The sequence below is a fragment of the Adiantum capillus-veneris genome, chromosome 30 (genome assembly GCF_014529385.1).
Source record: "Adiantum capillus-veneris isolate H3 chromosome 30, ASM1452938v2, whole genome shotgun sequence".
NCBI lineage: Eukaryota > Viridiplantae > Streptophyta > Polypodiopsida > Polypodiales > Pteridaceae > Adiantum > Adiantum capillus-veneris.
In genome coordinates, this window is record NC_140960.1 from 65,088,989 (window position 1) to 65,233,167 (window position 144,179).

At 40.9% G+C, this 144,179-nt stretch overlaps 1 protein-coding gene across 2 annotated transcripts; it reads left to right on the forward strand.

The window, feature by feature from the left end:
- Positions 1–55,568: 55,568 nt before the first annotated feature.
- Positions 55,569–97,357, forward strand: LOC147418101 (uncharacterized). 2 transcript variants are annotated; one of them, XM_086506744.1, is made up of 3 exons: positions 55,608–55,700; positions 96,542–96,768; positions 96,843–97,357. In XM_086506744.1, the coding sequence occupies exons 2-3, from the start codon at positions 96,580–96,582 to the stop codon at positions 97,053–97,055; spliced, it is 402 nt and encodes a 133-aa protein (XP_086362870.1). In that variant the 5' UTR covers positions 55,608–55,700; positions 96,542–96,579; the 3' UTR covers positions 97,056–97,357. The 2 variants fall into 2 exon arrangements, 1 of the variants encoding a protein (XP_086362870.1); XR_015187261.1 differs by lacking the exon at positions 96,542–96,768 and having other exon boundaries at positions 55,569–55,700; positions 96,843–96,978.
- The last annotated feature ends 46,822 nt before the right edge of the window (positions 97,358–144,179 follow it).

Here is a 144,179-nt window from a genome sequence, read left to right on the forward strand (position 1 = left end):
ACCATGTCCCTGCTCCCTACACTTAAAACATTTATGGTCCTTGCGAAAAGCTTCAAGCTCTTCAGGAGAGAGTTTTGTTTTTACCTTTGTAAACTCCCTTCTCCTTGGACCGATTGTTGTTGTTGTTGTTGTTGGGATTTCCTTGGAAAGAATTTTGGGCATTGGTTTTCCCCTTTGCATCACTTTTGTCTTTGTTTTCCATGGGCTTGACATTCCGTCTAGCCCCTTGTTGGAAATTGATGTGCGAAGCAACCATGGTGTGGTGGATTACTTCGATGATAGAACGATGCCGTTGAGAGTTGACATACTCGGTCATCTCTTCATGTAATCCCGCACAGAATTGTTGCATTTGCTCGGTGAAATCTATCTTTTGAAAGACTGTAGCCTTGAGATGTAAATCCCAAAACTTGTCCACATATTTGTGGATAAACTCATGGGAGAGAAGCTTCAAAATCTACCATTTGGCAAGCACTTTGTCCTTTGCATTGCTTGCAAGGAATTGCTTCATGATGGAAACTCATAGAGTTTTCCATGAACTTATGGATTCATTACTTTCTCACTCTTTGGATTCCTCCTCTTTTATGGGAGAGAGTCTTCATTTGAGGGTCTCATAAAGAGGCCTCCTAAGCTCTGTCTCCTTTTGGATAGGAAGGGAAATCCCATAAGCACGAAGTTGTTGAGTAACTTCGGCTTGCAAAGAAGGGTTGCCCATAGATTGTTGCAACCTAGTAACAAGATAATTGACAAACATGGGGCACCATCATTAGCACCTTCATGTGCAAAATCAAAGTTATCAATGTTCATTCTACTCTCTTGGTTATTGTCAACCATGCTAATTAAACTTATGTATAGAATACTTTGTGCTTTGGTACCCTCAAAAATCTTAGTCGCTACTCTTCTTACCTTTGAAAATCAGCTCTCAAGCATCCACACCTGTGGTTTAGACACTGTTGATTGCAAAGACTAGTGGAGAGGGTCTATTATTGCTTGGTTGATTATGGTTCCTGTTGAGCTTGCTCGTAGCTCAATAATAGTAAAGCCAAAGGCAAGCCCCGAGAGGCTCCATTATTAAGACTATAGTTCCCAACGATGTACCTATGCCTAATGCACGTGGGTTACATTGCGTCAGTGTGGGTACTTCTTAACAAATGGAAAAGCTCTCAAGTGTAGGAAATTCTTATGCTTTGTAATGCTTGTATGCAAGTCAACAGGAGGAGGTGTTCTAATAAAGCACATGTTCTTGCATGGGATTATGTTACCTTTGAACCTACAAATGATGTCAAAGATGATGATGAGATTGAAGAGTTTGCATATGAAGAACACCATGGTCTGTTGAGTGATGCACTTTTTGTTGGTGGCAATTAGCTCCTCATGACAAGTGGAGCTTGTGGATTTCTATGTCTTGAAATGCACAGTGGAAAAGACTCGGATTAAAAATTTGATGAAAGATACATGGGGGAATGTTTGCAATGCTGACTCATTTGTTGTTAAGGGATTTTGGTACGAACAAGTAGAAGGAAATCCTTACAAGTTCAAGCTGCTAAATTTTAAGCCTAAATCTACCTTGCAATTCCACTTTGTACAAGCTATTAAGTTCCCAATGCAAAAAGTGGGATGCCAAAGAAAATTCTTACTTTCCTCAAAAGTGTATGAGGCTATTTATAATAGCACTCCTTTTGATGTATAACATTTCTAGTTCTTATCTATGGTGGTTTTGATTGCCATTAAACATTGTTCTTGTCCTTGAATGCAATTGTTTTAAAAAGCATATTTGGTCTAAGGCTTTTGTCTATGCTGCTTGTCTACTAAATCTAAGATGTTTTTTGAAAATTTTGGAGAGTAGATGCAAGTAGGACAAGGGTAGATGGTGTGCAAACTAGTAGCTACCAATGCTATCATGGTAGCTGGCTAACTGAGAGCTACCAAGATGACACTAGTAGCTATTAATATGCTACCAGCAAGACTATGCATCAACTATGTGCAGGAATGGTAGCTACTATACAAATTGGTAGCTACCAATACAATAAATACTAGTGGCTACCACTATTAGACATTAAAAGCTACTACAATACAAGGGTTTGTACTAGATAGATTAGTAGTAGCTACCAATAAATACTCTAGAAGCTGCTACCCAATACATAGACTAGGGCTTTTAATGTATGCAGACCCTTCAATAGACATAAAGTCAATGTTTGCAAACTCTTAACATAGACATGTGCGTTCAAACTTTAGTCAAAAAAACCAAAATGGCTCATAAATAACCTGAATTTTGAATCTTGGTACCTTGTCACACACAGGTGACTGCAATGCGTACAAAACTTGTGCAATAAGTCGACTTTGCATGACAAAAATAGATGTAGGACACTTATCATTTGAGATAAGTAAAAGAAAGGGGTTTTATCAACTAGTTCAAAAAAAGCAACGAGGAATGTGTTTCCCATTTTCAAACATAGGAGGAAATGCCCGAATAGATTTGTGAAACACCGCATAAGTGTGTCACTGTGTAGGAGTAGTGATAAATAATGCAAAAACATAAACAAGTGTACAAGTCAACAAAACTCATTTTACAACATTAAGCACTCAAAATTTTACCATCAAGTATAATGATTACATGTCAAAATAGAATGTAATCATATTCTCTATGCCATTTCCTTGAGACTTCTATGCTCACGTTATTCATCAGTCATAGTAATGGTCAGTGGATGGAAAATTGGATGCGATCTTTGGCACAAATCTAATAGATGAGCCAAGTTTTGATTCTTGTTGTTTGTAAGATATCCATGAATCTCAGTGGGATTCTGATCTACCATATTCTTCACTATGTAGGAAGTGCCATTTGGGATTCAACATCAACTTGTACTCTGAGTCATCCACTAGAATTGTGGACACTGGAGTGTACCAATAACTCGTCTTTTAAAAGTCAGATAGCTTCTTGTAAAATACAAGCTTGCAAAAATCAGATACCAATAACTTGTCTCCCAGAATTCAAATAGCTTCTTGCAAAATACAGGCTTGCCACTGTGTAGTTCAAATCTCTTCTCTCTTGTGCAATTCTCCATTGCAAAAACTACCTTGAACTTGGGAAAGTGCAAAGGAAAGCAATTTTTCAACAATTTCTCTGTTTTCTTCTTCATGTAGCATGTCCACACAAACACATCAAAGTGCTCAAGGCACCAATCCAAGAAGGTATGTGCATCAATTCAACAGACTCCCCTACTACAATATCCATAACTGTGAGCTGATCCCAATAGAAAGACACATCTACACAATGATTGCTACCTATTGAAGTCTATAGGACACCATTAATATCGAGGATTACAACTAGCTTTGACTCAAACTGTGTATTTTTTGGATACTCCCATGGCCCATACACTATACCATCCTTGTGCTTTACATATCTAATGGGCCTAGATGCATCACCATTCGCAACACTCCTAAATGCATCACCAATTGCATCACCCCCAGATGCATCACCATCACCCCCAAATGCATCACCATTTGGTTTCTCACCAATATCTCTAGATGCATCATCAATATCCTCAAATGCTTCAAACTTATAGCAAAAAAAAAAAAAACTCACCTATACTAATGACATTTTGGCCATAACCCATCGCGATGAGTTTCCTATGTAGCGAGGAAAATTGTGCCAAGGCTAGCTTCCAACAATTCCAACTTAGACCAAAACCTGTGTCCTTATCCTCTTGGTCCTCAAGAGTCCTAGCACCTGGAACTTTGCCCTCAACTATAAATGAAGTATCTACATCAAGAGGATCCTTTGTTGTTGTAGAATTTACTATCACATCTATTATGTGATCTATATCATCAATGAAGCTAATGGCATTGCCTAAGCTTAGAAAATGATAATAAGAATAAAAAATAATGATAGAAAGGACATAATTTTTTTTCAATTTTGCCTTTTTTAATACATAGGAAATGGAGAAGTTTTATAAAGCCAGCCTTTAGAAAAAAGGTCAAAAATGGGAATAGGCCGCAAAGCAAGAGTATTGAGACTAGTTGCTATTGCACCTTTTCTTCCAAGTTCTTTAGAAATATTGTCTCTTGCATCTTTCTCTGCTATGTCCTTTGATGTCTTTCTTATCCTTCTACATTCTCTTTAGGCTTTCTAGCAGCCTCATATGTAGGAAAGAAGCAACAATGAGTAGGATTGAGCTTTAAATTATATTATCTACCTCTTCTACTTGATCTTCCTTCTCAAGACCATCTTTGTCTAGCACACCTTCCTTCTCAACATGTACATGCACCTCCAGAAATTGTTCTTCACAATTGCAATAGGTTTTCATTGCATTCTTTCCTGCCATATCTATTATGTGATTTATATTGTCATTGAGGCTAGTGGTAGCGTCTAAGCATAAAAATCATAATGAGATATAAAACAATGATACTCATGACATAAAAAATTGACTTTTGGATTTCATAATACATAAGAAATAGAGAACTGTTACAAAGACAAAAACAGTGATAGGATTTAGGGAAAATGCCAAAAACGGGGACAGACTTTGGTTGCTATAACACCTTTTCTTCTAACATCTTTGGAAATATTTTCTCTTGCATCTTACTTTGCATGGTCTTTTGATGTCTTTATTGGCCCTTCTCCATCTTTTGTAGGCTTTCTGGCAGCCTCATCTGCAGGAAAGAGGAAAAAAAGAGTAGGAATTAACTTTAAACAATATTATCTCTCTTAAGGACACTCGAGGGGTTCACCTCTTAGACATGTAAGTTACCATGTGAGTTCAAATGAATGGGTTTTTTAATTGCCAAAATTTAATTTTTTTAAAGGATTATATTAACAAACTGGGTTTTTTAATTGATTTTAGAGAAACACCTTTACATTTTTGAAGAACAAGGGGTCATTCTTTTACCTTAAACATGTAAGTCAAAGGGTTTTTTAATACCCTTTGAACGCACGCTTTATGAATAGTTTCTTAAACGTGCACCCCCTGAGTAAGGACATAACATAACCAAAATTACCACATGCCATCTTTCTCTTTCCTTGCCTTTGCATCATATGAAATGGTCTTCAAGATGGAAGGATTGGTGTCTATGGATTCAATTGTATTTCTCTTCACTGGTGAAGGATCGTCTTCTACTTGATCTCCCTTCTCAAGAAAATATTTGTATAACACACCTTCCTTCTCAACATGTACATGTGCCTTTGGAAATTGTTCTTCACAACTGCTACCTCCTATAATCTCTGACTTTTTGTTAGGTGTAGGCTCTATATCATGACAAGTATTAAGGAATTAAGGACACTACTTCAAGTTACATGTGGCACAACATGATAGTGATAAGTAGCTACTAGGAAAGCACTAAAATCTACCAATACTATACAGGTAGCTACCAATGCTATCTTGGAAGCTACCAATCCTATCCTTGTAGCCACCAATGATATCTTGGTGACTACTAATGATATCTTGGTAGCTAGCTGACTGAGAGCTATCAAAATCACACTAGTATTAGCTACCAATGCTAGCCTTGTAGCAAGAAAGTTGACATTGGTGGTTAATAGAATGAAATCCTAGCAGCAACCTTTCCCAAAACTAGCATAACAACTAACATTATGCAAAGGTGGTAGCCAGACTGATAGTGGTAGCTATCACTCTACCATGGCAAGGTAGCTACCAATGCTAGTCAAGTAGTTAGCAAGATGACTCTGAAAATGCTCACATTGCTGGCAAGCATAATCAAATAGCCGATGCACTCTCAAGATGGCCAAGAGTGAATGCGGTTTCCATAGCAACTCACAATGATCTATCTTCTATGATAGATGAGTATGCTATTGATCCCAATTTTAGAGATGTGATTTCAGCCCTTGCACTAGGGAAAAAAGAGGAACCATTTACTTTACAAGATGGTTATCTTCTCTATGGCAGTAGACTATGTGTTACTAGCTCACTACGTGAGAAAGTAATGTATGAATCTCATGCTCCTCCTTATGCAGGGCATAGAGGGATTTAGTCTACCCTAAAAGGAATTGAAACATATTTCTATTGGCCTACCATGAAAGCAAACATACAAGAGTATGTTTCTAAATGTGTGGTATGCCAAAAGGCAAAGTTTGATAGATGGAAGCAACTTGGATTGCTTCAACCTTTGCCAATCCCTAATTCACCATGGAAGAGCATATCCATGGATTTTATCTTTGGATTGCCTAAGTCTATCCATGGGAATACGGGAATATGGACGATAGTAGACAGGTTCAGTAAACAAGCTCATTTTATACCTATCAAAAAGACTATCAAAGCCCATCAAATGGCAACCCTCTTCATTTCACAAATCTTCAAGTACCATGGCTTGCCAATGTCCATAGTGTTGGATAGAGATCCTAGAATGACCAGTAATTTCTAGAAGTGTCTCTTTGAGAATTTAGTAACAAGGCTAAACTTCTCTTTGGCCTATCACCCGCAAACGGATGGCCAAAGTGAAATAGCTAACCTAACAATTCTCGATCTACTAAAAGCCTATGTAATGGAAGTAGATCAAATATCCCAATGGGAGAAGTACTTACCCTTAGTGGAGTATGCCTACAATAACACTGTACATACTTCCATGGAAAAAGCACCTTTTGAGGTAATTGAGGGAAGATCAAAAAGTCCCTTGATACTTAAGGTCCACAGGAAGATCTTCGCTGCAGATGAGTATAGCCGAGACCTACAAGAATCTTTCCAAAAGATTAAGGATGCTATCTCTATCTCACAACAAAGGCAAAAGGCTGCTGCTAACAAGCATACAAGAGCCCAAGCCTTTAAAGCAAATGATTGGGTCTTATTAAAATTTTCGAAGGCTCGATTAAGGCACACGACATGCAAGAATCCTACGGGACACCAAAAGTACTATGCTAAGTTAGCAAAAAGGTACTATGGTCCCTTCCAAATTCTTAGGCCAATCAATGAGATGGCCTATCAACTCAAGTTGCCCAGTCATTGGCTCATACACAATGCTTTCCATGTGAGCCTATAAAAGCCTTACAAAGGAGAGCTACCTCAAGAACCAACTATTGAAGACCCACCGGAGATCGAGGGCCAAGAAGAGGTGCTGCAGCCCGAGTCCATTCTCCGACATGAAGACAAGGTACTAAGAGGCGGTAAGATTATGCGACAATATCTTATCAACTTTAAGAATTATCCTTTTGAAGATGCTAGATGGATGTAAGGCATACAATTAAAGGATAACCTAAACCTTGTCAATGCTTACAATGCTTCCCTAGAGTAAGCAAATGTACAAATGTTAAAAATGAACAAAGTTTTTGTCTTAGAAAACTCTCTTTTTCTTTATTGTGCACAAAAATGAAGTAGTATGCATGCTTAGATCAAGTTTGCGGAGACGACGTCTCCCGAACACCAAGTAGAGCTTTTCACTCTACTATGGAAGACTAATAGGACTAATGTGCAGACATGCTTGCGGCAGCTTAGGCTCTCAAGCGCCAAATGGACTAGTCATCCATTCTGGAATGATGTCGTAGGGCAACATAGGGATCCTCTACCCGCTAGGAAAAGGACTAATGAATATGCTTTATCTTCTCTACCTCATAGTCGAGGACGACTATGATTTCAAGAGAGAGGTAATGTCATAATAATCAATATCTAATTCTCCTAAATGATTTTCTCATGTTAAACTGATCATTTAATATGGGGAAGTGCCAGGGGAGAAAAAGCTAGAATATTGGTTAAGCTAGCAGACCGGCCACAATAGGGATACAAAGGAGGGGCCATCTGCAAAAGAGCTATATGCAACAATGGGCTCAAAAGACACTAAGGTTCAGCCCATTAAGACTTCCCAAATGCTAAGGTTCCAAAATTCAAAGGTTGTGTCCAAAGGTCAAACATTAGGGGAATTGGATGCTTTGAGTGTGTCCCACAAAGTCTTTGCAAGCCCTACATAGGAGGGGGCGAGCCCAAGAAGTAGGGGATGAGAGAGAAACACCCACACATGCTCACAAGCTTCATTTGTACACAAGGGGAAAGAGGGACACATGTCAGCTCCCTAGGCCAGATGCCCACAAGGTGTACTCAAATCCTATTGGATGACCATGGAGGTGGACCAATAAGAATTAGGCTAGAGTAAATCTAGTTCAATTAATTTAAAAACACTTAATAAAAGAACCAATAAGAATTAAGCTCTCTAGAGACTATTGGACAGTCTCCCAAGGGGACCAATGAGCATTCAACAGCCCAATGGCTTGCCTAATTCCTATTGGCCATGAGGCAAAGTGGTCCAATGAGAGTTTAGTTGCATTTATTAATTACCTATATCTCTCACAAAAGGGAAAATGGGGACACATGTTAGAAGGCTATCACTTATGCTGCTTAATTTCCATTGGCTAGGCCTGTGGGGAGGTCCAATAGGGCTGTAGCATGAGCATTTAGCAAGGGGGTTCGACCAAGAGAGAGAGGGGGCTGATTTTTGAAAGGCATTATCACACACACACTCACACAATCTCATGTGTGAAGCAAAGAAGACTCTCTCTCCTTCTCAAGCTTCAATGGAAAGCTTACCATCTACTCCAAGCTTGTGAGAAGGGAGGCCTACACCAACAACTCTTGGCTTTGTGAGGCAAATCCCAACCAAGACCCAAGCTTCAATGCATGCTCATCTCCTCTACCCTGCTAATTACTAATCGAAGCTATGCTAATATGAGTGATTATGTGAGGAGATGTACATCTTTTTCATAAGAATACTCCTTCTTCCTCTCAGTCTACTCTCATACCCCGCTAGCTCTCACCATCTTCGAAGGTGTGTGAGGTCTTGGGTCTGAGACCGTGAGAGAATTGATGTTGTGTTTGATAAGTGTTTTGCTTAGTGCATGAAGTTTCCATCTTCATTGCACTAGGAGCACAAAGAATTGTATTGTAAAATGTCTCTCTCGATGGGAGAAACCATAATACAAAGCCTTTTGGAGGGGGGACCGGCTCCATGCAAATCCGGTCCTCAACTGTTGTCAATTGCTTAATTTCTCTCTCTTTTGAAGTATTGTTCATGCTATCTAACTAGGTGTTATGCTTTTTGTTGCTCTCTCCACCCAAGCACTCTTGTTATTCTCATTAGGAAGCTATTCTTATGAAATGCTCACTATGTTCATGTTATTTTCCACTACACACAAGTTACTAGACCATTAAATGTTACACTTAAATGCATGGATGATATGATGACTAACATGCAAAGGATGCCGATGCGAGGGCTGGGACAAGGTCCACCACAAGAGAAACCTACGGGACAACCCAGAATGTTGAAATGTTGTGCCATTGAGGGAAAATGGACAAACCATGAAACAAACGAGTGACTACAAGCCTAAATATGATCAAAATGTTCAATATGTGCCAATGATATAGGAGAGAAAACCCATATATAGGTATCCATCTAGCATGGGGACGATACAGAAACCACCTATGGCTATGGAGAGACCACAAACGATATTAGGTTAGCAACCACCTCTTCCAAAAAATAGTGTTGTGCCGGTTAAGTACATGCTTCATGAAGGGCAAGTGGATGAGTAGGCTCTAGTACCGGTCACACCCTATAATGAAGCAAGTTCGTCAACCTTGGGAGTAGAGGACAAGTAATACACTCCGTCACCTCCTACCATGGTAGAACAAGTTTATCAGGCACCTCCATAGGAAGCACTCGTTTACTTTATTGCAAACCAGGGAGATAGACCACCGATGGTGAAACCAATGCCTAAGACAAGAATGGCGAATTTCCATAACTGTGGTTTAGATGACCATTGGAAAAATGATTCTCCTAAGCTAGATAAGAACGCGAGACTAGTCGATGCTTATTGCATGCAGTGCGGTCAGAAAGGCGGGCATTTTTATGATGATTGTCCTAGAAATATGGCTAACAAAGGGAAAGCAGCCATAAACATAGTTTAAGTCATGCCAAGTAGCTCCTCATGAACCAATAAAAGACATGTGCATCACATTTTCATTTACAAGGTGAAATCCACAACTAAAATGATATAGTGGATCCTTAACCCAATTAGTATTATGAAGGTGGAAAAATCGTGAAAATTTGGATTTTCTTTAGCAAAGAATTCATAAATTAGATATAAAGTCTCACATCAAGATTTGTAATGTACGTATTGCCAACCTCAAATAACAAAGTAATTCAGGGTTTTAAACTCACAAACTTCTTGTAAATTTTAGCTCATTTAAAATATCAACAGTGTATAATTTCTTGAAAAAAACATTGCTATGAGTGGAAGCACACAACTAAAATGAAAATTTGGTGCAGTTTTAACAAACAATTCATAAATTGAATGGAATGTCTTACGTCCAAAATGTGTGCATATATCTTTTTAAATTGAATGTATATCAGCTATTTGTAGACATGGAGAAACATTAGAGTATGAATTTTAGTGAAACATTGACTATTGTTTTACGAAGATGTTATTCATTGGTGTAGACACTATTGAGGTTGTATAAAAGTGATAATTTATATGTTATAATTTTTATGAATTTTGTAAATGTAGCAATTTAACAAAGCAACGATGATTGATAAAAAATTTAATAGATAGTTGTTAGGTGATTAAAATTTTCTTTCGAATATGATTAGATAGTACAAATTTTGACAAGAACACTTAAAAATAACAATTACAGATAGTTCAGACATTTATATATGAAATACTCTTCACGGTCACGTTACCGACCAAGTATTTTCATATACTTAATATTTAAGAAACATGAAATACACATGCACATACAAATTATATGGTGTTCATAAGGTCGAGTTAATGACTTGAATGCCACATTTATGCAAAAACAAATGCTTATAACAAACGATACTGTATAGCCGCGTTATCGATCCAGTGCCGCTCAAATCTAAAGAGCAGTAATCATTTGCATACGAGCATCATATGGACGCATTACCGATCGATGTTCATATGTTTTTTTGGTAAGTAAAGGGAAGTCAACTCACCATAAGGATACCAATATCGCGGTGTTATCGACATAGTATCCAAATGGTGAGCCAATACTTACCACAAGGACATCATATTCCTCGTGTAACCGAGGTGATGCCCTCATGGTAAGCACTATTCCATAGAATAGCTTACGCACACACTCACATTGTGTGGTAAGGTACCTTATTATTGTTGTACAATAGGACAAAAGGCATGCTACCACACAACGCACACACAACATACACTCAAGCCGTGTGGTTAGGCACTTTGCTACTATCATGTACTGCAATACAGAGCATGCTCCCACATGACCCCCTCCCTCGCTCTCTCCTCTTGACATACCCACGTAGGAGCTCCTCTCTCTCTCTCTCTCTCTCTCTCTCTCTCTCTCTCTCTGTGTCTATATGTGGCTCACAAAATAACACCCAACGGGTTCTTCTATAAATTTAGTTACAGGCTTGTTGGGCTTCTTCATTTCTCCACGGGCCCGCAGGGAAAATGAAGAAGCTCAATGGGCTTTTTATGGGTGTCTAGGTTGTCCTTAACCGTCCTGTTTGTGATCATGTTAAGTGTGATGATGTTAATATGTTAATAAGTCCTTGTGATCACACAAAATTTGACGTAATTATATGTTAATAAGTCCTTGTGATCACACAAAATTTTATGTAATTATGTATATATTAAAACCCTGAAGTCTCTATCTCCTTATGTGGATAAGCAATTTTTGCCGAGTTTGAACCTTCATTGGCAAACAAACTAGTCTATCCCATGCCCATTTTTATATTCATGCTATGAAATGCTATAACAAATTTGTAATGAACCATGAGCTTGCATATCCTTAGTATCTCAAATTCCTTGCTCAAAACAACTCTTGCAACATAACTACTAGAACTTGTACCATCGTCAAAAAAATCTCTATCCATAAAATATGGTCTTATTCCTCCATAACCACACACAATGTCGTGAATGCCCTTTGCATCAAGGACATATTACCTCATGTATACCCGATGTGAGTAGGTATCCCCATAAAGTTTGTCCTCAGGAGATAGTATGTGGAAAGCATCATTGTTGTACTCAATGGTTAGTGATGCGAAAGTAGCCTATGTAGAGGAAAAACTACACAAAAATAACTTGTGCTACGTAGTAAAATCCAAAAAATACTACGAAGTGATTGTTTGACAAAAACATGAATCATTAAAAAATTTACACAATAGGACAAAATTGTGTGTGCGGTATTGCCAATATTGGAACGTAGGCAAAGGAGCGAGGACCAAAATTTTGATGATACCAAGATCAAAGATTGTACCCCAAGATTATGTTGCCCCACGAGCACTCACCAAAAATCACCTCAATATGAGAAGTGATTTTGGAGGGTGCTGACAGTATTGCACAAGATACCAAAGCAAGCTTTAATATTAATTGCCTAAGGAATGCACACAAAGGTTGAGAAGATGAAGGAGAATCTCAAAAAGCATACAAGATAGGAAGTACTATTACTGAGTGGGATAATACAAAGAAAAGGCACCTTTCCCTAGAGTGATAGCCATATAGATAGCCACAAAAAAAAAACTCCTAGAGAGGGAAAAAAGTATCCTGGTGGTCCTGAGGGTGCTCTCACACATCACTACCATAATATGATAACAATGTACATATGTCTATTTATTATCCATCCATCCAAACTTAAGTACATGGGAAGGCAAGATTACTCATCATGCTTCAAAATCTAAAGCACACAAAAATTGTTAAGCTTCATATTTGGTTCAAGAAAATTTTCTTAAGGTGATGTGCATCCTTATGGAGCTTTTGGTTTATGACATCTTCAAGGAATACAAGATTCTAGAAATTGTCATCTTTTCTTTCAAGCTAGTGATCCAAACTGTCTCCATAACATAAACATTTATTTTGCCTTTTGAGCATCTTCATCATTAATAGTAGTGTAGCATTCCAATGTTACCATCACCTATAGATACTCCTTATATTTTTTGGAGATATATTTTTCTAGTCCCTATTGTATTGCATGTTTCTTTTTATCCTTTTTGTTTACACAACACAATTGCTATGTAAGTAGGCTCTAGCCCAGATTGCTTGGCATACCTCATTTTTTGTGCAAGACCTAAGTTGGGATTTCACTAGTTTTGATTTGTGCATCTACATAGTCATTAAATTCATAGTGTTGTATAGTGGGGTGCTTATATTGAATCTACCTATGCAAGTGTTGTGCTCACTTTCCAATTTCCTAGATACACTAAAGAAGTTTCATTCTATCGTCCTATATTGGAAGGCTTTGATTGTACAAAATGCTAGGTTGTTCTCTTAGGGCATGTACACCAAGAATATGTTCTTTGCCAACCAAGAAGAGATATACCATATTTGCAATAGATAGTGTGTAAGGTTTCTTTGTATGATCAATAGTTTTGATGTTGCATACACATATGAAAAGTTCTAATAGTCTGGCTTTGCATTGCACTTTTGAAACTATCCCTTCTTGAAAATTTACACACAGATTCTACATTAACACAACTCTTCCTTTCTCATATACTACACGAGCCCACAAAACAAGTGTACATTTTACACAACAACAATTTGACAAAGAGAAAAAGGGGAAAATCTTGGGGAACATAGACATACACAGTGCATGGCTCTCATTATCTCATGCTATAAGTTGTTGGTCCGAGACTCAAAAGGAGTGCAATCCTTGTGTTTAGTTAATGTTGCCAAGCTTGGAATCCTAGATAGACTATCAAAAGTGATGGTCAAAAGAAGGTGGGGCTAGCGTCAAGTCAGTATGCCCCTTATGCCTTGGTTGATCCACAAGTGCTACAATGGTCAAAACAAAGATTTGCAATTGTGTGAAGCCATCCTTGTCATTGAAAATCTTCTAGCGCATCCACAACAATGAACACTATGAAAATACCAATTATCATTTGTACAACAACTTGAAGGTAGCAAAAACCTAATGCCACATTCAAATGTGGCATATAAGAATTGAGAAAACTACGGGAATTGAGAGATACAAGCTGTTGCAAGAGAAGAAGGTGAAAAAGAGAACGAGAATAGAACAAGAAAATTAGGTGTGAACACAAGGATTTCCAAAATGGGTTGCTACCTTATATCAATAAAGATGGTAAAGCTTCAAATGTGCGAGCACTCCTCCTCATCACATAACACATGGATATACGTTTGTAGAAGGTCAGAACCATAACTAAGGAACATTGAGGCAACCTTACCCTTATAGTAGTTTTTAGAGGAGGATGCAAAAAAATTGAGCTTCCTTTTATCCTCTACATACCACAAAACTCTCTATGCTATCAATTGTGAGGTCGTTGTTGCATCAAATCCATAACATTTCTAATAACTAAACAAAGAGCAATCCTTGTTCCATCTAGATAGGACATATGTTCTTGCATCTTATTATTGCTACACCAAAGTATTATCAAAGAAATATTATTATATCAGTGATTGTGTGGTCCATCCTATGGACGGGGGCAGGGAGGGAGCTCCCCTTGTAGGAGAGAGAGAGAGAGAGAGAGAGAGAGAGAGAGAGAGAGAGCTCCTTTTCTTGGCACCCAATCCACTCTTTCAAGGCCTCCCTCTCTTTCTTTGTTTGCCTTGGCTTCCACTCTCCCTTTCAATCCCTCTCCTTATACCATGTGGCAAGGGCCTCCAAGGTGCATTAGATATAGTTTAAAAGTACCCTTCATTTTTCTTTGGTTTCTCTATGAGGTTCTTGAAACTATGTGCATGCTTCATGTGTATGTCAGACGCCATGCTCTTTGTCTACAAATGGCATGCATTGCCTCCTTCAAGAGGAGAGCTTCACCCTCTAGGCTTTGGTGGGGCATGTGTCCTAGTAACTTATTAGTGAGTTTTTTGTATGATGTATGATTGATTGATATTGCATTAATTATTTCAGTCTTTGAACATGTATGAATGGGTTTAGATGCTTTATGGCCATGGCAGCTTAGCAATTGTTTACGTTTGATGCACTCTATGTTCGTTTTATATCTATTGTCATTATCTCATTGTTTATGAGTGTTACTTTTTGAGATGAATGTGGAAATGCTCAAAATTTTGTCGACATTCTATCAATTTTCCATAGAATATCTCCATGTTTTAGGAATTTACCTATAATTGTTTTTGGTTGAGATATTTCCAAAATAGTACCAAAACTCTACCAATCCTTATTGATGTCTCCAAGCTTGCTTGATAAGCTTCATTCTCCAACATGGCTTCTTTGCCTCCTTGTGAGATGAGATGGGCATCCAATCTTTCTTCTTCAACTCTTAAATCTTGCTTATCTTCATGCAACCTCCATGCAAACACTTCCATTGCATGCACATGTATATGCAACAACATGTCAAGGTGGTTGCTTCACCTCTTCCTCATGCTAAACATTGAGAAAGGAACAAGGGACATCGTATTACCCTCAAATAAAGTAATAAACATAATAGGAAACATAATACTTCATTGCCAAAGGTAAGGTTCAAGAGCCCAAAATATAAAAACAATAGTGCTATTCATCATCAGCGTATACATATAATAGAATGAATACATCATCTCGATCACTCAATACATAAGTTTCCTCTCTACATGCACAACCGTAAAGTGTGCACTGCACGTCGGACTTATAGCCCAACTTACAACGCATTGGTACAAAAGTTACTTTTTTTCCAATTTGTGTACATGCCGTTTTAGCCTACTACTACTAAGGTTCCCTCTGGCCTAACATTTGGATCTCATTGAGGACCCGATCCCACATTACAAAATCTACTCCCTATGAGAGGAATCCAAAGGCGGAATAATATGGAGACCTGGGTTTGGGTTTACATTGGTCGCAACGCAAAGGGGATAATAAATATGCGAGCTTTTCAATTAGAGTTTTTTTGAGAATATATAGTTTTTTTGAGAATATATAGTTTTTTTGGCTGGGAGCTTAAGTTCATCTTTCATAGTTAAGAAAATTGTCTTTTGTGTGAAAACAATTCTTATATGTACGAGAGTGTGTGTGTTTGTGAATGCATGGTTGAACTCATGTTTATAGCATAATTATGACTAGATTATTTATGTAACGGGTCTCATCAAACACATAATGATGTCATTGAGAATAAATTTATAGGGAGACACTTGTACAAGGTGGGATGCCTTTTTTTAAAAGCATCTTATGCAAAGTCTTACTCCATATGGTTTTACATAAATTCTTACCTCTCAAGATGGTCGTCCCATTAAAATTGATTACTTAAAGCTGAAAATGTTCTCTTCCAAGTTTGTCTGAGCAATGAAGAAAGGAGGATCGACAAAATCCAAAAGAGTGATTGAATTAGAGAAAAGCCAAGGAGGGGGCTCCAAAAGAAGGCGAGTGGGAAGGGATGGATTGATGCAGGGAGGAGATGGGAAAGATGGAAATTTGTGAGTGTTGATATGGTCGTCTTAACATTGGTGCTAAGAAATATGAATGATATGTTCAATGGATGTGCTATCAAAACAAGGTGGGGTATTAGAAGAGCCTCCATATGGAAAGGAAAACCTTTTGCTATATCAAACCTCGTTCTTTCTTGAAGCTTCCTAATGGTTTCAATAATTCACCTAGATTAACATCAAAAGTAAATGCTTAATCTCAATAACAATTTTCAATAATAGATTATTAATATCTTGGTAATTATCTAATGATCTTGCTAATCAAGGATTGACATACCTTGAAGCCCTTTGATGAAGAGAAAGGCCAACATTGAAAACAAACCTTCCATCCCACCATAAAAAAGAGAAAAAACATGCATCTTCATCAAACCCACGCATACACACATACCTCACTAAAAGAACTAACTCAACATTAGACCGTGCTCAGTTATGCAGCGATCAAGTATGTAATAAGATTCCAGATATAGTAGCCATCTTAATGGCACATTTAGGCATAATGAATTTTTAAAATGTTTGTAATATAATCCCAAATAGTGTTTCATAACATCATGAGATATGACAAAGGCTTGGCCTACATACCTAGCAAGGAGACCAACAAATAAAGTCAATGGCATGCACCTTGGAAAACATGCATATGAGAAAGGTTAGACATAGGTAGAATTCAACCTACCTATACCATAAGCTATGTCATAGATGTGATAGTTCGGGATTGGGCAAAAAAATCTTGACGACATTCTATACCTACCATGATAATCCCACATATAGGACCTAGTCGCATGTGCTACTCGTCATGCTCCTCAGCCGGTTACCAAGAGGTAATGTAGAGAGAGAAAATGCAATCACATCAACTCGTAAGCAGCGTTTGGACCTCATGAGTTGCAAGCTACACAATAATTGCCTTGCATGAAGTGTAATAATCATTTGGCAAATGGAAACCGAGTGACAGGGCATACTCACTACTTGGCAGCCTCACATGACCACACTCATAGTGTTTCATAACATCATGAGCTACTACAAAGGAGGGCCCACATAGCTAGCACAAAGACTAAGGACCTGGCCATGTGGCCAGATATCCTGCCTTTCAGGCGATTGCTAGCTAATCAAGTAGAGAGAGAACAAAGCCATTAAAGCTCTGTCATGTCATATAAAAAGTCATTTTTTTCTCTTATGCCCTTGAAATCAGTGGGAGCCTCGACAAATTGCAAAAATTGCGTTCATTTGGACATAGCCACAAGGCAACAATCCTGCCACAATAGCAAACTCTTTTCACGACCTTCCCCAGCAGCTATTGCCCCACCCTATCTAACATAATCATGGGACTCCATGGCTACCAACAAACATGACAGGCGGGCTACACAAGGGTGGAAGCGAATAGGTCTTAGAAATATGGTCAATGGAACTCACCTTAAACAACATGCCAATGAAAATGGTTAGACATAAGCAATATTCAGACTGCATGGACCATGAGCTATGGCAATTACATGGCAGTTTTTAATCATTAGAAAAAATTTGATGACGTTCCAAGCATGTTGCTATAATCCCACCTATTATTTCATAACATCATGAGCCATGGTACCCCCAACATTTGGGACCATCGTTGGGGATTGATAGCCTACGCTAGTGTAATTATGGCATAATCAAATAGATTCTCTCACTAATTTGCTCACTAATTTTCTTTGTATGTTTGATGTTTTGTGGATTTTGGATGTGTGCACATATGGCAATATATTCAATTTTCCCTAATTTGATACCTAACAGTGTGCCTACACACTCTATTTTTTTTATCAAGTCCTCGCTAATTTCATAATTTTCTACTAACTGACTAACATTTGGTGTTTATGCTTTGATTTCTGCTTGATTATACGTTTGGATTGCATTCTAACAATGTCGATTTTTGCTAATTACATAACCATTGCTTGATTTTGGAATGCAAGATTAGGGCTTTGGAGCATCAACAAAATTAACCTATGCATCAAGCAATCAGCAAATGTGCGGTGCCATTGGAATCAATACATGTGCGATATGCATAGTCATTATCAATTCTATGATTTTGGGCTTTTGATTTGTGTGTTTGCATGCGTCGTAATGCCAATTTTTTCCTAGGATAGAATGTGCAAAAATTGGTGATTTCATGTGGTAAATTGCATTGTTGACTTGCCAAACGTATGCTTGAGTGGTTCAATTGTAATTTTGTGCACTGAGATTAAGTGTGTGTGCACTCTAATTGAGTGTGTGTATGCCTAGTTTTAGGTGTCTGTGCACTAATTTTCCTTTGTGTATGTCCTAAAAGTCAATGTGTAATTAGGGATTTGGCAAATGTTTTTCATGATTTGTGGCATGGACATTTCCAATTAAACAATTGTATGCTTAATTTGCAAATTTGACATGGTTAACATTATGTTTAAATGAAGTGCTTAAAGTTTGTTCAGTCTGCTCTTTTTTGTTAGCATGTGGTGACTTACTATTGCTAAATTGGCATCAGAAGGAAAAATTTATTCGAAAATGAATTATTAGATTTTTAAGTGAGAGGGATTTTCTCACTTATGACATCTGAGTATAGATATCCTAGTGCATCATTAAGAGAAATGGCAGGAGCACTGTGAACGGAAATATTCATAAGGCCACTAGGAACAAGTAGTGTGTGTGCATAAAAAGTGATCAATGTTGAATCTTTGATTGAAAATTTGATGTGTGTAAATTGATGCATGTTTGAGCTCACAACAAGGATTTACACATTCTAATTGCCCAAAATTTTCACCTAATTTTGCCAATGTTTGTGCCTAGCCTTGATTTTTATTGGTGATATTAATTGGCGATTGATTTGATGTGCTAGTGGAGATTTGATTAAGCTGCACCATCCACCTATGCGTGTAAATTTTTTCAAAAATAATTTGGATATTTTTTGTAACTTTTTGTATAAATTGTGATCTTGACCTGTTTTGGATGCGCAATAACAACATGATTTGGACCTCGATAGAAATTGCTATTTTTGGCTTCCTTGTACATGTCTAAAGTGTGCAAATGCAATTGCAGATGATATTTTGAGGTTTTTGGAAATTATTAAGAAATTTTTGGAATTTTTGGACATTTTTTGGACCTTGTACAAGCATTGGCATTTTGGATCGCCACACATTCTATCTCTTGCACTCGTAGATTTGGCAAGAGATTCAGAGTCACACCATTTTGCCCGGCAAAATTATAGACTCCCGACAAGAATCCGAGCTCGCTTTGACGAGGACCGACAAGATGTTACAAGTGCTCATAAGTACCCCGAACAATTTCCCAATTAGTCTCACGACGGGAGTGGTAGGCTTCTAACGGCTTTGGCTAGAAAAGACAATCTAAAGCGAGGCTCTGCGGGAACACCACTATGAGAGCATTATTCAAAAAATAAAAATAATTTTTTATTAAAAAAATCATCTCTCCTCTCTCTCTCTCTCTCTCTCTCTCTCTCTCTCTCTCTCTCTCTCTCTCTCTCTCTCTCTCTCTCTCTCTCTCTCTCCCCCCCCTCCTAGAAAAGAACAATTATAGTTGCTCCCTTCTCTCCCACCTCTCACAGCTCCTTGGGTGAGAAAGGAAAAACGATATTATAATGACTCTTTTCGTCTCTTCCACCCTCTCTCTACAATCACTCTCGTCCCTCCCCTCTCTCTCCTCCACTTGCTCACCTTTTGGCACGTAGTGGAAAACACACACACTCACCTCACAAAATAAGCGTCATCAATAAGCAACTCAACACACACACACACACACACACACACACACACACACACACACACACACACACACCCACCCACACACACACACACACAATGACAATCTCTTGCTTTTCTCCATGTTGAGAGTGCCGCCCATATGTGGCGCCTATTGACACCACACACACACACACACACACACACACACTCCCTGAGTCCCCCCCCCCCCCCCCCTCTCTCTCTCTCTCTCTTCACCCTCTGCACATCACGATGACTATCCACCTTTTGCGCTGACACCAGCTCGCTGCCCTCTGCGCGTGAACCTGCCACAATCCCTCTACTGCATGTTGTTGTTTCTTAGTGTTTGTATTTTTTAAAACCTTAATTAAATAAAACTTTATTTTTTAAAAAATAGTTCTATTTTATTTATTTCATTTCTTTTTAAGTTTCAATTTAATTCATTTAGGTATTTTTACTATCAAAAAATAAAAATCAAATAAATAAATAAATAAATAAATATAAAATTTTCCAAAAAACTCAAAAATAGAAAATTTATAGAAAAGTGTAAAACAATAGAAAAAATTTAACTAAAAATTAGAAAAATAATTAAAATTACAATAGAAAATCAAGAAGAAGAAATTTTATAAAAAAAAGAAAAATCACAAAAAAGGTCAAAAAATTAAGAAAAAAGTAGAAAAAAAGCACAAAAAGCACAAAAACCTAATAAACACAAAAAAATTATACAGGAACTTTAAAAAAAATTACTTTTTTATAAATAATATCACCCACTTGAGGTCAAGCTTCAATATTATAATCCATTAAGCACATATTAGATGAGAGTTTACCGTCGTCTATGATGCCCCAAGTTCCGAGCTCATAGCAGCTCATGTCATTGGAGACCCATGGGATAAACAATATCAGGTAAAAGATAATGCAATTTATAGTCTGACCTGGGGAGACTATGTCATGTTTCATGAAAATACACAAAACTATACTGATGAAGGTTCACAGATGCCAAATATTGACATTGAAACACACAATATACCCTTGCAACCCCAAAAAATGAGACCAAACCAAAGCCATATAGTCTTGAGCCTAGCTCATGGAGAAATCTTTAGTGGTCACCCTAGGAAGGGAGAAACTATGAATCCATCAAGCTCAACACTTGTACCTGGGATCGCAACATTAGTTAGAAGACCCAGATCTTCTAGCCATACCTCTTCAAAGCAAAAGCCATTACTAGATCATATGGTTGTTGGAAGCTTTGAGTTGACCTAGATTCTATCAAAATCTGCCAACAAATGCTTGTATGAAGATCATCAAAGATTTGACTTCAACCAATCAAAGTAAAAAACTGTCCAACCCAATAGTGTTCAAGCAATTGCCAAGCTCACATGTGCATATCAAAATGCAGATGGCAATGAATACAAGCACGTTCATGACCATGTACAAACCCCTACAGATGGCAAGTTTAAAGTCGAAGATTGTCTAACTCTGGTGCAAAGCCTCAAGTTGCTAGAATAGATGACAAATAGCTTAAAATTGATGGATGCTAGAGCAGAGAAAGCTACACAAAAGTCAACACCAAAATTTCCTCCAAAGAGACAAATTCTACTAGAAAGTACCTTGGATCTTCTAAGGTCCTAAATGCAGGTAGACAATGTGTTGCTGCAAAGAAAAGGTGCAATATTACAGCCAAGTGAGCCAACATTGACTGAAGCAGTTGATCAAAGCAAGGAAAATGCAAAAGAAAAAATCAACCACACAAAACAACCATAGAAAGAGCAGTCAATACGAATCCAAAAAAGATTTTTAGCTAGACAAGAATCTCATGTCCTTTCACACTTAGCAAAAGGTGGCCAACCACAACTAGATGATGCTCCAAAATTCATTAGTATGCCTAGAAACCAAAGAGTAGAATGTGGGGGAATCGTCTCCACCACTATTCAAATATATTTACAGACCCTTGAAGCTCAATTTCATGTGATGACAGTCAACAATGTACCAGACAACATTATTTTGGGAATACTACTAGTCCCATGAGAGTTCTAGAAACACAGACTAATTCAAACAAGATGTAGTCTTCAAAGAAAATTGAGAATGAAGAGAACTTGGAATTGTCACTGACAAAAGATAACACAAATTCCTCAACTATTGTACAAGTGCAGACGGATACCAAGATAGAGATTATTGAAGTTGTATCATCTGCACCCAATAGAATCCTAGATTAGTTTGAAGTAGATCAGGCACTAGCAAGAGTAGTTAAAACATAGTAGGTAGCAATCACAAATTGAGAAGGAAGTGCCATCAAGACAAGAAGTAAAGATGATTGAGGCTACAAAAAGCAAGAAATGACAGGAAGTCCTAAGGTGTGTCACTTATGGAAAATTGAGATAGCAAATATAAGTTATAATGTAAAACAAAGGAGGACCACCAACAAGGATTGGTATAGCCCTCAGTAGTGCAAATAAAGTGAGTGTAAGATGCAATTCTCTATTGGATAAAAAATCATAGTGTAAGATGGTTTTAGACAGCATCCAAAGAATACTTGATAGTACTTCATGCAAGCACGATAGCAAAGCAATCCTAAGTATGGCTACAAGTCAAGGAGAAATGGATGCTACTCTTAACATCCAAAGGCACGAAGAGCAAGTAAAGTTTCCAGTGATGCTTTCAAAAGAAATTCTTGGTCATAAGCGGCTAGACCAATACAAGGCCCACAAAAAATATACATTGCTATTACTCTCCTTTCTAAGTGATAGTAAGCAGTTGTTATAGGTACCGCTATTACTAGATTCATAATTCCAAGTGTCACAAGATTCACCGACACATCTTAGAGACAAGGGTAAAGCTAAAGTGGCCTTCAATTGGCTATAATAAAGGATGTGACATTAGATGCCTCTACATCAATTAACACTAATGGATTAACTCCCTTGAGCAATGTCAGCCTTCAAAAATTCCAATCATCCAAGGAATTCAAAAGGCTAAAATGACCTATGAGACCAAACTGGTACAATCCTAATGAATCTAATACAATGTCAAGCTACAAAATAAAATGAAGTGAAATAAGATAAAGACTAAAAATGGCCACTTTCATGAAACTACGCAACTCAAAATTGTGTAGCACTAAAAGTATGTGACGGTGAAACAGTGGGTAGTACAATCTCATTGTATGAACATCAATGTCTAAGGATGACCGAGATCGGGTTCCGTTTGAGGATATATCGCATTGCTCCATATAGAATACCATCAATGTCCACCATGGTAAGTACTCATACTTGGCATCTCGCATGTTAAGCATGTAAGAGAATAGCTACCATATGCCTTGCTAATTATCTCCTTTATGGCACAAAGTATTCCTTAGTGTTGGCTACCACATGCTGGTGATTGATATCCATTATACTAGTAGCTACCTCCTTAGCTTTCATATCTAGACAACCTATCACCCTTATGGCATAGTGGTGGCTGCCACTACAATGAAAGCTATCAAAAAATCCATCATAATTCATCATATAGGTATCACGAACATGCATGGGAGTAGATATCATCTTCCCTTGTAGCTGGTCGCTTCATGGCTACATCCCTTATAACATAGAGGATTCCTAGTGATGGATAGCAAATAGTGTTGTTGGCCATCTATTATAATGGTAGCTACCTACTTAGCCACTAATATGTGATAGCCTATAACCCTTATAGAATAGTGGTGGTGGCTACCACAACATCTTAATAGCTTCCTCATCTCAATAGGACTACTTTCATCTTATAGTGGTAGCTACTTGCTAGGTAGTCAATTATAATGAGTAACATGTGTATAATGCAACATCTATGGTGTATATCCCAAAGGCACTTTTTTCCCATTGGGATTTTACTCTTTGGTTGTCAGGTACTAGACCCTAATTTAGATCCTCACTTTTCTACCTCTCTCATAAAAACTCTTAATAAATAAATAGCAAACCTTTCCATTATACTGCTACAATGGACAATGAAATGTCACCATCTCACACCACCAAAGACAAGTTTGGACATTCAAGATGCTATAGTGAAATGGACCTTGCCAAAAAATTCATCAATCAATGAAGACAATATAGCCCATTGACAACCAATCAATAACCTTCCATCCTCCAAGTACACTTCTCAACTGTGTACGAGGATGGACACTAAAATTTGAAGGGAGGAATGTTAATTGAGCTGACGTCAATCAAGAGGATCCGCTAAAGGTCCAAGCCAAACAATTGCACATCAAGGATAAGAAAATCAAAGTAGTGAAAATTGGATTTACACATTTTTCCAATATGGCAATGTTTTATAATTTCTCGATTTATTTCAAGCCATTGTAATAATTGAAATGTGTTATGAACTCAATGAGAGTTTGGAACTGTAAAAGAATACGTCAATTAATGTGTGTAGGTTGCAGATATAGTAAGTTGTGGAGCCCTAAAAGCCTTGAGCATGCGGGCATTGCACATTTTAACCTTAGGTATATAAGGTATTGTGTAATGGGATTAGGATTCTTAGCCTCATGTATTGAGACTGCTTCTAGTGAGAGCTCATGAGGTGTGTGGCTATGGAGTCCTTGATCTTCTTCTTGCTCATGTGACTGATTAATACTAATCAATGCAAAATTATCTTTCACTCTTTATTGATTGTCTATGGTGCTTTGATTAGTTAGATCTTAACTAATTTTAGTGGTTAATGACTCTCTAATCTTGTGTGATTGCCCTCTATTCTTTGTGTGTGCATGTAGGTTTGGTAAGAGCATGGATGCTTGATATATCTATGTGTGTGTGCTTGTGATTAGTGTGTTGCATGATGGGATTAGTGATTTTTTTCATCATTACAATTGTTAGTGTGTGTGATTGAGTTGATTGATGTTAAGAGAAGTGGGTGTGGAGATTGACAATCATGTGTCTTAGCTCCTCCATAGGCCAAAAATCTTACCTCATAGAGTTATCATTTGTGTTGCCATGATTAGCTCACTAATCTTGTGTGCGTGTTTCTATGCCCTGCCGGGTAGCTCATCACTCTAGATTGGCATTTATGTGTTGTTCATTAGAGATATACTACAATAATACCCGGAGCAGTATGGTAATCATCATGGCATATATGCTACTTAGCACGGAGTGTTTGTTGGTCAGCATAGCCCATATGCTTCTAAGCATGGACTGTCTAATACTAAGCATGATATGTATGCTAGAAAGAATGGCCCATATGCATCTACATGGCATGTATGCTACTTAGCATGGAGTATTTGCTAGTTAACATAGCCCATACACGTATGACCATGGAGTTTTGTGCCACTAAGCATGGTACATATGCTACAAAGCATGGCCCTGTTCTAGTTAGCATGGCATGTAAGCTACTCATCATGGTGTGTATGTTATTAAGCATGGAGTTTTTTCTAGTTAGAACATCCCATTTGCTAGTGACCATAGAGTGTATGTGTGAGCGGATCACCTAAACAGACATCTATAGCATAGCTATCTGGCACTAACATACACAATATGTCAATACCCAGGGAATCAACTTAGATGGGCACGAAGATGCATTGAGTTTGTAAGACCCAGTGGAATGAACCTACATAGGAAGATACAGAAAATTACCCACAAATTGACAATCAACAATCGATCTTGTTAGACATATCTTCAATCCTCACACCAATTAATCACTCGATTGTCTCTCAGCTAAACAATCTCAAAATGCTACAAAACTCTAAGAGACTATAGGCAAGAGCTGATATAGCCTATTTGGACCCTATAATCCCATTTTTAAGAGGTACATAAATAATGATTCATCGATTTATAGGTCAAAAACCCATCAACAAAAGTGGCAAAACCTCCTAAGATTTAGGAACAACTTTGTATCAAAAGATTAGAATTAACCTTGAAAATATCACTACAGTAGCAAATTAAGGCTCACATAGTGTAGTCATGAACCTACACAAAACTAACAATCAATACATTCAAAAGATAGAGCAAGAGAAGAGAAACACAATACATATATTAGAACTTGACTTGGATTCCCAAATTGCAAAATATATTGATTATAAAGTAGCTTTTTTCACTTCCTTCTTCACATGTAAATTGAGTTCTTCTGAATCTTAGTTTGTCACATACATTTTGACCTTCATAACTGGGGCTTGTTAAAATTGGGCTTGGACCTAGTTTCTATGCACAATATATATTTATGTCAATAGTAAGTGGGTAGTTCTAGTCACATCACGTTTTTGTGAACTCCATCTCCTTTTACAATGTGTAGAATTAAAATAGGACCACAATTGAGGAATCCAATTGAAATTGGTTAGAAGCGGTATCTATAGTTGGGATCTCTAAACACTCCTCCCTTCCAAGCTTATGTTCTCCCTTGAAATGACCATGTGCAAGGTGGCCTTTGGGATGATTCTCTTTGGGTGAGGAGCTTCAAAACTCGTAACCTAACATGACATAAAAGTGTCCTTTTAGGGTTCTGAAAAAAAATCAAATACTTCAACTCAAAGCTAACACAACTCTTTATGTGGAAAAAATAAGAAACACTCACAAGGTCACGAGTAGATCTCAAAGCCAAAGGAATGCTCAATTTGACCACAAATAGTGTATTTGCTAGGTGAATCTCATTCTACACATGATATAAAAATCTCTACACAATGAGGCTACTTTTTCCATAAACATCAATGATTTCTTGACCAAAGTCTATGGTGTTTGTAGGCCCAAATTTTTTCTTTTGAACATGGAATTAAGTATAAAAAAGGTGTATTTTTTTGCATTCTGTTGACCTATTACCAATCTTTCTATGTGTACACCCACCACTATCTTTAAAAATGCTTCCAATTTACACATTTTGGTCCTTTAGTTTCATGTTCAAGTAGATAAAGCATCAAAAGTATCAAAACATGTCTTCCTAAGACAATTTGGAATGCACCAATGAAGTACAAAAAGTGCACAAATGAAAAAACCGGCTTCCACAATGTGGCATTTTGTATGACATATAAATCTATCAAGTTCGCACAAAATCGAAATTAAAGACTTATCTATGTGTACACCCATCACTATCTTTATAAATGCTTTCACATTATACACTTTGGTTCTTTAGTTTCATGTTCAAGCAGAGAAAGCATCAAAACATGTCTTCTTAAGACAATTTGGAGCACACCAATTAAATACAAAAAGTGCACGGATGAAAAAATCAGCTTCCACAATGTGGCCTTTCGCATGGCATATAAACCTATCAAGTTGGCACCAAATTGAAGTTGAAGACTTATATTTGGACCTAACCATCAAACGTACCATGTTTTTTGAGTGAAATTTAGCAATCTAAAGACAACACGTAATAACTCAAAAGAAATTCAATTTTGGTAAAATGGAAAATCACTTTCGCCTTTGTGTTGTTTGCTACTGAGGGTGTTAGGTGCCCCAAAACTCAAGAAGGAAGAGTTACATAGTGATAACTCCATAAAGACACTCAAAATTTTACTTTTGATTACAAAGACACTTCCAAAATATTCATCAAAATGTGAATTTCACTAAAAAATCAGCATAGAGAATTTTTCATAAATGGGCCATAGCTTCCAATAGATAGACTTTTCATTTTTTAGAAGCGTAAGAATTGCCTTTAGAACTACCTATGCTACATATGTAGTGCTTTAGAGATCACTAACTTTTGTTTTAGGATGATATAATGCCAATTGCATGAAAATTGGCCAAAAATAGTACACATTGATTAGCTCGAGTTAGGTTAAAAAATGTTATTCAACCTCGACTCTAAAGGTAGAATCAATGGCAAAAAATAGCACACATTTTTTAGCTAGAGTTAGGTTAAAAAAATTATTTAACCCCAACTTTAACGATGGAATCAGTAGCCCCAAAAAATTCCAAGTTTTTTTCAAGTCATAAGCAAGCTTTGTGGATATAGAACACTGTAGAACCTCCTTGGCATCTCAAGAAATAATTGTAGGAAGTTGTTGACTTAAGAGGACATAAAAGTGTACTGTTACCAATCTAGTGTTAATCGGGGACACCCCCCCCCCCCCCTCTTGAGTGATTTCTACCTTGGTGTGTTCTGGTTGGTCTGTCATCAATGAATCCTCTAACGTACATTCAAAAAAGAAAGTGAGTGAAATCCACATTTTGTGTTTTGATGATTATAACTAAATCAATAATTATGTGACTTTGGGTTTTGTTTCTCCACATAAATTGAGTTTGATTAATGTAGGAGGTAATTAATCTATCACATTTCTTTGTTCATCTCGTGATCCTAACTTTGTTGAACATCTTTTGTGGAACTAGGTAGCACTACTTCTTCATTTGCATTCAATTGTGCAGAATTTGGACTCAATTCCTCTGGAACAACAATTGTTGATTCTTCAAGCATGTTGATGATGACATCTTGATGTTGTTGCTCGGGTCCCATGGTTTGTGATTTTTCAGCATGATCCATGACATAGCTGTTCATCCCAATTTCTCTGCTCTAAAACTCAAAGTTCTCATTAGCTCCTTTCAAGATACTCAACATAAGACAAAGAACTATGTTGTAACCTTCTTCTTCACAAAACTTTGCCTTAGAGAGTTCTCGTATGAAAATTTCATCTCTCACTATGCATGATGTTCCATTTTTCATACATCTTTTCACGTTATCACTCAGTTCCTCTCAAATTATTCCAATCATTTTGTAGGAAAACTATACCGTATCCGTCTTTGTCACAACCCTAGTAGGGGTTACCTCATTCACCCACACATCCATTGTGTCTAGTATTTGATCCCATTCAAAAGTTTCTAAGAGATGCTTAGAAAAAGGCTCTAGAACATACACTTTGTCCTTTATCACCCTCTCTAATATACAATCTCTCCTTTGTAGGTCTCCACATTCAAACACAACACCACATATCCAAATAGATTTCTTTGATTTTACCCACACGGGAATTTATTGTTTACCCTTGGTACTTGAGTCAAACTCCTCAATTGGTGTCTTTGTGAAATCTCTATAGGAGTGGCCTTTCAAATTTACCCTTGTGGGTGTTTTGTCATGCCTTAGGTAGATTTGGTCATAACCCCAATCTTGAACAATTTTGAGTTGTTGCATGAACAAACGTCCCAAAATAATGGCAAAATTGTTGTCCTTTCAAAAATCTACTATGAAAAATGTATGCTTATATCCTATTTCACAAGAGGCGACTACTACGCACTCCAATATCCCTACGGCTCTTTCCACATAGCCATTTGCAAGATGCAGGTTCATGCGGGTTTGTCTGAGGGCTGATTTGACCCACTTTTCCCAAAATTCTTTTGTGGATATGGATATACGTGCTTTGCTATCTAGAATAGCTGTCATTTTGACTTTCTCATACTCTATTGGAAATTTGGTGTCTCCATCTTTACGTTCATTGTATTCTCTCACTTTGCTTATAGGCACCACGGACTCAATGACCTTTGGTTTCACACATTTTGTTTCCTTGGGTTCTACTTCAATGGTTTTGAACAAAAAAATTATGCCCTTGTTTCCAAGTTATTTTCCACTTTGACCCATCCATGAGGTCTAATTTTTAGCAACTTTGCCAGCATTATGGTGCATTGTATAGGAGTATACAATGATTATTGTAAACTCCTTGAAATGCTCATCCTTGCCCTTGGTTTCCATTGTGAGGTAGTAGTTTTTGCTTATGATCTGGATTCATGCTCACTTGTATATGATGGTAGATTTTGCAATGAGTGTGGTTTACTCTCTTTGGATGCTACATATTTAGCTCCTCCATAAAGGGATTGGATATCGAGGTCTAGATGCTCATGCTTCAGGGTGATTGAGGTAGATCATTAGGTTGCACTTCCTTCCTTAGCACTTCTAATCACTTTCCATAACTCATTTGGCCATGTCTCCTCAATCTCTGGGACAAGTGCTATCGGATATGACCTATTGTTATTTGTGGTGTTTGCTACCACGCACTCATTGATTTGAGATTTTGGTTGAATCATGGTTTTTGGTGTTCATTAAGTTGTATGCTAGGCTCACTAACAATATGTGACTAATTTTCTACTTGTTTCCTTGTGATTCTATTTCCATTTTTGTTTGAGGGAATGATTCATCATTTTTCTCCTTCAACATCTCAAGCTCAACTGTTTGCCTTTGGGGTCGTTTTGTTGTGCGGTCTGGGTTGGCTTCAATTGGAGGGACTTCTTTGGCCCCATTTTTGAAGTTTCCTTTTCTTGGTGTTGTTTCAATTGCTCTTGCGCTTGTGAAAGCTCTGTTGCCATGGCTGCTTGTTCAGGCTTTCGTCTGGCTTTCTCTCTTGGCCTTTCAAAAAAACGTCGAGTCCTAATGGATTTGGCATCAATTTTGGTTGGGTTTATCTCCAATGGTGTCTCCTCATCTCTCTTTTCATTCATGGCTTCTTGAGCCCGAGCTCTTGTTACCGCATTGATAGCAGCAATTTTCTTAATATTTGATCCACTTAAATTAGGTAGAATTTCTATCATGTTCATAGGGGCCTTCCCTTATCGCTCAAGATGTTTTGAGAAATCTTGAATGAAATGCGTCTTGGCACACTTTAAACAAAATTCAAATGTCATCATTGTTTCCTCTTTTTATGGAAAATTTATAGGCTCATGATGACCTCCACACCCATAGCATGTTCCTTTCTGTTGAGGCTATTGTGGTGGTGGTTGATTCATGAGAGGTGGATTATACAACCACTCTCTAACATTATCATGATTGTATTGAAATTCATTTGTCTCATGATGGATCATACAATCACTCAGTGACATAGCCCTGGTTGTTGTAACATTCATTTGTCTCATGGTTTGTCCATTTTTTTTCAACTATGCACCATTTAGTTTGTGTGTCACATTTTCATCTAATTGTTGTGTTTGAGTGTATCTAAAGGCAACTTTACTCTCCTTAGAAAGTGGTGGTTGTTGTTCTAGCGTAGGTTGCATCTCTTGGCCCTCATCACAACATTGTGTTTTCCCAAGAAGGGATAGCTTGGTAGTGGTGGTAGGTTCATAGATGGAAGATTGTATGGTTGTTCTCTCACAAAGCTGTAGATAGTAATACCACTCTTTAGTTTCATGATTCATCCACTTTTGTTCTATGACACAAAATTTTGTTTGTCATGATACATTTGGCTTTATGGATCTTGGTCGTGTGTAGCACTGAGTGGTAAGATGATCAGCCCCATAGATGTCACACTTCTCATTTGAGGCTATCTAATATTCTGTGCTTGTTTGAAAACCAAATTTTACCTTTTGAATACTTTATCAATACATCGGCTACCTATTGTACCATGTTGATTTTCTTGGTTGCATTTTCATTTGTTGTGGAACTTATTTCAGTGATTGAGGTATTAGTGTATTTTGATATCTCACCATAGGCTTTGCAGTTGTCCAAAAGGTACAAAGATTCCTTTGTCACTCCTTCTAGAGATACAAAAAATTTCAAATGAAGATATTTTTTAAGCTTTTTTTTTCAAGACCCTTGATAAATAGCACTACCAGTCTATCTTGCTATGGAACCTCTCTTGGCGGGCATCTCTCACGGTATTGTCGAATTGTATGGAAGCTTCCTTCACCTTCTTATTGCCTTTTTGTTTGAGAGCATTCATATATGACATATTATTATGCTTTATATCTTGTTTTGATAATTCATCTCAATCTTCCCATACTACAATGGTGGAACCTTGGGAGACATGATGTGAAGTTTGTCGTTTGCCCCTGGAGCATTCAGACACTGCATGCATAGGCTACAATATGGCTAGAGGAATTTGTCACCAGCAAATCAACACTTATCAAAGATAAAAACTACATGGCTTAAAGTAGTGATCGAGTAGATGCCATCAATTTTACATGCTCTTATTGATGGCGTTGTGGTTGCTCACTCTGTCGGTGTAGTGAACAGTGACTTACATCCCTACAAAATAATGCTAGATTTTACTCGCGCAAATAAACCCCGCGTTGGTATTATTGATTAAGGCATGATTCTTAGAACCCCAACCAAGTGCGTATGAAACATTTTTGTGCATCCTGCACCTCAATCCAACTTTGCACTTTTGAAAGCAAAGGAAGCACGAGAATGAGAGCTCACAAAGAGGCTGTGGATTGCCTAAAAAATATATAATCCACAGTTTACAGAAGCATACTCAAAAGCTAGCAATATTTATGCATTAGGTTTTCTATTTGATATGTTAATAGACTTTTGGAGTGCAGCTAGGAAAGTGTACTTCGTAGAAGAAGTATTTTACCACCCCGACCAAGATGCCATGAGAGCTATCCAACAAAAAGTGGATAGATGGATGAAATTAAGAGAGCACAAAGTTAGAAGAACTACATTTGATATTTTGATATTCTGTAAAGAGCATTTAAAGATAGACCCTAATCCTATTCAATGGCCTCTCATTGAACTTACACCGTCTTTTTATCGGGCTTGAATGTTTTGTAATTTGCTATTGACATGTCATCTATGTATTTTATTTGCATTCAAGTCTATAATCGATCTAGATGTTGTAACTTGTGGTTCAATTCACTTGAAGTATATTTGGATCATAAAATATTTAACTAAATTTTCTTTAGTCAATTGTGATATCTTTGAGCGTATTGAATTGAGAGAATAAATATTTATCAAGGATATTTAATATTTTTCTATTTGGCCATTGCAGTTCTAAGATACCATGGATGATGAAGAGCAAGCATGTGGTACATAAACGGTGCGAGTAGATCAAAAGAAATTGGTCGTTAACGCTTTTCAACGCATGAAATCTCTAGTGCATGTTATGTCGGATAACATGTGACCCACACAGCTCGTCGACTGTCAAAATGGGCAAATCCAAACCACGTGCAATGGAAAGACATCAACAAAGAAATGACAAAGGATATGATTAAAACAATATGGCCATGTGAAGACGCAGAGATAAAGAAAGGACGATGGAAAGTTTCAAAGTGCTTGCACCAAGAAATCAAAGATAACGGTGAGGGAATATACTTGAATTTTGGCCATCCATTACACAATGTAGATTGTGCGCTATATTTTGCAAAAATGTTGTATGTACATTTTGTCCAGAAATGACCAATAGCTGGCATTGATAGTTGAAGGTGTCGAACTCCAATTGAAAAAGGAGAAAGATATTTTAACGACACATCTCACAGAGAAAGATGCATAAATAACATGGTTGCTTGAAGCAACCCAAAGACCTCAAGCATCCCAGGCCCGAACAAAAACAAGTACTGATCGCTTAAGCCAGGATGTTCCAAATTTGACACAATGAGTGAATCCTCCACTTGTACAAGGGGCACACATGAGTCACCTTGTTTTTCATCTAAAGTTACTTTTGATATCACAGTCAGATGCATCTTCAACTTCTTAGTGTCCAATATGCTACAATAATTTTGACGATTGGAGTGGATACTATACATTAGCATGTGGCCATTACCTAGTGTGTTTAATTAAATTAATGCAAAACAATAGCCGATGTGGAATCTGTTCCCAAGAGATTCCACAAGGGATATATTATATGTTTGGCATGGCAAATGAGTATAAATTTAAGCAAGCCCACCAAGACACCCTTAGCACAAATAGAAATCTGTTTTGTAATGAAGATGCATGCTCTGAGCACAACAATTAATAGTAGTAGGTATTGTAATTTTGCTTCTACAAAGCATTGTATACAATCAGAACACGTTGAATACAAGCTCTTGAATGTCATAATTGCAATCTTTCGTCTACTCTCAAGTTATGTTGAATCTGTGTAGTTGTTGTCTTGATCTGAGTCTGAGTATTGTGGGTTTCTTGTAATTGAACTTCCACACCTATTGTTTGGTTCTCTTCAATTTCTTCTATAGTGCATTGACATACACCGCCATTGAACTCTTCTTTGTCTTTGTTTTGACAATCATACACCCAACTAAGCATTTCTTCCTCGTAGCCATCACTTTTGATGTGATGGAATACCTTTTTGTTGCAAAACATATAAACTAATTTTTCCACTCTATTTGACAATAATGTGTTTGGATTGGTGCTATGAACATACTTGTACATAATTCAGTTTCTCTCTAAGCTTGAGTTTGCTGCATATTGTGCCAATACTTTCCTTGCAAGAAGGCGTAAGGTCGAGTAATGCTCTCCACCATTCATCATGTAATGGAATTAGCCTATTCAACTTGAGAATAGCGGAAATTAATGAGAATACTTTCGAGAAATAACTTTGTGAGCATAGCGGGTAGACATAATTGAAGATTGCAACATAATCATAGCAATTAGTTAACTTGGCATGAACAATACTTTTGCAGGAGAGAGAATTTAGAGAACATGACAACAGTTGAGGACCGGATTTATGTGGAGGCGGTCCCCCCTCCAATAGGCATTTGTATTATGATTTCTCCCATTAAGAGAGACTTGTTACAATACATTCTTTGTGTTCCTTGTGACCTAGGTGATGCAATGAAGATGGAAAGCTTCATGCATCACAATCATAGCATAACATGAACTTGAAGAAAACTTTAATTGTCCCAAGCCTCAGTCCCAAGACCTCAAACTCCTTCGAAGGTGGAGAGAGCTAGCAGGGAATGAGGGTAGGGAAGAGGAAGAAGAAACATTTCATAGGAGAAAGAACTAGTTCCTCACTTATCATACTCTTGTTGCTAGCATACATAATAGCATAGTAATGAAGAAGAAGGAGATGACAAGCTCAAGCATTGAAGCATGGCTCTTGGTTGGATTTGCACTCCATAGCCAAGAGTGTTGGTGTAGGCTCTCAACCTCTACTTGCTTGGAGAGGGAGCTCTTGCACTTTGCATAGCACACACTCAGAGTGATTGTGAGTGTGTGTGGGTGAGTATACCCCTCAAGCAAGCCCCTAGCTAGCTTGGGTCGACCCCCCCTTGTAGCTCATGCTTGAAGCTCATTGGACCCTCCCAGGCCTAGCCAATCATGAGCAGGAGGCATTACAAGCAGTAGGGGTAGCCTTGAGACAAGTGTCCCCCTTTCCTTTTTGAGAGAGAGGCTAGATAAATGCTAAAACAATTAGATAATTCATGTAATTTATCATTGGACCCCTTTGAAGCTTAGCCAATAGGCTTCAAGCAACACATGAAGGTAACATGGGTAGGGGCCTGACATGTGTCCTTGCTGCCTCTTCAAGTTGGGGCTTCCCTTGTGTGTGTGAGTGGGTGTTCTCTCTCTAGCCCCTAGGAAAAGGGCTCGCCCCCCCTCTTGTAGGAATGCTTTTGACTTTAGGTGATCAAGCACCTTACTCATCAAGCATGACAAAGCACTTGAACTAGGGGGTGTTCCCACAAGCATCTCAGGCAAGCTTCTCAAGGCACCTCAAGTACCTTAATCATGCAGCAAGTCAAGCACCTCAAGCATGGAGCCAGTCAAGCACCTCAAGCATGACAAACACCTCAAGCACGACAAGCACCTCAAGCAAGACAAGCACCTCGAGCTTGGGCCGGGTTCCCACCTCAAGCTCAGCCCTAGCTTACCTAAGGTCAAAGGACTTTTACACACATTTATTGGAGGTCTTCAATGAAGCTAACCCTAAGGTCTTATGCTCCATTGGTTAGCCTTGCTCTTTGATAGACCATCTCCCTTTTGGGCCCCTTTACCATTGGCCCCGTGTTGAGATAGATCTATAAGCACATATCTATATCTTAACACTTGTTCCCGTTTATTCTCCCACATTAAGTGATCAATTTAATATGAGAAAATCATTTGGGTTGGTTAGATATTAGATTTTATGACATTACCTCTCTCTTGAAATCATAGTCGTCCTCGACTATGAGGTAGAAGAGATAAAGTCTTAGTCATTAGTCAATCGTACTTAGCGGGTAAAGGATCCCTTTTTACCCTACGACATCTTTCCAAGATGGATGACTAATCCATTTGGTGCTTGGGAGACATAGCTGCCGCAAGCATGTCTGCTCTTTAGTCCATTTCATTCTCCCAAAGTAGAGTGACAAATTCTACTTGGTGTTTGAGAGACGTCGTCATCACAAACATGATTCTAAGCATGCATACTAGTTAAATTTGTGCACAATTAAAAAGAGGACTAGTCATATAAGACAAAAACATGAGTCATTTAAAAGAAATTTGTACATTTGCTTACTCTAATGTAGCATTGTAAGCATTGACAAGGTTCATACTATCCTTAAGTTGTACTCCTTGCATCCATTTAGCTCTTCAAAAGGATAATTTTTGAACTTAATAAGATACCGTCGGATTATCTTACCATGTCGTAGTACCTTGTCTTCATGCCGAAGGACAGCTTCGTGTTGTAGCACCTCTTCTTGGTCTTCGACTTCGGGAGGGTCTTCAATAATTGGTTCAATTGGTGGCTCTCCTTTGTAGGGCTTAAGTAAGCTTACATGAAAGGCATTGTGTATAAGCCAATGGTTGGGCAACTTGAGTTGATAAGCCGTCTCATTGATAGGCTTCAAGATTTGGAAAGGACCATAGTATCTTTTTGCTAGTTTAGCATACTACTTTTGATGGCCCGTAGGATTTTTGCCTGTCGTTTGCCTTAATCGAGCCTTAGGAAACTTGAGTAAGACCCAATCATTTTCTTTGAACATTAAGGCTCTTCTGTGCTTATCAGCAGCAACTTTTTGCCTTTGTTGAGAGATGGTTATAGCCTCCCTAATCTTTTGAAAAGATTCTTGTAGGTCATGGCTATACTCATCGGCGGCGAAGATCTTCCCATGTATTTTCAGTAGCAAGGGACTTTTAGGTCTTTCCTCTATGATCTCGAAAGGTGCTTTCCCCGTAGAAGTATGTACAGTATTATTGTAGGCATACTCTACTAGCGGTAAATACTTTTCCCATTGTGAGCGTTGATCTACTTCGGTAACATAAGTTTTGAGTAGATCGAGTATCGTAAGATTGGCTATCTCACTTTGGCCATCCGTTTGTGGGTGATAGGCCGAAGAGAAATTCAATCTTGTTCCTAGATTTTCAAAGAGACCTTTCCAGAAATTACTGGTCATTCTAGGATCTCTATCTGACATGATGGATGTGGGTAATCCATGGTGCTTGAAAATCTGAGATATGAAGAGAGTTGCCATTTGGTATGCCTTAATAGCCTTTTTGAAAGGAATGAAATGTGCTTGCTTGCTAAAAATATTCCTGTATTCCCATGGATAGACTTGGGCAATCCAAAGATGAAATCCATGGATATACTCTCCCATGGTGAATTTGGAATAGGCAATGGCTGGAGTAATCCAGGTTGCTTCCCTCTATCATACTTGGTCTTTTGGCATACTACACATTTTGAAACATACTCTTGTATGTCCACTTTCATGGTAGGCCAATAGAAATACGTCTCTACTCCTCGGAGAGTAGGTTGAATACCTCTATGCCCTGCATATGGAGGAGCATGGGATTCATACATAACCTTCTCACGAAGGGAATGAGTAACACATAGCCTATTGCCGTGGAGAAGATAACCATCCTGCAAGGTGAATGGTTCCTCTTTCTTCCTCAAAGCAAGGGCTGGCATTATGTCTCTAAAGTCAAGGTCAGTAGCATACTCATCTATCATAGAGGATAGATCATTGTGAGTAGCTATAGACACCGCATTAACTTTTGGTCGTCCTGAAAGTGCATCGGCAACTTGATTGTACTTACCAGCTATGTGAGCAATATGGAAATTAAATTGCGAAAGAAAATTTGCCCACCTCATTTGTTTGTCAGAAAGCTTGGTTTGCGTCATGAAATACTTGAGACTTTGGTGGTCGGTTCGTAGGATAAATGGAGTCCCCAATAGGTAGTGCTTCCATGTGTCTAGGGCATGTAGAACAGCTAAAAGCTCTTTCTCATAAATGCCCAAGACTCGTTCATCACCATTGAGCCTTCGGCTCTCATATGCTATGGCATGCCCTTCTTGAAGCAAAACCGCTCCAAGGCAATCACCACAAGCATCACATTGGACCTCAAATGGCTTTGAGAGATCCGGAAGCACGAGGACTGGTTGGGAAGTAAGCTTCTCTTTGAGTTTTTCAAAAGCATTTTGCTCCTTAGCAGTCCATACAAACTTAACGTTCTTCTTAGTTAAGTCGTGTAGTGGTCCTGCTACTTGAGAGAATTTTGCTATGAAGCGTCTATAGTATGCACACATACCAATAAAGCTTCTTAGCTCATGTAGATTTCTTGGGTTAGGCCATGCTTTTATTACCTCTAACTTTGATGGATCCATTTGGATACCATCTTTAGAGATAATATGACCTAAGTATTGAATCTCTTGAAGGAAGAATTCGCTTTTCTTTTGGTTGAGATAAAGCTTGTTCTCCCTCAATGCTTGAAAAATCACTTGGAGATGCTGCTTATGTTCCTCCAAAGACTTGGAGTAGATGATGATATCATCAAAGAACACTCCAGTGAATTTTCGATATGGTCTAAAAATTTTCTCCATCAAACGATTGAACGTAGCTGGTGCATTAGTCAAGCCAAAAGGCATGACTAGATATTCATAAAGACCAAACGTTGTGCGAAATGCGGTCTTTAAGATATCTTCATCCACTATCCTTATTTGATGATAGCCACTCTTAAGGTCAATCCTACTGAAGTAGGTAGAGCCTTGTAGCTTATCAAACAGATCTTCTACCCGAGGTACGGGAAATCTGTTTTTGATAGTGATATGGTTTAGTGCTCGATAGTCCACACACATACGGTATGTACCATCTTTCTTTTGCACTAAAAGGACTGGAGAACAAAAGGGAGAGGAACTAGACACATTTATTTTCACCTGCTACAAAGAATAATCAACTTCTACATTGAAACAATGATAATTATTTGCAAAGCACAAATGGAAGCAATAATATGTATGATTGGCCATCTCATGCACTAACTATTTTTCATAATACACAATGCACTCCCTATGTAAACCAATGCATACAACAAGACAATGAAATCTTCAATACAATTACACAATTAAGGACTACTTGTACCCAATCAAGGATTGTAGGCCCCTTATGCATCCAATTCAATATATAAAAGTTATTTTCACCCAATTAAGGATTATAGCTCTCCTATTGTGCAATGACAATGTATATTAGTTCAAACTTTTGATGGTGTAAAATGCAATACTTCAAGGATCGTTATACACCCAGTACATTAGTATAGGGCATCCGACCCCTGACTATCGACGACTGGTTATTTAAATATGCTCATCTTCTAAAAACCAACTCCGACCCTTTTATGGACTAGTGTCTTTGTCATAATAATGAGCACGACTCTCCAAAGATTCAATTGTTCTGGCTTCGTACCTTTGTTTTCGGTGAAGGATTTAAATATTTTTAGAAGTGGTTACCGTATTAAGAATCACGCTTGGCCTAGAAAAAGGACTCGTGACTCTATAACCTTAGCTCAATTCATAAGGAGATAATTGTACCCGAAGCTCGGATACACTCCCCAGGGATTTGTGTAGTTAAAATACCAGAGTTAGTAGAGGTTTTACTATATACAATATAGCTCGTCGGGCTTTTTCATTTTCTTGACGGGCCGACGGGCCCGCAGGAAAACTGAAGAAGCCCGACGGGCTAAAGAAAGACCCGATAGGCTTACCATCTCTATTGGTTTCAGCATGTTACCATCAAAATCACGTTAATAATTAATGTGATCACATATTTTTCATGTGTAATTACTCATGGTTTTAATATAATTACACGATCATGATCCGTTAGTGAAATCCTTGGCTAGAGTCCAATATTATGCACGAGGAAGATGATATGGGTGTAATTATTGAAAAGATTAAAGATCTCGATGAGTAGTTAAATTTCCATGGTGAGATCAATCTCTGTATACATTTCTTTATATACTTATCAGACTTTTTCCTACACCTTTAGGCTTGTGATACAAAATAAACCTGATAATGTGAAGTTTGATGGTCTTGTTTGTGTATTGTTATGTGGGACCTAGTCGAAAGAAAAGGGGAGGGGGGGAGGGAAAGTAATTTTCTACTGAATAAACATGTGTGAATGTACAATAAAAGAAGAATACCACTACCGCCACCTCCAGTGATTCCATAGCTAGCAGGCATATCCCCACAACTGCTCCTTCTTCAAACAACACTAAGTCTAAGAAGTCAAACAATAAAGGCAAGAAGAAGTTGTAACGCACTATTGTAGAACAAATGATCATCTCATCAAGAAATGTCTTAAGATTAAGGCTAAATAGGCTCATGAAAAAGAGGCAAATGTATGATGTGCACATGCTTCTTCAAAAGCAGACTCAAAAAATATTTACAAGATGTAGAAGGGGCTTTAGTGCATAGTGACTAAGCCCATTAATTCTCATTATGCTTTCTTCCCTTTTCCTAAGATTTTTCCTAACAGGAATATTGTTATGTGTGCCAACAATGCCTCTTATCCAATCAAGATAACTATAAAGATCGTGATTACTACTATATGTGGTAGTTCTTTCATACTTTTGGATGCTTTGTATGTACATAAGATGTAAAAGAACCTTTTATCTATGTCTACACTTGCAAAACTTGGTCTTCTTGTCAAGTTTGTGGATGACAAATTTATTGTGCATGATTTCAGTTTTGGTTATAATCTTGTGGCATCTAGTACTTTTGTCTCATGGGATGTATAAGCTCAATGCTGACAAAAAATGTGCAGAAGATTCAACAAGTTTAGTTTACTATTTGAAGGCTATCTTGGATGCAAAACCTTGGCAATGTTGCATACACTTTTTGTTTATTTGAATTTTTTATAGCATGTTGCATTTCTAGAACTTTGATATAGTTACTTCATTGCCACCTCTTGAGATAATAAGCTATGTGAAGCTTGTATCTTAAGAAAATACATTGCTCAAGTTTTTAAAGGATGGTCTATGTGGGCTACTCACAACTGGCAACTTGTCCATGCAATGTATTCACTTAGGCAAAGTCCAAAGTATATCTGTGCTTCAAGATTTTTTTTGCTTATGGCTGAAGATGCATTTGATTGTATTGTACATACCCTCAATTCTGCTCAAGGATAGGAGTATATGTCTAAAGAATTCTAACGAGTCATAGGATAAAACACTAATTTATAATGTCATATATCCCTTAGAAAAATAGCATTGCAAAGAGGCAAAATAGGGGGCTTTGGTTTAAGGCTATCATGTGTATTGTGTATGTACTAAACAGCTGTCCCAATAAAGCATTTTAGTTTAATATGAGGCTCCACATGGCAAAAGGCCATTTGTTGGTCATTTGTGTGTGTTTATTTGCTTGCCTTATGCTTTACTGCCTAAGAAACAATGCAAAGAATTAGATGATACGGTTGTGGAATGTATTTTTGTGGTTACTATTTAGGAATCAAAGGCTACATGTTGTATCATTTGCAAACAAACCATATCTTGATTATCAGATATGTTTTTGTGGAAGATGCAATTCAACCCTTATTAGCATGTACCAAGGAAAGAGGTATAACCTTACAAAATGTATATGATACATTGCTGCTTATGTTTGGCAGGAGTACAAATGTAAAGCCCTAATGAGGCACGTGCGCTGCTTGCGCCAATTTCAAATAATGTTACAGATCAGCCATTTTCTAATGCAAATTGATGGAAATAAACTTAAAAATTACAAGGCTAGAGGTATGCAAATATGGCTGGTGCAAACCGTGCATGATAGTAAATTGGGTGCAGCTTTATCTGATTAGACTTATTCAAGTTCCCAACATGCCTCTTGTGCATCATATGTTATGTTTTGGTTGTGTCCAATATGTGTAATCAAGAAGAACCTTCCTCTTTTGATGGAGCATAAAATTTCAAAAATTTGGTTGGCTATTATGCAATCTGAGTATGAGTTATAGTAACAAATGGAGCATGGTCTCTGTGTGACTTGCCGCATGTATGGTCAAAAGTTAAGCTTTGCTACATGCATTTTGGCTTGAGGCTCTCATGTGTGTTGTGTATGTGCTAAACATGTGTCCCACTAAAGCATTGCAATTTATAATTTCATATGAGGCTTGGCATTGATTGCTTGCCTTATACTTTAATGCCCAAGTAACAATGCAAAAAACACTAATGTATAGTGTCGTATATCCCTTGGCAAAATAGCATTGCAAAGAGGCAAAACGTGTCACTTATAAAGATGGCACAATGTATGGTCAAAAGTTAAGCTTTGCTACACGAATTTTGGCTTGAGGCTTTCATGTGTGTTGCGTATGCGCTAAACACGTGTCCCACTAAATCATTATAATTTATCATTCCATATGAGCCTTGGCACGCAAGAAGCCATCCATTGACCATTTGCGGGCATTTGGTTGCTTGCCTTATACTTTAGTGCTCAAGCAACAACGTAGAAAGTTGGATGATAAGGCTACAAAATGTCTTTTTGTGCTCACAATCTAAAAATCAAACATTACAACTTGTATCATCCACAAACAAAACATATATTGATTAGCCGTTATATTTTCGAGGAAGATGCAATTCAACTCTTACTAGCATGTACCAAGGAAACATGTGCAAGCTCACAAAATGTATGTAATACATTGTTGCCTATGTTTTATGGCAGAAATACAAATTATGTAAGTCCTAATGAGGCACGTGTGTTACATGTGCAAGTTTCAAATAATGTTATACATCAACCATTTTCTAAAACTTTACAAGATGGAATTGATGGAAATAAAGCCAAAAATTGGAAGGCTAGAGGTATGCCAAGATAGTTGGTGCAAATTTTGTGTGACAGTAAATTGGGTGCACCTTTGTCTAGTCATACTCGTTCGAGTTCTCAACATGCCTCTTATGCATGGTATGCTATGTTTTGGTTGTGTCTACTAAGTAGTATGAGGAAGAACCTTTGTCATGTTATGACACACAATATTTTTTTAAAATTGGTCAACTATAATGTAATATAAGTATGAATTATTGTAAAGACACATGATCTCTGTGTGACTTACTGTGCGCTCCTTGCCGCACTGTCGAAGCAAAGGACTTGCCAATACACCGTGTGCGAGCCACAAACGGCTCCAAGCACACAACAAGCCTAAACTAGCAAGCTCAAGAAAACAAAGGGTGTGTCACTCACCGCTCTACGCTCGCCTTCGTGGTGGATTCCTCGCCGCGATGAAGAAGAAGCTGTAGTCGTGCCGCGCTCAACCGCTTCGCCGCCGTCGTGCCTTCGTAATGCTCGATCGCACACACACTCTCCCTCTCTCTCTCTCTCTCACACACACACACACACACAAGGAGGTGAAGAAGAAGAAGATGGAGATGGAGCAAGAGCACTCTTCTATTGCACAAATGAGAGAATGAGTAAAAATTAGGTTTAGTTGGCTTTTATAGGAGCTCACCCCATTCACACTTGGGCACCCATGCTTAGCCAACTAATCCCTTGAATGTTCGTGTTAGAGTGCGCCTCTCATCGGCGATCACTCTACCTTTCCCTATTGGTCCGACAAGCCCGGTACCTGACTCTACCAAATACATAATACGCGTCCATCGTAGGTGATGGGTGTTCGTGAGCCGTGAGGGTTAACATGCCCCCCTTCCTGATGTAGATTCCGTCCTCGGAAGCTATTGAGTTGAAGCTGGTTCGTCGAGGTGGAAGAGCATTTGAGATGAATGTCCTTAGCCTTCTTCAGTCACTGCAAAATCAAACAACATTGGCACAGTAATTGCATTCTCATAAAAAGCATATGCAGTTTTAGGTAGACAAATTGATTGGTAAAAGAATTTCAAACAATTTGTTAGCAATGAACATTAAATTGCAATGTAACCAAATGCATAAACAGATGTAAAGGTAGAAAATTAAACAAGTCTGGGGTCACTAATTTGACGGTCGAAAAGCACTAGAGATCGAATATTAATACCATGGGTAAGCTTCTTAATTTTCTGTGGTCAATTAAGTTGTTTAATCGCGAGAGCCAAGTATTCATGTTCGAGGGCTGACTAGAGGCTATATCTAGAAAACTTTGTAGTTAAGCTACCATAAAAGGAATTTCTCATGAAATCATCGCCTGACTGATTACTTTTTCTTTGACCCCCCAAAGTGTTTTCACATTGATTCAATTATGATGTGTGTGCTTATTTTGTATGCCTTGGGTTTTTTTCTTTTCAAGGAAAAGCGCCCACGCTGGGAACCTCTAGGGCTCTAGTACCATAGGCAATACATGTGAGTGAAGTACCAATTCAAGCAGAGATTTCTCTTCCAGCTTAAAATTTTACATTGTGGCACTTTGATTTTTGCTTGTTCATTTTCAGCATTTAAATTTTGTAACTTTGGGGGGTCATATAACACTGTTACCCTCCCCAGGCTCATCACATTAGTAAACTCCCTTTATAATACTTAAGCTAAAGGTCAATAGGGTTAAGCCCACTAGAAAGCCCTAGTACATTTCATACAATGCTGCCTAAATCGGATTAAGAACCGAAGTAACCATTGTTTATTAGGAAGGCATTCCCCATGGTATTAAGAGAAGATTTCTAATACCTAGCTTGGTCAAACTAGCTTAGTCGGACTGCTTGATTTTTAAACCTAGACAAGTGATTATGACAAAACATTACATTGAATTAAATGTTTGATACTAAGCCAATGCGCTGAATATTATGCTACCAATCACAATCAAAGCAGACAAACATGGATGAAAAAAGATAAGGGCAATGCTAATGGACAAGAAACACCTGTTTGTGTCGATGGTCGCGCTTGATTTGAAGTGTGAACGAGAGAAAGGTTCCATGAAGGTCCAAATCCTATCAATAGCAACACGCTCCTGTACACACTATGAAACACAAACAATACCTCTAGGAGGCACATCAGTGGGAAAAGAGAACTTTTCTAATCACTCAACTCTAAAACAGAAACACTCCTATCGTACTAATCTTACCTACCCTCCATCATTCAAGTGATGAGGATCAAAGGTGTTTTATGGCACAGGTTTCTGTTTCACTGTACCATATGTGACATGTGTAGGTCTGAGTCAATGTTTTGACTTTTATTGTGCATACTCGTTTGCTAATTGCTCTTGCTCTTTTTTTTTTTTTGGTGAGTATAAAGCTTTATATGTACATTCCCTAAGATCGGAATTGAGAGGTCAGGGAAAAAGGTTGAGAGGGAAACAAGTGAATGATGGATGTCCACAAACACTCCCCCCTTCCTTGGGTAGATCATACCGTTTGAAATGAGCTTGTCACCCTTTGAAACCAATTGTTCCAGTTGGTAATAGGTGACGATTTTTGCCAGTAGTTTTCTATTACCCTAGGTGCCTCGTCAAGTTGCAAGGGTGGTAAGGTACTCTCCCAGGATCGAACTTGAAGTGGTTCATTAGGTGATTCTTGAACACTGGGAGGTGTGGATTCTTTTGTAGCTTCATGGAGGTCCACTACTATAGATGGAGGCTGTGTAGAAGCTTTTACCTCTATGGATGTATTACATGATGAGCTAGAATCTTCATGGGACTCCCCCCTTCCTGAGCTAGGTGGAACAAATCGTTCTTTCTTTGGTACCCAAACTAGCTCTGGACTAGGTGTGTAGCATTCTGTGATCTTTCCCTTTCCCCGATCATTGATTCGTTTTGGAGCTACGGGATTGGGCTCACTTGGGTCAGGTGTTAGGTAAGAGCACAATCTACGTTTTGGCACCCAGATTTGATCATTTCCTTGATAGTAGCCTTGGGCTTCCAATAGTCGTTTAGGGATCCATCGCAACATTTTCTTACTTTTATTGGAGCGAGTGGTACGTTTCTTACAAGGCTTCTGTTTTTTTGCACTAGATATGGTCACTAAAGAAGCTTTAGGGACCCACTTGTATGTTTTCTTCGTGACATTAGGATGAGTCTTGTCGGAAGCGATATGCATTGCTTGTAGCATATTTAAGGGTACAGGAATTTCATCCCCCTCAGGTGTTACCCAGGTCGTCCCCCTATTTCCCCAAGTGTCTATGGTTGATGCTAGGTGGACCCAGTCTACATTGTCCGACTCAGTCATCCCAGGTAGGATATCCATATAAGGAGAATCTTGGCCAATGTCTGTATCCTTCTTACAAGTGTAACAATATTGTAGTGGGGCCGAGTGAACTGTGGTGTCAGAGCGATGATCAATAATGGTTTTACTCCCTAAGGGGTGTACCTTACCAGTCACCAAATCCACTCTAAGGACAGAGTCTTGGAATTGCAAATAGACATGATTTTTAGACCAATCGTGAACCATTTGTGCTTCCCTCATGAATGGTCGTCCTAAAATCATTTCATATGACATAAGGTGTTTAGAGAAATCCATTACAATGAACGTATGTCGTACCTTGTGTCCTAGAACTTTGATCTTAAGATCCTTGAGCATCCCCATAGGTTTGGCTATGGTACCATTTGCCATCTTTACCACAATGTTAGTAACACTGAGGCGGGTTTTCCCATGGATTCCCAACAATCTTTTGTAACGATGCTAACTCCTGCACCACCATCAAGAATTCCCTTTATAGTTAATCCCTTGGTAGTGATGGGTAGGGTCGCATTAGACTCGTCGCCTTCAAAATACTGCCCTAATTCGTTAATGGGTACCTCGATCACAGACTCGTGTCCATCTAAGTCAAGTGATTGCACATGATTTTCCTCATCAATCATAATCGAGTCAGGCCTATTTGGTTGCGCAAACTGCGGTAATCCCGTTCGTAGCTCTCCGTTAAGGAATGCTCGAAGTGCAAGGAATAACTCAGGATCTCCATACAGCTTTGCTATGATCGTGGTTCGGACCTCAGAAGACATGAAGTCCACTAGTTTGGCAACATTCATTGGCGTTTTGCAAGGTGTAGGTCCTTGACTAGGAACTGGTGAGGATGGAATCTCATATTCCTCAATGGGATCAGGTATTCCTTCGTTAAACATCCTTTCCAACAAGAAGGGTGTATGCTCACTTTCTGATGTCCCGTCCTCACTCCCTTCTTGGATGATACTAGATATGGCTAACGGTCTATGGTTCATGTGGGGTGGATGAACTTGCGTGGGAAACACTGTGTCATGAATTTTGACCTGCATGGGTTCTGGTTCTAGTTTCCTTTGAGTCTCCTCCACTAAACCTCTTAGATGTTTCACCTGCTCAATCTCGTCTACTGGGTTTGGGTACGTCCCAATCTTCTTTTTACGATTCTTCCCTTTTTGCCCCTGCGGTTTATCTTGGGGGTCTTGGATTGGATTTGGAAACACTTGTGGTGTTTTCAGAGGCTCTTTATGGTTTTCTCTTATTCGGTTTTCATTTGGTTCCATGTTACGGTTTTCTTTGTCGGTCTTTCCCTTTGTGGTATTGGTTCTAGTCTCCATTGTCTCGACTGAATCTGAATCATCCTCGAGGTCATTCATATACACGGGGTCATCTCCTGTTCCTATGTTTGTTTTGGAACTTGGCTTTGAATTTTCTGTATTCTGCGACTTCTTCCTTCGTGTCTTCTTTTTCTTTGCTTGGATAACTGACGCGGTATCTCTCTCTTCGAGGATATGTCCTGGCCCTTGAAGCATGGACCGTGTAATCGCATAAGCAGGTGCGACGGGTGGTATTGGTGATGTCACACTAGCAATTTCGACCAAATTCAGGGGTGTGATTTTAGGCGCATTTGGGTTATAGGGGCATTGGGCAATCAAGTGATCTATGCCACAACGATTACATGTGAGTATTGGCATTGCAGACGTGCTCCCTTGATTCACTTGCATCTGTGCAGCATTCTTTTGCAGCCTAATAGGGCACTCCGCTACTCGATGTGGTCCACCACACTCGTAGCATTGAAGAGGTGGCCTCCTAGCCTGGGTGTTGATATTTTGACCTCTGGATGCGAGAGCAGCAGCTTGATAAACCGGCTTGACTTGCCCCCAACAATCTTCCATGTAGTATATAGGACACTCTTCCAATGTATCAAGTCCGTAGGCAATACTAGTGTCTATTTCCTCCTCACAGCCATCTGGATAAGCATTTGATGGCTCGCAACCCACTTGGTTCATAGGGGCGACTCTTGGATGCGGGGGCTGCGGTCCTAGCACAGGAGGTGGTAGCGGTGTAGCTTGTACAACATTTTGAGGTCTAGGGACCATGTGTTGCGGTAGTTGCTCAACAGGTGGAGTAGGCATCAATACAGGAGCTCGAGGTGCATCTGTCCAGGCTACAGGTGGTCTATTTGCCATCATACGTTTGATCATTAAACAATCCTTAGCTTGGTGACCATACCTACCACATGCGTTGCAAGTTCCATTAAATTTTACTCTAAACGTAGGGCACTCACTAGTGCTATGTGGACCTAAGCAAATGGAACACCATTGTTGCTCCCTTCTTGGATACATGTGACTATTTTGAGGGGGTCGATTATCCTTAAGAGACTCTTGGATTGCCTTGGTGAGGTCTGTCAAGAATGTCTCAAATACCTTTGGCTCATTGGCAATGGGCTTTGCAGTCATGGGTTCATACTCAATGGCTTGTGAGCTAGTGGATCTCGTGTCAGTAGACACCCTCATGCCTGCTATCATCAAGTTGTCCTCTAATTGGATTGCATTGGCAGTGACATCTTCCCAGGTTGTGATACCTCTAATCACTAGTCCATTATAGATTCCTTCATTCCTCAACCCTCGAATGAATCGATCAAGCAGTTGGTTATTGTTGAAGCGCTCATTTACAGGGCAGCGAGAGTTTAAGTGCTTTAGACGACTAATGAAGTCCCTTATTGACTCTCCTTCCTTACGTTCGGCCTTCTGTAGCTGAGATGCTACACCCCAAAGCACACCTTCTCGTATGTACTCCTTTAGAAACAACCTTCGAAGGGTAGGGTAGATTGTTTTCTCGTCCACCCTTAGGGTCCTATACCAATCTCCAGCCTTCCCACTTAATGTCAAGCTTAAGGCATTGCACTTATGTAGTTCGTTGCGTTCCCCTAAGGAATCACATACTTGTTCAAACACTTCAATGTGTTTCCTAGCATCTTCATCCCCATTGAATTTTTGCGTGAGTTTGGCAATTTGTACTGCCTTACTTCTAGGCTCTCTATCAGATGCATGACGCATATTTTCCGCGATAGATCGACCTATGGTTTGAGCAAACGCTGCCAAGTCACCTATGTGAGGAGGCAGGGCCGGTGGAGGTACTCTTGGAATCATATGTGGGAGAGGAACGGGTACCGGTCTTGGCATATGTGTAGATGATGCAGGATATGGAACATAACCGGGCATAGGTCCACTCGGATAAGAGCTAGGGAGCGGCACTCGAGGAGCATAAGCAAGTGGTACAATTGGAGGTGTGGGGGCCATGTGTGCATAAGGGGCTAGAGGCACATATGGTCCAGGCCCCATATTAGGTACTACGACACTAGGTAGTGGCACTGCGCTAACCGTAGATGTCATCGGTACATTCTCTGTCAGGCTTATCCCTGGAGTGAGCACTGTGTTTTCCTTGATAGAGGGTTGAGCCAAGTTAGGGAAGCTAAAGTTTTCGCTCGGAAGCTCAGATTGCATAGAGACCCCAGGTGAAATGACGTAAGATGGGTCCATGGGGCTCATTAGAGGAGTCTCCATTTGTGATAGAGTAGGCTGTTGAGCCTTGCTCGTATCCAGAAATCTCATGGGGCCAGCTGAGAGTATATTTACCCCTCGGTTTTGCCTTTCTGATTGAATAATGCCATGGATAACATTACAGATCATTTTCTGTTGATCTTCGATGCTCGTGGCACTAGAGGTGGATTGTACAATCTCTATCCATCCTACATGGTAGGCGTGGCCAGAGTGTAGATCCGTCAACACCTCAGTGTGGAGGTCGTATGTCCAATGATCATTAATGAACAATCCTTCTAGAGTCGACATGTTAATGGTTTCTTGTGAGGTAGAAGCAATGTTGCTCCCCGTGGTTTTACTTGTCACCAACGGTACTCTAGAGGGAACTTCTGAAGGAGGCGACTCAACAGGGCCTTCTTGGTAAGAAGTTGGCAGGATATCCACATGGACACTCTTTGGGGGTGTGGGGTCCACGTGCGATGTGAAAGGAGAGTCCACTTCCCCACCCCTTCGTGTTCTTCATTTGCATCAGGTTCCGAGCGAGTAGCTCTACCTAATGTTTCCATGAAACGGCTAAACATACTAGTACTAGGCTGTGGAGCTTCGGGAGGTGCATGGCCTTCTCTCTCAGTGTTTTGGTTAGGGTATGCTTCCATGATTTCTGAGTCGGAGGAGGAATCACTAGCGACTATTTTAGGGTCTTGGGTGGTGCTACCTTGTGTCCCCGCTGAGGGTCTAGAGCTTATCGTGGATGGGTAATGGGTGTCCGTATGAACAGAGGAACTCTCAATATGCTCGTGTTCTAGCACCCGCCCAGAGCGTAAGTGCATGTGCTTCTGATACCCTAAGGTGTCAAAAAGCTGCTCTAGGAGGCCTTGTGACTAGTTTTTAGCGTGTTTTTTGTTTGTTTTTTTGCTAGATTTTTTAGAGCGTGTCGTGGAATGGGCCGTGTGATTGCTCGAAACGAGCGTATCGGTCAGAGGGTCGTGCCGTGCTTTACAGCCCTCCGTTTGGTCACTCTATGCCCTCGGAATCCCTAAAACTGTCAATTTCCAGTAGGGAACTAAGCCCAAACTAAAAAGTCTAAGGGTGCAAGTGGGAAGAGAAAGGAGGAGAGTGGAGGACTTGTCCCACATCCTCTCATTCTCTCTTGAGGGAGTAGGGTATATATATAAGAGTGAGTCTAGTATATATCATAAGACTGAGGACTGAGGCTTGGGCCTGAGCTTGGGCTTGGGAAAATGATCTCGATCCCGATCTATCTTTTATACAAACCAACCCGTCCGTTTTAAGAGTCAAGTTTTTTATTTTCGAAAAATTTCGCCGCCCGCTCACTCGCGTTTTTAATTTCGGTTTTTATTTATTTATTCATTATTTTTTTTAAAAAAAATGCAGAAAACGCAGAAATTGAAGATGCAAAAATTGCAGAAATTGAAAAAACGCAGAAATGCAGAAAATTGCAGAAATTGAAAACGCCGAACTTGAAAATGCAGAAATTGCAGAAATTGAAAAAACGCAGAAAATTGCAGAAATGCAGAAAATTGCAGAAATTGAAAACACCGAACTTGAAAATGCAGAAATTGCAGAAATTGAAAAAACGCAGACAATAGCAGAAATTGAAACTTGACAGCAAATGCAGAAAACGCAAAAAACAGAAATCTCCACACACTCCTTCCCTGCCTTTCCTATGATAGAAATTGCACCACAAGGAAGCGTAAAGTGCTAACCGAGCTTAGTGTAGGGCATATCCCCGGCAGCGGCGCCAAAAATGTGCGCTCCTTGCCGCACTGTCGAAGCAAGGGACTTGCCAATACACCGTGTGCGAGCCACAAACGGCTCCAAGCACACAACAAGCCTAAACTAGCAAGCTCAAGAAAACAAAGGGTGTGTCACTCACCGCTCTACGCTCGCCTTCGTGGTGGATTCCTCGCCGCGATGAAGAAGAAGCTGCAGTCGTGCCGCGCTCAACCGCTTCGCCGCCGTCGTGCCTTCGTAATGCTCGATCGCACACACACTCTCCCTCTCTCTCTCTCTCACACACACACACACACACACAAGGAGGTGAAGAAGAAGAAGATGGAGATGGAGCAAGAGCACTCTTCTATTGCACAAATGAGAGAATGAGTAAAAATTAGGTTTAGTTGGCTTTTATAGGAGCTCACCCCATTCACACTTGGGCGCCCATGCTTAGCCAACTAATCCCTTGAATGTTCGTGTTAGAGTGCGCCTCTCATCGGCGATCACTCTACCTTTCCCTATTGGTCCGACAAGCCCGGTACCTGACTCTACCAAATACATAATACGCGTCCATCGTAGGTGATGGGTGTCCGTGAGCCGTGAGGGTTAACACTTACCTCCTGGCAAGAAGACATTGGTACTAAGTGTGTTTTAAAGTTGAAGTGTAAGCATGATGGTAGCGTTGATCGCTACAAGGCTATACTTGTGGAAAAAGGGTATACTGAAGAGAAGGGCATTGATTTGATGAGACTTTCGCTTCCACTGGTCGTATGACTACCATTCATAGCATTTATGCATGGGTAGATTGTAATGTTGCAATTTATATTGGTTAGACATAAAGACCGTGTTTTTGAATGGTGATTTGAATAAGTAAGTGTATGTAGTGCAGCCTCGTGGTTTTGTTCAAGAAGGACAAAACCAAGGTGCGTAGGCTTATCAAGGCTTTGTATGGTTTGAAGCAAGTTCCGCATGCTTGGTATGAAAAGATATGCACACGATTTCAAAAAAGTCCAGCAAAGTGCAAATTGTATGTCCAGTGTGTGGATGTCATATTTGTCTAAGACTAAGACCTAGAGAAGTGTTTATGGCTTGCCTATGCTAGAGGCAACCTTCACAAAGATTGATGGTGGATATATCTTTTTGGTGAGCATGGGGGCATTTGACACTTTGCCATCCGATAAAGTGTGGGAACATTGATATCCTTGAGCAAGCAATTCCATGTACGACAATAAGTTGCTTTGGTAAAGTGCATTGAGTTTGCAAAGCTTGTGTTGTGATTGGAGCTAACAACAAGGGAAAGAAAAACCATGTTAAAAGAAGATCACATTTGGAGATAGAGACCCTACAAAGAAAATACATATTTTTGGCTACGGCTTGGTTTGATCTTGAGGTTGATGGTCTCATTGCCCCTGATGATCTTCCCCTCTTTAATGTCATCTCTTGCAACATACAATTCAAAATTTTGGCCTATGCTAACAATAGGGCACGCCTTTGGAAGATGATTTGTTTTGAGAAGATGCTTTAATTGTTTGTTGGAATGCTCTCATGGGGGAATCTTTCGCAAGGAGTCATTGAAGCCTTATGAGAGGATGCTACAAGAAGGTCTCTTTCCTAATTCACAGACCTTTGTGTGTGACTTGAAAGCATGCAATTGTATAGGGACATTGAAGAATGGATTATTGGCTCATGACATTGTACCTATGAATGTGCTTATTGTTGCAAGGGATGCCCAACAAGGCAAGATGATAAAGCAATGAAGCGTCTCTACCTGATGAAAGGTGATATCCTTTTCCTGGATGTCCCCTATGTGGAATGATCGCATAGGGTCTCACACTTCTCTATACATGAGTGCCAACTCATGTTCACCGCATCACCCTTGGGGGGATTTTTTACCATGTTATGGTAGCGATGTGTGAATACACTTGGGACTACCAGGGCACTTTTTCCCCTTACTAGAGGTTTTTTTTTCCCAATCTTCTATATGCGCCCATCACTTGAGGATACTTACTGTGTATCTTCACGTGCATTTCTATAGCCCGTTGAAGATGGGATCTTTTGTGTGTGACTCGTATCATGTCTCATGGAAGGTGCAAATAGTACCGAACATGTCTTACTTTTTTTCACACCACCAACACAAGGAGGCTTTTTTTGTGTCAATAAAGGGACAAGGGGAATGGAGGAGAAGATGATTTATTCGATGTTGGACGAGAAGTGTGCATTCATTTATGTGGATGGTTTTTCTTGCTTTACGGTGTGTAGTGGTGAACATTGGATTTTCAACCCCCAACTCCCTTGTGCATGGTGGACCCTTAGGTTGTCCAACATCCCATGGCATCTAATGATTCATTGACTGTGGTCAATCTATCATAACCAAAACAATCAAAAAACACTTTTTGACTCAATAAGATGCAATATACAAGCGATTTGACATCATGACCATGGGACTTAAAACATACAAGAAAAAGCCTAGGATATATCAATGATTGCAATATGAAATTGAAACACCATGACTCTCAGGTCAAAAGTTCATGTGATCATTCCAATCTATACTATCTATAATGGGGGAAGGGATTCCGACCCCTACCCTGGACGTGGCAGAAGGAGCTTCCTCCAACAGTGTTCCTTGCATCCCAACTACGAGAGAGAGAGAGAGAGAGAGAGAGAGAGAGAGAGAGAGAGAGAGAGAGAGAGAGAGAGAGAGAGAGAGAGATGCCGGAAAAGCTTAGAAAATACTTAGACTTTTCCCCGACATATTCCATCCTACACAAGAACATAAATCATCTTTTGGAGCAATCCCATCAAAGAGCACCCATGCACCTTTGGGCTCAGCAGCCAAAGGCAAAAGCCCCGGCAACATGAAACACCTGGGAGTCTATAACAACCAAGAGCTCAAGAGCAACAAGCGTGATTCATTGGCTGCAATTTGATGGCATGCTGTGAGTGTAAGAAATCCAAACAGCAATTAAATCATTGCTAATCAGGCACAAGGCTGAGCATCACACTTGATTACTGAAGCTTATCACACGTGGTAAGATCACCTAATTATTCCATTCAAAAACCGAGTTCCTTATCTCTAAAGAGAAGGAATGGAAAAAACAACTCGACATCTTACACAACCACAATTCAACTCTTGCATATGAGAAAACATAGTAACCTACTGACTTCAATGTATTTGTAACAACTAGATCTCGCACTCTGTAATATTATGGCAATTGGGGCCTACCACAAAACTTGGCAGTACTCACAACTTTATGACTCCAACCTGAGCTTGATCAAGTTAGATACAAGGCACCCTAGGATTTTAACACCTCTGTTTTCATATACAAAAGTTGATTTTTTCATATACAAATCTATGTATGCCGCAATCTCTAGTTTCAAAACCGCATGCCAGAGAAATGTAACCCTGAATGTGCGGAGCTGCAACTTGGATCTCTCGACTTGCAAAAACGGATAAAGTAACAAGGAAAATCGACTTGCTTAAGCTTGGTACCGAGATGGAAAGAAATTTATCCATGAAATTGGGACAAGATTAAAAATACCACATATCAATCAGTGATATCCATAGCTCTTTGCCTTTCAGTGTCTTGCCCAAGTCCTTCACAAACTGAAAAGGTAAAGGTAGTGAGCTGGCTCCGTGCATTCTCTCCTTGTGAGAGGCTTGTGAGGTGGCAAGCGATCATAATCATCCTTAGCACCCATATCATCATCATCATCCAATTATCCCATTTTGCAAATGTCAAAGAGTTTAAGAGCAAAATCCCATAAACATTAAATAAGAAAAATTGACAGAATTATACGATGCTTTTGACTTCCTTCAATGATTTTATACAACCCCCTAAGCTACAACAAGCAGCATAGGGTTTGAAACATTGACATCAAATGCTTTAAATGCAGAAACAACCTCCCTTCACAACCAACATTATGCAATAAAAATGCATCTTCTATGATTTTTTTTTTTGTTTGAAAAGAATGGGGGGGAGGGGCATGATAAATTTGGTTTCAAATGATTCCCCAACTATGCTCAAAGTGGTACTAACTGCAAAGTGTCTCATCGAAGGTCTTGTTTAAGCTCTCCTTTAGGAAGTATTAGGTGAGTTTGAATAGATCATTGTCCCTTAGGTCCGGCAAGCCAGGCTTTATTATAGACAATGAATTCCAATCAAAGCCGCTTACTCATCAAGTCCCATTGAAAATTCCACTTTGGTATTAAGCATCTGAGTGTGACACATAAATAATCAAGTTCATCATCATGTCCGTACCCTACTCTCAATCAAGGTCCAAAGCTACATAACCCCATTGTGACCCTACACTACCTTGAGTGCAAACACATGTAACTCCTGCATCGATTTAACTAGTCAGTCTAAAAACTGCAATGTGACTTACTGAAAAGAGAAGAGACACGACAAAATTTAGCAAATTCCTCATACTAGCTTTTAAAGAAGCAATGTAAAGAATCAGACTAAAAGGAGACTTGAGACTGGCTTTCGTTCTGATGGACAATGCTGGAGAAGACAAATTACTGAGGTAGAACAAGACATGCCATCTCTGTCTGTGAGAGAGAGAGAGAGAGAGAGAGAGAGAGAGTTCTAGGAAAGGCTCTTCATGCTGATACAAAGCATATACAAGTGTCCAAGGGTGGTCCAATATAGATGTGGCATGCCCTTTATGGAGAGACCTTTGGTACACAGAACTGAACTGCTACCCCTACTACCATCTTTTACTGCGCACAAGACCTTTGACTCGGCCTCAACGCAGGCAACATCCCCAAGGTGAAATGGGGCCATAGCCCTTTAATCGAAAGGGAATCCTCTACTCTCCTAGGCTTGCATCTGAGATGATCTACCTCTGCATGATATCACCCATGTGTCGGCTGCCCTAAGGAAAAGATGTCGCCAAGAGGCCGCTGCCCCGTAGCCTAGATCTGAAGGGGTGATGGGCTGTCCAAAAACTCGGAGCTGCCCTCTCCATCACACTAGGGCGGCCCACTACGGGGCATCCTAACAATCTGAACAAACACATCTCCTAACAATCTGAACAAACACATCTAAAAGGAACCCCCCCCCCCCCCCCCCCCCTCTTATCTATATAGGCACCCAACAATGCTGCCCACCCAACCGGCAACATGATAAAATGGCCAATAGAAGGCCTGGCAGAAAATGGGCCATTTGGAAGCACCTCCAGGGTGGGGAAAATAGGCCAAGGCCGGGATAAAATATCCCAAGCCTGCAAAAGGCCATATAGCCATGGAAATAGCCAAAAAGCAAAGCTATACATGGCTAGACACAAGATATGCAAAAGGCCATATAGCCATGGAAATAGCCAAAAAAGCAGAGCTATACATGGCTAGACACAAGATATGCGGACAGACTAGGCGAATCCAGCGAGATGCCAAACTCTGAACACCCCCTCTGACCTCCTGGAAAGCAAACAACCCAGGGAGTTGGAGTGAGCAATCCGCAATTGTCATGTGAGAGTTTCACATATCTCCAAGTCGAATATTATGTGGCAAGTGGCGACCTTACATTCTAGCACTACCCCCGAAAGACATCCGAGAAGTGTAAATGCTATCTGTTGAGAGCGAACCTAGCTTTGCAAAGAATCTCCTCAACTCAATCCACTCACCAAAATCACTATACGATTATTTACAAAAAGTATTGTTGTTAACTGCCTCAAAAGATAGCATCAAAAGTGAGGCATAAACTAAGACAATTCGGGGTTGCATTCATTAAAGCAAAGAAAGTGTTGTATGAATTCTTGATTCTACTTATTCTCTCAACTCCGCTCGATGTGTGTCACGTGACACATCCAACCCTATGTGTCCGTGGACAAGCTACAACATGATCAGGGTTCAGTCAATCCAGTCAGTCTAGATTAGAAGTGATCTGGCACTTTTTGTGAGTCTATTCGTAGACCGTGCATGCCCAGTCACTTAGTATAGATGCATATCCTCCGGTTGCACACAGCATGATCATCAGTATTCCCTTTAGAATCCATCAGATTCAGTCAGGGGAATTTTCTAGTGCATTTAGCCTATTTTCCCTATTTTTGGTATTTTTCACTTATTACTTTTAAGTAACTTTCCAACAAAAGTAGGTAGGGCAATTTTGCTAAGTTAATATATAAGCAAACCCAAGTTAGCACTTTCTGGCAGAAGAGGCAGCAGGAGCACATGCTCAACATGCACCTTCTCAGCAGAACCCCAGCAGTACCCTTGGCATTTTTGGTTCCCCCACCTTCGCCACATATCAGCCCCAACATTTTTTCCTTGCAGTCATTGCCAGCAACTCCAGATCCCTGGCATTTTTGCACACCTTCAGCAACTCCACCATCCCCTAGCGTTTTTACTAACGCTCAGCAGACAGATCAGTGTTTTTGGTTTTCAGCCATTGCCGCATCAGAACAACAGCGTTTTCAGTCCTATTGGACAGCAGACAATTCAGCCTAGAAGCATTGTAGAAGAACCCCCATTTTCAGCCATAAAAACGCAGCCAAACCAGTCATTTTCAGCCGTCGTCGTCATCGGCATAGTCCCAAGTTGCATCAATCCATTGCATACACATTGTACCACTTTGTGCAATCGATAGTAGACCACTCTCGCCGACGAGAGTGGGGCCTTCGGAGGAGGGTTTTACAACGTCTCTGGTGTCGATCTCTCTTCTCGCCATCTGTCAGTCTCATACACTTGCACGCACAGTGTCCATTCACTTTGTTGTGATCATAGTACTTTCCATTAAGAACGGAAGGCTCTACCTTCCGTAAGAACTAAAAGGAACCCTTGAGCATAGTTCGGAGCACTCATCTTGAGCAAAGCGCAAACAATCATTCCGCTGCACCTAACATTGGAATCAGAGATTTGTCAGTGTTCTGTATCACTAAAGGAAAGAATCACAAGAGTTTTTTTTGCTTGTTGCGGTCGCACGAACCCAAGTTTGCTTGGGCGCGTCGATTCCTAATCATGTTTTTTGAAGAGTGACAGGAATCCCAAGAAAGAAGGCTTGTCCAGCCTCCCCTTGTGTCTCTTTTCACTCATTGAGAGCGGACCGTGCACTTAGCGGCCGGCCAATCGACGTGAGGTGGGAAAAAGCAACCTTGGTGTGAGCGCAAGGCTGTCAAGGGGTGCGCCCGCAGAAAGGAGTAGAACTCGGATGAAGAGAAGATCCTTCTCAAACGCGGTTTACAAGCGAAAGAAAACCTCAAGAACCTCAAGACCAGCAAGAACCCAAGTTCCTCGTGAACTTAAGAACCCAAGACCCGCAAGAACTCAAGTTCCTCGTGAACTTAAGAACCCACAAGAACCCACGATTGTAGAATGGTCATCACTCGAAGCGGAATGGATACTTCGCTTGGAGGTGGTGAGCATGAGAGAGGCGAAGAAGAATTTTTCCCACCAGGAGGTTTTTCTGACCCTTCCCCATCGACGACACCGATTGCACTAACTCCAATGGAGGAGTTGGAGCTATTGCTTATGATTGTTTACAAGGATGATGTGTTAGTGGATGCTTTTTCTAGCGAAGCTAACCTCGTTGTAGATTCGATTAATCACGAAGAACCGATCTTGGCTCTCGAGTCGAGGTCCAAAGAACCCCCACATGACAATTTGATCATTCAGGAAGAAGTGGACTTGGCTCTCGAGCCTAGGTCCAAAGAACCCTCACAGGAAGTATTATGTGTTCGCATGATTGATATGCACGCATTGTTCGAATGTTTCATTCGTGATCGTTTCTTGTATTTTAGCAGCATCATTATGTGATCCGTTTTTCTAGGCATGACATATTGTATGTTGAGCACATTTCACTCATGGATGAGCACGAATGTATGCGAATTCCTCATGAAAAGTTGAAAAGTATGTGTGTAAGGAAGTCACATTCCATGTCTCTTCCTTGGCATGACACAGTTGTAGAAAGAGCACATGATAGCATGAGCACCAAGCATGGGCATTACCATTGTGATTTGCCACAGTTGATTGATTTCGATCAAACAGAAAAGATTCGATCTCATTGTTTGGATGTGTTTGATGAACGGGTTGTCACTCCGTCTCTATGTTCATCTACATTGCATACACAGTCTTTAGAGAAGACAATATTTTTTCCCTTCACTTTACATGGAATGGGTATGTTCATGGTTTTGTGTTGGAAATGGTTTCAGGAATTTTCAGCCATGGAGATTCTTGAAGACGAAAAAAGTAGGTCTCTAGACGAAGTGGAAGCAAGGAAGAAGCCACAAAGATCCCTGGCGTTTTTGCACACCTTCATCAACTCCACCATCCCCTAGCGTTTTTATTAATGCTCAGCAGGCAGATCAGCGTTTTTTGGTTTTTAGCCATTGCCACATAAGAACAGCAGCGTTTTCAGCCCTATTGGACAGTAGACAATTCAGCCTAGAAGCATTGCAGAAGAACCCCCATTTTCAGCCATAAAAACGCAGCCAAACCAGTCATTTTCAGCCACCCAAAACAGCCCAAAGATCTGCAGATTTTCAGCAGTTAGAAGACCACAGATTTCAGCCCTAAAGTCATCGTCGTCATCAGCATAGTCCCAAGTTGCATCAGTCCATTGCATACGCATTGTACCACTTTGTGCAATCAATAGTAGACTACTCTCGCCGACGAGAGTGGGGCCTTCGGAGGAGGGTATTACAATGTCTCTGGTGTCGTATCTCTCTTCTCTCTATATCTCAGTCTCATACACTTACACGCACAGTGTCCATTCACTTTGTTGTGATCATAGTACTTTCCATTAAGAACGGAAGGCTCTACCTTCCATAAGAACTAAAAGGAACCCTTGAGCATAGTTCGGAGCACTCATCTTGAGCAAAGCGCAAACAATCATTCTGCTGCACCTAACAATGTGACACCCTCATCTAGCATCGTCCCTTGTTTCACACCCCTCTTGCGGAAACAAGATTCCCCTCTAAGCCCCCTCCCCTGTTCCTCGTCCGAGCTGTTCGGGATGCGTCCCATGTAACTATAGTATTACTCAAGCTTCTTCAACTCCGTAGGAGCCTTTGGCTACTCCTGCACTACTCATCATGAGTAGACCTTCTCAAATGCTCCAAACATCATTCAATGTGTTATGCATTGTGTCGTCTATATTATAAGAACTCTCTACGATATCATTTTGGGGTGCCATAGCCAAGACACTCCAAGGTTGCAAGGAAATCCTCCATAGACAAATAAAAAGTGCACTTCAAGGCAGCAAGCAGTCTCCTGTGGAAAGGGTTTCCAAACTCCTCAGCAAGAGGAGGTACACTTGTTGAAATCGATCCAAAAACAGCCTCCTCTCGCACACTGCTGGCTGGCTGAAAATCAACAAAGGTACTAGGCACAAACCGTTGCACATGAGTCTCCCATCGCTTTTAAAACACAGCCCCAATCTTGTCCAACTAATCGCTTAAAACGGTGGCACTCCTTTGTCATCTTCCAACTGAAAACGCAAGTTATCAAAGTCGAAGCCCAATCAATCCTCCACGAATCTTTAAACCACAAGGCGTTTGCACTTTGCAAGCCTAGGCTTTGATACCATGTCAAAGTGCAGCGGAAGGTGTGGTGACAAGGGAGCAAGGGAGGAGAGTAAAAAATGCTAAAGGAAAGAGAAGATGAAGTAAGAGTGATAGCTTCCAACTCCATTCTTGTGATCACTTGTTAAAGCCCTCGCTCCTCCACCCTGCTGCTCTCCCTCGAGTGTGCAGCCTCCCCCGTCCCCTCTTCACACTTGCGCCCTTAACCTTCGCTTGTTGCTGCTCAGTCTGCCTCTCCCTTTTCAGCACGCCACCTCCCTAGTGAGAATGAGAAAAAGCGGACGAGGCGGAGGAAAAGCAAGAAAAGCATATTATAGAAAAAGTCTAGCAATCACAGAAAGCAATCCAACAGTTTAAAGGAGGCGCTCTCTTGCTCACCTAACAGTTCAGACAGTGTTCGTTTTGAGAATGACCTAGATTTTTCATCATCTTCAGAGAGTTCTAATAGTTCGTCATCCTCCAATTCTAGAGAGGATGAGAAAGCCGGAAGAAGAAGAGAAAGAGCCAGAAAAGCAAGAAAAACAGATTTTTGAAAAAGTCTAGCAAGCATGGGAAGCCATCTAGCAACTCAAAGGAGGAGAGCTTGTCCTCTTTTGATAATGAGTACATAAACAAGAAGAGCAAGGAGTTTAAGGATGGGGGTCAAGCAATCAAGTTTGACACGTTTTCAGGCTACCAGGACACCCATCGAGCCCTAGAGTTCCTACAGTAGTTTGACGTCGCCTTCTCGGGAGGTGGTTTCTTGGAACACTCCAAGGTGAGAAGGGTGGCATCTTACTTGAACGAAAATTCACAGACATGGTGGTCTACTTTGTTGTTATACAAAGTGTCACGTGACACACCCAACCCTATGTGTCCGTGGACAAGCTACAACACAACAAGGGTTCAGTCAGTCTAGTCAGTCTAGATTAGAAGTGTTCTGGCACTTTTGTGAGTTCGTTCGCAGACCGTGCATGCCCAGTCACTTAGTGTAGATGCATATCCTCTGGTTGCACACAGCATGATCATAAGCATTCCCATCAGAATCCATCAGAATCCTTCAGGGGAATTTTCCAGTGCATTTAGCCTATTTTATCTATTTTTTACATTTTTCACTTATTATTTTTAAGTGACTTTTGTTGGAAAGTAGGTAGGGCAAATTGAGTAAGTTTGTATATAAGCAAACCTAGACTAGCACTAATTGGCAGAAGAGGCAGCAGGAGTATCTTGCTCAACTGACAACTTCTCAGTAGGACCCCTCAGAGACCTAGCGTTTGCAAGAGATAGCAACACAATAGCGTTTTGGGATCAAGACTAGCCTGGCGTTTTTGTTCAGCAGATCAGCCTCGGCTACCACAAGACAGCAAGAGCCTTAGCGTTTTTGCAGTAGAACATCAGATCAGCCTAGCGTTTTGCATTTTTGCAGAACAACCGGCGACAGCAACAGAATTCAGCCCTAGCGTTTTTTAATTGCAGACCAACCTCAGTGTTTTGCAGATTACCACGACGGAACATCAAGCAACACCAGCGTTTTCAGTTTTCAGCCTTTAGACACCGCAGATAAAGTCCCGAACCTCGTAGATCTCACCTTCTCGCAGCAGTTCCTCGCCGCACGGTCAGATCCCGCGAAGTTCGCAGATTCAGCCCGGGAAACACAGATTTCAGCATTTGCGTTTTCAGCATGTCGTCGTCGCATCGTCATCATCGACATAGAGTCAGAATTCAGCACTTAAAGATTTGCAGATTTCAGCCCTTAGCATTTTCAGATTTTAGCCCGTCTCGTCGTCGTCCTCATCGTCGTCGACATCGTCGGCAAGTCCAAGCATTGTAGAGATTTGCGCAATCATAAGTAGACCGCTCTCGCCATAGAGAGTGGGGCCTTCGGAGGAGGGTTTTACGTCTCTGGTGTCGTATTTCTCTTCTCTCTCTATCTCTCAATCTCATACACTTGCACGCACAGTGTCCATTCACTTTGTTTGTGATCATTGCACTCTCTCATTAAGAACGGAAGGCTAAGAACAAAAGGAACCTTGAGCACGGTTCGGAGCACTCATCTTGAGCAAAGTTCAACATTCATTCCGTTGCACCTAACATTGGTATCAGAGCTTTGGCATTGTTCTGTATCACTCAAGGAAAGAACTACAAGAAGCACTGATTTTTTTTTGCTTGTTGAGGTCGCACGAACCCAAGTTTGCTTGGGCGTGTCGATTCCTAATCTTGTTTTTGAAGAGTGGCAGGAAATCCAAGAAAGAAGGGCTTGTCCAGCCTCCCCTTGTGCCTCTTTTCACTCATTGAGAGCGGACTGTGCACTTAGCGGCCGGCCAATCGACGTGAGGTGGGAAAAGGCAACCTTGGTGTGAGCCCAAGGCTGCGAAGGGGTGCGCCCGCGGAAAAGAGCAGAACTCGGGTGAAGAGAAGATCCTTCTCTAACACAGATTGCAAGCGAAAGAAAATCCTCAAGAACCTCAAGAACCAAGACCCTCAAGAACCCAAGTTCCTCGTGAACTTTAGAACCCAAGACCACAAGAACTCAAGACTTCAGTGGATGGTCATCACTCGAAGCGGAATGGATACTTCGCTTGGAGGTGATGAGCATGAGAGAGGCGAAGAAGAATTTTCCCCACCAGGAGGTTTTTCTGACCCTCCCCCTTTCCCATCTACGCCAAGCATTGCACTAACTCCTATAGAGGAGTTGACGCAGTTGTTTATGGACAATAAGTTCGAACGCGAAGCACGAAAAGCAGAAAGAGAAGTAGACAGAAAGGACTACAAAGAAGAAATGGCAGCCATAGAGCGTCAGTACGACTTGGAAGAAAAAGAAAGTCAAGCCAAATTTGATAGCGAGAACAAAGCAAGACAAGCAGAATTTGATCGCGAGAACAAAGCCATCAAAGAAAAGAGCGACCAACACATGAAAGAATTCTTGCGACTCTTTTCTCAAGTTCAGGCACAGATGCAAGAGATTCGGGAAAAGGAGACTCTCAGTTTCTTCTTCTCCAAAGCATGACACACAGATTTGCATGATGATTTGAATGCCAATGATTTGCATGATGATTTGGATGATAATAATGAGCATGATGATTTGCATGATCAAGATGTGATTTCTCACAAGCATGATGATTTGCATGAAGATGACGTGATTGTTCACAAGGATGATGTATTAGTTGATACTTTCTCTAGTGAAACTAACCTCATTACAGATTCGATCAATCACGAAGGATCGATCTTGGCTCTCGAGCCTCGGTCCAAAGAACCCTCACAGAAAGTATTATGTGTTCGCATGATTCATACACACGCATTGTACGAGTGTTTCATTCGTGATCGTTTCCTGTATTTTCGTTAGCATCTTTATGTGATCCCTTTTCTAGGCATGACATATTGTACGTTCAGCACGTTTCACTCATGAATGAGCACGGATGTATGCGGATTGTTCATGAAAAGCTGAAAAGTAAGCATTCAAGGAAGTCCCATTCCATGTCTCTTCCTTGGCACGATACAGTTGTAGAAAGAGCACATGGAAGTATGAGCACCAAGCATGGGCATTTCCGTTGTAAATTTGCCACAGTTGATTGCTTTCGATCAGAAGAGAAAGATTCGATCTCATTGTTTGGGTGTGTGTGGTGAACGGTTTGACACTCCGTCTCTTTGTTCATCTACATTGCATGCATAGTCTTTGAGGAAGACAAGATTTTTTCCACTCACTTTACATGGAATGGGTATGTTCATGGTTTTGTGTTGGAAATGGTTTCAGGAATTTTCAGCCATGGAGATTCTTGAAGAAGAAAGAAGCATGACTCTCGACGAAGTTGAAGCATTGAAGGAGCCACAAAAGACTTTGTGTCGCTTTCGGCGCGGCCCAAAGAAGCAAGCGTTGCAAACCTTTATCAAGTTCAAGTACCGCACGACCCACACATCAGAGTGGGCCGGCGAAGAGTCCCTTCCAAGATTCCGGATGCTATTGGCGATCTCCCTAGACGCCATACAGTTCGGTACAAGTACCTTACTTTGAAAAGGAGGGAATGTCACGTGACACATCCAACCCTTTGTGTCCGTGGACAAGCTACAACACCACAAGGGTTGAGTCAGTCCAATCAGTCTAGATTAGAAGTGTTCTGGCACTTTTGTGAGTCTGTTCGCAGACCGTGCATGCCCAGTCACTTAGTGTAGATGCATATCCTCTGGTTGCACACAGCATGATCATAAGCATTCCCATCAGAATCCATCAGGGGAATTTTCTAGTGCATTTAGCCTATTTTACCTATTTTTGACATTTTTCACTTATTATTTTTAAGCGACTTTTGTTGGAAAGTAGGTAGGGCAAATTGAGTAAGTTTGTATATAAGCAAACCTAGACTAGCACTAATTGGCAGAAGAGGCAGCAGGAGCATCTTGCTCAATTGACAACTTCTCAGCAGGACCCCTCAGAGACCTAGCGTTTGCAAGAGATAGCAACACACTAGCGTTTTGGGATCAAGAATAGCCTGGCGTTTTTGTTCAGCAGATCAGCCTCGGCTACCACAAGACAGCAAGAGCCTTAGCGTTTTTGCAGTAGAACATCAGATCAGCCTAGCGTTTTGCATTTTTGCAGAACAACCGGCGACAGCAACAGAATTCAGCCCTAGCGTTTTTGATTTGCAGACCAACCTCAGTGTTTTCTAGATTACCGCGACGGAACCTCAAGCAACACCAGCGTTTTTAGTTTTCAGCCTTTAGACACCACAGATCAAGTCTCGAACCTCGTAGATCTCACCTTCTCGCAGCAGTTCCTCGCTGCACGGTCAAATCCCGCGAAGTTTGCAAATTTAGCCCGGAAAATGCAGATTTCAGCATCTACGTTTTCAGCGCGTCGTCGTCGCATCGTCGTCATCGACATAGAGTCAGAATTCAGCAGATAAAGATTTGTAGATTTCAACCCTTAGCATTTTCAGATTTCAGCCCGTGTCGTCGTCGTCCTCATCGTCGGCAAGTCCAAGCATTGTAGAGATTTGTGCAATCATAAGTAGACCGCTCTCGCCATAGAGAGTGGGGCCTTCGGAGGAGGGTTTTACAACTCTCGCCATAGAGAGTGGAGCCTTCAGAGGAGGGTTTTACAACATCTCTGGTGTCGTATTTCTCTTCTCTCTCTATCTCTCAATCTCATACACTTGCACGCACAGTGTCCTTTCACTTTGTTTGTGATCATTGCACTCTCTCATTAAGAACGGAAGGCTCTCCCTTCTATAAGAACAAAAGGAACCTTGAGCACAATTCGGAGCACTCATCTTGAGCAAAGTTTAACATTCCGTCCGCTGCACCTTACACAGAGCACCTAAGAAGTGGGTAAAATTTGGAAGAATATAAAGGAGATGCCATTGCGGCTTGGCATCATTTGAGAATGAATAAGAAAGATACTTAGGATGATTACTGCCGGAGGTTTTGGGATACCTATTTTCAAGGACTAGATTTGAGCGGTTTTGCTGTGGTTTGCCAAAAGAGATTCGACAATATTTTTTGCAACAGAAGTCTGACTCTATTCAGAGACGTATGGGACATGCCAAGCAAGGTTTTGGTACGTATGTCCTCTCATTGACTTATTTTACAGACAAGCCAGTGTCCACCTCAACAAGGCAAGAGTCTTCCAATGAAGAGAAAGAACCAAGGGAACCGGATAAAAGTTCGTTAGAGAATTCCAAAGAAGTGAGGGAATTGGATGATAGTGCATCGGAGGGTTTCGATGAAGCAAGGGAATCTACTGATGGTTCATCAAAGAATTCCGACGATAGAGGTGCCAATGTGGACATCCGGGCTGTCACAAACGGGAGCGCACACGAATAATCAACAATCTGAAAATAGATAAACTTTCAACTCAAAAGAGATGAGGGAGAAGATTGACATAGTATTTGGGACCAGAAGATGGGTTTGTCCCCCTTTTTAAAGAGAATCTTTATTAGGAAGGATCTTTTTATAGGCACAAGGACTTGAGTGACCCCTCCGTTCTAATTTTTCAGACTCGATGGTCAATTCCTTCCTTGCGGGAAATTCCTGAGAGACGAGCTCTCAATTTTGTTTTCGTGTGTTTCTAGAGCGTGAAGCCCTAGGACCGTTCTCGATTCCGTTCCCGGAATCTCTGAGCATAGGCCGAGGCCTCGTTGCTCCTTTTACGTGATGGAGTACGTGCAAAAGCACAAACACGAAACAACAACGCGTATCGCGAATTCACAATTGATACACGTCGCTCCGAGTATTGAAAAACGAACTTCGCGTACTGGCGTGGCATAAACACTTGTAGATTACCAACGGAGATGCTCCTTGCTACTAGTGTTGGAGAAACTGGGAGACCGGGAGAGGGCGTGTGGGCTGATTTTATAGGCTCCTGCACGCGGCAAGAATAGCCTGTGCGGAGCTGGCCGGAATAGGGGCAAGTGGTAGTGCTAGAGATAGGGGAGGGTTGGCGGGTGAATTGGCAAGTAGAGAGAGAGAGAGAGAGAGAGAGAGAGAGAGAGAGAGAGAGAGAGAGAGAGAGAGAGAGCTGCGTTATTTTCAGCCAGCCAGCCAACGCTAGTCTTTTTCTAATTAAGCCTTGCTTTAATTTAAGTGGACTGCCCACTTATTAAGTTGATGGCTGGTCACTTATTTAAAAAAAATATGAACGAGGACAAAATTCAATAAAACTGAGTGAGCTGAAATTTGGTGCTACACAATTACGTTCCAGGCGTCCCCGGATGCAGTTCTCTGGCACAGATGCAATGCAAACACAGATTCCTCGCGGGAAAGCATGTGCTTTTATCGAAACCATTAAAAAATATTCTGCTTTTTACAAAAGCTTCTCAAAACCCATCTTTATTCTTGTGCTTGTGTCTTTACGCGTATTCCCTTTTCCAGTTCGGATTTGCTGCCAAACCAAAGGAATATTCGCTTTTCTTGGTCTTGTCTTGTTTCAAAGTCATCACTCTTCTCCATGGTGATGGAGAACTTAGGCATGTGATAAGGCTAGGTCGAGGTAGAGGAAAAAATCTGCAAATCTGAACACTACAGCCAAAATCAGCTCCAAAAGAGTGAAAAACGCAAAAAAAAAGTAAACTGTCTTTTTTCATCGCGAAAAACCAGCACCAAAAGCTAACACAAATCACCGATCCAATTCAAGAGTAGGCCGTGGCTTTGACACCATGTTAAAGGTGCTGCGGAAAAGGGTGAATTGGGTGATGAACTTGTTTGCAACTTCGAGTAATCCTCTTCTCCGTATTGAGCAGCCAATAGATCTCCTCGTCATCAAGCTCCTAGCGCGTACCGCCTACCGAACAGGCACGGGAACTCACCGCACGCAATGCCACACCGAGAGGGTGTGCACACGGCAAGGATGAGAGAGTTGAGAAGTATTGTTGTGGGCTGCCTAAAGGGCTCAGAAACTATTGTACAAAGAACAGAGTGGCTATTCTTACTAAGCTTATGGAAGTTGCTGTAACAAACTGCTGACGTGTCAAAGCCTAAGGAATGGAGCCAACTTACAGATGACGTGGCTGCCTGAGAGCAGAAACCCTAACCCTAATTTTTGCCAGAAACTCTAACTGTTGAAACCCTTATTTTGGAAATCCTAACCCTAAAACCTGCAAACCCTAATTCTGGATACCCTAACCCTAAAACTACAGAAACCCTAACCCTAACCCTAAGGGCAGTAGACAGATTTTCGAAATTTGCGCTGACATGATGATGTGGCAAGCTTGACGGATTTCCGTGATTTACACTAGCAGCTTTTTGGCTTTGCTTTGGGTCCAAATGCTTTTTAAGTTTGAAGGCTTTTCCCTGTAATTGATTTTTAGGCCAAGGGCCTTTAAATATGAGGCTAGGGCTCATTCTCTGGCATGATTCTTGGAGAAGGTGCAGAGTCTGGAGTACCGGCTTGTACTGTGTTGATGCAATATAAAGAAGTACCGAAAGGGGTGCCAAGGATTGGGGCCAATGCTCTTTGGGGTGGAATTTCACCACTCCGTGTCGCGTGTGCTCTCTCTCTATTTCAGTTCAATTGTTATTTAAGTGCTAAAAGTCTATTCAGTCTGTTCTTTTATATTGGCACGTGGTGCCCGTCTTGTGACAGTGGTATCAGAGCATCTGGCGTGTGCTTTTCTGAAAGCATACCGGTCCGACGAAAGAGCAGACAAAGCTTTTTGGAATTTTATTTGAGGTATCTTGGCCTTCCAACCCGGACTCATTAGCCACTCCCACCCTTACTTCATCGTGCATCGGGCGCGCTCGCGTCTTCATTGCAGTGTCTTATAGGGCATAAGCCAATTAAGAACCCAATACTTGGAATTCATGGATTCAACAGAATATTTGCAGTTTTTGCTCAACGAGCTTCACGACATTCTTTCGCGGCATCCTCAGTAGAATCTTCAGATGCTGCAAAGTTGTCAACAATTTTTGAACTACATGTTACCTCCTCTGATGCCCCAGGTGGTACCTCCTCCTCCGGCACCATAAAGTACGAGAGCTTCCAACCGGCAACCTTCTCAGCCATCTGTTTCGATCGGGGGAGTCTTTAGGAATATGGTGTAGCCATCTGACCTTGATCCAATGCAACCGCCTTTGCCACCGCCATTGCCCTCACCTCCACCACCACCGCCACCAGGCTACAATGTTTGGAGCCCATATGGATATCCTTATTATCCATACTCTGGACATGCGCCTAACCAACCCAAAGATTTCAAAGATGGTGGCATGACAGTCAAATTTTTCACTTTTTCCGGGATGAAAGATCGCAAGAAAGCATTGCAGTTCCTACAGTAATTCGACAACATCTATGCTTTGGGGAACGATACAGAAGAATCCAAGATTTCTCGAGTAGTGGGATTTCTTAGAGATAATGCTATGCAATGATGGAGTTCAATCGCGACACAACCGCATGCTCCAAGGACTTGGCAAGCTTTTAAGACAGTTTTTGCACGTTGGTGCAACCAAAGTTGGTCCGCGCCATAAAGTGTGCTATGCAGTGCAAAGGGTGCTAATAGGTGCATGGTAGAGAGCTAAAGCCAGTGTGGGAGACCTCAACAGGACAGTGGCGACGGAAATGCATGCTTAAAGTTTTATTTTAGGCCGGGGGGGGCCTCCAAAGTGAGATAATGATGACGGAAAGTCAAGGTGTTCAAAATGCGGGAAATGTGTCCCGAAATGTGATATTCAAGATGCTATAGAAGCTTGTCCAGACGGCTCGTCAAACGGGGCTTCGGTGTGAAAGGTATGCCAGTTCGAAGTTAGAAGGCTTCGCAGATTCCCGACGGGCAGGGCAGATACAGACAGGTGGCGAAAAATGGGATCAATGGATACACGTGTAAAGCTCAAGCTGTGGAGCATGCCGGTCTTTTCGGTTTGCCATTCCGAGCTTAGACGAGCAAGTTATGGCTTGTTGAATATTTGCAAGGGGCGGGTATGTGCTCATCGATAGGCGCACCGATAGGAGTTTTTGAGCTCGCTAGAGTTTTGGAAAGTTGTGTGCAACATGGGGAGTCAACCAAAACTTGCGGCTTGTTGATCGAAGTCATGGACATGGAGATGGGCCGAATCTAAGTTGGCAAGCGGTTACGGCGAAAAGGGGTCAAATGTCTTTTTTTCGTTTCTTGAAACGGGTTTTCCAAAGCCATGGTGCAGAGTTGTGGAGAAGTGCAAAGATTTCGGGGCCAGTAGGTAGTGCTCCTATGTGGTGTGATCGGAGAAATTATACAGTAGGTACAACCGTGCATGAGCACCGACGGTGTGGGGAAACCATGTCTAAAAGCCCCCTTGGCTATAAGTGCAAAAGGAAAAAAGTTGGCCCTTAACTTTGGTGGAATTTGCTCAAAAGCAAAAGGAGGGGAGGTCACTAAACCTCACAAAAAAAAGCCCAAAGGCAGTGGTGCCGGGCGCCATTGATGAAGAAAGAAGTTTTTTTCTTTGCCTTGAAAAAACAGAGAGGGAAAGGAAGGAGAAAAAAAGAGGGCAGCGGTTTCGAGCTGTTGGATTTTTCTTGGGTTTTTCTTTGGGTTTGGGGAAGAAGAAAGGACTTCGCGAGATCGGTGTGATCGAAGCCGACACCCAAGGGAGAAGCATCGCCGTGAAGCGGCTCGGAAGGTCGAGGGACTTGCGGAGAAGGAAGCCAGTAAAGGCTACCAAGAGGAAGCGACCCGTGCAAGGGATGGTCGAAGCGACATGTGGGAAGTCATCGAAGCAGTTGTGGAGCGTCGCATAGTGGCTCGAGAAGGAGAGAAAATAAGAAGAATCGCTAAGGTGCCTCTTCGTGTGGGCAAATGTGGAAAGGCGAGAGCAGTTGAAGAACTTGTGGCAAACGAAGTGTTCGGCGAGCAGCGAAGAAGCATTTTGGGAGCCTCCTGCAAAGAGGGTTGTGCCTGTGTAGTGAAAGGGTTTTTTTTTTTTGGGAATAGCCATGGCCATGGGGTGTTGAAGGTTGTAATTAGTTTTTCTTGAAGCAAGATCAAACCCACTTTTCCCCTATCAAGTGTTAATTTCCCCTTCCCCTTTTCTCTTTCTCTGGCTCTCGTTTGTGTCGTGTGGTGTCGGTAGTGTGGAAGTGTGTGTCCCCCCGAACCGACAACGTAGGTGTGTGCATAGAGAGAGTGAGTAAGAGGAGTCACAGGGATTGAGAGGGTTGAGATTAGTCGCAGTGGTGTGTGCATGTGCGTGGGTGATCTTGTTGGCGGTAGGTGCATCGGGTAGAGTGCATGCGAGACCCTACTAGTGAAACTTGTTTCTTTTGAAGGTGTTTCTGAGAGGACAAGGGTGCTATGAATACCCTGAGCTATATAGGGGCCATTGCGTGTGTGTTGGGTGTGTTCCCCATTCCCCCTCTCCATCTCCTGGTGCCCCCACTGAGGAGCACACTGATTGCTCCCAGTTAAGTGAAGAGAAGCCGTTTTTGGTGTTGGTAGACATGGCGTCTCGAAGCTATGGGCCAATTTTTACAGGTGAACAAAATCCTGATGAGTGGGTTGCAGACTTCGAGCTGTATATGCTGTCGTTGCGTATGCCGAACGAGGACAACAAGATGCAGACATTTCCTTTGGTGATGCGCGGGAAGGCAAAGGTATGGTATGAAGCTTCGGAAGGTGAGCCGAGGCATGCTTGGCCGGTCTGCGGGCGCGTTTCCTACACGATTTCCACAAAGAGGCGTCCCCAATGGAGATGGATGCCAAACTGAAGGCACTTAAACAGGATGTAAGTGAAGAGTTCAGTTTGTTTGTGGATCGTTTTGAAGTGTGCTGGGCAGAGTTAGCGGGTGCCATGCAATTGGCCAATGGCGACTACTTCAAGCTCGATAAATTCATGGCATGCCTGCATCCTAAAGTCAAGGAGAAAGTGGATTTTGAGAGCCCAGAAAACTATAATGGTGCAGTGGCCATTGCAAAGGCAAAAAGCAGGAAAATAAAAAAGAAGATTGAACAAGGCGGGTCAGGTTATGAAGCGGTGGTCCAACCTCAGGGTCCGAGGGATGCTGTTCATGATGAGAACCATGCAAATCGAGGTGTAGCCGTTGTGCCACAAAATTGGGTGCGAACCGTGCAAGATTTGCCTGAGAAAATGCATGAATTGCGGCTAAGCGTGATGGATAGAGGTCAACCAAGAGGAGCAAGGGGCAGGGCAAGGCCACTACCTGGCAGGTGTTACAATTGTGGCGAAAGACACTATGCATCAGATTGCCCTCATCCGCTAAGAGAAAGAGGCGGTATTTATCCACTGTTTGGCAGAGGTAGAGGCCAAGCATAGCTCAATGGCCCGAGGGAGCAGGTAGTCGAGAATCAGGTGCAGCCGGCTCCTCAGGATGGTGGTGAAGTCCCTAGGGTGAATATCATCGGAGTGGATAAGCAGGATGTTGAAGTTTTGGCCAACAAAAGAGCAAGGATGGAAAGGGAGACAGAAACCGAGCGGGAGACGAGGGCCCGTAAAGGTAAAGAGAAAGTGTACGAAGGCAAGGAGCAGCCGGAAACTAGCAAGAAGAGGAGACGTCGCAAAATCAAGCAAGCAGACTTTCAGCTAGGGCGCGGCTACCCTGAATATGACTTGGTAAGCGATGTTCAAAGTCAAAAGGCTAATATTACCTTTGGTCAGTTATTGGCTTTAAATCCCAAGCTACGAAGACAGTGGTCTACAAGTGTCAGCACGAGGCTGCCAAAGGCTAAGGGGAATGTGCATGCAATACAAAACATGGCATTGAGAGTGGGTAGCGTGACATATGTCCTTCCTCTAGTGGATGCGGTCATTGAAAAGAGGATGCAGGTTCAGGCCTATATAGACGGTGGAGCACAGGTTTGCGTCATGACGGAGGCTGCTATGAAGGAAACATGGGTCAAAGCAGTAGCTAAATCAAATGTACGCATGAGGATGGCTAACCATACCAAAGCGAGGTGTTTGGGCATGGCTCAAGACGTAAGAGTGAAAGTGATGGGCATTGAGTGCCTAATCGATTTCTTTGTGATGAAAGCGGGTGATAATGCTTATCCAATCATCTTGGGTAGGCCATGGCTACTTGCAATAGGGGCTAAGCAGGATTGGGGGAGCAGGGTGTTCACCTTGCTTGACAAGGAGAGAGGGAGACAGGTGGAGCTTGATTTGAAGACCAAAGAGATCCGTTTTCACCCTGTGGTAGACAAAGACAAAGATGACACGACAAGCTATGAGTATGAGACCGAGACGGCCTATGATGAGGGCTACACAGAAACTGAAGAAGAGGAAAGCGAGGATGATATGCTAAAGATAGATGCCGACTTGTTTGGGGTCACTGTTGAAGGCTCCCATGTAAAAGGAGAGGTGCAACCAGAGGTTGGTGGCATAAGTGTGGAGGAGATAACTGCTGTGCTAAGCGAAGATTTGACCAAGAAAGAGAGAGAAGGCTATGTTGAGCTGTGTGCCTCTTTTCCGAATTTGTTTGCGACGAAGTACGAGGATCTACGAGGAGCAAAGGGTGCAGAGCACAAGATAGTTCTTAAAGAAGGATGCAAACCAAAGGCGCAGAAGCTAAGGAGGTTAGGGGAGATTCAGAGGAGGCTCTTTGGCAAGAGATTAACCAGTTGTTAGATGCAGGTATCATATACCCCGTGAAGGAGTCGGAGTGGGTTTCTCTAGTGGGTATCACCCCTAAGAAGAATGGAAAATGGCGGGTGTGCGTCGATTACAAGCCATTGAATGCGGCGACCAGGAGAAACCACTACCCATTGCCGTTTCAAGATGAAGTCTTAAATCAGGTGGCCGGTCATGAGAGGTGCTCTATTATGGATGGATTTTCAGGGTACTTTCAGATAGGGATTGCTCTTGAGGACTAGCTGAAGACAACATTTATCTCTCCATGGGGGTGCTTTGCCTATCGCAGGATGCCGTTTGGTTTAGTGAATGCCTACGCCACCTTCCAAGACTGGATGAATAGGGTGTTTGGTCCCTACTTGGGCAGGTTCATTAGAGTTTTCATGGATGACATTGGATGCTATAGCTCAAGGGCGGATCATTTGTCAAAGCTCTGGCTATATTTTCAAAAGCTGGACGAAGAAGGAGGTCAATTAAACCCTAAGAAGTGCAAGCTAGCACAACCTCAAGCGCAATTGCTAGGTCATGTGGTGTCACAGAATGGAATTGAGGCGGATCCATAAAAGGTCAAGGCGCTAATCTTGATGGAGCCTCCCGCTAGTGCGCAAGGCTTGGCCTCCTTTGTACATAAGCTAAAGTACTTGTCGTGTTTTTTTTGGATGCTGTCACAGTATGTGTATCCTCTCCAAAAAAAAGCTCAGCAGGTGCATGGCTTTGAATGGGATGAAGATGCTCAAGAAGCTTTTGATAGAGTGAAAGAAATTTTGGGTCAGCTGCCAGCTGTGTGTCCTCCAAGTCAAGAGGATGATTTCTATGTGTCAATGACGGTAGGTACCGTGGCTATTGGGGTGGTGTTACTGCAGAAGGTAGGAAGGAGCTATAAGCCTATCTACTTTGAAAGCAGGGTGATAAATCTTGGAGAGGTGACTTACACTCAAGCGGAGCAGTGGGTCATGGCATTGGTTTTTGCTTGTAGAAAGTTCAAAGTGCACCTCATTGTGCGTAAGTTTTATGTGTTGACGGCTAACAATCTGTCGCCTGAAGTGGTGTTACACTCAAGGCCAGGGAAGCGGATCATGAAGTGGGTGATAGAGTTGCAGGAATTCGAGTTCGAGTTCAAGATGACCATACAAGTCATACAAGTCGGTCCCATTTGGCGGACATTTTGGTCGGCAAGGCCGTAGATTTGCCAATTTATCCAAGAGTGGTGCGAGATGAAGCCAAAGAGGAGCCCGACCTGATGGGAGCTTTTACCATGTGGTTTGATGGTGCATATAGGAGGGTGATAAAGAAAGCTGGGGGAGGTGTGGTGATACACGATCCACACGGCAAGGTAATCTTCTCAAAAGCCTATGATTTGGAGGATGTTCATACCAACAATGAAGCAGAATATCTCGCCCTCCATCTAGGTTTGAAACAATGCGTCGAGTTCGGTATTTCCAGGTTGGTGGTCAAAGATGATGCGTTATTGGTCATCAAGCAACTATTAGGCCAATGGCAGGTAAAACGAGATTCCTTAAAGCATTGGTTCTTTGCCATCAAAAAGTTGTTGAAGTTCTTTAGAGAAATCCAGTTCAAGCATGTGAAGAGAGAGCACAACCAAGAGGCAGACCAACTAGCAAGCAGTAAGGTGCAGGTACATGTCACAGGTATATATGTGGCCCCGGCCACATACACAGGTAGGGTGTCATTGAAAGAGGTGGAAAATTTCTTGGGTACAGGACAGTGTCCTCAAGGTTTGTCTAAACTGCAAAGGAGGAGGATAGTTCAGAAAGCTCGCAAATTTACACTAATAGGTGAAGACCTAATGACTTACGGTAGAGACGGGGTGCTGAGAAGAGTGCTCTATAAAGAAGAGATTAACTTGGTACTGGAGCAATGCCATGAGGAGAGTGGACACCAGGGGAAAGGTCAAGTACTGTTTCGAGTGTTGAGAGCGGGTTTTTGGTGGCCTTCAATAGTAAAGGATGTGTACTATTAATGCAAGACTTGCCATGAATGTCAGACTATAGGAGAGAGGTGTTTGGTAGCTGAGTCACAGGGAGCCATTATTGCTCAAAATGCTTTTGAGAAGTGGGGTTTGGATGCCATCGGTCCACTCCCTAAGTCTACAAGTGGTAAGAAATATGTTGTGGTAGCCATCGACTACCTCACTAGGTGGGTCGAGGCCAAAGCTGTGAAGGAGGTAAATGCACAGGTTGTGGCCCACTTTGTTTTCGATAACATTTGTTGCCGTTTTGGAGTGCCGTGGGTACTCATTTCTGATAGAGGGCAAGGGTTCAGAAGCAAGCTTATGCAGGCATTGGTGGAAAAACTAAAGATTCAGCATTGGTTTTCCTCGCCTTATCATCCCCAATGCAACGGTCTTGTGGAGAGTGCCAACGGACAAATCATCAAAATGCTCACCAAGTATGTGTATAAGCAGGAGACAGAATGGGAGATCAATCTAGAAAAGTGTCTATGGGCCTACAGGACGTCCTACAAGGTGGCGACCAACTTTACTCCATTTGAGTTGGTTTATGGTAAGGAAGCAGTGCTGCCAGTGCATGCGCAGTTGGGTGCTTTGAAAGGTATGTAGCACATCAATGCCACTCCACAAGCTGTCTTACAAGATAGGATTGTCGGCCTTGAGGCATTGCAGATGGATAGAGAGGCAGCAACAGACTACTATATGAAGCAGCGGGAAAGGAGAATGGCCAAAGTCAATGAGAGTCTGCCAGAAAAAAAGATAGAAGAAGGGGACCTAGTAATGAAGTATGAGAGCTACTTGGACTTCACGCAGAAGAAGTTCAAAAAGAAATGGCCGGGTCCGTACACAGTGCAAAAGGCCTTTTCGAATGGGACCTATCAGCTGGTGAGAGCCAATGGTAAGCTTCTCAGGCACAGGGTAAATGGTGTAGGGCTCAAGCTGTACTTTGATAGGGGAGTGGTGCTCGATGTACATCAAATGGTGAATAGGGGGGTTGGGCAACCCACTTGAAGGGACTCAAGAGTAACAGACATGCAGTTTTGTACATATTATACATATTGTACATATGGTGGTGTGTTTTCCAGTGTAGTTGAGTGATGCAAGTTTCAAGCTCAATAAAGCTACTTTTGGTTGAACATGAATGTTCAACAGGGGGTGGGCAATGATGGTGCAACCAAAGTTGGTCCGCGCCATAAAGTGTGCTATGCAGTGCAAAGGGTGCTAACAGGTGCATGGTAGAGGGCTAAAGCCAGTGTGGGAGACCTCAGCAGGATAGTGGCAACGGAAATGCGTGCTTAAAGTTTTATTTTAGCCCGGGGGGGGGGACCTCCAAAGTGAGATAATGATGACGGAAAGTCAAGGTGTTCAAAATGCGGGAAATGTGTCCCGAAATGTGGTATTCAAGATGCTCTAGAAGCTCGTCCAGATGGCTCGTCAAACGGGGCTTCGGTGTGAAAGGTATGCCAGTTCGAAGTTAGAAGGCTTCGCAGATCCCCGACGGGCAGGGCAGATACAGACAGGTGGCGAAAAATGGGATCAATGGATACACGTGTAAAGCTCAAGCTGTGGAGCATGCCGGTCTTTTCGGTTTGCCATTCGGAGCTTAGACGAGCAAGTTATGGCCTGTTGAATATTTGTAGGGGGCGAGTATGTGCTCATCGATAGGCGCGCCGAGACAAGAGTTTTTGAGCTCGCTAGAGTTTTGGAAAGTTGCGTGCAACGTGGGGAGTCAGCCAAAACTTGCGGCTCGCTGATCGAAGTCATGGGCATGGAGATGGGCCGAATCTAAGTTGGCAAGCGGTTACGGCGAAAAGGGGTGAGATGTCTTTTTTTCGTTTCTTGAAACGGGTTTTCCAAAGCCATGGTGCAGAGTTGTGGAGAAGTGCAAATATTTCGGGGCCAATAGGTAGTGCTCCTATGTGGTGTGATCGGAGAAACTATACGGTAGGTACAACCGTGCACGAGCACTGACGGTGTGGGGAAACCATGTCTAAAAGCCCCCTTGGCTATAAGTGCAAAAGAAAAAAAGTTGGCCCTTAACTTTGGTGGAATTTGCTCAAAAGCAAAAGGAGGGGAGGTCACTAAAACTCACAAGAAAAAGCCCAAAGGCAGTGGCGCCGGGCGCCATTGCCAAAGAAAGAAGTTTTTTTCTTTGCCTTGAAAAAACAAAGAGGGAAAGGAAGGAGAAAAAAAGAGGGCAGCGGTTTCGAGCTGTTGGATTTTTCTTGGGTTTTTCTTTGGGTTTGGGAAAGAAGAAAGGACTTCGCGAGATCGGTGTGATCAAAGCCGACACCCAAGGGAGAAGCATCGCCGTGAAGCGGCTCGGAAGATCGAGGGACTTGCGGAGAAGGAAGCCAGTAAAGGCTACCAAGAGGAAGCGACCCGTGCAAGGGATGGTCGAAGTGACATGTGGGAAGTCATCGAAGCAGTTGTGGAGCGCCGCATAGTGGCTCGAGAAGGAGAGAAAATAAGAAGAATCGCTAAGGTGCCTCTTCGTGTGGGCGAATGTGGAAAGGCGAGAGCAGTTGAAGAACTTGTGGCAAAAGAAGTGTTCGGCGAGCAGCGAAGAAGCATTTTGGGAGCCTCCTGCAAAGAGGGTTGTGCCTGTGTAGTGAAAGGGTTTTTTTTTTTTTGGGAATAGCCATGGCCATGGGGTGCTGAAGGTTGTAATCACTTTTTCTTGAAGAAAGATCAAACCCACTTTTCCCCTATCAAGTGTTAATTTCCTCTTCCCCTTTTCTCTTTCTTTGGCTCTCGTTCGTGTCGTGTGGTGTCGGTAGTGTGGAAGTGTGTGCCCCCCCGAACCGACGACGTAGGTGTGTGCACATAGAGAGTGAGTAAGAGGAGTCACAGGGGTTGAGAGGCTCGAGATCAGTCGCAGTGGTGTGTGCATGTGGGTGGGTGATCTTGTTGGCAGTAGGTGCATCGGGTAGAGTGCAGGCGAGACCCTACTAGTGAAACTTGTTTCTTTTAAAGGTGTTTCTGAGAGGACAGGGGTGCTGTGAATACCCTGAGCTATATAGGGGCCATTGCGTGTGTGTCGGGTGTGTTCCCCATTTCCCTTCTTTAACGTTGTTACATGACTTCGATGTTTGAAGTCCGGATTTTGGTAGTGTGGGGCAACTTGAAAATGCTACCACCGAAACCATGGACTACTATAACGAAAGGTTTCTCGACGTGTACCTTCCGGTGTCCTTCTCTAAGTTCGTTCCCTTGGAGGACCAGTGTGAGCACTACACCATTGGACGACCATCACCATTGCAAGAATATTGTCTCTCCAAGCAAGTCTCTACCATGCAAGAGCTTATGGACCATGCCGCAGTCGGCTACAAGCTCATGAAAGGAAAGTTGGAGTTTACCACAGAAGAACCTCCAGCCACTAACCAGAACTCCCAGCAACAACGACAAATTCTCGAGAATCCCATGAAAACCAACCTCAACGGCCTCGTTTGACACAACGTCAACGAGACGCCTTGTTACAAGAAGGCCGATGCTTCGAATGTTTCCAAACAGGACATACGTTCAATATATGTCTTGAGCGAGCCTCGACGTCCTGAGTGCAACCTTCTGCTCCCACGATAGACAAATCCCCGCGAGCACCTCCGGCCAAGAAGGCTAGACCTGCTATTGGACTAGTACCCGATATTTATGGTATACACCTCGAGAGTTTTAATGAATTATGCAGAGCTTATGGAAAAGTCAACGGCTTGAAAGCCCTTATTTTCTTTGACCCCGGAGCTATGGAGAACTTCATCCATCCAGAATTCTTGAAACAGATGCACTTTGATTATGATACAGAGGGTGGAGAAATTGAAGCTGAGCTAGCCATGGGGCAAACTCAGAAAGTGGTATCACTCATTGATGCACTTCCAACGACTATACAAGACTATCATGGAAAAGCAAATTTCCACATTATGAAGTTGGGCAATTGCAACGTTCTCTTGGGCATGCCCTGGCACGACAAGAATAATGCAACTCACCAGGTCCGGAACCGAACCATCACCGTGATGCAGAAGGGCAAGCCCGTTGTCCTCAAAGTTCGATTGTCCGAACAAAACCTTGAATGACCTCTCTAGTTGTTTTCTAGTTAGATACTTTTGAACATTGTTTGACAAAGTATTGTTTGAAATGGATGCTATCTGTTTTAAACCTGTCTTGGTGCCGATTTGAAATGTTTGACTCTAGTTTCAATACTGGTTTCATTGATTGGTGATTTTTACTCCCAGGTGGAGAAGTGAGAAATACTGTTTTGGTATTGTTTGAATCTCGGAACGATGCAGGCCAATGCCTGGGGAGCGTTTGGTTGTACAGTTCCTGAGCTCATGGCCCGGACCTTTTTAGGTTATTTGTGGGGGGAGTGACGAGGTAGTCGTTGAGTCGCTTCATACCGCAAACCGTTTGACTCGGAGGAGTGCTCAACGGCGCTATTTGTTGTGTCTTGTAACATGCATATGTGAGCATTTGTGTTGCATTGTGATGTGTCAATTACTGAATATTCCTAATTGGATGGGATTGCCTGGGTATGTAATTTTAGTGTATCAAGACACCTGTGGAAGATCAGTACGTTCTAGGTGTGATGGCTAATTTTACTACGGAGGAATATCAAGAGTTTCGATCTGGACAAAAGGAAAAGCTAACTCCTTGATTAAAGCAGCCGAAAGAAGAAGCTAACTCCTTGATCAAAACAGTCAAAAGGAGAAGCTAACTCCTTGATCAAAAGAGCAGAAAGGAGAAGCTAACTGCTTAATAAAAAGAGCAAACTGATTGTCCCTCGGAATCTCCCTCGGAAATTTTTGAGCTAACTTGAGTTGTTTTGCAGATATGTTGTAATCGCGGACGATTACTCTCTTTCAAGAAGGGGAGATGTAACAAACTGCTGACGTGTCAAAGCCTACAGAACGGAGCCAACTTATAGATGACGTGGTTGCCCGAGAGCAGAAACCCTAACCCTAATTTCTGTCAGAAACCCTAATTCTAAAACCTGCAAACCCTAATCTGGAAACCCTAACCCTAAAACTGTAGAAACCCTAACCCTAACCCTAAGGGTAGCAGACAGATTTTCGAAATTTGCGCTGACATGATGACATGACAGGCTGAACGGATTTTCGTGTTTTGCGCTGGCTAATGACGTGGCAGGCTGTACGGATTTCCGTGATTTACGCTAACAGCTTTTTGGCTTTGCTTTTGGGCCAGATGCTTTTAAGTTTGAAGGCTTTTCACTGTAATTGCTTTTTAGGCCAAGGGCCTTTAAATATGAGGCTAGGGCTCATTCTCTGGCATGCTTCCTGGAGAAGGTGCAGAGTTTGGAGTATCGGCTTGTACTGTGTTGATGCAATATAAAGAAATACCGGAAGGGGCGCCAAGGTTTGGGGCCAATACTCTCTGGGGTGGAATTCTGCCACTCCGTGTGGCGTGTGCTCTCTCTCTATTTCAGTTCAGTTGTTATTTAAGTGCTAAAAGTCTGTTCAGTCTGTTCTTTTATATTGGCACGTGGTGCCCGTCTTGTGATAGTTGCCAACACTGGTCATGCCTTGTTGAAGGAAGAACTCAGTTGATTCCAGGGCAACGTGAAATTCAGCAAAGAAGACCTTTGCAAAAGCGACTCCTGAAGTGTCCCAGGGGTTAGAAAGGGCAGAGAAAGCTAAGGACTCAGTTGAGCCTTCTCGAGGACACGCAAAGAAATAGAAGAAGAAGCCTTTTGTAGGCAAGTCACTCGAAGAGGGTTCATATTTAAAGACCCTTGACCATTCAAACTCAAAAGCAATTTACATGAAAAGCTACGAACTGAAAAGATACTGCCCAAAAAGCAGCCAATGGATATCGCGGAAATCCGTACAGCCTGCCATGTGGCACAACCAACGTAAAAATGTGGAGATCCGTACTGTTGCCACATCAACATGTCAACGCAATCTGCGGAAATCCGTACTGTTGTCCACGTCAACAGTTCCACTTCATCAGTAGCAGTTCCACGTCATGAGTTTGTGACACTAGCCTTTGTCCAAGTGATGATGGCTATTACCTTTCCAAAGGTAAATATCTGTAAGATCTTAAGATTAGGTGCTTCTTTTTGCAAACGTGTGGGAAAGAAGTTAAGGAGTTAGTGGTTAATAAAAGAGGAGTGGTGGCTAATAAAAGAGGAGTGATAAACATCATGAGAAGTAGAGAGAGTATAGTAGCAAGGAGATTGATTTTTCTAAAGAAAGAGAGGGTAAGAATGAATCATAGTAATAAAATTCTTAGCGAATTAGTGCTCCCCAATATATTCTCTTTTTCTAAACCTACAAAGTAGAATAAAATCAAGTCTTGTCTCATCAATCTGCAAATACCAACGTGTTTTCTACAAATTTCATTTATATTCATTCTCAAAAAATAAAATAAAATAAAAAAATATTACATATGTCCAGTTCACTTGAGCATGAATTATATAAAAATCATCTACAACACAATCGTTGCTACTAAACATGTCGATATAGGCTTGTTGAATCGATAGAGTGCACACACTGCATGCTAAGTTAATTTGGAGCAACTCTAATAACTCAAAATCGACCATCATTACAAAGCCTAGTGTATGGACTCAATCGTATTTGTTTCTCTCAAATATAAATCTTCAAAAAGAATAAATCCCAAGAACACAGAGGTCGGTTGCTATTCTCTATAGCATGATAAGCGACCTAACTTGTGAGCCACATTAGGAACATTAGTATCAGATGAGCAGTATGCGACAATCATTACAAAGGGCATGTCATACCATGCCATTGGTTGATCCGTCTCCAACAGAAACACCTGCAGCTCATGCACAACAAGCCATAAAACTTAGATAGAAATTTAAAGAGTTAAAGAATATGCCAAGCCTTTGAATCAAAGAATACCTCACCAGACCATGCACCCTCAAATCCAAACAAAAAAATCATCAACCGACTTAATAAACGCAGACGAGAACTCAGTGGTGTATCTTCAACTAAGCTGCCTCTACTTTGTGCTCTTACAACATGCCCATCAAGACGATCATGCTTGAGCTTCCGAGGAAAATCTCACCTCCACCTTGCTAGTGAGAGGGATTGACAAATGGGGAGAGGCACATAATAACGAGAGGAACTCACGACGCAATAAGAACAAGAACACTGTGATCTGAGGCGAGTAAATCTCTCGGGCAACATCTCGGCGTCGAGCTTGGGGGGACCATAGCTGAAAGCTGAAGTTCTTGCATTAGTCATTACAATTTATTGCAACACAAGGCACCCTCATAAGCTCCCCTCACTTCCAAACAGTACACTTCGTTCAGCGCAAGAACGGACAGATTGTGCACAAAGAGGTCCTTGCGATGCCTCATTTCAAGAGCAGCCCCCCTCTACAACATTGCTGGGGGACCTCTGATTTTGTTTGTACCTCGATGACCCCCAATTAAATGTCCTGCAAGCAAGCAATACACTTAAGTCCCGCGCTCTACCTAGGAGGGAAGATAAGTTGTTCTAAAACACGGAGCTCACCTCGGTGAAAGCAGCAAGAAGCTCTTGATAGAATGGCACCTCCGGTGCTCGAGCTATGGGTGCACCTTCACCAGAGGTGGACCCCGCACAACGGATAGAGCAGCATCATGATGTAGGAGAGAAGAGCCAAGACACATAAGAGAGAGAAGCTCCATGGCGCGAGAGGTAGCCGAAAATGGTGAGGCTAAGAATGAGTACATAATCATAAAGTTCTCATAACCCTACTCAATAAAAATACGACACACGATGAGATCCATCCAATCAAGCTTGAAATATATCTCATCACTCATGAACAATGAAGCCAATGATCTTTATTTTCAGAGTTTTTTTTTGAAATAATCTTTGCTGTTTTATTAGCAAAAAGAGAAAGCATCACTAAGGCCTCATCTCTTTGGAACATGTCAAAAATAAAACATATGTAGAAATAATCATAAAGAGAAACGAAGGATCACATTCCAAGTACAATTGGCGGCTCTTTTGCTATCTAATAAAGTTGAATAAGATAAATTAATCAAATATATTGAAATTTTTAGTCTTTTGTCCTTGGTATTGAGCTCTTACTTTTTGTCTCCAGTGTGTGCGTGTGATGGTGTGGTGCGGTCTGATAGGTTGACATGCGAGTTATTTTACACGTAGCCTCTTGATTTTGAGTCACCCACTCGTTCGGGGATGTATCTGATGACAGTTTCAGAGTGGATTCCTCCCGTCTCCCTAAAAGAGGGAGATTTCTCACGATACTCCGGTTTGGTAGCAGGTACGATAAGCTTCATTGGCACTCGTAAGAGGTAATGAATCTTTAACCTTCTCCTCGTTTCTTCTCTTAAATTTCGTGGCAATAGGTAATCAATCTTTCTTCTCTTCGTTTCTTATCTTAAATTTGATACAATCTTTTAATTGAGTGCATAGTTTATGGCTAATGTAGAGCAAATACATATGAGTATGAAAGTATATTTAAATCTACAATTGAGTGTTATCTTACTTGAATTCTTTGTAGTTTTTGAGAGGCAGAGGAAGATACTTGTTAAAAATTAGTATCCTTTATTTAATTTCGGCTCAGTAGGGTGATCTTGTTCTAAACGACGAGCGGTTGGCCATCGACCTCGATGTCTACGGGAGGATAGGTTGTTTTTTATCTAACATGGAGTTTTTCCGTGTAGAGGCTCGTGATGCCATTAGAGTTGATGTGTCCATCATATATTGTGTCTTTGTAGACATCGAGGGGGTAAGTAGTTTTTTAAGCGGTAAGCATATTCAAACATATGTGCGAAATTTACTTTTATTTCTTGTTTGCTAGGGCGTGCTTCGTTGTTTAGAGTACATTGGGAATGGTATTGAATCCTAGAGGGTGTATGACCTACCTTGATTCGTCTCTCTTAGTTACGTAAGTAGCTAGCTCTAAAGGTTTAAAAATTGAAGCTCTAGATTTTACACTTTCATAAATCTTTGCTTTTTTCTTTGCTTGAATGTATGTTACTTTGCATGAGAGATGGTTTCTTTTATTTCCTTGTAGAGAGAGAGAGAGAGAGAGAGAGAGAGAGAGAGAGAGAGAGAGATCCGATGGGGTCCCAACGAATCCTCTCAAGGACTCCCCACATGTTGGCAATGTGGTATTTGCTTTTGATTGCGTAAATGGAATGTACACACATGTAGTACCTCAGTGTAGACTCTATCGACTCGATGGGGAATCTTGTGTCATAACCCAGTGACGTAGCAACCCATGTATACACACACCTTCCCCTTTGACATGGACAGTCCCGGGGAAAACAGGCTGAAATGATGACGTGGCACTATTGTACGGTCAACACCCGCAAATTGAGACGAAAATTACGGACAGCCACGTGGCAGACAGCGTACGGAAAAGCAACAACGTATGACAGCTTTTTGGCCTGCTTTATTCTACGCAATTAGCAAGAGAGAGAGGGCTTTATTTGAATTGCTTTATTTACTCAAGAAGGCTTGAGAGTGAAATTGCTTTGTTTTTTTTGAAAGCTTTTTATGGGCAGCTTTTAGGGCTCTGCTTTTGGCATCCCTTGTAACTCTTTATGAGTGTGGTTTGGGCTCCCACTTCTGAGAGCATCTGGACGCAGAGTTTGAAAGTGAGACCCAATCACTCCCTTGTACTTTGAGCACAGATTTTAATACAAAAAGAAAGACCGAAAGGGGCGCCAGTCTTTGGGGCCAATACCTCTTTAGCACGGAACTCCGCCGGCGGGCTTGTGTCGAATCAAATTGTGAACTGTTTTGAAGTGAATTCCTCTCGTGTTGCGGTAGATTCTTGACTTGGAGTGTCTAAGTTTGTTACAGTGGTATCAGAGCATGGCCGATTTCTCTTCTACCAGGAAATCCGATCCTTTTTACGCGGCACTTATTGATTCGCAAAGGATAGTCGACTTCCTCTGCATCCGCAGATGCGGGAAGAGATTACGTAGAAGATCACGTGAGGAGTACGGTCCGTCTCGGTCTACTCAGACGGAGCTTGAAGAGATGGAACATCGGAGATTGGTCGATGATGTGACAAAGTTGACGAATTTTGCGAAGGACCCTAAACTTGCAATATTTTTCACCCAGACCTCCTTCGACGAGGTTAATTCACAGTGGCGGCAAACCACGGAGCCACTCCTCAAACCGGCGCTCAAACAACCTCCTACTCCCAGGATGTACACAGAATAAGAATTAGAAGAGGTGGTTGATGCACGAATTGCTCAGCTTTTTGACGCGCAGAACAAAGCTAAAAAGCACGACAAAAACCAGAACAAAGACGCCGACTTCCGTGTTATTTGGGTCGTTAGTCTACTTTTGAATTGGCAAGAAAGCAAAAGAAGCGTGTTTGATTTGCAGGAGTACCCAGTTCTTCTTCTTCTTTTGACAGTTCTTCTAGCTCATCTGACTCGAGCGAAGAAGACAAAAAATGCAAAAAGCAAAGCTTCGGAAAGGGCAAGAAAAAGGCAAAGAAGCCTAAATCTTGCCCCGTGGTTGACAGTTCTACAGAGGACTCGTCTTCACAAAGTTCGGACTCTGATGACAGCAGCTTTTACGCAAAGAAGAAATTTTATAAAGCCAACCAGTATGACTTTCTAGAAGACAAAAGCAAGAAAGTCCGAGAGTTTAAGGAAGGTGGATAGTCAATTAAATTTGACACCTCCAAGGGCCTCCTGCTTGAGGCACTCGAGCTCGAAGCCGTTGAAGCAAAAAATCCTTCGAGGGCTCCTCCCATGGAAGCAGTCCTCTGACAACAAACTTCCCAAGAAGGGATCTACTCTACTGTGCTGGGTCAATGATCCCCAACCCCCCCTGAGATCAAGGTAGAGTGATGACCTGCCATGCTACTTTGGCCCGGGCTATCTGAGTGTCGCGTCTTGACCTAAGAAAATTCCTGATCAGCCTCTCTACTTGGCTGACGTAAGAGCTCGAAAAGATCCAACAAGATGTAATGTACCACATAGTAGCCAACAACACGTAGTTGGCCACTACAACTCTGCCTGCCAAAGAGAGTCGTGTCGAACTCCAATGTAGTAATCTGCTTCTCAGGGGACAAGTCGAGGCCCACCTGATAGCCCAAGTAGCAAATTGCAGTCCCTAGGGGAATCCATCTAAAACCCTCACTTGGCAACCAATTAGGTGGAGGAGCACTGCCAGCCCAGGTTAGTGCGCCTGATGCACAACAAAACGTCTTTAGAGCCTGCTTACACCTGTGCAAGTTGGCCTCCTGGCCCTCCAAGTACAAAGCTGAGTCGTCTGCAAACTCAGCATCCAATAGCTCATCGTCCCGAATAGGGAGCACTAAGCCACATAAACCAACCTGCGGTGAAACCAAGAATCTGCTCATCGTCTCATCATAGAACAGAAAGAGGAAGGGGGCTAGAGGGCAACCGTGTCTGATCGAGCATGAGCATGAAACGATCTCCTCTGCCACCTGCCAAAAGCACCTAGAGCTGACACACCTATGATCCAAGCATCTGAGAAGCCCATCCTACGTAGAGTACCCTCCAAGAAGTCCCAGTCAACTCTGTCGTTGACCTTCTCAAAATCGAGAAGAAGTATCACCAGATCCTCACCTCGAAGGCGAGCGAGGGACGACGCCTCCCAAAAAGTGAAGATGTTGTCAAGGATATTGCGCTCCTTGACAAAATCTGTCTGGGTCTCATGTATAATGTTCTCTAGAAGTGGTTGAATCCTCAAGCTCAGAGCCTTGGCTAGAATTTTGTCGGCTGAGTTGAGGATGGTGATGGGTCGCCCCACTGTCGAATCTCCTCCAAAGAGCCTCCCTCCTTGGGAATGAGGTAGATCAAACCCTCACTCATGCTGTCAGAGAGCTCTACTGTGTGCAAGATGTATTGAAAAGCGCTGCAAAGGTCTGTTCCCAACAAGTCCCAGTACTCCAAGAAAAACATCCTCCTCGGGACAACTACCACGGGGAAGTGCTCTGAGGGCCACATGAAGCTCCTCTAGTTGGAGAGGTAGCTCAAGTCTCTAACGCATCTCCTTAGTCACAAGACAAGGCATATGTGTCCAAACTTGCTCTCTACATGCATCCTGACACTTTGACTAAGACTCTGCCGACAGCAAGTCACGGTAGAAGTCGGTAGTAACTGCATGCATATCCTTTGGCTCTAAAGCAACTGACCCGTCAGGTCTCCTCACTGGTTGACACTGGTGTATGCATGACGGGGTCCCACTACCTCAAAGAACAACCCAGTCACTCTGTTACCCACCTGGGTCCACTGAGATGCTTGTCGATGGAAAGCAAACTCGTGACGCCTTCCCTCTATACTGACAAGCTTCTGGCGAGCCTGCTGCAATTGCTCCTTCAACCAAGGACTGTCTTGGTGTTGCTCCTGCATCCTCTGCAAGGAAGCAACGTCATGACGGAGACGTTGCTTCTCCTCCCTCGCTGCAGCCAGGTGGGCCGTAGACTCTTGGAGAAAGAAATGACTAAGTTGAGCAAGTCTAGAAGCCACTCTGTCAGCTGGAGAGTCTGTGTCCAAGCCATCTGTCCAAAGAGCCACCACTCGCTCTTTGATCTCTGAGTCCAACAAGATCCTCTCAGGGATGCGTAGCATTGTGCTCCCCCTTCTCTGTCTATCTGTCAGTGTGAGGATCACTGGTGCATGGTCCGAAAAAGATGTCCTAGCCAAGATGCAAATTGATCCACTCAAGTCACAGATGCGGTCATTAACGTAGAAGCGATCTAATCTGAGATAGATTCACTCCTCCCACTTTGCTGTCCGAGCGAGAGAAGGCAAAGCTGTCAGGGAGCCTCACAAAGCCAGAGTGCTACCAAACATCTAAAACCCTCAAAGTCATACATAGCCTCTCGCAGGCTACCAACTCAGCTCGTGCACAGTAGCATGGCTACCACCAATCCTATCTGAGGGGTCCTCTAACATATTAAAGTCACTCCCAATGCTCCATTGCTCTGCATGCGGCAGAGACTCTGCAATGTGAGACCAAAACTCTGCACGTGCACTTGCCACATTGGACGCATAGATGTTCAAGAAACCCAGGAGGCAACCGTGAACCTGCATAGTAATCCACTGAGCCCTGCCAGGCACAATAATACCTCTATCCACAATGGCTTGCTACCAAGAGTCCGCAATAGTCATACATACCCCTCCTTGGATACCACCAGGTCCAAATGCAGCTGACCAAAATGTCTCAAATCGCCCACGCAAAAGCTGGCCACATTGTTTAATGCGGCTCACACAAAGATGGTGCTCTTGCAGCATAAGAATATCAATCTCTCCGCCCACAAGGCATCGCTGAAGCTCCTGACGCAATCGACCCCGTTGGCACTGAAACTGGGACCCACCTAATCCTTGCACATTCCATGAGACAATCCTCATGGGGAATGAGAGAGAATTGATGCTGTAGTAGTAGTTAACCACGCTATCTTCGAGGCTGGTTTGGATGGGGAGTAATCCACATCTGAGCGTCCCGGAGATAGGCGTGACAAAGACTGTCTAGCCCAGGCCCAAGAAGAGCATGCCGTGTGCAGGGCAACCTCCTTTGTCCAAGAGTCCTCATGTATGTATACATAGCATGATGGGGCTCTACGTGTCAGCAAAGAAGTGTACCACAATGTGTCTACATCCTGTCGAGTCTGGAGGTGTCATTGAGAACTTGGCCAGCGGCCACAAGATCTACACCAGATCTGTGACGCCTAGGTTTCTCGTGTGGTGAGAGGGCTTGGAGGGTGAGTCTGCCTGAGTACCTTGTGACTCTGTCTGCTGTTGCTGGCCAATCCTAGGAGGCTGGGGCTGAGCCTGAGGTGAAGGTGGAGGCCTCCTCCGTGGACAGGCCTTCGCAAGATGACCCATTTGACGACAAACGAAACATTGATTCGAGAGGCCCGAATACTCCACGCTCTGGCGGAGCCAACCCAGGTAGTAGAATGACCTTCGGGAGGATATGGGTGTACCAAACCAGAACACGTACGGTGGGAATGCCAGCTGCCTTGGCAGCTACGGAGGCTGCTGTGCGAGGTGTCTCCAGAAGAGTCCTAATCTCCGAGCCCATTCTGGATAGTAATGGAAGGTACTTCCTTCTCATGCCGGGGAAGCAGATTGAGATGGGAAGGTCTACCTCCTCGACAAGCACGTCGGTAGCTAGGTCGAAACCATGGTGCCACTGTCGAAAATGAGCTCCAACTGCTCGGATGGCGAGGAGGCTCATCGCAATGACCTTGGACGCCATCTTGGGAGTCTCAAACTCTATTTGGTAATAGCCACGCTCAAGAAGCTGAACGTCGAGTATCTTCAATCTTGCCCACCTCTTTTAAAAGGCGGGCTTGGAGAAGATCACGCACCTCTCCTCTGCTAGGGCGGGTACCGATGATCTTGTAGATGACGGAGGTCGCTTGGAGCCGGTCCACCTCTACTGCGAGGCTCGCTTGCTTTGTCGGCGAAAGTCGTGGGGCTCGGAAACCTAAAAGACAAAAGCTGGCACGCTAAAAGATTGGAAAAAGGCATATAGACACTTCGCTCGCTGTTGATGTCCCGCTCCTACCCCTACGTTGCAGCTCTCGCGCTGCCCCCCCCTCTCGCTCCAGCTCTCGCGCTGCCCCCTCACCCCAGCCCTTCCCCCCACTCTCTCGTGCTCTACCCCCTCGCTCCAGCCCTCCTCCCTGCTGCGCTGCTTCCTCGCCTCCTCCCCCCTCGCATTGCCTCCCCGCTCGCTTCCTCCTCCCCCTCGCGTTGCCCCTCCCACTCGATTCCATCCCTCCTTGTTTCGTTCGCTGGCTCCTATCCCCCTGAAGGCGCCTCTCGACTTGCTCCAAGGGATTGACCTTCTGCCATTGCTTGTTGGGGTTTCCTCAGAGGGCCTTCTCGTGTTCCATCACAACAGCAGACATAGATGGAGGCTGATGCTCCATCCCAAAGGGACTCTCAAGAAGCCCCCTCGCTCGACCCTGTAGCGTAAGTTCCTCAAGTTTGTCGTCTCTTGTCCACTCGACCATTTCTCTTCCAGTTGTTGGACACGCGACGTCATCACTTTGTGATAGAAAATGGCGCCACTGAGTAAGAGCATGGATGACTGCCAATAGCTCCTTTTCGTAAATCTGTGCAACTCGCTCAGGTTGCGAGAACATTCTACTCTCGTAAGCTACAACATGGCCCTCCTCCATGAAGGTCATCCTCAGACTACGACCACACACATCACAGTAAACCTCAAATGGCTTTTGCAAATATGGTAATATCAATGTGAGTGCGCGTGTGCGGAAGCGTAAGAGAGGAGAGAGAGAGAGAGAGAGAGAGAGAGAGAGAGAGAGAGAGAGAGAGAGAGAGAGAGAGACAGAGAACACAAACGTTGCATATGGGAAAGAGGAGGCGATCATGCCTCCCGGACTACCAGAGCATAAAACCCGTACAATGATCAAATGATAATGAAATGTGTACCTCGCTGCCCCCATATATATGAGGGCCCAAGGTGGGCGTCCAACTCAAGTGGGCGGCATGCCCCAAAATCGGGGGGTCGGACAAGGTACAACCTATGCTATGGGTGGCTAGCCTGGAGACACTAGCTGTACAAGGAAGTTCCCCAAACCTATGTGAAGTAGCAGAGTGGTGTAAGTCTAACACCCCCTCTCAACACTGGATGTTGAACAAACCGCATGAAGTCGAAGACGTGAGACAAATGATAAAGATATCTGCTGCGATGTCCATTGAAGGATACTCCATTAGTGTATCAACAGTCTAGGTTGCCCCAACCTCTGAGAGATCTCTATGATAAAGTGCCGTCACAAATAGTGTAGCAAACTGTTGTACTCCGTCGATACAAGGTGAAGATACTGCGTGAAGGTCCCAAACTGAGTGTGAAAACAACTCCTTGTTGTGAAAGAAGTGGCAATAGACCTGCAAGTGTTTTACCCAATAGGATCTGCGGTGTCTGTAGTCAAATCAGTCTGGAGAAAATAGAGAAGCCCAGGAACCGTCATGAGAATGATCGGAAACTTGTCAATGCATGAATCTACAACCCAAGGTAGCCAGGTGGCTAAGCTTTGTAAAACTCCAGGAAGGTCAAACGTAGCAATCTGCGCCGTAGACATCCTCGGAAACAAGGAAAGCCAGACTAAGCAGTCTACACTGTAGAAGCTACCGTAAGCTGCAGCAGTCACTAAGAGACGGCATGGACCATCACCGGATGGTGTCTTGTTAGTAGGTAAGGTAATCCAAGATGAGGGGAAAGCCAGACTCAATAGTTTGCGTTGTGATGGGCCTCTGAGAAGAGGTGTGGTCAAACCAAGCTGTTTGCACCGTAAGCATTCTGTATGATGTAGGGAAGCCAGACTGAGCAGTCTGCGTTGTGAATAATCTGTGAGAAGAGGAAAGCCCATACCAATTTGTTTGTGCCATCTTGCTTGTATCTCCTATCTCCAATCCTCCGGTGTCAACCAAAACAAAATCTGCGCCAACAACGCCACCAAACCGCATCTCGGTGTGGCTCCCAGTGTAAATGAGCTGGGAGTGGCCTACTGCCGAGGTCGGGGGATAAGTTTGCTATAAGGTTACCGAGGGTGAGTGTAAGCAACTCTGAAGGTAGCAATCCAAATGATCAGAAGTGCAGAAGAGAAACTGCACTACCATCCAAGCCAAGCTCCGGGTGACTCCGGATGTAGTCACGGAATGATGCCGATCTCTCGCATCTCGTGGGTAAACTCTCTAAGAGAGTCCAAAGCACTGAAGCCCCACTCCAGTTTGTAGATTCAAGCAATGAACCTGTCCAAGAAGAGATTCAAGATCCTCTCTCTAAGTCCATGGAGATGCTCTTGTGTAAGCAAATGATCTGATGTGTCGAGGTCAAGTGGTAAGTGTTTGTCCACACAAGATGGTGGTTTCTTCTCTGGGAATGTCGGGATCCCATATGCCATGAGCATTGCCATATCTCGTGTGAACTCCTCTGATGAGTGCATGGGTGTGTCCAAAACAAACCACGAGTCACCACCTCCTCTGGAGTGCGCAACCCCCGAATGATGGCTGGAATGAATGGATCTCCCAAGGATCGTACACCCGTGGATGATCAAGCTGATGTCGAAGATATCGTGTACTGCAACAGTCATTAATCTGGCAGGAGGTAACTTCATCCTCTGTGAAAAACACAAACCATGTGGCTGCTGTCCACCTCAAAACGCAACTGCGATGTGATGAAAACGCTGCTGTCCAGCGATTTTCAGCGTGCTCGTATGCTCCCGGTATGGTTCAGAGCATTGCAGAGGTTCTGGGGAGGGTGGGGAATCAAAAGAATAATTCCTGGTGGGTTGAAAACAGAGAAAAAACAGCAGGTGTGTATGGCTGAAATCTGGTGGAAACGGAGAGGATAGGGGCCGGCAAGGCACCAGATGCCAAGCCAGTGAGGAAGGCAATATCTGTAGAGGGCAAGGCTTAGCACCTCCTCTGCTGAAAACGCTGCCGTTCTGTCTAGAAAACGCAGGTACTGGTGGCTGCCCAAAACGCAGGTAGAAGGAGGCAATTCTGGCGATGAAAAGCCTAGGAATGGCCAGCACTGGCTGCAGATCTGGTGATCGCCATGTTAATAACAGAAAACGCAGGTTGAGAAGGCGAATCTCCGTGATGAAAACTCTCCAGATTTCATTGCTTGCCTGGCTTTTTGCAAAACGCTGGCAGATTTTTGCTCCATTTGCAAAAATGCTGGCTGTTGAAGAAAACGTTGGTTGGTCCGATCCTTCCAAAGTTGGTTGGTCCGATCCTTTGGAAGAAGAACATAATGTTGATGAAGCACCTGGTCTCAAACCATGGATAGCTGAAGCTGCTATACCATGTGAGAGTGCACGTGTGCGAGAGAGAGAGAGAGAGAGAGAGAGAGAGAGAGAGAGAGAGAGAGAGAACACAAACGTTGCAGATGGGGAAGAGGGGGGCGACCAGCCTCCTTGACTACCAGAGCATAAAACCCGTACAATGATCAGATGATAATGAAATGTGTACCCCCCTGGCCCCGTATATATGAGTGCCCAAGGTGGGCGTCCAACTCAAGCGAGTGGCCGGCCGGCCCCAAACTCGGGCGGCTGGACAAGGTACAACTGGAGAAGTCGTCAACTTTTTCTTTAGAATCTGGAATGTTTTAATATTTGATGGTCCCCTAGAAAAAGGAACCTCTTTTCGAGTCAAAATGTGTAACGGAGAAGTAACCTCTACAAACTTTCGAATGAACCGCCTGTAATACGGACATACATCCAAAAAGCTATGAACTTCATTTAGAGGATTGCGTCGGTCCAGTCGATTTATCAAATGGGTCATAATAGTTAGCGTTAGAAAACTCCGTTGCACATTTCTCCCAACTTGACTTGCTGTCCATCATTGGCTCCCTCATCATCTGTGTTCTTAGCCATGCTTTGCGCAATGGACCAGCTGCATTTTTGCAGCCAGCTTTCAGTCCTTGATTCTCTCACATCAAGAGCGCAAATCAGCCCCAAATCAACCCCTTGGTGGTCATCAGCAACCCCTCATCGAGACGAATCCAAAGCTGCATCAAATCAACCCTGGAGGTGCTTCATTTTGAAGAGTTACCGCGGCGACATTCCCCATTGAGTCATTAAAGTCTACATTGAGGTATTGCTTGTACGCAATCAAAAGCAAATACCACATCGACAACAGTGCGGGGGGTCCATTGGGACCCTATTGGGTCTCTCTCTCTCTCTCTATACGTCTCTACCTCTCATTCTCTTTGTACAAGGAAATAAAAGAAACCATGTCTCATACAACGTAGCGCATTCAAGCAAGAAAAGAAGTAAAGATTTGTGAAAGTGTAACGTTTATATCTTCAGTTTTTAAACCTTTAGAGCTAGCTACTTACCTAACTAAGAGAGACGAATTGAGGCAAGTCATACACCCTCAAGATTCACCGCCCTTCCCAATATACCTTAAACGGCGAAGCACACTCTGACAAACAAGAAACAAAAGTTAAATTTCACACATATATTTGAATATGCTTACCGTTTATAGAACTACTTACCCTCTCGATGTCTGTAAAGACACGATACGTGATGGACATATCAACTCTGATGGCATCCCGAGCCTCTACTGGGGAGAACTCCATGTCATATAAAAAACAATCCATCCTCCCGTAGTCATCGAGGTCGATGGCTAATTGTTTGTTGTTTATAACAAGATCATCTCTACTGAGCCAAAACTGAATGATGGATATTAATTTTAAACAAGTATCCTCCTCTGCCTGTCAAAAACTTTAAGGAATTTAATCAAGATAACACTTAATTGTAGATTTTAATATACTTTCATACTTGTATGCATTTGCCTACGTTAACCATAAACTATGCATTCGATTGAAAGGTTGCATGAAATTTAAGAGAAGAAACGAAGAGAAGAAAGATTGATTACCTATTGCCATGAAATTTAAGAGAAGAAACGAAGAGGAGATCAAAGATTGATTACCTATCGCCAGTTCCAACGAAGCCTGTCGTGCCTGCTACAAAATTAGAATATCGTGAGAAATCTTCCTCCTTGAGGGAGACGGGAGGAACCCACTCGGAAATGGTCATCAGATATATCACTGAACGAGCGGGTGACTCAAAATCAAGAGGCTACGTGTAAAACAACTCGCCTGTCTCTCTGCCGGACCACAACTACTCGATTACGCGCACATGTTGGAGTCCAAAAGCAAGAGCTCAATACCAATGACAAAAGTCTAAAAATTTCAAACTATTTGATTACATTACTTTATTCAACTTTATTAGATAACAAAAGGATCGCCCATTGTACTTGGGATGTGATTCTTTGTTTCTCTTTATGATTATACCTATATATGTTTTGTTTTTGGCCTGCCCCAAAGGGGTGAGGCCTTAGTGATGCCTTCCCTTTTTGCTAATAAAAAATGAAAGATTATATTAAAAAAAAACTTTGAAAATAAAGATTGTTACCTTCATTGTTCATGAGTGGTGAGTTATATTTCAAGTTTGATTGGATGGGTCTCATCTTGTGTCCTGTTTTTATTGGGTACTTAAGGCCATGTTAGGATTATGAGAACTTTATGATTATTTACTCCTTTTTAGACTCATCATTTTCGGCCGCCTCTCACGCCATGGAGCTTCTCTCTTCTATGTCTTGGATCTTCCTTCCTATAGCATGATGCTGCTTTGCTGGTTGTGTGTGGTCCACCTCTGGTGAAGGTGCACCCATAGCTCAATCACTGGAGGTGCCATTCTATCAAGATCTTCTTGTTGCTTTCGTTGAGGTGAGCTCTGTGTTTTTAGGGTAACTTATCTTCTCTCCCAGGTAGAGCGCGGGTTGAAGTCTATTGCTTGCTTGTAGGACATTTAATTGGGGGTTGCCGAGGTACAAACAAAATTAGAGGTCCTCCAGCAATGTCGTCGAGGGGGGCTGCAAAGCCTTGCCTTCTTTTCTTATTTATGAACTCTCTGATGTCATCGATTTACGCTTTGCCTTTGAGGGAAAGGTTTTAGTCAAGTATGGGACTTACAAGGTTAAGAATGCCTCATATAATAGATTTTGAAAGGTAAACTTAAGTGATAGGTTGTCTAATCATATTGTCACCTTTGTTGTCACCAAGAGATATATTTCTCAATTTGTTGAATGCTTTGAAGTTGATGATTTCTACACATAAGAGGGTGCATGTATTAGGCGAAAGAATGCTAACTTCTCCTTTTGCTCTTTATGTTGATGCTACTACTTCGATTGTGAAAGCTGAGAAGTTTGATTGTGTGTTCTCTATTCCCCGAGCACAAAATCAAAGAATTAGTGCATCTTGATTCATCTTTGGATGATGTTGTTCCGACTATTGCATTCACTATTGTGCAAGTTGAGAGTGTCGTGAAGAGTGATGGATCGAGCTCTTTGTATGCTTTTAAGCTCCCAATTGGTTCTCTAATTTGTGTATTGTGTATGAAGCTTGTGTTTGTCCATCTAAGAGGGATGGTTATCATCACATGGTCAATGAAGTTAAAGAGCATGGCTTTTATGCATGCGTCGCGTATAATGTAAATGTCTTCAAGCAATTCTCCAACACGGACTCAATTGTAGATTACACTATTTTGTGCCCTTTGCATGAGAGGTTGAAGCCGCTTTTGCAAGATATACATGCGAAACAGCTTGCACTCTTAGGCTTTGGAAACAAGGTGAGCACATATTTATAGTTCTTATGTGCCAATCCTTTATGAATTGTTTATGATTATGTTTTGAAAATGTGTAGGTCTTTGGTACTCTTGAAGTGGCGAATGTGGACAGCCTTGGATTGAGTACGTTTGTGGTTTATGCAAGGGCAATCAAGTTAGATGTCAAAGCTCCAATCCATATTGATGGAGTTCTTGCACTCCAAGCTTGCTTAATTAATCATGAGAGAAAGACAATTTCAGTTGTGTTGCATAGTAAAGTTGTTGATCAGGTGCTTCGACTCCACACATAGTTTCTTGCAGCTATATGAGAGCAACCTTGTTGAATTGAAGTGTTTTCTTCTTGATGTAAAGAGAGTTGGCATATTCACGATTGATAAGCAAGGGTATGTAACTAGTGACAAGCCTGAACTATAGAAATTGGTAACTCTCTTATCTACCAACCATTTTGTAATCTCATATCTTTCTTGCCTCCCATCTCTCATAAAAGCCACCATCGTTGATAACTTACTATTGCAATCCTTGGAACTATCCTAGACATAGATTTACATCATTTTGTGCCGCTTTTTAGAGACAATGATCTTTAATTCAAACTCTTGTTTTGAAGTAAATGGTGTTTCTCTTTGAAAAGATTTTCTTTTTTAACAAAAATATTGTCAAAATCAAGATGTATTGTTTGCTCTTATCTTCATGTTTGGTCATGATAGTTCATTGAATATGTCACAAGAATACGTTGTGCAAGTTATTTTGCAAGATATTGTTAGCCACAATGGAGAAACATTGAAAGTATGGTTTAAAACTTGGGATAAAGATACCATGATTGAAACACTAGATGAAAGTTGCACTTATGTCAATTTTACATTGGGTTGAGTACAAGAAATACATCTTTTCTTTTATCAATGCACTTAGTTTCTCTCGTGTGTCGAGTGTTAAGAGAAGAGTGCATTGTCTATATATTTGATGAGCATTCTTTTAAGAAATCTCTAATCATTATCCTTTCGGAGATATGGTCTCAAAAAGACATGCATTACTTGTCTTTAATGTTGATTGTGGCATGTTTATGTTCCTTCAAAAATAGTACTCTCTAAATGAAAACGGTGTGTGGTCAAAAGAGCTTACGATGAGCTTGGTTGACTTTCTTTGTTCTCTTCCACATTCCAATGCTCTTGAGATAGCATCTAGGTTTCAGTTGTAGGCAGCTTGCCCTTACACCTTGAAACAAATTCAAAAAATAAATAAATCATTATGGAAGTTGTTGCGCGATGAACATGGCTCTACTCCTCAATGACATAAAAGAAAAAATATACAGAGAAAATCCTTGATACACCTTTTTCTTATATTTGTTGTGGGTCACTTGTCCTTGGGAGAAATTTGCGTTGCTTAACTTCATTGGGAATGTCTAGGCTTGAAAGCATTTTAGGTCAAGCTTTAGCAAACTCATGTAGCAATACAAGAGTGTGTGTATATTGCAAGCAAAGGTTACGTCCCCAAAAAACTCCACTCTTTGTGTGCACGATGCCTTAGAGTTCAATAAAGATATTCTTGAAGTCACAACATTGAATCCAATTGAGAAACACCTTGTCTCTATCTGTATCACTTTTGTCCAAATACGAGAGCTTAGCTATGAAGGACAATATGGTTTGCGTGGAAGTGTTGTGAATGTTATTTAACTAGGGTTCAAAAGATTTTGCCACGGTTTGCTGATGAGCGCGCAAGCATCCTTGTTGGAGTGAGACAAAAATCAGAGTTCAACCATGCATTTCGTAGTGGAGCAGTTTATCCAATAATTGTACTAGGAGCTTTGACATCTTTGATTCAAACTCCACTCTGTGTTGAGCACAATGTCTCTATAAATGGCTCTTGGACTTCCACTTTCTAGGTAGTGCCCGATGTTATATTATAAGGAGAAGAAGAGATTGAAGAGGCCACAATTGATGGATCTGATACGCTTGTGCACAAAATCTACTCTTCACAACAAGTTGTTGATCATAGTGTGCATACACATAGTAGTGCACCCACTTAGTGTATTGATGATGAAGCATGTGAAGAGTTATCAAAAAGTTTCTCAGTGGGAGTTGAAAAACAAAGACAAACACTTTGCATTTGGGACTTGAAAACATTTTTTTCAAAGTTATAAAAATTATCAGTGGCAAAGTCTTGATCTCCATATGGGTGCATCTTTGGAAAGGCAAACTGTAAGGGAAAGAGTTGCACGCACGTGATGTCCAAGGGAGCACCAATATCGAGCAAATGCTCCAACCATAACGTGGCGACTATGATTTTGAAACTTTGCTCACATCATGTGATTACAAGGCTAAGCTTAAATGTAATGTCTTCGCAATGATTCGACAAATAGGACAACCCACCTTCTTCATCACCATATCTTGTACAGAGCAAAGGTGGAAACCTCTTTATGACTGCCTCACACTACTTAATCCACCCATAAAGAGGAATGGCTTCCAAACTACTGCCGCTTTCTTCGTGCATTGGTGAGATCTGATCCTATCACGATTTCTTGCTTTTATCTCTACAAGTTCAAAGCTTTGAATAAAGAACTTAAGCGCAATGTTGGAATACTTGGTCAAGCTATTGACTACTTCTTTGCGACCAAATTCTAATATAGAGGTAGCCAACATGACCACGGGTTGTTCTGGATCAAGAATGCACCGTAATTTGGCACGTTTGAAGATCGAGATGTCATCACTTTTGTTGATAGATACATCTCCATTGACAAAGATAGATTGCCAGATGAACTCAAACATGTTTAAAATCCATTCACACTAAAAGACATGCAAGAAACATAGAAAATCTTGTCATTTGGGCTTTCCCCACGCACCCAATTGGGATGAGCTTGGATGATTGGTTACACTTATTATCTTTGGATGAGAGATCGTCTCTTGATGCCCTTTCATCAACATTAACAAAACCAACACTTTTACTGAAACGACACCCAAAGGACATACACACAAATAATTTCAATAAATCATTGTGCACATTGTAGGATGGAAATATTGACATTCAATTTATTTTCAAAACTCATATAGCTGCAGTATATTGCACATCCTACATGTCAAAGAACAATTCCAAAATAAGCAAAACAATTAAAAGTGTCCTTGAAAGCTGTAAAAAAACACAATCTTTTGACATTAGAACACCTTAAAAAAATTAGGAGTGCTTTGATCAATAGCCAGGAAATCACGACACAAGAAGTGGTATATATTGCACTATCTTTGCCATTACATAGCGCTGGCAGAGAGTTTGTTTTCATAAATGCAGACTTCCAATCTCAAAGAACATTGCTCCTAAAAAGATGAGTCACCTTAGATACAATCTAGTAGAGAGTTTGTTTTCATAAATGCAAACTTCCAATTTCAAAGAACATTGCTGCTAAAAAGACGAGCCAATGATAGGAAAATTTTCTTTGAGAATCTTGTCCCTAAACACACTAAATGACCAACCGATTCGACACACATGGTGTACAACATAGGCTAAATAAACCTCGTATTATCAGATATCCAAGCCTCAATATAGAAATAAATGCTGAACGACATTACCATGAACTTTGCTTGCTCTTTCTCCCTTTTACATGTGATGAGACTAAATTTGATACATACAACATGGAGAGAAGTTTGAGTCTTAACATTGGCACAATTTGTTAGAGTAATTTTTTTTTTTCACAAAACTTGAGCTCTTAACAAATAGTAAGCAACAATCCTCATCTAATTTTTCCTCAAGAGAGGATCATCAAGAAACATTCAATTATGAACTCAACCTTGACTTGCCAACAACTAGAGCGCACAACACAAATATTGCAGCATCATCAAGACTTCTTGCTATCCCAAATGAAGAGTATCACTTGCTTGTAATGAGCTTAAACACTGAACAAAGACAACTATATGATGACATCATGACGAGGAAATTATTGCAACAAGACAATCCTATCCATCTTTTTTTGGCAGGTGGTGTTGGCACTGGGAAGACATTTACATTGTGCGCTCTTGTGCAAGGCTTGGTTCGGCAGTACAATACATTGAGTGCAAGTAACATTGAGCTTCCAACAACATTACTAATGGCTTACACAGGAAAAGAAACCTGTAATTTCGGCGGCACAAATCTTTCACTCAGCTTTACGCCTTCCATTGATACTCAATGAGAACTTTGGTCTCTCAAAAATGAGACCCTAAGTAGCTTGTCACAAATGTATATGAATATCAAGCTAGTTTTCTTTGACGAAGCCTCTTTGATAGGGAATAGATTGCTTTATATTATCGCCACACAGTTTCGAGCTATCAAACATAATCACGCTCAACCATTCGACGGACTGGATGTAATCTTCTGTGGTGATCTCTACCAAGCAAGCCTTGTGCACAACTGATGGATATTCAATGACTCAAACAACACATTGAATATCCTTGCACCTTCATTTTGGAACACCCACATTAAGTGTTGTGAGCTCATGACATTGATGTGCCAATCAAATAAAGCGTTCGTAAAGACCTTGATTCGAATCAGATATGAAAAATAGATTGCATATGATTTGTTATTCATCAACACAAAACACACAAACAAGAAATTTGACATTGTGAAACCCTCCCATCTTTTTTTCACTAATACATTAAAGAATCAACGTAACCAAAAGGTTTTTGACAAGCACCATACAAGTGCATATGTCATCAAAGCACTTGACATACCACCCAAGAAATGCTTACATGGATTTGTATGCTTAGGTCCAGAGAAATAGCTACATCCATACAATTCAACAAACATACAATTCAATCCTTGGCCATATTTGGATGAGAAACTACAAACCAAATTTCATGAGTGCCATAAGATTTTGCTTTTGGTCTGATCAATCATTAACACACATACTACTCCCAAAAGAAGCAACCATCTAAAAGGGACCTTGGCCCCTCAATGTCCCCTCCCTTCCCCCATCCCTTGGAGAACACCGGCACACTAATCCCCAACTCTCATTAACCCGATCCATCTCATGATGTACAAAAAAAACAGAAGTCTAGATTTAGATGCTCTGCTTCCAAAACTGTTGTATCTCTCTCTTGATTTTTTTCCTTCGTCTCTTTTGGACCTCAAGTAAATTTCATTGGGTAGGCCTCATGATTTCATCACTTGTTATTTTAGTAATTTCCGCTCAAGCCTATGTTGTTTCTTAATTTTGATAGCATATGGGTATATAGCTTTGTAAGTTTGTTCATGTTAACTTGAGAATGCAAGTTTAATGCAAATCCTAGCTACCCATCAATGTATATACACTTGCCTTTTATTAAAAGCAAAGATCATCTTTCCTAAGTAGAAATGAAAACAGTGGCATAAAGATTGATTTGGTTTCTTCAAAGCCTCACCATAAAATTGTTTGGTTTGTTTGATACTAACCCAAGGTTAAGAAGAACTAATGAGCTGGTATAAAATTAGTATTTCCAAATATTTGGTTATGATATCATAGTGGTTAGATGATGCTACTATTGATATCAACTAGTTCCCAACATGTCCATGCATGTAATTTTTCTCAAACTAGTTTGGTTTTTTGGCTCATTTTGCTAATCAATTATACTACTTTCTTTGCATAATATTTATGAACTCTAGTGTAGCATAGCTCGTGGTAAGAAACGTGTTTGCTAGTGTGTCTCATAATAGAATATTAGTTTTTTAGTCAGCTTCTTGTCCTAATTATCATCGGTTGGAGCACACTGATTATAGGATATGCCCAACATGGCTACCAAGAAAAAGATTTGAGCCGTTTTTAGCAAATGTGAAGTGAAGGCCTCTGTGCAGAATCTATTTTTTGTTATGTAAATATATGATGGAGTGGCTGATATCAAAGATCTCGAGAAGCGAGGTGTTATTAAGACGGTTATAGAGCCATGTCTTGTTTAGTAATGATTTGCAATTAGCTAAGTTGCACTATACATTATACGGTGTACATATAATACACTTTAAACATGCGTATTATACGGCACCTATCTTTCTTCGGCCGTATTATGTGGTGCCACATTAGCAAAAACACCGTTTCGTATAATTTTTTTGAAATTTGATCGAAATATACATTTTGATCGAAATATAGTCCTTTGTATACGTGAAAACCGACTGTTTTCCTCATTCTATTTGAGCTCTCTTCTTCTCTTGTGAAAAGAGTACTTTAAGCTCATCTTTAGATGAGCTTGAAAATATTAAAAAAATATCAAGAAAAATTATTTATAATTTTAAAAATCAATTATTAAATTAAAGTAAAAAATTAGAGCTTAGGGTAAAAATTAAATTAGTTAAATGTAGATTTAAATGTTTTTTAAAAAGATTATGGAGTTGAGTTTCAAATTTACCTGCTTTGTGTGGAGTATATCTCACTCGGAGGTAAATTAAGTAGAGTAGTCAGTGATTGCTTGCCTTGTGTAGAGCAAACTCATACTTGGAAGTGATTTAGGATAGTTAAAGTTAGCAATTACTTGCTTTCTCTTGAACTATGTTCACACCTAAAAATAACTTAAGTTAGATAGTTAAAGTTAGTAGTTACTTGCTTTGTGTTGAACTCTGCTCACACCTGGAAGTAACTTAGGCTAGATTTATCTAATGGTTGTTTGTAACGTATAGAGTAATACTCACACTGTAGGCAATTTAGATAGATTAAATAAAAAACTCTTGCTTTGTGTAGAGGTATTCTCACATCTGGAAGAGATTTGGATAAGTAGTGAATTATGATTGCCTGCCATGTGTAGAGTTACACTCACACTTGGAGGTAATTTAGGTAGGATATTTAAAGATATCTTGCTTTGTGTAGAGTTTACTCACACTTGGAAGTTATTGAGATAGATTAAGTTAATTTTTATCATGATTCAGGTATAGAGTGAAAGTTCACACTTAATTTTTATTTTTATTTTTGGTATTTAGAATTTAAAGACATTGAAAATCTATGTTTTTTCGATAATGCTTGCGAATATAGTAATGTAAATGGTACGAGAGTTCAATTTTAGATGTGTATTTAGTAAATAATGTTGTTTGAGTTTGCAGATCTCAAGAAGATGGTGAAAGGATATGAGTGGAGCTACGTAGAGGAATTGGTCAATGGAAAGACTACATCAAAGTTGAGGTGTAAGTCCTGCGGCCATCATTTTAGCAGAAATATACATAGGATAAAAGAACATGTGTTCAAAATTTCTAAAGACGAGGCAAATTGCAAAACCCCCCCTAGAGGTATCGAAGAAAAATTTCTTGAGTGGGCGCTTAGGGCAAAGAGAGTACATGTTGAGGGCAAAAAAAGGGTGGTCCCAAAATTATGTCTCCATCTATGGCTAGGGACGTGGAGATGACACTCAAGAATGATCAAAACCCTCCCTTGATCCCTTCTTCATTGTTTCCTGGGGCTAGTAGCTCTAGTCTCACCTCAAGCTTTGCTAACATAAATTGAAGTGAAGCATGGATTGGAGGAGAACTTGCACCAAGTGGTTCTACTTTGGATCAGACATTTGATAAACAATGGCTGCTTGAACTTCATCTTAAGTGGACGCAAGCATTTGTTGCATGTGGAATTCCTTTAATGCCGTTCAAAATCCTATCTTCAAAGATGAGCACATCGAAGAAGGGTTTTGTGGTACCTAATTATAATACGATGCGTACAAAGTATGTACATAAAGTGAAAGCTACATCAGAGAATATTTTAAAGCACACAACTCTTGATTATGTGCCACAATATGGATGCAAAATCTCTCTAGATGGTTGGACAAATTGTCAGAAGAAGCCATTGATTAATGTGATGTTGATTTGTCTAGGATGATCCACCTTTCTTGAAGAGATCTACACATCCCTGAAAGAGAAACTAGTGTATACCTTGCTGGCATATATGAGCGTTCGATCAGAAGAGCAGGGGAGCCTAAAAATGTGACAACCATTATCACAGATAATACGTCTAATTAAAAAGCCGTTGGAAAAGCAATCAAAGCAAAGTATCCAGAGATTACATGGGTGCCATGTGTTGTCCACACTTTGAATCTTCTCTTGAAGGACTTTGGAAAAGCTCCTTCCACTAAGAAAACTCTTTTAGATGCAAACCACTTGGTGAAGTTTATAAGAGAGCACTCATTTTCTTACGCTTTTCTTAGAACAAAGTCCCAAACTAAAAATTTATAGATTTTTTGTGTGACCCATTTTGCGACAACATATTTTTTGTGCTACCCGTTTTGGACAAAGAAGCCTCTATATTTGGATGGGTGTGATGGTATATGCATGAAGCCTCTTGCAGTTAAAAGACTGTACATGTTATGCAGGAAGTGAGAAATCCATGATGATGTTGTTTGTCAAAAGATGATGGGAGAAGCTGCATACTCCTTTAGATGGAGCAAGGTTCGTCTTAGATCCCAAGTTCCAGATGTATGATCAATCTTCAAACAATGAAGTGATCAGTGATTTTAAGAAAGTGTGTGCCCTAGGTAATGTGGATGAACATGTGGCATACACACAGAAGACGGCCTATAATAGTTGAGAAGGAATATTTGGGGATCCTTGGCTTTGATTTATGGATGAACCATACTTTCAAAGCTTCTAATGACTTGGCCCACTAATTGATCTACTCTGTTGTTCATAACTCCATTAGTGCGCAGAGCAACAGGGAATGCACACTGCATAGTTTTAGCCAGCACTGCTTCACAAGTTCAATCACAATATCATTAAACTTTGCCTGAAGTGGATCAAATGCCCGACGCAGATGATCGTTGGAAGCTCCATAGAGAGATAAAATGATTTTGCGATCCTGACGTAATAACTTTGTCTCTACCATGACTGAAGCCTGAAAATGCACGAAGCAAATAAAATTAAGATAGATCTAGAATATATATAACTTTGACTTATATGATTGCAAATAGAAAAATAAAAAAACATTTGATGAATTAAAATGGTTATTTGCAATTTTAAAATTACAATAGTCCTCTTTGCAAAGCAACACAATGACCAATAACATTTGAAAATGAGCAACTATATGATATGGTACCTCTTTCTGCAGTGTGACGCGATGGTCAATAACAACTAGTCATGAAACATCTAAAAATACATAACCCCTCCATGCAGTGCAATGCGTGGTCAGCAATAGCCAGAGACAAAGAAAAATTCAAAACCAATCCCTCTGCAGTGCGACGTTGTAGTCAACAGAAACTAGGGACAAAGGATTTAAAATACCTAAATCCTCCCTTTAGTGTGGTTGTCATCAACAACTAGAGACAGGAAATCTATTAAACCCAATCAACCTGTAGTGTGATGTGGTGGTCAACAACAGGAAGGAATTGAGGATTTTCTCCTTGCAGTACGACATGGTGGTCAGCAACAACTAGAGACGTGGAATTTATTAAATCAAATCTTCCTGCAATGTGACATGATGGTTAGCAACATGCAAGAACAAAGGATTTAGAATACCTAACCCCTCCCTGCAGTGCAATACGGTGGTCAGCAATAGTCACAGACAAGAAATCTATTAAACCCAACCTTCTTGCAGTGCGACGTAGTGGTCAACAATAGCCAAGAACAAAGGATCTAAGATACCTAACCCGTCCCTATAGTGTGACGCAGTGGTGAACAATAGCTCTAGACATGGATCTAATTCTACATCCTAAGCTACTCTCTGCAGTGTGACACCGAGGTGAGCAACAGTCAGGGACGAAGTGTTTAAAGTTTAAACCCGCCTTGGAGTGTGACACGAGGATCAACAAAGCCAAGGATGGGTGTCTAAACTCTATCTCTCTTTGCAATGTGACACGGGGGTCAACACAGCCAAAGAGAGGGCCTTGAGCTGCAAACTAACACCGTGGTGTGAGCAATGTTCCACAGCAACAGCGCTAGCAAAGACAACATTAGAGAAAAAATAAAAAGAAGAATAAAAAATGATTACCTGTTGCTACATGCTGTCTCTCTCTCTCTCCATCGTTTGCGATAGTTTTGAACAAACTATCACGATGCTTTTTTTTTATAGATTATAATATATTTTGATCAAAATATACTCTATTTGGATATCCGCGTACAATACGGATACACAACGTATATTATCAAATTATACGTACATTTTTTGTTGTACGAATGTATAAATGCAACTTAGGTTGATAGTATATCAACATAGTTGTGGCACAATGGGAGAAAAAGTGCACAATGAGATTGATAGGCAAGGATTGGATGACTTGTCTAGCCTTGTTGTCGTTTGGTCAATATATATGCCATATATGGTATCCATAAAGACATTTCTTGGCTATGCTTTGGTCATGAATGTATGTCAAATATGTTATCCTCACAAAATAGCTGATCCTTAGCTTATTGTATTCCCTCTCACAACTTACATATAGTTAGCCAACATGCACACAAAAATAGCCCTGCTTATCACCCCATTAGGATCAAGGCATGTGATGCAATGGGTTTTGAAAGCCTTGGCTTCAACACAAGAAACATGGCGCAAAGAGAGGCCCAACATACAAAGCATACACTGGACTCCTTTTGTGGATGTAACAAGTGGGTAGCATCCAGTAGCTCTCTATAAAACTTATTGTGATCATAAATCATCCAGTTACTTATTTTTCTTATGATTTGGTACTCCAAATTCAATTTCGAGAAGTGCATTGTGTTCCTTGTCTCTTGATCTTTTAATTAAGTAAAATCATTTCAAGTTTTTTTGGTGGTCCACGACTAAGTATTTGTGAGTCTTATCTAATCACTATTTTTTGACATTTAGACCATAAGAGAGTGTTATTAGATCTTAGGGTTACCTATTTAGATTATTTTGTTGCAGTTTTCACGGCGTGGTACATGATGGATCGTAATTTTGGTACCTTTTCAGATGACCACCAAACTTTGTAGACTTGTGCTTTTAGAACTAATATAGCTTCCCTTTAAGTTTTGCGATGATCCTAGTTTGTTTAGTTGACAAAATGGCATGATGACCTAGAGCGAGACGAGATAGGACATATGCAATTCTTTTTAATAGAAAGTGGTGGTTTGCTTGTCGGATTGATGTATTTGCTTGATAGGCTCACTTGTTGAGGATTGAAAACCTCAAAAGAGTCTCCGTGCCCCATCCAAGTCACTTCCTGGAGTATTTGGTAGAGACCTAGAAGTTGATCAAAACTCAAAAAATTGATACCTAAGGACATTAGAAAACTCAAAGGGAGCAATTTAATAAGTTTCATCCAATTTTGTGGTGGAATATGGATCGCAAACCATGTCTCCCAGAGACAGATTGAAGAAACTTGGTGACTTCAATCAATTGAAACTAAAGTTTGGGGTCAAATTGAAACCAAAATCACACTTAAATTAGGGAAATTGAAAAAAATCACCAAAAACTAGTCAAACTGACCAAAATATCGGGTTTTTCAAATTTTTGTGATGCAAACCCAAAAAGTTTCTTGGAATAGCTTCAAAATAACATCGACAATCAGCTGACCAAGTTTCATGTCAAAATGAGGTCAAAGATGGATCGTGATCCATGTACCTCATCATAGATTTTGGCTAAGATTTGCGCAGTAGGTAGATAAGACTTAGACAAACACTTTTCCCACATTGACCAAAAAGTAGTCAAAAGAACCAAAATAAAAAAATAGTCAAAAATTGCCAAGCAGAACCAAGATTTTCACTTTTGGCAAGCAAAAACTAATCCAAAATCCAAAAAGGTTTTGGGGATGGGCTACAAACATCTTAAACAATCAGCAGGCCAAATTTTAGGTCCATAAGTGATGGAACATGGATCGCAATCCATGTCCCCCATCTAAGATTTTGGGCAGAGACTTTACCAGACTATAGCAGAGACCATTGTAAGCAATACTTCCCAAAGCAAGGTTGCCAAAAGAGTCCAGAAAGTAGGTTAAAATGGTCAAAAACACTTCCAAGTGAAAAAATTGCAAGTCTAGCCTAAGGTTTGACTTTCAATTGACTTAATCAATCCCAAACCACCCAAGAAGTACGTAGCTTGTGTTAGGGTACCAAGGGCAAGCTGTGTGTGAAGTTTCATCACATTCTGTCACTGAGATTCATGGATTTTGATTCATATCCCCTTGTCGCAATTTGAGACTAGGACTATACCATACTAGAGCTAATCGCAACAAGCTTAGTGGCCTTTTCAAAATTGAAATTGGACTTCATTTGAGGGTTTTGCAACCTAAAATAGGTTTTGTGTCAAAAGCGCGATTAGTTTGTCGATTCAAAGATTCTTGACTAACAAAGCGACTGTAAAATCATAGCTACCAAGTGTTTGTTTTATAGATTGCAAGGGATGGAGCATTGCAACTTGATGTGATTTCAAGTCAAGGATTTGGAAGCAACCAAGGAGGTAGCAGGTCAAGGTTTTACAATGGTTGTTTTTTTTTGATGTATTTGAGATCAAGAAGATTATACTAGAGTAGAACCCTATTTTAGGAGACCAAGCTAGAATTGTTTTCACAAAAGAGAGTGTGAATCAGGGACCATTGGCTCCCTTAGAGTCGATTACAGAGGAAAGTCTTCCTGATACATCATCAGAGAGATCCTATACCTACATGGCTGATGGATACAATAGTGTGAGTTTTAAAGAGGGAACTAACATGGGAGCAAGACCATCCCAACCAGAACCAACCATGGAGTTATTGCACTTAAGATTCCAATTTGAAAATGACTAGAGTGCAAAACATTACAAAGATGGTATGGATCGCTTCTGCGTAAAGCTAAAGGAGAGACCTAGTGAGTTCAAGGACCTAGTGCCTGTGGACTATAGTGGTCATTGATACTTTGACGATGAGAGTACAATGTATCTAGTTGTGTAAAATCCCTATATTGTGGAAAAATGGGGGATTAAATGCACAAAAGACAAAGTTGACATAGAGCCTAAGGATAGGACGCATAAGTTGGACATTCCAAAGCGAAGCTAAGGTGGGTAAACGAAACAACACGAGTCAACACAAATAACACTCATGTGGGGTTGTACAAGTGCAATAACATAGATAAAATGGTCTATTATAAGTGCGACGAGTCCTACATTGGAACAAAAATGTAGACCGTGAGTTGTCAGAACAAAAGTGCTTGCATGTCTTTACATACATACAAGGTAGAGATACCCATGTAGTCATGCTTGATAAGTATGGGCGGAGGTACTCCGTAGTAGACCGTAAGATACTTGGAGATACGGTCTTCTGCGGAGATACTTCGCAATAGACCGTAAGAAACTTGAGAGATATACATCCTTTGGAGGTCCACTTGAACACTATTATGTCACTCTAAGCATGTTCATACTTACTGTATCGAAAAAAAGATCAGAAACAAAAAGACTGAGTCCTGACAGAACCAGAATGGCATACTTATTTAGTTGACCGTATTTTTCAGTGTTGAGATTGATGGGATCCTTGAGTTCCAAGGTTCCAATGACCATATACAGGGACAATGAACCTCCAAGCACAATCTACACGATAAGAGTCATAGATATTTGGATAAAAGCAAGAGATGTGCAACGAGAGGAGAGAGCCATAAATTCCCAAATGTATGTTTTTAAGTTGAAAGAGAACAAGAAAGTGAAGGAAGCTTTGCTTCGTTTCAAACAAAACATAGAGAGGTGTCGTGTACAAGAGCTACCCCAAGATTATCATTTCTCTTCAAAAATGTCCTACACTTGAAATCATGCACCACATTTGAGTAAGTCACTAGAGAAGCATTGTATCTAGTTGACAACTATAAGGTTTATGGAGAGGTAATGGAAGATGCCAACAATGCAACTAGTAGATGAGATTGAGTGTTCATGATTCCACCATACCAAATTTGGATCAAATAGCTGAAGAAGTAATGAAAAGAATGAACCAAATCTATCGAAAAAACTTGAATATAAGACAACCACCACTAGAAGTGGTGTGCGATCGAGCAAAAGTATACCAACCATGAGACAAACAAGTGCTTTTACAAAAGGAATTACATGAGGAAAAGGCCATATGGACCTCCGTGGGTGCAACCTTTACCACCACCGCCAAGATGCCAAATAGGTCCGAATAATGTAGCCCAAGGAGGAGACAAGCATCAACCAGTGATGGGATGGCAACCACCATTATCTCAAGAGAACCGAGAAATTGTTAGATGCACACCGCCGGTAGAAACACTCATGAGTCAAAAAATATTTCCACCAGCTTCATATTATGAAGAACTAGCTGAGACGTATGAGAGAGAACCTGAGGGTATTGCATATGCGAATAAAGGTTATCCTTCTTGGGTAACCACAGATGATGCTGCAAAGCCATTATACATTACTCAATTGATATAAAATAATTACACAATGGACAAAAACACACTCATGCTCATAGCAAACAAAAAATACAAACTTAAAGGATATCCTCCTAGGACATGATAGCCAATGAGGGCACCACAAGATCCTCAATTGGAAGGTCCATGCTATGAATGTGGAGATGCAGTAATTGTAGGTAACATTTCAAATCCTTGATGGCCTAGCATAATGAAGTTCTTCCTTTGAAAGTCGATATGGGGAAAAAAATACCAATTGAGATCAAGGTAAAAACCATAGGGAGAGTCATAGATCTATGTTCGGGTTGTAAAGTGGCAATTGAAGACCCCCTTCATCAATTCAAAGACTACCCGCCGACCACAAGAGGTCTTGCAGGTAAAATCTAGAAATGTGTGCAGAAGATTTGAAAGATTATTCTTTTATGATTCTAGGAGGAAAGGCTTTAAACAACCAAGCCACTTTGGTTTGCATAGAGTTTGTCCACTTTTGCAAACTTGGAAATCATAAAGTTGAAAATCTCAAAAAGTTGTAGGTGGGATTACACTAAACCTAGGTTTTTTTTGAGCAATGAGCCCATGCCAAATATATATGAATGGAATCTTGCTCAAGACCTTCGTGTTGTAGGAATCTCTACATGTGACATGTCAAAGTGGAAGAAGGATGCATTTAGTGAGGCATCCACATTTGGCTAGCGGCAAAAGCTATCAAGATAGGAGCAAAGACAAAGTCTTCTCATTTACAAGCTGAAAAATGCAATGGATAGTGCAATCCATGAGTACCAATGTTTTAGTTTGCAATTGGAGAAACTACTTCAGGGAAAACAACACAGGTTACACAATATCTAGCAGACACATGGTACACAACAGAAGGAAATATCGGCTGCCCACAACCACGAAGAGTGGTAGAAATATCTCTGGCCAAGATGAATTTGGTTGCAAGCTTGGTGAAATGGTTGGTCAAGCAACTAGGTTTGAGGATTTCACAAGGCCTAAGATAGTAGTCAAGTACATGACAGATGGAATGCTTCTGAGAGAAGTGCTTGTGGATAGCCAATTCTCAACATATTCTATTATTATGCTTGATGAAGCACATGAAAAAAACACACAATGAACTCTTTGGGTTGCTCAAGGACCTAGGAAGGTGGAAAAAAGATTTGTGCCTTATAATAGTCACCTAGAAGTTTCTTGTGAGAGCAAGCGTCCTGACGGGAGACAAAGGTCTCATGGACACATGGCTGCGTAGGCACAGGATGACCTTGCCATGTGGAGAACATGCATAGTCAAGGGGGGACTTGGATAGAAGGCTATATCAAGAGTTGGTTGGGTGCATGTCGTGTAGGCTCTTCCCATGCTGAAAACTCTTGTTTGATCCTCAAGCTTGGGGGGTTCACTATGTGTAAAACTACCATATCACATGCGTTCAAGACATGTTTGTAAAACCCCTTATCTATGAAATTTTTTAGGAATATAATATACCCTTTTCTCTTAAAATTCATAAGTTTTTTTCAAAGTTTAAAAAATAATGCCATTCTATATATATATTTCTGTAAGTTTCAAGGACTTTAAATACCCTTCTGTTGAACTCACGTGATAGGTTACATTTTTATTAGGTGACCTCCCCAAATCCTCAAGGCATACAATTCCAATGTTTGCGAGCACCAAGGCTTGCAACATTTGAAGCACAGATAATCGACGTATTCTGCAACCTACAGAAAGGCAAAAAAAATTGTAACTTGAGGGTTTTACATCAAAATTGGATTTTTGACACATAGAAACAATTTATAACTCAATCAATGGATTGCTAGCAGGTAAATTTATTCAATGGCTTATTAGCAAGCAAAGTTGAGCAAACATTGGTACCAAAGTAGAGTTCAAATTAATGCAATGGTTGCATCGACTACCAAAGTGGAGTTCAATCAATCGATCGGTAGCTTCAACTCATACCAAAGCGGCTACAGTGTCCATTCATGCAATGCATGTCATTGGCCTAAATGCCAAATCTCTTGACGAGGACTCCTACGATATTCCACCTCTATAGACATACTCAGTTCAAGGGGATTCTGCTAGACTAAAGGTATTTTCTTGCTTCTCGCAATTTTCACATGTCCAATATGGTGCAAGATCTTCTTGCAGAGCATGTTTTTGATTTTGAACATCACTCGTTGGATCACCCGCAACCAGCCCATGATTCTCCATACATTTCTATGGGGCACACCAAGGAGGATTTGGCTGGTGATCATGGGCTTGTTGATCAACACAAATTCTCTATTATGGGGCATGCTTAGGAGGAGTTGACTGGTGATCATGGGCATGTTGATCTATACAAATTCAGTCACTTGGCCTGCTAGACTTCCTTAGAAAATAGTTTTGCAATGTTAAATGCCAACGTCACTACATTATCTACAATTTTACATCAATTTATAACTAGTATGGTGGCACAAGGTGGCCGAATTCTCATGGTATGCCTTCTGATCCTATGGGTGATACATTACATGATGTCGTACTTCCCTCTCCTCAACTGGATGCTGGCAATACAATTAAAAATATGATGCCGCCCCATAACCAAAGGGGAAGAGCAAGAGCAGAACAAGGTTTTCATGGATACCTTTCTACATAAATCGAATAATATCCACAGGCTAAAGCATGAAGATAAACGAGTAGAGACTCATTTATCACTAAAGAGCAAGGCCTACAAGTGGTGGATGAGCCTCAAGGCACCTCATAAGCTCATCACGTAGGTAGCCTTTGAAACCACCTTCTGACAAGGAGTTTCTTCTTCCACATAATGAATAGGATATAAATTGGGATTCATGGGATGAGAGTGTGATGGACAATCTCACACTCACTCAATATATCACCAAATTTAGTAAAACAATTCTGAAATTGGAGGGTATAAATGAGTTTCACAAAGTGCGTGGGTTTATCCGTGGGCTAGACCCTGAGTATCAAGCCAAAGTGAAAACCCGTCACCCAAGGCTATTAACTGAATTTATTCATCATGCACAAATACATGATGATACTATGCATAATAACTTCACAAAAAATAAGAATAAAGCATTTGTATTTGCATCTGCATATGAGCATAAAACATCCGCATTTAGTCAGAAAAGAAAGTTATTCAATGCACCAAACGAGTCCTCAAAAAAGGCCAAGAGGCCTAGGTGATCTCTTTCCAACGAAGAGTTTGAGAGAGCCAAGAAAGAGAAGCTCTGCTTCAATTATCTTGGAAAACATGAAAAGAAAGATTGTCCGCAAGGGAAATCCCAAGACAACAAAGACAAAGAGAAGGGAAAAGACAAGGCCTTAAATATGGTGCAACTATATTTCCCTTAGATGCCTCTTCTAAGTACTTGCAAGTGGAGCTTTCTCCTTCAAAAGACCTCCATGAGTGTTGCTTGACTACTACTTTTGTGGCGGGCATCTTTTAGAACTCATGAGCTTGTGCGTATACATGACACTATTTAAAGCACCCGTGTAAGTATTTTGATTGATGATGGTGCCACACAAAATTTCTTGAATTTTAAAGTTGGTTAAAAATTTTAACCTACCACATGCATCGAGTTCACACCGCTATGTAGTGTCTCTTATGAATGGACCACACATGATAAACATGTGTGGGATTAGAGGTTAAGAATCTCTCTGTGGATATTCAAGGACATCTCATGCAGCTAAATTTCCAATTAATAAATATGAGTGGTGCTGATGTGGTTCTCATAGTAGAGCATGGTTACATAGTTTAGGTCCTTCTTTAGCTGGGAGCTATACACATAATTCTCTACAATTCTTTGCCAATGGAATACATGTGTTGTTTCTAGGGAAAAAGGATGTACCTAACTCTTTGTTGATTTGTTATGTAGAATTTTCATAGCTGTACAATAATGATGAATAAAAGAAGTCTTCTTATGTTATTTGTTGCCTCAAGTTTTGTCATATTTTTTATTTTGTATCAATGATAACATGGTTATTAATAAGGAACTTCCTCAACCAAACATTCTTATTCCTTTTCTATGAATACTCTTCATCACACTAAGAATACCGCCTCTAAGAACATCACATGGTACCTCCAGCAATTGTTACATGAATAAAAGGATGTGTTTCCTCAGGATTTGCCTCTATGCTTACCCTGGGGCGGTCCGGGGCGGGCAACAAGAAGAGTGTCCTCTAAGAACCCTTATAGGCTCCCGTGCTGCTCAATTAGGTTGGGGTTGGAAAAAACAACAAACACACACACAAACCCGCAACCTAACCCTACACAAATTTGGGGCACCACCTAGTTTTGGATGCAAACTAGGACGCGTAAAGAGAGAGAGAGATAGTGCTCAGGCTGCTTTGAAATCTATCGGCAATGATCAAGCAAACACAATTATATATGTAAGAAAGAGAGAGAAGAGGGAGGGGGTGCTTGTTGCATTAATACCTTCTTAAAAATCTGTCATGACCAATCAAAGTGAGATTAGTATTTTTTCAACATAGCTTGAGTAAATTACACCACAACATATCACAAGAAAAGCCACCCCAATCACTGTCTTAAGGCCAGGGGAGTCCTCTCCACCCTGTCGCCCTCTTACAGTATGTGGAATTTATGGCTAAATTGATGACAACACCCAGAGACAAGCTATCAAGAACTTAAAAACAAACACCAAGACACTTACACATCATTGTTGTCCATTACTTCACGTTGGAAGAGAGACAAAGTATCCAAGCTTAGTCCAAATCCACCCTCCTTGATTCAGCAAATGTTGGGCTTACACTAGTAGGAGAAATGATAGATTTCCTACTCTCAATTGAATGATCATTCTCTCTCTTACAATGGCATAGAGTTTCCTTGCTAATCACCCCTATTACAACACATGCACATGCATAAGACAATGAGCTTCCACTCAAGAACTCCTTCTAGAGAGGTTGAGCTTGGCTTCTCAAGCTATAGCATAGTGCTCTTGCTTATGAATCTCTCTCTTTCGTGCTAGCTACACCCTCCTTTTATAGCAATTTTGAGGGCTAGTGTTACTCCTCTATCCAAAGTTGGGTTAGATTTTCAGCACTTATCTAATTTCTTTTGCTTGGAATTATCAAGAAGTTGGTGTGGATAGATGAAGAAGAGAGAGAGGAGAGAAGTGGAGGTGATATGACTTTTCATAGTAGGTTAGTGTTAGTAAATTAGTAGAGTTAGTATTTTTATTGATTTACAAATGGAATTGGATATTTACAATGGGAGTATCCAAGTAGGATACAAATAAGGAAGAAAAAACTCTTAATAGATAAGAAAATATGGATTTCTTACAATGTTGATGCTCCAAGTGTCTTGAGTAGGGTCAATTTTGACGCTTGTTGACGGTCCACTAGCTTTGATGGTACGTTTTTTCTCCACTCTTGACCTTCCTTGGGAGCCAAGGTAAGTGAACATGAGTAATCAATCACCATGATGCTGTCTTTTAAGAAAAGAGGCTGAATTTTGTGGTTTTTTGATAGATATGGGTAATATGGATGAGGAAAAATAAGACTAAGTGGTCAATTTTGGAATGGAAGTGTGTGTAGGAGACATGAGTTCACCATGGTTTCTCTTATTCCTCAAGGTTGAGAAGAAGATGAGTAGGGTGAAGAGAGGAGTGGTGAGAGAGGTGGGGATGATGAGTGGAGAAGTGTGTGTGAAAGAGGAAAATGATAAAGTGGAAGAGGGAGTGTGGCTGCATAGCATGGGCAAACTGGAGTCCACCAATAAAATCATAGCTCACAGCTCGTAGCTCAAAAAAATATGAAAACATTTGAGGTAAAAGTTCAGCTCACGAGCTACAAATTTTGCTTGTATCACCTTTTCAAATTTGGAGAGCATGTGATCTTTAAAAATTCAGCAAAACCGACTATTTTTTTCCACTGCACAAAGTCCTTGTGAGGTCCTTCTTTGGATGATTCTTTTGAATACCTCCAAGAGTGAGCCCCCCATAAGTGCATGCATGCATGCCACATATCCTTGACCTTATTTGGTAGGTCTATAATTGAAGATGTTTTTGAGATCATGATATAAATGAATAGTACAACTAAGGAAATCAAATATTGAGGGGTCTAAAAAAATATGTACATGTCAAATATAAATAATATAGGTGGAAAAAATATAAAGGGGTCAAAATAAATCTCTCTCATTATAAGTCTACCATAAAAAGATGAATATTTTTGGTGTTCTAATTTATGAGAGTAATAGAGAATAGATGTAGGAAGGAAAAAAATCACAATAGTGAAAAAATATACACATAAATAAAACTAGTTTTTTTTAGATTTTTGTTGGGATGGAGTTACACCAAAAATAAGTGAAGCTTACATGAAATTATCTCTTTATGGAATAAAGAGTATGGTAAGAAAAATTGTGGTAATGGTGAGTCAATGTTCATAGCATAAATAACACACACCTAAGTATAAATATTTAAATAAATACCAAAACAATTATGAAAAATACAATGAAATATTTACACACAAAGAGGCCATAATATACCTTCTTTTTTAATTTTTTGGCTCAACTAGCACAGTGACTAGCTAATTGAGGGTTTTTAAGAAAATATGGAAAAAGTCCCCCAACTCACACACGCCTATGTATAGTGAAATGGTAGGGATAGCCACAATGTTTGGGTGATTTGATATGGTGAGGTAGCTTACTATGGCAATTATGGAAAGCCAAAAAACGGCTATTATTAGCCCCCCCCTTAGATAATGGTACATTCATGTACCATTTATCCGACCATACAACATGTAGATTGTGTAACGTCTGTCTTTGTCTGCTCTCATCTTTGAAGAACCTTTGTTGTATGATTAAAAAACCTTGTGTGATATGAAAGGTTCTCACGGCCAATAGCAGGACATAATGAAGTGACTGAGTAAACCTCCTCCATTGAGAAAGTTTCCATAAGCACCCCCCAGGATCAAAGATCTTGAAATATCTTTTCCAAAGAGAGATGTATGGTAGGGAATCACTTACTGATTTCGGTTGAAGAAACTTGTAGATTTTATTGTTGTCCATCATTGCATCTATCACTATGAATGTGATATAAAAGATTGGTTGCTCTTCCTCCTATGTAAAGTTGATGTATCTGCTACGATCTTCAAGAGCTTGTATGAGCAAATTCCTGAACTGTAGCTCATAAAATTCATTCAACCTGGGTAGGCTCATCAAGTCAAAAATTCTATGACCTTCATGATTTATGAAAGCTTGATCCATGCTTCCAACCGCTATTGGAATATATTGCAAATAGTTTACCACATAAGTAGATAATAGACGAAGGTTTCTATTGCTTCCAACACATTGGAAGAGAATAGATTTTGGTACTGATTGATGAAATATCCACATGTAGCAATCAACAAGTTTTTCATCTATGATGAAGACTAGAAGCATCACAATGTGTGACCTCCATACGCCAAAGAACCAAATGTAGAAGGTTTGGAAACATCTGTTCATCACCAAGTATTCATGTCCTCTTCCACTTAAGAAGGTATGGTGTCCCCGATGAAAGGTATATGTGAAGAGAGGAGAAGTTGACTTTGAAGAGGTGAAACCCAATGTGAAGATGATTGGGGCTTCGAAAGTTTGGATTTTCTTGCTAAGAGATTGTCCCATGAATGAAGAGCCACCCACGAAAACACCATTGGAGAGAATGATACCCTTCTGATAGTTTCCTTTTATGATTTTATTTTTTACTACTCTCCCATGTTCTTCATCCCCTTCTAAGCCCCCCCTTTGGCAAGGTTGTAACTCCTCACATTGTACCACCTTAAAGGTTGATGGATTACTGTTTGATTTTGTGAAAAATTTGGCTTCTTGCATGATAGGTTCCTCCATGCTTAATATACATGGGTCATACCAATGCTTTTCAACATCCTCAAACACTTCTTGAAGATTATCCTCACATGGATTCAACTCACACTCTTCTACTTTGTTTTGGAGTTGGCATTCCATGTACACAATCATCTCTTTATGATCAATGTGGTCCATGATCTCCCCACCTATGATTTCATCTTCTTCTTCACTCTCTTCTTTTAGACAAGATACACTCTCAGAACATTCCATAAGATCAAGGTTACCTTCAAGTCTTCATTCTCCATAGAGTCATGTTGCACAAAAGCTTCGTCTGCTCGGACTAGAAATTGATCCTCTGCCAAAAGGTTGGATGTATCCATTATTGAATCATCAATGCCATTTGAGATATCTTGTGTCGATTTTTGCATGCTTGTGATAAAGGTAGAAGAAAGAGATTCCACATTTGAATCTTGGCTACACACTTTAGCACTTGAATAATCAGTTGGCATGTAAGTAACTTCTTCAACATTTGTCGGAGTAGAAGGAGACAAGCATGGCAAAGGAGATGACTCCTTGATAGAAACACTTTCATGATGGTTGGTTCTTCCAGCATGATGGAAACCATTTTTGATGTAGAAGTACTTGTGAAACTTCCTTCGAGCAATAGTGATCGCTTCTTCAAAGGTAGAGGGTCTACTACAAGTAACCTTAGTCTTTAGGAAAGGAGACAAACCCGAAATAAATTGCTCCATTTTTACATAATCTGGAAATGTAGAACTAAACCGACATCCTCCCCATTGACGAGAAAAAATATCCTCATAAGCATAGTAGTCTTCACCATGTTGTTGAAGTCTCCCTAATGAAGCCCGTGCTTTCTCTGTTGTTGGAAATTTAGAGAATCTGGTCTTCAAAGCTTTGAAAATTTGGGTAGATCCATCTTCAATCTGAGAAGACATACTCCAAAACCATTGCTCAGCGTTGCCTCTAAGGCATAGCAATAGAAAATCCCCTTTTTCAATGTCATCCCTTTTACCAAGGATACGACAAACCATTCTAAAATCAACAAGAAAATTAGCAAGAAAATCATCAACATCTTCTTCTAGATTTCCTAAGAAGATTGGGATATCATCAAAGGTATAGCTTGTCATAGTCTCTCAATGCTAGAACCACACAAAGATTAGTTCCAAACAATCATTTTCTCTCATGACATCAACTAACTACACAAAGTTTTGAAAGGTCTTTCAACATGAATTCTAGATTCTTATGTGAAAATATTTTTTCTTTCTTATGTTATGCTAATCCAAACCATATTCTAGATTAATTTTTGTTGCCTTGAAATTCAACTCGGTCATACAACTTGATTATGCTAAAATTCAAGCATGCATGCAATACAACAACAATAAGCACAAAGTCATTCCTCAGTGGGGGCACCAATTTGAGGCTGTCCGGGGTAGGCAACAAGAAGAGTGGCCTCTAAGCACCCTTCTAGGCTCCCATGCTGCTCAATTGGGTTGGGGTTGGAAAAAACAACAAACACACACACAAACCCGCAACCTAACCCTTCACAAATTTGGGGCACCACCTAGTTTTGGATGCGAACTAGGACGCGTAAAGGGGGAGAGAGATAGTGCTCGGGCTGCTTTGAAATATATCGGCAATGATCAAGCAAACACAATTATATATGTAAGAAAGAGAGAGAAGAGAGAGGGGGTGCTTTTTGCATTAATACCTTCTTACAAATCTGTTATGACCAATCAAAGTGAGATTAGTATTTGTTCAACATAGCTTGAGTAAATTACACCACAACACATCACAAGAAAATCCACCCCAATCACTGTCTTAAGGCCAGGGAAGTCCTCTCCACCCTGTCGCCCTCTTACAGTATGTAGGATTTATGGCTAAATTGATGACAACACCCAGAGACAAGCTATCAAGAACTTAAAAAAAAAACACCAAGACACTTACACATCATTGTTGTCCATTACTTCACGTTGGAAGAGAGACAAAGTATCCAAGCTTAGTCCAAATCAACCCTCCTTGATTCAACAAATGTTGGGCTTACACTAGTAGGAGAAATGATAGATTTTCTACTCTCAATTGAATGATCACTCTCTCTCTTACAATGGCATAGAGTTTCCTTGCTAATCACCCCTATTACAACACATGCACATGCATAAGACAATGAGATTCCACTCAAGAACTCCTTCTAGAGAGGTTGAGCTTGGCTTCTCAAGCTATAGCATAGTGCTCTTGCTTATGACTCTCTCTCTTTCGTGCTAGCTACACCCTCCTTTTATAGCAATTTTGAGGGCTAGGGTTACTCCTCTAACCATGGTTGGGTTAGATTTTCAGCACTTATCTAATTTCTTTTGCTTGGAATTATCAAGAAGTTGGTGTGGATAGATGAAGAAGAGAGAGAGGAGAGAAGTGGAGGTGATATGACTTTTCATAGTAGGTTAGTGTTAGTAAATTAGTAGAGTTAGTATTTTTATTGATTTACAAATGGAATTGGATATTTACAATGGGAGTATCCAAGTAGGATACAAATAAGGAAGAAAAAACTCTTAATAGGTAAGAAAATATGGATTTCTTACAATGTTGATGCTCCAAGTGTCTTGAGTAGGGTCAATTTTGACGCTTGTTGACGGTCCACTAGCTTTGATGGTACGTTTTTTCTCCACTCTTGACCTTCCTTGGGAGCCAAGGTAAGTGAGCACGAGTAATCAATCACCATGATGCTGTCTTTCAAGAAAAGAGGCTGAATTTTGTGGTTTTTTGATAGATATGGGTAATATGGATGAGGAAAAATGAGACTAGGTGGTCAATTTTGGAATGGAAGTGTGTGTAGGAGACATGAGTTCACCACGGTTTCTCTTATTCTTCAAGGTTGAGAAGAAGATGAGGTGGGTGCAGAGAGGAGTGGTGAGAGAGGTGGGGATGATGAGTGGAGAAGTGTGTGTGAAAGAGGAAAATGATAAAGTGGAAGAGGGAGTGTGGCTGCATAGCATGGGCAAACTGGGGTCCACCAATAAAATCATAGCTCACAGCTCATAGCTCAAAAAAATATGAAAAAGGTAAAAGTTCAGCTCACGAGCTACAAATTTTGCTTGTATCACCTTTTCAAATTCGGAGAGCATGTGATCTTTAAAAATTCAACAAACCGACTATTTTTTTCCACTGCACAAAGTCCTTGTGAGGTCCTTCTTTGGATGATTCTTTTGAATACCTCCAAGAGTGAGCCCCCCATAGTGCATGCATGTATGCCACATATCCTTGACCTTATTTGGTAGGTCTATAATTGAAGATATTGTTGAGATCATGATATAAATGAATAGTAAAACTAAGGAAATCAAATATTGAGGGGTCTAAAAAAATATGTACATGTCAAATATAAATAATATAGGTGGAAAAAATATAAAGGGGTCAAAATAAATCTCTCTCATTATAAATCTACCATAAAAAGATGAATATTTTTGGTGTTCTAATTTATGAGAGTAATAGAGAATAGATGTAGGAAGGAAAAAAATCACAATAGTGAAAAAATATATACATAAATAAAACTAATTTTTTTTGGATTTTTTGGGGATGGAGTTACACCAAAAATAAGAGAAGCTTGCATGAAATTATCTCTTTATGGAATAAAGAGTATGGTAGGAAAAATTGTGGTAATGGTGAGTCAATGTACATAGCATAAATAACACACACCTAAGTATAAATATTTAAATAAATACCAAAATAATTATGAAAAATCTTTATATTTAGGCCCTATATACAATGAAATATTTACACACAAAGAGGCCATAATATACCTTTCTTTTAATTTTTTGGCTCAACTAGCCCAGTGACTAGCTAATTGAGGGTTTTTAAGAAAATATGGGGAAAGTCCCCTAACTCACACACGCCTATGTAGAGTGAAATGGTAGGGATAGCCATAGTGTTTGGGTGATTTGATAGAGTGGGGTAGCTTACTATTGCAATTATGGAAAGCCGAAAAACGGCTATCACCACCAAAATGTTTAGTGCAACATTACGTTGATGTGGTCCCAGGTAGCAAACCTATAAGTAAACTACCTTACATGCTTAGTCATGTTGAAGCCATGGAAGTATAGCGGCAATTAGCTGGCTACTTAAACAATGGTTTCATTTGGCCAAGCCCCTCGCCATGGACAACACCAATTTTATTGGTTAAGAAAAAGGACAACTCTATGCATATATGCATAGACTATTGCGCCTTGAATGATGTCACCATTAAAAACAAGCATCTCTTCCAAGATATTTGATCACCTTAAAGGAGCAAAGTGTTTCTCTAAGATGGATTTATGTTCTAGGTATCATTAAGTACGTATATGTTTGGCTCATATACCAAAAATTGGCTTTTGTATGGGATTTGACTATTAAGAGCTTTTAGTCATGCCTTTTGGGTTGAGTAACTCACGAGCCACTTTTATGGCTACAATGGATGTCACAATACAACCGTATGCAAGGAAATTCATTTTTTTCCTTTGATGGTATTCTAGTTTGTAGTGCATCAAAAGAAGAGCACTTTACATATCTCTAACTGGTGTCTGATCTATCAGCAAGCATACAGATCCTGCAAAAATCAAAGTGATTTTACGATGGCCCCATCCAAATCTTTCTAGGTATGGCAAGCTATTATTGTGAATACATCAAAGACTATGCTAAGATTGCGGTACCCATGATAGACCAACTAAAAAGTCAAGGGAAGGCCTTCAGGGTGGACGACGACCAACAATGTACTTTTGGTATGCTTAAATTAGCGTTATCCACAACATCCATTCTAGCTATTGTTGATTCTCTCAAACCATTTTTGCTTGAGACAGATGCTAGCAACAAAGCTATAGGTGTGTTAATTCTACAAGAAGGAAGGCATGCTACCTTTGAAAGTAAGAAACTAGATTCTTCTCAAAATAGCATTATCCACAACATCCATTCTAGCTGTTGTTGATCCTCTCAAACCATTTGTTCTTGAGAAAAATGCTAGCAACAAAGCTATAGGTACATTACTCTTACAAGAATGAAGGCATGTTGCCTTTGAAAGTAAGAAACTGGATTCTGCTGAGTAGAATTATTCTTGTTTATGAACAAAAACTATACACCATTATTCATGTCCTTAAGCAATGGCGGCGCTATCTATATGGTGCTCAATTTGCGATTTTTTAATTATCATGAAAGCATTGATGATCTATACAACTAAAAAATTTGAAGGGACACAAGACTTGGTGGGTTGAAATACTTCACGAGTATGCCTATAAGTTATGATGCTGTAAAGGCTAATACAATGTGGTTATAGTTGATTCCTTGAGTTGCATGCCTCATATACATCTCTGGCATTCACAAAAATTCATAGTTACTTTCTACAATCTTTCAAGTCAAGTGTGGACATGATTAGTCTTAGGAGTGGAGTCATGCTACAAAATGGGATCTCGCCCACACTCAAGCTAGTATTCATCACGATGACTCTACACAAAGGTCCACTTTAACCAGTGATGAATTGAATCGATGGAAACATTTCTCTATCGATAAGGATTACTTACTTTACAAGGGGAGAGTATGTGTACTGATGGACAATGACGTTCGATGCCAAGTCCTTCATGAATGTCATGATAGTCATAGTGCTGGTCATCCTCGAGGATATGAATGGCCTATGCACTTGTTTGTCGGTAATTCTATTCTTTAGGGCCAAAAATGGCTAGAAAAGTGTTGTTTGTTAATCTAAGGATTAAAAAATAGTCCAACAATAATTTGAAATATATATAAAAGTATGGACCTCTTGTCTCCTCTATCTTGGGTCTTGATGGTCCTATATTGGTGGAGAACGGCTAAATATCTTGATCAATTGGCTGCAACTCCTATAATTAGGTGCTTTTGACGATTAAGCCCATTAAATTTGCGGCTCAAAGTACTAAAGTCCGACCTTTTGTTCTATTTTATATTTCACAAAATTATTGTCAAAAGATACAAAATCTATGTTTGAAGGCTCTAAAACAAGGTCATTAATGACAAATTACCTACTTTTTTCAAACGTCTACTTTTTTCACCTTACCTTCATTTTGTGAGAGCTTTGCTTCTTTTCGTCACTGTATTTTCATTTTTCTTTTATGATCTTCTACATGTTGCCCTTCTCATAACATAACTTCTTGTGACTTTCATAACATTAGACAGGATGGTGTTTGGAAACCCATGTCTTTCGTGTGAATGACTGGGTAACAATGCTTCCTTCATTCTAAGGTGCACACAGGGTGAAGAGAATCAAGAGAGATAAAATAAAAAACCATTGGAAAGGTTGTGTTCTTGCCTTCAAAGTGATCTACAATGGATGGATAGATGAAGTTCAACATGTGTACATGGCTAAGGATATGTTATTAAACTTGGATGAACATCCCATGCTCCATTCTTACTATAAGGAATACAAAAGATTATCTATTTGACATGATGAATTTAACATTCTCCCAATTTTCTCTCTCATTCTTTGGTTCTATTTCAACTATCTTTCCTTCAATAGTTGTAGAGTGGCAACCCGTGGAGAGCCTAAGTGGGACATTCAAAGCAATTCATAAGGGGATTACAAATGTTATGTATGCTTACAAGCCACCTTTATTTTATAAATCAATGGATTTGTTTGTCTATTTTGTAGAATACAGGGTTCCATCAAGAGAAGGTGCATATGGAGAACTACATGAGTTGCCCGTTCCCACCATGAAATCACTTGATTGGGAAACCCCAAATGCATGTACCATATCAAGATTCAAATCCAAGATCAAAGAAGACATCCTTAAAGCTAAGTCTCTGGGTAGGATTTCAAGAAGGATTAAAGTTCAAGGGTTCTTGCCTATACATGTCTTTGTGAAATGTTTCAAAACAATGGATTTGCAGAGGACAAGGATGACGTGGCTTAATAGAAGACTTTCTATGAAATTGAATTGGATAATGTACTTGGAGAAAGCTAGGGTACCAAAGAAACTTTTCATATTGGCGATAATATCAATTGTAAGAGTAAGCCCAAACTCTATATCTATCTCATACCAACTATGCCGTCAATCATTAGCTTTGGGCTATGACTATAGGAGATGGAAAAGAAAGTTAGGTAATTGAAGCAAGTTAGGTAGTTGGGTTCCTCGCAACTTTGAGAAAAATTATCTAGAGTTTAAACTAAAGGTCATAGTCCAACCATCCATAAAGTGAGCCTAGAATCCTTATACTAAAGTTTAAACTAAAGGTCATAGTCCATCCATACAGTGAGCCTAGAATCCTTATACTAACAACAAATTGGAGACTACAGAATGTCAGAGAATCTCTTGAGTTTTAAATTCAAAGTGAATGGAATTTTTGTGAGCACAAGGATGGAGAATGCAACCTCATGCATCACATGTCTCCCCCAAAAAAGAGTTGTATTTGAGCCACTTGCAAAAGGACTTGACAAAAGCGGAGTTTACTCCTGTAATCATTACATTTTGCAAAAAATACATGTCTTTTCTACCTTGTTGTGATCATTATTTTATGTGGTTTTAATCTAAATGACACCATGATACAAAATCAAGAATCAAATAGCTGGTATTAAATTTTGAAGTACAATGTAATCAATCATGAAACTCCACTTTTATTTTTTCCTAGGAAGATCCTGCATCCTCAAAGACCCTTTTTCTTTTGTATTTAGGAGGGGGTGAAATCAGTTCAGGAGGGGTCGATGGTGAGTAGGGTTCTTTGGGGGGTGATGACTTGGGCTCCTTAGGGCTTGGCTTAGGGGACTTGGCAGTGTATTGTATGGGGGGTGGTGCTTTGGGATCATGAGGTGTTGGCTTAGGAGACTTGGCAACCTTCTTTAGAAACATGAATGAAAGTTTGAAAGGTGAGACAATATTTTTTCCCTTACTATTCTTAGCCGAATGTCGCTTTTGAACCTTGAATTGCTGTGCTAAGTGGAATGGAGGGCCCTTTGCTTCTGCTTTTCTTTTTGCAGGACTATTCTTCTTGGTAGAGCTCTTCCTCTTGGTAGGGATCTTATTTGATGGGCTCTTCTTTGCATGGCTCTTTGGATGGATCTTCTTCTTTGTAGGGATTTTCTTCTTGTCCTCCCTTTTATTTGCAGCTACACCCTTGGTGGCTCTACCCTTCTTTGGTGGCACAGGAGAGTCTGGATCATCTGGGTTTGGTGCCATAGGAGTGTCTGTATCATTTGGGTTTATTGATATTTCCAAGACCATAGAAACATCTTTCTATTTCACCCACATGACGTGAGACTCTAGATATTCATGCAACTGTAGCAAATAAAAAATATATGAAGAACATGAGTACATAAGCTAAAAGTCAAAACAAATCAATGGCACATGTGATGCACACTTATAGTGAGTGTAGTCATCCTTGCACCTGTGATACACATGAATACATAAAAGAAAATGAGTACATAAGTTAAAAAGTCAAAACAAATCAATGGCACATGTGATGCACACTTACAGTGAGTGTAGTCCTCCTTCACCTTGACTCAAGATATCTCCATGGATTGGCAAATACCCTCCATCCACAAGATGTTGAGTCTGCTTGTAAAGGCACTTTTTGATTGTATTACTTGAAAACTTCTATATGGTAATCCTTGTTTGTTGTACTCAAGTGATCGACGATAAGTTTGGCAACACTGCAAGTAGAAAAAGAGACATCAATCAAAGAGATACTAATAAGACACAAGGGGCCATCAAACTTAGATCATACTTCACGACGCTTACATTTTAATTCTACCATGAATACTTGGCAATGAATTCATAAATATAAAATATTTCTCCAAAAGATTGAAGATAATAAGACTCCAATGGGCTTTGCAAGGAAAATAACAATTAGCTAGGAATACCACAAAATACAAAAAATATTAGGAGTTAAGACTTATCATAGTGCTACAACCACCTCTACAAGAGAGGGTTACAACAATCATGATGGAGAGGCTGTCCCAATGAAAAAACAACATATGTACAATGAGGCTAAATCAAGAAATGGGAGGAGGGAAAAGCCACACAGGTGGACGGTAGTGCCATCTGAGCACACCCTAAACCATGGTGAAAAAAGGCCTAGGATGCAATAGTCGAAGGAAATCCTCTCTGTGCTCCTGCATGCGGTCGGAGCTACCTTGGAGTCTCTCAAACTGTCCTCTGAGAGTATGGATCAACTCTATCCAAAGATCCCGAACAGTCTCTGCTGGTGGTACATGGCGAGCCTTGAAGATGCGGAAGCAGCGGGCCCGCCAGATGAACCAAAGTGTTAGGCCATTGATGAGCTCCCAACACTCCTCTCTCTCAATGCACCACTCCTGTGGAGTAAGATCTATAGTAGCAGGTTGGAGTGTAGGTCGATCCCCCTGCATCACTATCATCCTGCTGGTGGAGGATAGCTCAAACTGAAGTGCTGGGCCCATGAGAGTGGACCAATCAGCTGCTCCCCAAGTGTACTGTCGGGCTGTAGAAAGAGATGACATTGGTCAAAAAACACGAAGACACACCAGATGTGCCAAAGGATAGTCCCAAAGACAGTGACGTTGACTCTCCATAAGATGGTCACAAGCTGTACATGTGGTCGAGAGACCACTATGTACAAGCCAGCCCCCAACTGCCGTAGCTCGGTGTGCAACGAGCCACTGAAACAAACTGACTCATCTTGGCTGTCTAGAGTCCCACAACGTCTCCCAAAAAGCTACCAAGAACTCAGCTATGAGACCCCTCCTCTTGCCAATGAGGTGTTGCAAACAGCAGGACGAGCCTCTCTCTACGGTGCTAGTATGTGACATCCCAGTCAAACAGTGTACTGAAAGAGAGGGACACCTAGATGGTCTGCTGAGGAGAAAGGGTCCCTCCAAAGCCACTCTCCAAGATCCCACTGTACTCGTGCTAGTGGACAAATCTCCCAAGTCCACAGCCTCCAGTGGCCAATCTCAGGAGCTGCTAGGTTGGGATCTATGACACAAGTCCTCCCACAGAAGCCCACCACTTGGATCCTCTGAAAAAAACACTCTGCCACCTGTGGAGCCTCTATTGCAACTCGGTATAAGTGTCCCTCACCCTGTAGCTCAAAAAATAGGGAGGGTATAGTCTCTGAGCAAGCCCAAATTGAGATGAGAACCTCCAGTCGCATGAAGGCCCCTCCCTATCCGTCTGGCTGCTGTTGCTAAGTCGAGAGGTGTGAGCCACTCAGCTGGTACGACCTCTGGGGGGGGGGCAATGTATGGCATGCAATGGAGGTGGACGAGCAGGGGAGAAGACCGGCAATGGTACTCACTGGCCACGTGGGAGGTGCAGGCTGAGAAGCAGCAGGTTGAGGGGCAATGGTTAGTAGTGGTGGGTGGGGGGAGCATTGGGGGAGGTAGCGCGGGGAGGGGCAGAGAATGAGGGGGTGGGGGATGAGGGAAGGTGGAAGCACGGTAGGGATGGGAGACAACACAAGGGCAAGCAACGGGTGAGAGGGATGTTGCAAAGGGGGCAGCACAAAGAGGGGGGAAGGCAGGCGACATAGCAGGTAGCGAGCTTGACGCCAATATGAACCTTATCAAACTTGTGCATCAGTCTTGAAACAAGCACAAAATCTTTGCTCATAAGTATGAACCTATGAGAAAATGCGACTGCAATCTATCTATCGTTCATAAAATCTATTAAGAAATCCTCAGCAACCCCCTGAAGGCACATTAGGTCTTGAGACTGCCACCTTATTGAAACAAACATTCTACTTCTTATCATGCTAACCAATCTCTTTGATATCTCCTTGACAAATCTCATGAAGGGTAGCCTAGGGATAAGAAGGCAAGTTGACTTTTGTGCTTTCCTTATCTCCCTTGAAGACTTTACTTGATAGTTCATTCTCTTTCTAGCAGTGGGCATGGCATGAGGCTTTGGAATTGGTTTCTCCTATTCATCCTTCTGTGTGGTTCTGGCTTGACAATTGGTCCCTCTTGTTTGTCCTCATGCTTCTATGATTCCTGTGGAGCCTTGTAAACCTTTTTGGTAGTTTGTTTTGTTCTTTCCATGTGAGCAAGAAAAAAGCAAGGAAGTAAGAGTGGATGGTAGACAAAATGCAAGGAGGAGGGAGCAAAGGGGGATGTCTTGGGATGGGTAATGGAAATTGACCACTTGCTCGAACGGAGTGATAAGACATGCTTCAAAAACTTCCAACCCCATCGTATCGCATCATGTAGGACAAAGTGATGAAGGGAGACTTTTCCCACCAAGTAGCACTAAGTGATCAAAGAGCAACTCTTCTCACCAAGGGGGAGGGAGCAAATGGGGATGTAAAAATTGACCAATTGTCCGAACAGAGAGATAAGGGGTGCTTCAAAAACTTTTGACCCCATCATGTCGCACCTATCTAGACAAAGTGATTGAAGGGAACTTCTTCTCACCAAATAGCTCTAACAACACAAGGGGCAAGCCACCAAGTTGATCTAGGACTTATCCCGCCATGCAAGACATAGAAGGTATGTGAGATAATTTCTTGAAGGACGAGAAAAAGAAGGGCACAAGCATGTAGGGAAAGTCCGTATTGCACCGTAAGGGATTCTGGAAAGATGGGGAAAGAGAACGGGGAAAACAAACCAAACGACGCGAGGTGGACCGTAAAATAAGTAGCAGGGAGTGACAACAATGTGCACATGCAAGTATGTTTTCATGTGACCGACATTCTGTACAAGTGATCATTGGATACTTTCCATGTAGTGCATGGCATGATTTCCCTGTGTCACCAATAATCAATTTTAAATGGCATATATAATACCTTTAGTGACTTTCCCATTCCATCCCATACCCACCCCGCACGATGCGATAGGCCTCCCTTGTTTCTTGCAATTCCCACTATTGCACCATTTTAGCCTCCACTGTAGCCTATATCCCCTTCCTCCTTCCCCATCCATCACTTTTCTCTTCCTCCCTCCCTCCCCATTCATCACTTTGCCCATCCATCCTCTCTACACAACACTTTATATCCCCTTCCTCCATCCTTCCTCCCTCACCATCCATCACTTTGCTCTTCTTCCCGCATGATGCAATTGGAAATGTTCATACATCCTCTATCCCTCTCTCTTTGTGTTGTTTGGGTATGGCCCCCTATTCCCTTTCGGCCATCCATTGTGGTCTCTTCACGTCGTTTGGGTACGGTCTTCCTATTTCCTTCTGGTCATCCATTGTTCCATTTATGTTCTCCCAACCCTTTTCTTTCCCTTAATCACTTCCCCATCTCCCTCCAATCGATTCATCCCCAAAGCTAGAGCAAAAGTATGAGTTGGATTCCTGAAGGTCAAAAGGAGATTTTGGAAGAGAGTCCAAGTGAAAAGCTGTTGGTGACATGGAAGTGTACACAAAGGCATATGAAATATCTAATCCTAAATTTGATATTGCAACCATGTTGGAAAATTGAAAGATTTTCTTTCAAAGGAGGTCAAAGAATTTGAAGAGGCAAGTGAGGGCCAGCGTTTTGTCCTGGATGGCAAGAGTTATTGTCATCTAACTGAATTTACTACAAACCCAATTGAGAAAGGCAAAGTAACTAGGAGATCTGGAAGATTTTCCAAGAAGTCTTCTTTTATTTTACCACCTGCCATTTCTTGTCCTATGATTTTGAAGCCTTATAACCTTGTTTCAAAGTAAGTTTTCTTTATTTTATACTTGTTCCATAAAGTTGACATGCACGGAAAGATCAAGATGAAGGGAAAGATGCCGACAAAAGAGGGAACAAATTCAAATGTTTCCACAGTCCTATAGCTTGATAAAAGTGAAGTTCTAGAGGAGGAAGAAATTGATGTTGTAGCTGAGGAGCTGAAGATTGCAAATTTTGATGTTGCTCAATTTAGATCTAGTACTATCATTGATGAGCCCACAGAGGAGGTAGAGTTATCTGAGGCTTCTCTTACTACTCCAAGCCTTCCCTTGTTTTGTATCAATGAAAAAGAGTATATCTCTCTCCACCATATTCAATGCCCGCTTAATGTCAGGGAGGACTACTATATTGCAACCATTTTTGAAGCTTCTGAGGTGGCCAAAGACTTCATTGATACAGAAGAAGAGTCAAAGGAGGAGTTTTTGGCACTTGATTTTCAACCATTTGATAACTTATTTCTTCTTGCTCCTGATGCACTTTCTCTGTACATGAAAAGAGTGGAGGAGGAGAAACCTCCTCTTAAGGATGAGGATTTTGAGAAGAAGCTTGTTGAGCTTGGTATCCAATCTTTTGGTAGATATTTTAAGTTGAATAAGGTAGAAAAGGATGTTGACAGAAGAGAGATGGTTGGATCATGCAATGCCCTTCAAGAAAAAATCATTGTTGAGGATGAGTTAGAGAAGGCAAGTTCAAGTTCACCTTGGTATCCCTTCCCACAATCTTCTTTTTTCTTCAAGTTTTTGTTAAACATTTATTGCTTCTTGTTTTGTAGATTGAAATCCTTGAAAAGGATAATTTTCTTGGGAGGGCAACAGGCTCCAAAGGAAAATCAATAGAGGGCACTTCTAGAAGTGATGCCTCCTCACTCACGCACTACTTGCCTACATTGGATAATGCCACCTTCTATGCTTTTCACATCATGCAGTATTCGGAAGATCCTGAGTTGCCAATATTTGCCTCGAAGATATTGTCATGGTTTATGGGGTACACTCCCCTTCAAATCAATGCAAACAAGGTCCTGTTACTTGAGTGAGCCACAACACTTAGAATATTTGGGTATGCTACAGGATTCAATGCATCAAGAGTAGGATACTTTCTTTGGTACTCTAGCTATGTAGCTATAGCTAAGGAGACAAATGTCAACCTCCTTGGGAGCTATGTAAATTTTTTAAGATATAGGGGTGACATGTCAAGTGATACTAAAAGAATAAAAAGCTGATGTAAAAACAACAATATTTAATGCAAAGATATATTTTTTGAATTTGGATCTTTTTTAAAAAGAGGTACAAAGTTTCAAAGTGAATTATGAGTCTCCATCTTAAGGTCTTTCTGTGGTTGAGCAGCATGGTTGTTGATTGTTTGATCTCATCCTTTGTAACTTCCTCCTAAAGAACCAATTAAATAATTCTTTTAGTGCATTGCTTGTTTTTTGGCCCCCTCCCTTTTTTGTACATCTGAAAAATGAAGTCCTCGCTTGATAGCGAGATTTTTTCATTCAATGAGTTGTCTATGTTCCAAGGGGTCCTTGTTTTGCAAAACATGGTCCATGGAGATAGTTGAACTCATAAGATGGAATGTGAAAAACTCTCGGAATATTTTGGAGAATTTACAAAGTAATTGAACACTCACCAAGTAATGTGTGATGTATTTTTCTTGCCAAGCATCTGTGATAGCAGTTATTAAAAGCTTTATTGCCTTCTTGAAGTCATCTGCATAAGTAGTTAAGCTAATTTGTTATCTCCAAAATATTGTTGAGCTTCTTCCGTACTTCCATACTTCCATGCGTTTGTTGGCTAATTCTGGTCTACTTTTGACGTTTGTAGCTATACACAGAGATCCTTCCAATAGTTCCACATAGTGTCGACTTGTTTACTGTCATGGTTGCTCAAAAATATTCTAGCTTTTGCTCCTCCCATTGAAACATCTTGCAAAGCATCACCCTTGTCCCTTTAGAAAGTGTAGGATCTTTTTTAAGATGCACTTAACCACAATGGAAACCCATTCGAGAGAGCAAAGATTTGCATTTTTCTATGCACTTGTATGAAAGTGTACTCGGCTTAATAGAATATGCATAATCAATATGCATTCAAAGCAATTTGTCCAGGATTCTAATCTCTGCATGTATTGAACATATATACACATTTTTTAAATCTATTGTTGGAATTGGACCCAAATCATAGAAGAATATGTATAATTGATGACATTCACATTATTCCTTGATGGTGATTTTCCAACCTCATGTTTTGCAAGCCATCCTCTTTTTTGAGGAGTGCTTGCCATGCAATACAGACATGGATACTTGGTATTGGCACCTCCATATACACCAAACATGCACTTCAGCGCCTTAAGGTCGATACTCAAGTGCCATTCTACAATGAAGTCACCCATGCCATCTACATAGATTTGTTCACCTGCATTTTGGTTTTGTATAGCAGAATGGATGTCTGTCTGCAAAAAGAGCCATTTTAATGTATCGTGGTTCTCTACTAGTATTTAAGCTGCTCCAATCCACCATACTCCATTTTTGATTGAGTTTTGTGGTATAGGTAATATAGCTTACATTAAGGATATATATACTATATTCATTTTTTGACTCTTGTTCATTACCTCATTCAAGAATCTCACCCTCTTGTTAACCTTTTTTTCCTTTGTCCAGATCCTTCTGTCAAGTTTGCTACATCTCTCATTTGTTTTACTTGTGCTCTTAATCCTATTAGAGTTTCTTTTAAGATCTGCAGCTGATGACTTTCTTGTTTTAGAGAGGCTATTTGATTTTCATGTACTAAAATTCTTGTTGTATTCAAAGGCAAAGAAACTTGGAGATATTGGATGTAATGTGCATGATTAATGTGTAACCAAGATAGCCTAGAACTTGTTCTTCCCCTCATTGTGAAGTTGTTGTGCTTCATTTGCATTTGTAATTGGTCTTTGATAGATACTTCAGGTAGTTGCATATTCTTGGCTGAACTTAATGTTCAAACGAAACTTGCAATTATCACTCATTGCAAGTAGTGAAGAGCACACAATAGAAGGTATAATGGATAGTAGCAAATCTGCTAGCATTAGAAGAGAAGAGAGAAAGTTTGTGAAAGTGAGTAGAGCACTCTAAGGGATTGAATCATTCAAAATTGAAAATAGCTATTTGCTGCTAACTCAATTGAATGAGAACAAAGTTAGAGGTGAGCCGCAACGAAATAATGTGAAAATGATATCTTTTTGAATATTTAGAGAGATGTACCTAGATATGCTTTAAATAGCACATATATGCTTTAAATAGCACATATATGCTTTAAATAACCAAAATGACCAAATTTGGACCCATTTTGACCATTAAAAACTCTGCTAATTAGCAAGTTGATCAATTCCTCACATAGCCCTTTTTGAGTCTTTTTTGGCCCTAATGGACCACAATTGCATAAAGACATACAAAGTTATATAATTCACTGCCAAAAGTGCTAGGTTAATAAGGCAGAAATATTAAAATAAAGAGGAATGCTACCTTAGAGATTCCAAATGGAAAATAGAAAAGTATCTCTATGGATTTTATAGTAGGATTACTAATCATCGTATGTGGACATGATACCATCTGGGCTGTGGTTGATCGTCTCACTTAAATGTGTAGGTTTATTCCTACAAAGACTACAATAAAAAACTCTAGAATTAGCACGGTTATTTGTGGAGAACCTCTACAAGCTACATGATTTACCAACCAATACCATAAAAGTGATCGCGATCCAAAGTTAAATAGCCATTTTTGGCAGGTTGTATTCCAAAAGTTGGGTACAAAATTAAGTTTTACAATTGATCACTCCAAAAGTGATGATCCGATCGAATGGGTAAATGAAGTTCTAGAAGATATGTTAAGAGCTCATGTAAGTAAGAAACAATCATATTGGAAAAGTTATCTCCCAATCTTAGAGTTTGTTTATCATAGCACTAAACATGTTTCTAGAGGGTTTATTCCCTTCATGTTAATGTATGACTATCAATTTTGATCACCCACTTTGATCGCATTAGCTAGTGAAAAGACACAAAAGTCAAGGACTTACTTTAGGTTCATATGTCCATGTTACAAACTGCTTGTTTAAAGTTAAAAAGTATGTCCATGATCGATATAAAAACTATTCTAATGAGAAACGATGAGTGGTTGCATTTGATGAAGGTAACCAAGTTGTCATCTGCGTTCAAAAGCTCAAGCTGAGACCTGTTCCTAAGCTATCATGTATGTACTGTGGTCCATTTATAATTCTCAAACACATTGGTAAGGTCGTCTATAAGCTAGATTTACCATCCTCTTTGCATGTTCACCCCGTGTTCCATGTTAGTCGTTTGAGGAAACGATTGAGCACAGATGACAATGTTATTGATTCCAACCCCAAGTTTGATCAAACCACAAGTTTGCCTCATGACATGAAACATACTTTGGAGTCTCATGTGTTACGTACTAGGCATCATGTATGGAAACAAGTTTTGGTAAAGTGGAAGGATAGCTTTGAAGAAGGTTCCACTTGGGAAAACATTAGGGTAATTAAAAAGTGGGTTTCCACAATTTTTTTGAGGACAAAAACTATTCTTCAAGGGGGAAGTACTGTTAGAGCAATGGTCTTGACACGAGACATAGGTCTTGTGGGCACACATGGACACATGGGCAAGGGACTTAGGGGATGATCCTACCATGTGGACAACATGCATAGTCCAGGGGGATTTGGTAGAAGGCTATATCAAGCGTTGGTTGGGTGGAGTGTTAGCATTTTGCGTACTGTGTCCTCACATTTTTTGGTAATTTTTTACCATAACATTTTCACAGTTCTACGAAAGGCATTTCTTGATGAGATATTGTATGCAAAGCACTCAAAGAGTGACTATTTGGATATTGCTCCAATTATTACTGCTATGCACATACATTTAACTGAGTCAAAAGTTGATAACGTTTCTCTTTTTAATAGGACAAGAATCATGTAGTACAACATGCCAAACCTAGTATGCAAGAATGAAAGGATTGAAGCACAATGTTCCAAAGCTAATTATACTCCTAGTTTATAATGCCCTACTTAGTAAAATGCAGACAAGAGTTTTTAACCCAACACCACCAAGAACAAGAAAAGTGATGGTTGCAACCAACATTTCAATTAGAACAAAGAGGGAAGCACATATTGTGTCCCTAGTGCCTTTACCCAACCTCTGACTCCGTGGATGGCATCATGACCATGCTTGTTAGGTGGTTCTTAATTGTCAGGTATGTGTGGGTGTGAGGTGGTGTAGGCTTGGTATATGGCCTATAAAAGTCCAATGAAGTGAGAAAGGCTCTTTTTGTGCATTTCTTATGTGTATTATGTTGGTACCAAATGCATCAATACTTCAACATGCTTCTAAGTGATCTAGATTAATCGCCACCATGAAAAGGGTTCAAACAACTCTTCAAGAAATGGCTCTTTAATGTAAGCCTCATCTTCTACTGATCTCTCTAGGACACAATCTTCCTTTCTTAGGCTTCCACATTTAGATGCTCCGCACATCCAAACATGTGCATCTTTCACCAACCAAGAAAGAAATTGCGTTCTTCAATTTGTAGTCACAACAAAGTCTCCACTAGGGTTTGGTTTGTATCCCTATAACTATGGTCCTTTATGCTAACCCTGGTTGTGATACCTTTATGTCATAAGTAGAGATGATCATAGCCCCAATCTTGAGCCATTTTGTGTTGATGAATGAATGTCTATCCCAAAATAACCTCAAGGTGCCTTTTCCAAATTCAACTACAACAAAAGTGTTTTCATCCTCAAGTTTGCAAGAGGATACAATAATTTGTTCCAGCATCCCTAAGGGTCTCTCCACATATCCATTTGCTGGTTGCAACTTCATGCACGTTGTCTTGAGAGCTGGTCTTCCCCATTTCTCCCAAATTTCCTTTGTAGCAATGGCTATTCCATCCCCACTATCAAGTATGGCCATCATCTTTACCCCCTTGTACTCTAACGAAAAGGTGGTGCTTCCTTCCTCGCCTTCGCAGTAATCACCCACCTTATTCACTGGTATAGGCTTTGGGTTTATCTGGTTGGTTTATTTCCATGATTTCATCTGTAAATTTTATCATGTGAATGGATTTTTAGCCCCATTTTTCCCAGGTTTTTTCTCATTTGTTCCCATAGATGTGGTCGATCTTCAAAAGTTCTGTAAGTGTAATGGTGCATCTTATAGGGGATGACATCAGTTTGTGCAGACTCTTTGTGTCATTCATCAGTAGGATTAGATTCCATTGAGATGAAACAACCCTCACCTCATTTTGTCTCATGTTCTCTTATGAAAGATGGCAACGTCTCTAGAGAGTAAGGTTTACTCTCTTCAAATGCTATAGACTCTGCATCTCTGTATAAAGATCGTATATCTCTAGGATAGAATTTGTGATCCATGTTGATCTCAGGGATATATGCTGACTGTAAAGTAGGACTACCATCTTTTTGGTTTTCGATCGTTTCCCATAAGGATCGTGTTCACCGCTCGTCCACTTCAGGAATTGGTTTCATCTCCTGAGACTTCACCTTGTCTGTAGTGTTTGCCACTACTCTTGTATCCAATGGCTTTTCATTCCCTGGTTTAGTTGGTTCTGCTGATTTATTTTCTTTTTGTGTGCTTGCATTTTTTCCCTTCACCACGCTTGAATTTACCTTTTCAGGCACATGATTTACTTGCTCAAGGGTTTTCAATGTTTCTAGCTATAGTAGAGCTTGAGATTTCTTTATGAGCTGGAGATTTCTTTATGAGCTGTTTGCACATTTCAATCCATTTTGTTTCAAATTTTGGATGCGAATATGTTAGAAATCTTTCTTCCAATGTTTGATTGGGTTTCAATCTAGCCTCGTAATCTTGTAGCATGGCATCTAAGTGCTCATTTACTTTCTCAACCAAGACTGAACCTCTCGATGACATTGTGGATGCTTTTTGTTTTCTCGTTCCCTATTTTCCCTTTCTTGTTTTAGCTGCTCTTTGGCTTGTTGCAACTTGGTTTATAGGGCGGTTTTCTCTTTTATCCTTTTTGCTTTCATTTTTTTGCATTTGGATTTCCACGATTTTATTCCAGTTCTCACTTATATGTTCTTGATTTCTGTGTGAATAGACAATTTATGTTCTAAGCTCAATCAATGCATTTTTGGAAGCTTCTTGAGCTAGAGCTCTTGTCATCACCTTTATAGGAACTATGGATTCTACCTCGGGTCCACTTGAAGAATTCATCACTCCTACAATGTTCATTGTTGCTTTCTCCTTGTTGTTTGGGTGTTCTAGACAATCATGAACCAGATGTGCAACTCCACATTCTAGACAATATTTAAATAATTCTAGGTTCTTTGCCTGATGAGGACAATCTCTTGGCCAATGATTACCTCCACACTCATAGCATGGTCCTACTTGCTGTGTAGCCAATGGTCGTTCTTGCCTAGTAAGAATTATCCTTGATCCATACTCTTGATTGGCTATGAACATGAGCGTATTCTCATCCATGCAATAATATTTTTCATGGGTTGTGGCACATACGATGTTGAGTGTAGTTGACTAGTACTCTACCATTGTTCAAAAGAGGTAGTTGTTGCCATAGCATACACTGCCGTTTCTGCTGAGTGTTACACCACAGGGTGGGATGATCCCCTCCACATATGTCACATCTTCTTGTGGGCTGTTGTCGTTCATTCAGGTCATGTCTATAGCCTTGGCTTATTCTTCTAATCACCTCCTTGCCACTTGATTAATCCTAGATTCCGTAGGAGTTTGAAAATCTCACTTTGTTGCGGATTCTCTCTTCAAAGAAGAGACACTACCCGTCAAATTGTCTGTATCTTTGATCGCCACTTTGTAGGCATTACAATTGCCAACTAGATATAAAACTTCTCTAGTGACTTGCTCAAACATTGTGCATACTTTCAAATGTAGGTCATTTTTTAGAATCTCATTCTTCAATCCCTCAATGAAGAGATCTGATAGCCTCTCATCTTGTGGTAGCTCTCTTACATGACATCTCTCTATGTACTACTTGAAGAGAAGCAAATATTCCTTCACTTTCTAGTGTGATTTTTGTTTGAAAGAATAGATCTTTGACACCGTGTTGTGCTTGATTCCCCTTTTCAAGAAATCGTCTCTATGAATTCTTGAAAGAGTTGTGCTATGTTTGGAAAATCATCTTTGTTTAGTGGGTGGAACCAAGTCAAGGCTGCTCCTTTCGATGTTAACCCAAATCCTTCATATTGAGTATGGAAATCCATAATTTGTTCAGCTCTCAGAACTTGTTTGAAGAGTGAGATATGAGCATATGGATCCCCTGATCCATTGTACTTTGTTTTTGACACATTGGGTCACTCCACTTGATATGGTCTTAGTCGTTGTGTTCAAGTCACTAATCTAACCAATACACGGTCTCTAGCAAGGACGTCTCTCACTCTCTCTTCTTGTCTTGTAGAAAATCCTAGTGAAATCCTCTCTGATGTGTACTTTGGTATCATTTTTGGCTAAGAATAAGTATAGATTGGAGTACCCTTGTATGTGTATTGTTCTAGGTCAATTGGATCAACAAGTTTATACTCTTATCCATACTTATCTACCATCAATACTTGCACTCGATGGGCATCCGTATATGTAAATGCATAGAGATTCTTATCGAATGTCAACCCTCTAGCATTGGGTTCTACACACTTCTAGAATGTATGTTGATCTTTGTTTGTGAATCTATACAAGCTTTCATGAGTGTAATCCATTAGAACTCTTATGGATTCATTGGTTTGATGAATCTCACATTCGGTTTGTTGATCAGAGGATGCCTCTCCTCTAGGTCTTTGTCGATTCTCACTCTCGAAGGTATTGCAACATCTGTTGCAATTTGCATGTCTCTGAGTTGAGTAGAAAACCCCGGTGGTGGATGATTTGTCATGATAAAGGCTTACTCAAAACTCTCAAGATATTCTTTGACAATCCCACTTTGGCTTAGTGAAACTTATCACTTTTTGCCCCTAGTCAAGTGTCTCAAACGTTAGGTATTCAGTGTGGTCCTTTGGTCTCTGGAAATTGGTTGTGGGTATCCTAAAAGTTTAGAATTAGGAAAACTAAAAAATCTAGGTGTGTTCTATTGCTCGCAAGATTTCTTCCTAGCTATAACTGACTCAATTTGGATTTGTCTATCAAAAGTTAAAGTAATTTTGGTGAACTGCACTTGAAACAACACTCAAACAGTCTCACGACTAGGACACAAGAACTTTGGCTTGTATCTTGGTCTCTTGAATGTATTTTTAGCCCAAACTTGAGATTTGAGATGTACTCAAATATGTCTACAAGATCATCAAATCAGATGCCCCCACTATGAAGAGGTACATGGATCGCAATCCATGACCCCTATCAAATTTTTAGTCCAAATTTTCACAATAGCTAGACAAGGTTATAGGCAGACTCTGTACCAATTTTCATCAAATTCTGAGGTTGGGAGACCCATTAGGAAATTTGGGAGGTCATTTGGAGGGCCTTCAAAGAAAATATAATTTTTTGTCTTCTCTCTCTAGAAAATTGGTGTGGTAAAAGAAAAGGTGTCCTCATCCACTATGACATTCGGAGCACATTACCCCTCAGATAGACGCACAAAAACAAAGGAAAAGTTGAAGGCAAAAAATCTCGGGAGCGGTAATGCTGGAGTCAATAAGCGCGGTAATGGTCCTTCAGCAATTGTCGCGGTAATACCCCCGGCTAAATTTCCGTAATTATATCCGCAGACTTTACTGCAATTATTACCGCGACGATTACCGCACCCAGAGTATCTAAAAAAAAAAGCAGATGACCATTTGGATGGTAGGACCCATCCAAATGGTCATTTGCCTTTTTTTTCCTATACATTTAATAAATAAAAAACAACAATTTCATTGCACCAAAACTTTGGACCAAAATCAAATGTTTAATTATATTGGAGAAACTGTTCAAAAACAACAATTTCATTGCACCAACCAAATTCAAATGTTTAATTATATTGGAGAAACTGTTCATTACAAAATTGCCCAAATAGGCGATGCATGGCGGCTATACAACTGTGGCCAAAAGAACACTTGGGCCAAAATCAAGTGTTTAATTATATTGGATATTACAAAATTGCCCAAATAGGCGATACATGGGGGCTATGCAACTATGGCGAAAAGAAGACGCGCGCGCGGGCCCAAAAACACTTGGAGGATTGAGCTACTCGGATCCTGGGACCTCTCGAGGGACTCCTTGACTCTGGAAAAGAAAAAAACAAGAAAACGTTTAATTAATACAAATGGATACATAAAGCTGCATGCAATGATTTTAAAAAAAAAGTTCACACTTATAGGCTGTAGTGTACAACATGCATTTTCAAATTCTTCGCGATTGATTTTGTTGTTTTCATACAGCCAGCACCATGTCTGATATTCGGAGTGGCTCTCTCTGTATCTCTGGATCTCTCGGCTTGGACGGGTCATAGTAGTATTTTGCTGTATATCAATTAAAAAATATCACAAACCTAACCTTATTACCACAAATTAAATCAATTCAAATGAAAATCCGCACACTCACAAATTTATCTTTCCATGCTGCTTTTCCGCCCGAGCCGTAATGCGTGGGCGTTTGCTGCGCCCTCGCCTCCACCTGCCGAGTGTGCACCCTAGCACCTGTTGCTCTCTCGTCCTCCAGCTCACCCTGGGCTTTCTCCCACTCCTCGTCGTGAACATTTCCAGGGCGATAGTTGTGACCCTCAGATTCAAATGTTCGCTTTGCACACTGGACTTCTTATTTTTCAAGAAATTCTTGATGTATTCCTTGAGCCACTGCCTGGAGAACTCTTTCACTTGCGGAGTAGGGAACCGCATGAGCAATGTCGTGTGAATGTACGTCACATCGGCTGGGTCCTAATCTTTGAAAGATTTAAAGCAATCTTGGTATGTCGAGTGGATCAGCTGGTTAAGGTGCCCTTGAAATTTCCTCCCCAAACAGGAACCTAGATCCACCTCCCCCCCACGATGTATATAATAGTAGTACCCACGAGCGTCTGGGGCGGGCGCATCGCGGTCCTCATCCTCATGTGGAGCTCCAAGGGGTGAGCGAGGAGGTTGGGGTGTAAGAGGAGGTGAATCTGTAGCACTGCCCCCTCCACCACCAAAGTAGCACGAGCCACTACCTCGACGAGAGCGTGAGCCACAACTATGGGAAGAGCGCTGGCCACCCGAAGAGCACTGGCCCGAGCTCGAACCGCTGGGTGGTGTAGGGGACAGATAACTCGACGGTGCGGGCGTGGATCGGTGCGAATGCAAGGTGGAGGGAGCTACGGGTGACGGGAAAGTCGAGGGTAAGGTGGAGGGAGGCCCACTGGGAGGCACACTCTGCACGATCGGAGTGTCGACGCCCGATGTCACAAGCGGTGAGAGCCCATAGGCAGCCAACTGTGCTGGTGTGTATCGCCCTCGAAGACTCTGCTTCGAGGATAGCCACTCTGCCTGGGCGCGGTATGCCCTCTCGAGGTCGGGGTCGTGTATTGAATCTCGGAACCATCGAAAGCTGAAGGTGGATTGTGACTGGTGGGAGGAAGACTTCGAGTAGTAAGCATCACAAGCGTCCTCATAAGAGAGGCCCTCGACGAGAAAGTCCTCTATGGATCGATAGCCAGGCGTGGAAGAGGATGCCATATCCTACAATTGCACAAAAAAAGGGGACCCTAATTAACATTGGATTCTAGTCAAAGTGAGATTCTTTATTGCATAGGATTCCTCCTTGCATAGGATTCCTCCCTGCATAAGATTCCTTTTATCTCCTATTTAAGAATGGTTTATGTGCTTATTTTTTTTGCATCCATTTAGGTGAAAGTGTGTGTGCTTCTAATTAATCTATTGTGTGTGTGTGTGTGTGTGTGTGTGTGTGTGTTAGTGTGTGGCAAAGAAATTAATCTAGTGTGTGTGTGTGTTGGACCTTAATCTACCGTTGGGCTTCTCGGTGACCATTGGGGTCTCAATCAACTTCATCGCACACCCACATGGAGGTATGTTTTGGTATATTGTTAATGTTAATGGAGGTATGTTTTGATATACTAATGCATGCCCAAGCACACACTAATGCAAGCGTTAGTGTGTGCTTGTAACGCATGCACACACTAATGCTTGCATTAGTGTGTCCTTGTGCACTAATTAGTGTGTGAAAACACACCAATGCATGCACACACACTAATGCATGCACACACTAATGCTTGCATTAGTGTGTGATTGTGCACAATCACACACTAATGCAAGCATTAGTGTGTGTGATTGTGCCTAAAATAGTGTGTGAAAACACACTAATTAGTGCACAAGCACACACTAATGCTTGCATTAGTGTGTGCTTGGGCACAAATTAGTGTGTGGAAACACACTAATGCATGCACACACTAATGCAAGCATTAGTGTGTGATTGTGCACAAATTAGTCTGTGAAAACACACTAATGCATGCACACACTAATGCACAAATTAGTGTGTGTGTGTGTATAATGCATGCATTGTGCACAAAATAGTGTGTGAAAACACACTAATTTGTGCACAATCACACACTAATGCAAGCATTAGTGTGTGTATAATGCATGCACACACTAATGCTTGCATTAGTGTGTGCTTGGACACAAATTAGTGTGTAGAAACTAACTAATGCGTGTGTATATAATGCATGCACTCACTAATACAGGCATTAGTGTGTAAAAACTAACTAGTGCGGCATTAGTGTGTAATTTGTGCACAAAATAAACCCTAAAAACTAACTAGTGCGGCATTG

Coding starts and splice junctions, on each gene's coding strand:
- LOC147418101 (XM_086506744.1), top strand. CDS start 96,580: ATGGTCAATGAAGTTAAAGAGCATGGCTTTTATGCATGCGTCGCGTAT. Junction 96,769..96,842: donor TCTTAGGCTTTGGAAACAAG/GTGAGCACATAT, acceptor GAAAATGTGTAG/GTCTTTGGTACTCTTGAAGT.